We start from the raw sequence: 144,179 nt of genomic DNA on the forward strand, positions 1-144,179 counted from the left end.
ATACTGGAGTGGGTTGCCATTTCCTTCTCCAGGGGATCTTCCTGACCCAGGGATGGAACCCAGATCTCCTGCTTAGCAGGCAGATTCTTTACCACAGATTCTTTACTGGGAAGCCCTAGTTAGAGTTACAATAATCCATTTCTAAGGGTTTTTGCTAAATGAAACAGTGTTCAAAAGGACCCCAAGGGCTGCACAGTAGACCCTGTGTAAGCAATTGTGATCAGCTCATCCTCCCAAGAGGAGGGAGCACTTCCTCCCTGCTTTCTGGCCCAGCTTGAAGCATCTTGATGGGTGAAACCAGGCATCCCCAAATGTGGACTTCACCAGCTCTGGTCCACAACTCAGCCCTGCTGCTTACCTGCTTCCAGTCACTCACCCCACCTGAACTTGACTTCCCCTCAGTTCCTGGGTGATTACACCCACCTTATAAGAATACTGTGGGAAATCCAGGAGAACAGATTTTGAAAGTTCCAACACACTCCATGGATTAAATATTTCCATAGGAAACCCTCTCTAGACTGTATTTTCAGCACCTCTGATGGTTTAATCAAGGGTTTATTTTGGAAGAAGAAAAGTGGCCATGATGAAATCACTACCACCTATCAATGGGTTTGGGATTGGGATATTATCAAGATTTTGAGAAAACATCCTACCCCACTCTCAGCACCCATGCCCGCCCAATGTAATTGCATTTACATACAAAACAACTGCAATTTTGCTTTTTCATACTGAGTTTCAAGGTTAAGATGATTTCATTGACATTTCAAACTTTTTTTCTTAAAGAAACATTATCTAAAAGTCATCTGTTTTTCAGTCTTATCCTTAAAAAAAAAAAAAAAAAAAAAAAGTCTTTTTGATGGATGCTTAACATTTTACCAAAAAAACAGAAAACTAGTAAAAAGACAGGCAGAGTACGAGGGTGGTCTTGTTCTATGCCAGGTTTCAGCTTAGTGCTGGAGGCTCCCCTCACTGGGGAAGAACTGGAGGGCCTGCCTCATGGTGGTCACACCTCAGGCAAGTTCCCTGGGGGCTTGGTGCCCAGCCCAAGGCTCCCCCGGCTGTGACCGACCTTCTGGGACGCTGACCTCTGTGTGTTGTTTTGGCAGGCTTCTGGGTTGAGCTCCCCTGAGGATGAGAACCTTTCTTTCGTGACCAGACGGTCATCCCTGAGGTGGGCCCTGAAGCACAGCACCCCGGCGGGAGCTGCCCTCAGCTCGCACTCAGGGTTACAGGGTGATGTCCCCAGCCACCGGGAAAGGGGCCCTGCAGGCGGGTCCCCACGAGCTACACGCCCCTCCTGGGACCTCCTGTCATCCCCAGGAGGGGTCAGCCTCATGGCCTCCTTCAGAAAGAGGCGGCTTTCCACCATCGAGGCCTCTGAAGTGTCCAGTGAGCAGCTCGGATCCAACTCAGACCCCTTTGATTTTGAGGAAGACCCGCCCGTGCCAGCCTCAGTCACCCAGCAGCAGCAGCGGCAGGGCAAGTCCCCACCAGCAAAGAGATCACCACCAAACCTGGGATTGCCCGGGATCCCAGACACCGCCAGGAAGAGGCCTCGGGACCTGAAGAGGCTGGCAGCTGTGGTAGGACCTGACCCGACCCCAGCCCATCCCCCAGAACTTGGAGTCCCTGCCCACGGCCCCCGGAAGGCAGCCTAGTGACACTTGAGAGAGTTAAATGCTGCTCTTTCCTCACTGATGGGTCATGTCCTGGGTATCAGGAGGTCACCGGGACTCTAGGAGACCATCCGGCCTAGGGCCCTGCCTGTACCCACCCTTCCCCAACTCTGAGGGGTCCGCGTGACCCCACAAGAAGGACTTTCGCTTGTGGTGCCTCCCACAGTTTCCATGCGCTCCTTGAACTCCGTAGCACACCTATCAGCCTTCCCGGGGCCCTGGGGATGGGGGGCTGGGGGGGATGGAGCGGAGTCCCTGGAAAGCCACTCTCTCTGTCCTCCTTTCAGCTGTGACTTGTCCTCGGAGATCCAGCCCTCACACCACACACCACCAGATCAGGCTAAGCCATCTGAACTTTGCCCACTGTGTTTCTACGTGCCTCTACCTTGTTCAGCAGCCTGAGTCATCCCACCCCCATCCCACTGTCCTAGGGGCCCTTCCTCCTCTGCCTGCCCTCAGCCGCCCTGAAAGAGCCCCTAGAAGGCACAGCAGAAAGTGGCCTGTCTAGACAGCCTCATACACTCATCTGCAAGTGCCCACCCCACCCCTCATACACTCTGCCCACGCCTGGCTGATCCCTCCTTGTTCCTGTCTCCTCCCCCTCAACCTCTCTCTGCCCTCATCAGACCCAGATCCTGGGGTCCTAGCTCCCTCCATTTGCTCACGTACCTGCTTGTCCTCACACTGAGCTCAGTCCCCTGGGGTCTGACTGGCTCCGTCATGGGGTCGTAGTGCCTGGCATGCAAAGGCTGGCCAGGCTAGCTTTACTTGTGAGTCCTGCATGGTGCCCAAGAGCAGACCCATGTGAGGGCCGTGCAGTCCTGGATGGGCACCTGCTTTTCCTACCCAGCTTGTCTCTGGCAAAGATCAGTGTTCTTACAAGGTGGACCTCAGAGATGCCTTTCTGTTAACAGACAGAGCGAGTGAGGCAGTGGGAACTCCACCTGCTTCAGAGCATCGAAGAGGCCACCCAGCACGAACTCACCATCGAGGACGACTGAGTGCTCAGCCCTGGGCCCAGGACGCAGCTGTGCTCAGGAGCTCCTGCCATGGCCTGACTTACTTATCTGTCCGTCCAACCATCTGTATGTCTGTAGACCTTCCTCAGAACTTGCCCTGGGTCCGACCTTGCCCTCCATTGTGCCTCTGGGTGGGGTGGGAGGAACTGGCTGATTGATGATCCTGTTACTCAGATTCCAAACATGGTTCTCAGAGTCCCCAACAGAGATGAAGGGATGGAGGGGGCAGGTGTGGACAGGGGAGATGGATGCCCCAGGGCCACCCTGGAGTACCCGGAGACAAGATATGTCTTCTTCCCATCCACCCTGCCTCCTTCCCCAGCACAGCCAGGTGAGTCTGAGATACTAGGATGACACAGTGTAAGAACAGGACCAGGTTTAAGGTAAAGACCAGGTTGCTGGGCAGCCCACTCGGCTTAGGGGAAAAAGTCTTCACACCTAGCAGGTTTTGAACACCATTCCAGGAAAGACCAGAGCAGTGGCTCTCATTTGGAAGATATTCTGACAGTTTGTGGGCGCTGGTTCGTCTAGTGTGGTTGGGAGAGGATTTTAACCCCCTCTAGAAGCACAGGCCTTCTGTCCTTTTCTAGAGCTGAGCTCACTGCCTCATTGCTTAGGATAAGGATCCCACCAAAGGGCTGGAGGTATATATGACCCTCATATTGTAAGGAAAAAGAAGCAGGGTGCCCGGGGCACTTCGATCAACGCAAACCCAGCATTAGCCTCCCAGGTCCAGATGTCTCTGAGACTTGTCTGTTAGTGGACACATTATGGTTACCAATATAGAGCTAGTTTGATTCCTGCAGATGCTTTCATCCCCTACTTTACCTTTAAAAAAAATGTTTATTTTCTGCCTCCTGAAAACCAAAGATTGCTTATGTTTTCCGTGCCATCCTGCGCACCTCCACAGCCCCTTCTCCAGGCCAGTCCTAGGTGATCTGGCTCTTCTCAGGGACACAGATAAAGCCTATGGCTAGAGTAGACTCCAACAGGGCACCCTAAACAGTCTCTCAGGCTGGCCGGAAATGACAGGAGACAGGACATGGCAGGTTCCACAAGGCAAGGTCAAGGATGGCCTAAGAGAAAGAGGAAAGGCTTACTCTGAAGCTGCTGGGTGGGTGGAGGGCATGCCAGCTCAAGACGGTGCTTCCTGGAGAAGCCTCCGTTTATGCAGCGGTTTTGAATAAAGAAGGAATGATGGAATTCCTCATGAAGTATTAGATGCAGGTTGGGGGCTGCAAGGATGAGATACTTCAAATGTCATTTGTGGGTGTTCACATTTATGTGGTAAGAACTTATTTACTGTGTAGTGCATTTAAACATTTAAGTTTTATGAGCTAATTCCTGCTTTATAGGCTGGCTATTCGATGTGTTCACTTTTTCCTTTTTTATAACAATTATCAGATTATAGAAATAAGTTTATACTTTTGTAAAAATGTAAGAAGCAGAAAAACTGACTTTAATCAAATAACATGGAGATAAACACTGCAATGTAATTCTGCCCACCTTTATTATTAAACATAAACTGTTTTCATGAGAACTGTTTCCAAAGCCTGTATCTGATGCAAAGTGATTCTCATGTGTAACCTAATGACTTTTATCTCTCTTCATCCTCTGAAAAATTCCTATTGAGAATGAGTCCAGGAAGGAAGGAAAAATAATGCAGGGACTGTGGGAAAACTTGTTTTTGAAAGATTGGGAATTACAGGTACTCAGGAGAAAGTTTTACCCATGAGATAAATTCCTAGATAGTTTACATTGAGTTTTCTCTTGTTGACTGAAAAAAAAGCACAATCTACAAGTTGACAGTTGTTTTATTCTGCAGATTTACTGAGGATCTGAGAGGCTGTTTCGAGGAGGTAAAGGAGGAGCCAGAATATATTTGAGTTGGGGGGGGGGGGGTGGGCGAAGGGGAAGGGTAGTCGAGCATAAGATTACTGCTAATTAAAGAAACAGACATCTCAAGTTAAAGCTTTTAGTGCTCTTCTATGTATGAGAGATGCAAGAGTCTGTTGAAGTCATTCCATTGATCTGCACCTTAGCTAACAAAATCATTTGTTTACAGGCGACATTCTTAGTCCACACTCTCAAGTGTTAACAAAACAGATTCTTAACTTCCCTGGTGGTCCAGAGATTAAGACTCTGTGCTCCAAATGCAGGGGGAGTGAGTTTGATTCCTGGATCTCACATTTGATTCCTAAGATCTCACATGCCACACAGTGTGGCCAAAAAATAAATTTAAAAAAAAAATTTTTTTTTAAGCCAGGGACTTCCCTGGTGGTCCAGTGGTTAAGACTCTGAGCTCCCAGTGCAGGGTCACTCGTTCCATCTCTGGTTGGAGAACTAAGATCCCACATGCCATGCAGTTTGACAACAAAAAAAAATTCTTATACAATTGGAATATATGTAAGTATCTGTAGGCCCTCTCCTTAAAGTGTTTAAAGTGCAATTCTTGTGACTATTTCACGAATAAAACAGATTGTGAGCATGTTCCGTCCATGGGAGGGCGCTGGTGGGAAGCGAACTGAAGAAGGAACAAGCCAGTGCTGGCCAGTCTGCTGCCCAAGGGCAGTAAGGTGTGGTCAGAGCGGAGTTCCTCTGACCTCCAGCAGTCAGCTGTGTCCTAGAGAAGGGCTGGCCCTGGAGATGCTGGGAATGAACTGGACGGGATATTCTCAGACCAAGACACTCAGGACAATGGGTGCTGCCACTCAGCTCGAACAGACAATGAGAAGCTGCAAGATCTCCAAATGAATGGTTGTGGGCAAAATGACAAACCTCTAATAATAGCCCCTGGGAATTACGCTAATCATAGTCAGCATGGGTGTGACTTGGACCAGCACTGGAAGAAAAAGGATTTCCTTAATTCTTGTTTTGTTTGCAAACCCATATGTTTTGCAGAAAATACAATTTTAAAATACATGAGCAAAGGAAATACATGCTGTTTCCTGGTGCAATTTCTGTTTAACGTAAAATGAGAAGTTATCTCAAATATTTATTTAAATAGTACATTTTCCCCTAAAATCCTATTTATACACAATGTGTGTATTTGATGTCCACACAGCCCAAGCATTCCCCCTTGTCATCAAGCATGGTTCAGAAAATTGCTCTGTGGAGACTGCATTTGTTGTATGAACATGCCCACCTCATGTGTTCCAATTTCCCTATTGCTGACTGTTTGGTTCGTATATTAGTTATCTTACTTTCTGTTGTGTTTTAGTTTTCTATGACTTCACAACAAATGACCACAAACTTAGCAGCTCCATCCACCTATTAGCTCAGTTCTGGTGGCTCAGTTGGGCCTCTGCCTGGGATCACTCCAGGTGAGATCAAGGCAGACTCTCACCTGGAGTACCTGGGCGAGAATGGAACCCAGTTCCCTGTGGTCATGAGAATCAAGGTCCTCTTTGCTCACTCGCTGTGGGCCAGGTGCTGCTCTTAGATCCCGAAGGCCACCTGCATTTACGTGGCCTCCTCACTCTTCAGCAATCAACGGTGCAACAGAACCTGTTCATGCTTCAACTCCATCTTTCTTTTCTGTCACCAACCAAAGAAAGTTCTCTGCTTTTAAGGGCTTTCGTGAGGTCTGGTGTGCCTGGTAATATGAGCAATCGCACAGCTGGAGGTGGGGGTTATATCTCATCCCAGTCACAGGTCTGGAGATTAGAAGGCATGGACTCTTTGGTGGGGGGCAGCTTTAGAATTCTGTCCACCAATGTGTTCTCAAGTTTTCATCATTACAAATAACACTGTGATGACAACTTTGATACAAAATGCTTTGTGCCCATGTCTGCTGATTTTGTTAGGTGGAAACCTAGAAGTTATTTTACTGGATTTAAGAATGTTAACACTTTGTGGTCTGTTTTGTGTTACCAAGTGAGTTACAAATTCCCAAGAGCAGTGCCCAAGCAGGAGTTCACTATGGTTTTGCTAGTGTTAAAAAATCTTCTAGGAACTTTCCTGATGGTTTAGTGCTTAAGGATCCACCTCGCAATGAGGGGACATGGGTCCAGTCCCTGACCAGGGAACTAAGATCCCACATGCCGCAGAGCAAGGAAGCCTGCATACCCTGCAATGAAAGATCCCTTGTGTTACAACGGAGCCCCAACACAGCCAAATAAATAAATATTTTTTAAACTTTTAAGACATTTACCAAACTGAAAGGTGATAGGAAAATTGTTTTCTATTTTCATTTCTTTCACTGGTATAGTTCGGTTCAGCATATTTCCTTATGTTTTCTAGTCAGTTTTATTTTTTCTCTGCGAAGCCTGTAAATGTCCTTTTTTCTACTTTGGGGATATTGTGCTTCTCAGAATGATTTTAAAAATCTCTTTCCTATGAGTTGATTTTATTTGAAATTAAAGACACTATCAGAGAAAAACTATACATCATAAGTGATGGTTAATTTTATGTGTCAACTTTGCTGGGCTATGGTGCCCAGTTGTTTGGTCAAACATCAATCTAGATGTCACTGTGAAGGTTTTTTGTTTTTCTTTTTTAGATGAAATTAACATTTATGTCAGTCAATTTTTGAGTAAAACAGATGACCTTCCCTATGTGAGTGGTCCTCATCCAATCAGTTGAAAGCCTCAAGATAAAAGACTGGGGTCCCATGAAGAGGGGATTCTACCTCCAGATGGCCTTCAGACTCAAGCTGCAGCCTCAACTCTTCCCTGGGTTTCCAGCCTGCTGACCTGTCCTACAGAATTTGGACTTGCCAGTCTCTGCATCCTTGTGAACCAATTCCTTAAAATTAGTTTCTTTCTTTCCCTCTTTCCTTCTCACCCTCCCTTTCTTCCTCTCCCCGCCCCCCACCAACCCCAACCCCTAGACCACACACACACACACACACACACACACACGCACACTATTGGTTTAATTTCTCTGGGAACCCTAAGACAGCATAAAGGAAAAACAATTTGACTGATAGATTCCTCAGCAGCAGTCACAGAAGTCATCCCTCACTATAAATTTGAATGGGATACTATTTCAGAGAAAAGAACTGTCAACCAATAGCTGTGTCTTCAGGTTTGTTGTGTTTTTTTAACCTTTTGAGAAAGGAGATGAAGAGACTTACAGATAAACATAAGGTTAATTTATCACTGAGGCCTGAGCTAAATAATCTCCTAATAGATGAAAGAAATACTATTCCATCCGGATAGTCTGAGATGCAAGAAGGACTGGTGATAAATGGGGAGTACAAATGAAATTTTCTAAATTATCAAAGTGAAATACAAGCATATGTCATTTTATTATGCTCCACTTTATTGCATTTTGCAGATCATACCTTTCCTACAAATTGAAAATTTTTGGTAACCCTGCAATGAGTAAGTCTATCAGAGGCATTTTTCTAACATTTACTGACTTCATTTTGGTAATTCTCATATTATATCAAATGTTTCATTATATTTGTTATGGTGATCTATGATCTTTATTACTACTAAGACTTGCTGAATTCTCAAATAACAGCATTTTTTAGCAATAAAGTATGTTTTAATTTTTATTTCTTTTAATATATATTTATTTATTTGACTGTGCTCTTAGTTGCAGCACACCAGAATCTTTAGTTTTGACATACAAACTTAGTTGCAGAATGCAAACTCTTAGATCTCCAACTAGGGATAGAATCCAGGCCCCCTGCATTGGAGCATGAAGTCTTAGCCACTAGATCACCAGGAAAGTTCCAGTAAGTATTTTTTAATTAATGTATGTGCATTTTTTAGACATAATGCTTTTGTACACTTACTAGACTGTCAGTTCAGTTCAGTCACTCAGTCGTGTCTGACTTTGCGACCCCATGAATTGCAGCACACCAGGCCTCCCTGTCCATCACCAACTCCCGGAGTTTACTCAAACTTATGCCCATCGAGTTGGTGATGCCATCCAGCCATCTCATTCTCTGTCGTCCCCTTCTCCTCCTGCCCCCAATCCCTCCCAGCATCAGGGTCTTTTCCAATGAGTCAACTTTTCGCATGAGGTGGCCAAAGTACTGGAGTTTCAGCTTCAGCATCAGTACTTCCAATGAACACCCAGGACTGATCTCCTTTAGGATGGACTGGTTGGATCTCCTTGCAGTCCAAGGAACTCTCAAGAGTCTTCTCCAATACCACAATATAGAATAGTGTAAATATAACTTTTTTGTGTGCCAAAAAACATAACTAGGAGGCCAAAAATATTGTGCAACTTTGTTGTAATACTCACTTTACTGTGGTAATCTGAAACAAAGCTTGTAATATCTTCAAAAGATATCTTTTTGTGAAATTTTTAAAAGCACAGGACTAAAATAATAGTTAAGAATACCGCGTAATTAGGGTGGGGCAATGATGACAGTTCAAGCATCTATTTTTCAGTGAGAACATCATCTTGTTTTTACCTTTTAACCTTGAACTATTCAGAAGTGAATGCATTACTGCTTCAATGAAAACACTTTTTCTTTTCCCATTTGCCATTTTTGTTACTTTGTTTTCATGTTTATCAGAGCACCCAAAACAGTCATTCTCTCTCTCATCAATAATTCAACTTTTTACAAATCATCCTTAAAGACAGGGAAGAATAAGGCAGACTGGCATCTATCACTTGGAAGAGCATGTAACAGGAAATAAGATTCCAGCCAAGCAAAAGGCTCTAGTTGCTTTATTCTTTCATTTGACTGTTGGGTTATCTTTACCAATTATATTCTCCAGTGTTTAGAGGAGTTGGGAATGGAGGCCAAAACATCATTACCATCTTGGCGCTCAGCATTGTTTATTGAGTGGGGGATAATGTGGCAATTAATACTGTGAATAATGAAATTTTTTTTTCCCTCTAGCAGTCTTAATACTCCGGGCTTCCCAGGTGGCGCACTGGTAAAGAATTCACCTGCCAGTGCAGGAGACTCAAGAGATGTGGGTTTGATCCCTGGGTCGGGAAGATCCCCTGGAGAAGGAAATGGCAACCCACGCCTGTCTTCTTGCCTGCAGAATTCCATGGACAGGAGAGCCTGGCGGGCTACAGTCCATGGGGTCACAAAGAGTCAGACACGGCTGGGCGACTGAGAACACACGCACATCTTAATACTTACAATAAAGTGAATCAATAAAAAGGGAAGTGAAACAAGACAAGAAAATTGAGAAGCAAGATGGTTCAAGTTCAAATATAGCATAAACAAAATAAATGGGTTGAATTCACTGGTTAGAAGACAGAGTCTCACACTGAATTTTTTTAATCAAGTCATGTGATACTTTGAAGATAGTGACGACCTTTGAGAAGGGTGGGAATACTCATGGGGAGACATGGAAGGAGCTTTGAGGGCTAAGATGTTCTAACTGTTGATGTGCGTGCTGGTTACGGGGTGGTTTACATACTGGACACTGAGACTCTAGCTGCCTCCCTAGAGTTTGTGGATGCAGCCAGGCCCAGAGCCCCAGGAGAAGATGGGGCATCACCTCAAACAGAAACATTGAGGCACACCATTAACACCTGTCCCACAGGAGATGAACCCCACTCATGCACGCAGAGCTTTTAAGATGATGGCAAATACTCACTTCAAAGGACAAAGAGAGACTGAAGTACATAAATAGCACAGGAAGGTTATGAAGGTAGAAGAAAACATCAGAGAACCTAAAGTTTGTCTTCAGGGAATAATGATGAAATAATAGGATGCCACACAAAGACATACCCAGCAGATAAAAGATGCCTCAGAAATTTAAAACTTAACAGAATTAATTACATAAAAGCATTGGAAGATGAAACTGGGGAATTCTCCCATAAAGAGTCCAAAAGGCAAACTGAGAAAAAATAAGATTAGAGGAACAGCATCACCTATCCAATATCCAAATACTAGGAGATTAGGAAAGTGAAGACAGAGAAACGGAGAGTTACTTATCAACAGAATCATTCAAGAGTATTTCCCGAAAAGGGAGGATGTGATTTCCATATTAAAAGGCATGGGCATGCAGTGTACAGCGTAGTGGGTGAGCCTGATCCATTCACGCGGCACAGAAATTTTCAGCACACCAGACAGAGACCTGACCCAAGAAACCTCCTGAGAGAAAACCCTCCTACAAAGTTTCCCACTGAGTACCCTATGGGTCCCACTTCTCCAGGGCTTGCTGGGAACCAGGAGGTGGCAGTTAATGTCCTCAGAATTCTCAGGGAACTGACTTCCAGTCTAGAATTCCAGCCCCCACACCCAGAAGAAGGGCTGCCTTCTGCACAAACACCACCCAAATCTGTGATCTGGACCCACCGAATAAGTGAAAGGGGAACATGTGGTTTGCTTTTCTTGAGCTCGCAGTCATATTGGTTTGCCTGTTTTTCTCTTGGACTGTTTCTTTTCTAACCCATTTGTCTTTGCTTTTCCTATGCTAGTGTTAGGACATGACCCTCTGTGTCTGTTAAGGAAATAAATACTTTGGTTTTGTTAGTGGTGGTTTTCTAGTCCCCTTGGATCCTTTGCCCAGTCATCAGGTCCCCTCATTCCTGCCCCTTGGAAACCCTCAGTCATATCTCTTCCTCTGCCCTCCCACTTGCCCCAATCTATATTCCTTCCCATTTCTTCTAGCCCCTCCCCCACTCAGCACTGCTTATCTGACAGCTCCACCAGCAGGGACTCCCCGCTGGGAGAGGTTCACTGCTGGAATCTGTGAGCATCTGCCTGGGGCGTCCCTCCACTCTGGGCCCCTGGGATGCTGGGCAGGCAATGTCAGCCCAGGGAAACAGCAGCTGCTCAGCAGAAAGCTACTCACCTGTGCTTCCCTAAAACGCACTGTCTCTTCAGAGGCATAAATGCAGATTCCAATGCGACCACACCAGAGCATGGATGTGAGAAGGGTAAATGGGTTAATGCACATGGGTGCTCAGAGCTCTTCTGATGTTGCTGCTGGTGCTCCTCCTCCTTCTCCACCTCCTCCTCCTCCCCCACCATCATCATCACCACTGTCATCATCACCACTATCACCATCATCATTATCCATGGGTACTCAAGTTTTTCTGCTCTGACCCTCATTCAACCTTGATGACTTCCATAAAGACCTCATTTTCAAGCAGAGCCACACTGGAAGATAGACTTCAAAATATGAATTTTGGATGCACATAGTTCAGTCCATAGCAGATCTTATTTGGAATAAGGGTCTTTGCAGACATAATAAAGGTAAGGGTCTGGAGATGAGATTATCTGTACTAAGGTGGGCCCTTATTCCAGTGACAGCAAAGAAGACACAGACACCGAGGGAGAAGACCATGTGAAGACAGTGGCAGAGACTGGAGTGATGGGACCACAAGCCCAGGACACCTGAGGGCACCAGAAGATGGAAGAGGCATGGACAAAGTCTCCCTCAAGCCCCAGAAGGAATCAACCCTGTGACACCTTAATCTCAGACTTCTAGCCTCCAGATTGTAAGAGAATAAATTTCTATGGTTGTAAGTGCCCCCCAGTTTTTGGTAATTTGTTACAGGAGACTAATACAGCCGCCTAAATGGTAACCTTGTTTATTCAGTGATTCATTAGATAAATTTCTGTTGAGTAGGTGAGTACAAAGGACAGAATCCCTACTCTCAGGGGATTACCTTCCAGTGAGGAGTCAGGAAGTGGTACAGATAAAACCTATACATTGTACGCATATTCAGAGGTGATGATGGGCAGGAGAGTAAAGTGAAGCAAGGGCTGAGGAGGCTAGTTTTAACCACAGAAGTGAAGGGGCCCTTTGGGGAAGCTGACATTTAAGCAGGGAGTCCAGTGGGAGCCCGAGAGGTGCATCCAGGCTCCTAGCCACACGACACAGAACCTGTCAGACATCTGGGCGCTCCCAGAGCCCATGAACCCCACTCTCCTCCTGCCCCTTCTCCTGAGTCCGCCCCTGCCACGGCTTCCTGGTGGTCCAGGCTCCCCACAGGTAGATCTCAGCTCTCCATGGTGACTGACGCCCAGCCACTCTTCACCCCACCCCACAGCCTCATCCAGCAGGAGATTTTGCTCATCCAGGGCAGGGATACAATTTAACCTGCTCTCAAGGAGGGCCATGGTGTCCACTGACATTCCCTGAGGATGCCTGAGTTTCAGAATCAGCCACAACTAGGGACCACACTCCACTCAGGGTTGGAATAGAATTTTTTTCATAAATCACAAGACAATCGTCATTCAATCCACTAAATGCTGTCCCCAGCAGCCCTGAGATATGCTGGTCACTGTGGCCTCTGCCTGGAGGTGGTCATTGCCATCTGCTCAAATGGCCCAGGACCCCGGAGCCCCTCCACTCACTAGATCTGCAGGAGTGCACAGCAGATCAAGTGCAAGACCGAACCCCAACTTTCATGTTTCATTCAGACAGGCAAGATTTTCCCCTGTTCTTTTATAAAAGATTAAGCAAAAAGACACTCATTAGACAGAGAGAGACTAGTCAAGGGGAATTCCAAATAATACAAATTATCTTCCCAGGATTCTCATGTTTAGGTGAAGAAGTTAAAAAGAGCTTAAGTGTATCCATCCATTGCTCCCACTTGGGAGCAATTGCTTGTCACTTGAGGGGGCAGTTCATCAGAGGAGCAGAGCCCACACCAGGGGCCCAAGGAAGAAAGGGGTGACAGCATTTTAGAAAATTACACTCTCTCCCCACAGGATAAGTTAAACAGATAGGAGTGTCTTTAAAATATCCACACAACCAATTGTTTTTCTGTTAAAATGGCCAAGGAGTTTAGTCAAGCAATTTTTTTCCTTTATTTTTGTTAAATAAGATTCCAGAAAGTATAGTGCAAACACTCAGTAGAAAAGTTGCAATTAAGAAATGTACATTCACATTTAACATTTCAGTCCATTCACTGTTTTTTTTTTAAATAAAAATAGGACAAATTATTCAATTACTTGTCTCAATTTAATAATCTTGGAAAAGACTGGAAGGTACTCTACAGTGTTCAGTGGACGTAAAAATAGACCCGTATTGATTATACAAATCTATCATGAGAAGTTACCCAGTGATATTGAGTTGTTGTCGTTCGGGTACAGACATTTTGTTTCCGCGTCTAAAGAAGCATTTTCCGTGAGCTCTACCAGCGGGACAATGTGTCACCCCAGCCCACTCTGCGCTCCCTGGGGGGACACAGGAGGGTGAGGGGTCCACACAACCCTTCTCAGTGAGTAAAGAAAATCCAAGAGTGAGCTTTGGGTTTATCTTAAATGGGAGTGGAATCTGCTGCTAAGAGATGGTCAGAATTGGTACATTAGCTCTGCGTGTGCAAGGTGGGGTGCCATCGGTGTGAACGGTGTGCACGAGAGACAAGGGGAGTGCATTGAGGCTGAGAGGAGGCAATGCAGGAGGGGTGCAGTAGCTGCACAGGCTCAGGGTCCAGGATCCACCGAGGGGGACGCGCTGCGGCCAGCCAGCAGACGACCCGTGGTGGCCTGGGCCATGCTGTGTGCTTTGGAATCCAAACTAAGTTTTGCACGGTTAGGGATTTCACAGCATGCGATGTTGAGTGCAAACGGCTCACGCGGCCACAGTTTCAAAAGAGATGAAGGCAAAACCACGTGCCTCTCTGGGGCTGATCCCCAGGGAGCATCGGTGACCCTGGCCCGTGGAAGAGGCCGCAGCAGCGGCTTCGTCAGGATTCCCGGAACGTGGGAATGGTGCCCTGAGACATGTGCTGCGTGCCTGGGCCAGGGGTTGCGTGGGGGTTGCTGGTGGGAGGCAAAAAACAAGTTCTGGCTACTGGTGGGCCCGCTGCCCATGAAGTGCCATCTGGAGCATGAGCCCGAGACATGGCTCTCTGGCTGGCTGGTCCCGCATGCTGCCCTGCACGCACTTATGAAGCCCAAGGGTGGGCAGATCTCTGGGGGTTAGTCTAGGAATTCCTCTCTGCTTAAACATCAGTTCTCAATAAGGGACTGCCAGCTGGTTTTGGAATCCAATACTGCTGAAGATGAGCAGCCAGCTCTAGGAGCCAGCCAGCCCTGGGGGAGTCAGGGACACCTGCGCTCTGGGGGCACCCAATCCTTCATCATCCACCACGTCTCTGCCTCACCTTCCACACATTCTCAGTGAAACCTGCACTTGGACGTTCTCTAATCCCCAAGAAGGAACACTGGCTGCCTCCTTCACGCCATTGCGTGACAAGGACATCAGAGGACTCTGACCTGGTAGAGCCCCCTGGCGGGGGCTGGGTTGGCTTCATGTAAGTGGCGAACTGTGTGGTTTGGGAGCGTCTGAGGGCCTGGTTCTCTCCCAGGCCGATGGCAGAGAGGCCTTTATAGAAAGTGAGAGGACAACAGTCCTCCTCACTGAAGGACAGTTTCTAAGACACGATGGCAGATGGTACTGCAGGATTCAGGTTTAGGACAGAAAGGATGACAAGACAGGGCAGGGATTGCAGCCAATGTTGTCAGTCTTTGCCGGGGACCAGCTGCTGGAGCAGAGGCAGCACTCAGAGGAGAGAACACACACTGTCTTCATCTCCCAACGTAAGGCCAGCTGAGGATGCCTCTGTGCCCGGGAACACCCAAGGGGTGGGCTGTGGGGCAAACTGACTGCCTGGGGACCCGCCTGGCCGCTCAGAACTAGCCTGGCCTGCACCCCCACCACCCATGTGCACACAAGCTCAGGGCGCCATCAGAACCAGCACAGCTTCGCCAATTTCACCGTTAGTTAAGAGGCGCTGAATAGAATGGAAAACCAGGAGCTCGGAATGGACGGGAACAGGATGAATCCTGGTCCTGCCACTCAGGGCTGTGTGACTTTGTCCACGTCTGTAGCCTCTCTGAGCCTCAGATTTTCATCAAAAACGTGGGGAGCATAGCCACACTTCTCCCTGCCAACTGTTTGGAGGTGGGCGGGGTGAAGCACAGGGAAGGTGCCCCATCAGCGGCCGAGCTAGACGTGGGTCTTAGTCATGATGGTTTCCTTAGTTTGTGGTCACATGAGAAGTCCACTGGAGATGTAGTTTAACTGCACAGAGGAGTGATCTGCCATTTCCCTGTGGTTATTAGTGTAGAACAAACTGAATCTAGGGAAGTACAGGAATGTCATAAAGGAATGAAGGATTATATTCATAACTACGTGGACAGTCATTATTTGTGGCTGAAGAATAGGAGCCATCTGTAATCACAAGAGATCCAGGGTTTCTTTCCCCAGCCAATTGTGACCCACTCCCCAGAAGACCACCTGTCTATTGCTTTTTCCTTCAGCCCAGAGATTGAAGCCAGACCTCTAAGTGGCTCCCTGGGTGCAGAGAGGTGGGGGGGTGCCCTGCCAGCTCCTTCCTCCAGAACTCCTGCACCAACAGCCACCCACCTGCAGCTCTCCCCACAGGCCTCCACATATACCAAAACCCAAACACAACAAAAATAAAACCACCACACAGACAACAGGAAGTAGAATCAGGCTGGGGTCTTGATGCCCTGAACTTCATACTGATACTGGAGAGAGATTCTTAAAAAAAAAAAAAAAAAAGAGGGAAAGAGAGGAAGGGAGGGAGGGAGAGAGAGATAGGAAGCTCTCTTACTCTCTAGTAGTTGCTGGAGATGGAGGCCTGGGTTCCACCTGGTTGCCAGCAGGGGTCAAGGCCGCCTTTCTGTCCACCCCTCCCTGCCCCCTGCTTCCAGGCTCGGGATCTCTAGGGGCACGCAGGGATGACTTCACCTGATGCCCTGGGGGGCAATCATCTGTATGTATTCCTAGTTATTCCTGTATTCCTGTAGTCTGTATTCCTCTATTCCTAGTATGTTTCTTATTTGAATCCATCCTGATTCCAGGAACAAATAACTGATTCTAATTTTGCTTATGCCATGCCATGCAAATACACATGTGCGCGCGCACACACACACACACACACATACAGATTCAGATTAAGTTAGGCCTCTGGCAGAAAAGTTATCTTTTATCTTAGTGAACATATGTGTTATACTTTCAGGAAAATTAAGGAATATGAATGTCTGAGTTGTTACCATGAAGTCAAGTTGTTTAGGGAGGTCCAGCCCCAAATGGGGCACCTGAAATTGGGCTTGTTAATTTCATGAGATGGACAAAGGAGAAGACAGATTTCCTCTCACCATCACAGGACCTGCCTCCCACACACGTGAGCACAGAGGGAAGGACAGAGCACAGAGCAAAGGAAAATCTCCCTGAATCCTTTCCAAAGCTTCCTGGGGCTTCCTGGAAGTGAGAAGTCCCGAGGAGCTCCCATGAATGCCCACAGTCTGGGGTGTGCCCCTGACCTGAGAGGGAACTCTGGATCGGGTCCCAGCCTCTGGGGCTGAGCCCACGGTCCACAGCTGGTGTGACTGACCACCCTGCTGGCCATGCCTGCGCAGCCCCAGCCACTCAGCTGTCCGCTGCATCCCACTCACCCTCCCACACTGTCTCCCTGGCACCGGCCTCCCGGCCATCAGTTCGCAGAGAATCAAGGATGCCTTCCCTGCTTTTGAGGGTGGGAAACAACTGTCTGGTAGCACTCCCCAGGTGCCACCCATGCAGGCCTCGGGCACCAGCCCCAAGCTCCTGAAACCACCCTGGGAAAAGTCACAGCTCCACTCCCCACATGGCACACAAGGCCACCCCCTGGGCACCTGGCCTGGTCTCTGCTCACAACAGACCGACAGACGTCACTGGACGCTAGGCACTGTGTCAGCAAACTTCCGAGGGTAAAACCCATCTCTGAGTTGTCTCCCAACTGAAGGCGGAGGCCTGAGCCATTACAGCTAGCCTCCCAACACCCAGGCCTAGGGCCCCCTGTCTGGCCTGCTGACCTCCAGACCTGTCAGCACAGCCCCCAGTGGACCTGGAATCTGACTTAGACCCACCCTCAGCCTAAGGTCCTGTGAAGGCAGATGCAAACCCAGGAGGCTGCAAAAAGTGATGTCACATCTTTCATCGTTCACAATGGAACTGGGAATGTTACATGATAATCTGGGAAGGCTAATGCACACTTGCAACTTTCAAAGCAAACTGCAGCTGGTGAGGGGGACGTCTGGGCCCTGGGACACGGTCGTGTCCTTCAACTGTCAGCCAGCCACAGCCCACCTCTCATTTAAATATTTCACCAAAGCAAATATTTTGAAACCAATTGCCTCTACAAAGTTTGGATTTTGGGGTTTTGTTTTGTTTTGTTAATTGAAGCCACTACAAAACCAGGGCAAGTCAATTTTCTGCAGGGGCTAGTTGTACACAATCGACGGGCCTGCACACTTCAGAATGACAAGTGTGAGAGCAGGTCTGTGGTCCCCCTGTAAGGACTGCTTGACGCAGGGCATATGCATAGGGAACCTGCATTTCCTGTGTGCGTGGTGGACGTACACTTAGGCAGCGTTTGCCTTACGAGTCATGCTTTTTGTCCCCAGCAGGACCTGCCACATAGGGAGAAACCTCCAAGATCCCCAGACTCAAGGAATCACAGAACACGCCATGTGGAAGGGCGGACACACCCTGGAAATGAGACGGGTCCACCTGACAGGGAGAAAACCTAGACACAGCTGCCACACCAACCCAGCTCTTCCTTCCTGAGTGGTAGGTGAAAGCAAGGATTCAAATATTATATCCAGGTTGCTTCTGGGATAATGGTATCAGGTGGAGACAAAGCAAGGAAGGCTGGCTGGATCCTGTCCAAGCCTGCACATCAGCCAGGGATTGGGGGGTATCAGCGCCCCACAGTGCCCTTCAGTTTGGGGAAACATGTGCACATGGCTTGTCTCTGACTCACCAATCTGCTTTGAACCAGACCTGTCTCTACAGTTTGGAGTTAGAGTTATTGCTTCTAGTGACAGAAAGGATCGGAAGCCCTGGTGGCTCTGGAGTCTGATAAACACGGCAGGCTCACGGCGGCCGGGTCTGGGGGGAGGCGTCCACCCTGTAGGACACGGACCTCCGAGTGGACTGGCCCAGGGTTGGGGGCCATGGAAGCGTCTGGAAGGTCAGGGCTGCGTTCTAATCTACTGAGGTCAGGCACAAGAGGCATGCAAGGGTCTTGAAAGGACACAAGGACGGGGTCATTCCAAAGGGTAGCAGCCTAGCCAAGCAGGGGGATGCATTAGGGACCTCACGTGTAGGCTAAAGTGTGCTGTTCACACCGGGTGTTAGGCTTGCCCTCATTTTGGTCAGAAGGGAGCAGGCAGCACCTAACCCAGTGCACTATTTACAGAGCATCTTAAAATAAATAATTTAGAGAGAACCCTACTCGGGAGGCTCTAACATTTGTACATGATTATTGTACAAGGTTAAAAATAAATAAGGCAATATCATACAGTCTTATCACAAATAAAAAGGAAATTGTTGACCAAACCCCAAGGAACGTTATGGCTGAACACGGCCCCTGTGCCCACAGGAAGCAGGTAGGGTTTGGAGCTGCTGATGATGAAGGTGGTTCTGCTCATCGAAGGGGAGACCTCGCAGTTTCAGAACAGCCGAGGCCCCGATGGCTTCCCGAGGCGGCGGTGACGGGGGTGCCACGCATTCCGTGGCTTTGCCAACCCACATGGGGATCCCGCGGCTCTGTGGACCCTAGGTCCCAGCACGGCAAGGCTGGGATCTCACACCAGGCTCAGGGTCCATCTCGCTCAAGTCGATGTGAATTCAGAGCGAGCCCGTGGCTGTGGGAGCAACGACTGCTTCCTCGCTGGCTGATGGCTGGGACAGCCTCACCTTCGATCGACTGCAGCCCCGCATCTTTAAACAGAAACCTCGTGCTCAGAATATTCCTGACTGCCTACCCGCCTCATCCACTTCTAAGGGGCCATGTGATCACACTGGTCACACTGAGTTAACGCACATGGCCCAGGACCCTCTTTGCGGCTCACCGCCTGCACCCTGAGTGAGTGCCCCCTTCGCCAGGTGACAGCGTATTTGCAGGGTCATGATCCACTAAGCGGCCCGCCTCCTCCCACCGTGCCCTGGGGTGGAAGCTCGGCCATGGTGAGCAGATGGGCAGCAGGACCCTGGACAGCATCTCAGCCCCACAGCTTGGCACAGACATGCACACGTGCAGGAACCACGTGCTCGGGAGACGCCTCGGTTCTGCCCTGTCTGTAGGAGGCGGGGGACCACTCATCAGGGTGCATCTGAGGAAAGACTGCCCACCTGCCCACCTCTGTCACTGGCCCATCCATACTGGCTAAGCAGCCGACTCTGCTGGCTACCCGCCTCCACAGTCACAAGACACAGGCCCACAATGGGGAGAGCCTGGAGGACATGGGGTTCAGTCCAAAGTGAACCCCTGTTCCAATACAGAAAAGTCAGGACCCCCAGGGAGAGGGTGGAGCCCTTGGAGACCAGCGAAGAGAGGGACACCCAGGCTTGCTGACTCTGCCAAGCAGGGCTCCCCTGCAACCCACAGGACCCCCCAGATGCTGTCGAAGCTCTGGGTCTCGGATGGACATTCCCCCCTACATTGACTTGCCTGCCCAGAACCTTCCCTCCAGTTTCAAGTTGCCCTCCTCCCTGCAGTCAAAAGTCAAGGTCTCCATGTCCAGCTATTTCTAGACAGTTCCTTCCCACTGGCCCTCCTGCACCTCTGCCCCCTGCAACAGTGTATTCCAGCATGGTCACACTCCTCGTCTCCATGGCAACCACAGAGATACACTGGTAGGAGATTCCCAGCCTTGCACAGAATTATTTGCAGTCGCCTTCCCCGCAAATTAGAGCAGGGGCATCTAAACTGACAACCATGAACGCCAAAACTCCACATCCAGGGGACTGGTTCTGCTGGAGAAGCGCCTTCCATCCAGGAAGAAGCCTTCTCATGCTCGTGAGGTTCACTTATCTTCAAAGTCAGCGAAGCCTTGCACCACTGTTCAGCACACAGGAACTCAAGATGCCACGGTAGAGAGGTCAGAAATGATACCAACCACCTTCTCTCCTTTGAACAAACACAGTGGCGTGGGCAGAAAAGGGAATGTCCAGGTTTCACAGGAGCTGATGCACTCAGGTGGGGCAGGTGGAGAATGCAGAGGCAGAACATGAACTATGCTGGTCACAGAGATGTGGCTGCAGGGCCCCCCAGAATCCCAGAAGACCCGCCTCTCTCAGCGAAAACTCAATCTGAAGAAAGCCAGTGGCCACCACCATTCCTGCAGTGGGACAGGCGCTTCTCAATTCTTCCCAAACCATCCCCTAAGGCCTGTCCTGCTCTGCACTGCTGAGAGAGTCCTGACTCCCACTCCGGGCTCTGCAGGCCACCGCCCAGGGCTGGAGCTGCCCCCATGGGACCCACACTGCTGGGCTGATGCTGATCCATCTCAGGGCACGAGGTGGGCACCCCAGTCACTCTGCCAGCCAGACCTCTGAGGCTCTCACTGTAGCCTATGGCCCTGGTGAATGTCCTAAAGGTCCTGACACCTGGAGCGGACCCAGCCAACCTCCCTCTGCCACTGAGATGAGGACAAAACAAACACGGTCGCCACGAAAACCTCGGTGTCCGTGCGGTCAGGGTTCGCCCCTCACCCGACTTGCTGCTGGACTCACTGCCCAGCTGCTTCAGGTCATGCCTGGACTGTGCCCCTTCCCCAGCCCAGTCACTGTCTCCCGGCCCTGCTCTGCTAGCTGGGCTGGTCCCTGCGGGAGCCCCAAAGACCCCCAACATCTTGAGCATTTGTGCCCTGTGCCCCGAGCGGCTGGCATGGGCTCCACTAAGCCTCCTTCCCAGAGGCTCCAGGGGGCAGGTGTTGGCCTGGGGGGCCTGGGGCAAGCCCCGAGCCCTGCAGAGCCCCTGGCCCAGGTCCAACTGGGAGGCCGGCCGCAGCGGGGACTGGGGGGTGACCCGCGGCCAGTCTGGTCTGGAGGCCAGCTCTTCCATAAGGACACATTTTCCGCTCTGAGTTCAGGGACCTGGTTTGGGAGCCATTTCCATCGGTCCTGCCTTCCAGGAAGTACGTCAGCATCTCGCCCTTGCCCTTGACACTGACTTTGCCTCGGCACACGAAGCGGTAGGAACCCCGCCGCAGCAGCCGGTGAACTTCCTCTGTGACCTGCAGCGGGGAAAGGCCGTCAACAGGGAGTCCACGGGAGGGTCCCTCCTCCCCCCACACTGCCCACCCCAATGGCCCAGCCTCGGGCCTCCCCAGCTCTGCCTGGAGTCTGAGTCATGCTCCTCCCATGGTCATGCTGGTCTCTCTGTGAGAAGGACGTGATCATGCAAAGAGCATGGGACTCGGAGGGGCCTTAACAGAGCCCTGGACAAACAGGAGAGGACAGCACTCACCATAAGGGATACTGAGAGTGGAAGAGCAGACTGGACGGGGCCCCAAGGACCCAGCCTCAAGGACTGGCATGTGAGCTCTGTGGTCACCCCCAAGCCAGATGCCTGCACACCAGGCTCCAACTGAGGGCCGGAGCTACGTGGCCTCACTCAGCTCCCCAACAGGCTCAGTGCACCCCAAAGTCCTTCATGGAACTGAGCCACAGACTAGCCGATTACACAGGGAAGACGCTATCCTCAGAAAGGTCACCTCTCAGATGTGGCCTCTGAGATGCAAGGTGGCAAAATGTATGGTGATAAAAATCTTTCCTTTCACATTGAACCCACAATTCATCCATTCAAAGAGATCTGTGCTCCCTAGAACCCTGACATCCAGCTTGAGCCCGAATATACACACTGACAAAACCCTCTGAGTCTTATCCTTATGGTGAGCTCCCTCCTTTCTTGCCTTATGAAGAATGGGAGGCAATAAAATTCCCAGATCATTGCACAAAGAACTGCTGGAGGTAAAGGTAATCTGCCACTACATACAGTAAAGCTGAAAATGAAGGTTTTAGGTTGGGATGGGCCTGGGTGTCCTTCCAGGTTGCCTGGGAGCTCCAGCTACCCCTGTCCTCTGCATCCCTCCACCCTGAGATTCGAGCCAGGAAATCCCAGGCTGTGAGTCGGGGCTGTGCATGATGTTACTGTGGTGGGTTCCAGAGAGGGTCCAGGTCAGGGGCTCAGAGACACAAGGTCCCCAAGAGGCTGAGAGGGCATCCCCCAGGAAGTTTGATTTTTAACCATCTGCAGGAGAATCCCTGTATTTCCCAAGAGGTTGACTAGGAACTCTCCCTGGAGTTCTCTGTGAGGCCTGGCCAGCATCAGGGGTGGGGGGACACCTGCTCTGCAGCCACATCGACCTGACTCTGTCTAAGAGACAATGCTGGGCCCCCATAGAGGAATTTCCAGGGAAGCACCTGCTTGATCCCCAAGCAGGTGGCTGAGGTGGAACCTAGGAATCGTCACAGGTACCTGCCTGAGAGTTAGTGCCCAATGAATGGGGGCAGGGCCCCAGGAACTGAAGGGGCACGACGCGGGAGAACCCCAGGCCGGCAACCTTCTCACTGAACTGCAGCCTGCAGGATCACACCCCAGCGTCTCTCTCAAACCCTGGGGTGAATGCACGGGTCTGTGGAGGACCGAGTGAGAAGTTGTGATAAAAAGGACCAGCGTGAACTGGCTGCAAGGTGGGGACTGCCGGCTGTGCAGTGCTCAGAGGCGGCCTCGGGGCCCGACCACAGCGGAGGGCCTGGCCCCAGCACTACATTCTCTGCCACCGTCTTTCACATCTTCAGTGCCAGCTGGCGTCATGCACCAAGTTCTCATCCCCCATGAGCCACCCACAGGTTCCCAGGTCAGGTGGCCCACTGCACCCACCTTTCGAAAGGCAAGGAAGCCCCTTCTCTTCTAGGGAGCTGTCACCACTCCCAACTAACTGTCCCCTGCCACTCACCACCCCAACTCTGCTCCTGACCACAGAGGGGTCACCCCACCCCCCGCCGCTGAAGCCGCAGACACACCGAGCCACATGGCTCGGTGTCCCCACCCAGAAGAGGCAGACAGGGACAGGAGGACGCAGGCTGCTGGCCTGGGTGGCCACCCCCACACGACCCTTGCCCCTCCCACCCCAGTCTCCCGGCGCCAGGATGGACACCTGGGCCCTGGGGACTTCTGAGTGAACTGACCTGGATCCGGCCCTGGACGCCGGTGCTGTCCATGCGACTGGCCACATTGACCGTGTTTCCCCAAATGTCATACTGCGGCCTGCGAGCCCCGATCACTCCAGCTACCACAGGGCCAACGTTGATGCCTGGAAAACAGCCACGGCGTGGTGTCCGTGCAGAGGCTTCCGAGGGGAGGAGCTGCCCCTCGTGAAGTCACGGCTTCCTGGGGTCGCCGAGCAACACTCCTCCCCAAAGCAGGGACCCTACAGCATTGCCGAGGGGCAGCTCCCGACCTCTACTTGCACACTACACCATTAGCCAGTGCTACCCACCTCAAGAAGAAGTCCCGTTTCCTAGAAGGGTGACCCCATGCTGAGTCCTGCTGCTAAGAAAGCTAAGCTTTCAAGTCTGTAGGTGTGTCCCCACACCCAGCTCCCTCTTCCAGAAAGGGCAGTAGCTTCTGTTTCCCCAGATGGGATCCCTCTGTTCTTTCCAGTGTGGGGCCCAGAACTAAGTATTTGGGGATGCTCTAAAGAGAGTAAGGCCCCCTTCTCTTTATGTGGTCGGGGTCTAACTGGCCTGGACAGTGACACAGGCCTGGGTGCCCCAAATCTCCCCTGCAGCCAGTGCTGGGCTGACGCCACACCACACCTTCTGACTCTGTACTCTGCATCAATTTTTCTGAGCTTATCCAAGCATATTAATAACATTTCAGACATTGACCCAGTCAGCCCCCTAAAGCCTGGGCAGTAGGTACTTGGCATCTTCAGGAGGAGGAGAGGGCAGAACTGGCTAAAGGGAGCTGGGAAGCTCAGGCTAGGTGAATGTGGGGACCCAGGGAGAAGCCCCAAAAGGGCCACTTTCAGATGGCTGGGGGAACCTGGGGAATCCCTCTTTACCACCCTGGAGGCCCCAATCCTGGTGGACAAGACTGAGCCAGGATCCAGCCTCCTGTTTGACCAGCTGCCCAGGCACGGAGGTCCAATTGGCCTATGGGTCCTCAGTAGGAGAGTAAGAAGCAGAATCTCCCTGATGGACCCTTGGATCTGTTTCCTGTCACATCCGTTCATCTATGAATCTGAGCCCATGGCCCCGGAGAACGGAACCCTGCGGGTGAGGCACAGAGGGTGCCCTGCTCCCACCTCCAGCACATCCCGCAGGCCAGGCACCAGGGCCAGGTCAGCCCATGTGTTTAAGCTCATCAGAACTGCCCCCACTCTGGTGGACACCGGCTACCACACCTCAAACCCACTCAAACCCAGCTCTAAGTTCTATTCTTAAGGTCACTAAACATTTGAATTGTAAAACAAAAATAAATGTCCAGTTTAACTGTATCATAGACTAGCAGGTAAGTGTGGGGAGAAAGGGGGTAGGGAGGGACAGAGGAAGGAAGAAAGGGAGGGAGGGAGGGAGAAAGAGCTCTCTAATTTTACTATATCCTCAACTAATACAAAGTTTTCTGCTAAACCTATCTTACCAGGAAAGAAAAAGGTTAATTTAAGACTACAAGAAAAGAAACCCTATAGTCTGGTAAGAGCTGGAGAGGAGCGCAGATCCCAGCTGGTTCCCCTCCTCACTCACAGGCACGGAACGGGAGCCCAGGAGGACCAAGGGCCCGGCCTGAGCCTACACCGCTGGGCTCCTGCACAGCCTATCAGATCCCCAGGCCTGTGGACAGGAAACGGGGCATCTTCCTCCAGGTAAGTGTGGGCTCAGAGCTGTATCTGAGAGTCTCTAGGACAACTGAGGTTTCTCCTGTGTTGTGTGAGCTGGACAATGATTCTTCCAGGCTCTTAAGTCACCGATACCCAGTGGTCCCTGCATCGCTTGCACTCCTCTGGGTGGCGCCATCCTCCTTCTTGTGAGACAAGGGAGTCTGGACCAGCGACCCCTGCTCATGAGGAAAGGCCCAAGCCACAGGCTCCCAGGGCAGCAGAGGAAAAGTGAGCTGGCCCACGTGATGGGATAACTTGCAGCCACGTACCAACACGGAGCACAAAGTCGTTGTAAGACTGGTAGTTGATCTCATCCAGGACATCAAACATCTCAATGGCAAAATCTGCCAATGTGCTGAGGTGGGAGGAGATGCACTTCTTAGCCTGGACATGAGCACACACAGGTTATTACATTTGAGGGGTGCAAGGCCAGAGAACAGGGACACTCAGCCAGTGACCTGCAGGGGTGAGGGGACTAGCCTGTACCCCTCATGGCATCAGGGACTTGATCCCCGTGTCAATAGCTGGCTGGGGCTGGAGGCTGGCTGGGTGGTTCTCATCAGGGATTGAGTGGCACCCTATAGCTGCCCTAGGGTGTGTTTATCATCCCATTCTACAGGTAGGAGACTGAAACGGAGGTAGAATATTATTGCTCAAGGCTTACAGCTCCTGAGCGCAGAGGCTGAGGACATTGGAGCCTAAGCAGAGCCCTTCTGCAGGAATAGGCTGGTGGGATGGGAGGGGACCCTGTTGTGGGAAACCAAATGTCCCACTGCTCAGACAGTGCTGCCACTGGCCCACCATAGACAAACAAAGCAAGGTGACCACAGTGGATGGTCAGCATTCACAACAGCAGAGGGCAATTCCAACCCTCCTTCCTCACACACTGAGACTCTCTTTCACTGTGTTGTATCTCCTTGGATACAAATCAGGTGGTTTGCAAAGATTTTCTCCAAGTCTATGAATCATCTTTTCATTATAGTATTTTCCACAAGTAGAATTTTAAAATTTTAATCAAGTCCAACCTAACAGTGTTTTCTTTCACAGATCATGCTTTTTGTACCACGTCTAAAAACTCATGACCAAACCCAAGGCTACCTAGATTTTCTCCTATGTTATCTTCTAGATATCTTATAGTGTTTCATTTTACATACAGGCTTATGATTACATTTTGAATTAGTTTTTGTGAAGAATGTAAGGTCTGTGCCTGGATTCATTTTACAAATATAGATAGCTAGATATCCAATTTTTTCTAGCACCATTTGTTGAAGACTATCTTTGCTCCATTTGTCAAAGATCAGTTGATTATATTTGTGCAGATCTATTTCTAGGCTCTCTATTCTATTCCACTGGTTTATTTCACTACTTTTTTGCCAAAACCTTACTGTATTGATTATTGCAGCTCTATAGAAAGTTTTTTAATATTACTTATTTATTTGGCTGTGCTGGGTCTTACTTAGTTGCAGAATGCAAGATCTTCGATCTTTGTTGAACCATGCAGGATTTTTATTTTAGTTGCAGTATGTGAAATCTTAGTTGCAGCATGTGAAATGTAGTTCCCTGATCAGGGATCAAACCCAGGTCCCCTGCATTGGAAGCCAGGAGTGTTAGCCACTGAACCACCAGGGAAATTCCATAAATCTTGGTGTCTGATAGTTTCAGTCCTCTAATTTTGTCCTGCTTCTGCTATGTTGTGTTGACTACCCTCAGTCTTTTGTCTTTCCATGCAAACTTAGGATCAGTTGGTCAAATAACAAAATAACCTGCTATACTTTTTATCAGGATTGCAATGTCTACAGATCAAGTGAGAATAACTGACATCTTAATGATATTTGAGTCTTTCTATGCAGAAACACTGAGTAGTTCTTGAATTATTTAGACCTTCAATCTCTTTAATCGGACTTTTATAGCTTTCCTCATAGAGATATTATATATATATATATTTTTAATTTCTACCTAATATTTAATTTTGGGGTACTAATGTAAATGGCATTGTATTTGTTATTTTAAACTCCCCTTGTTCATTGTTGGTATATAAGAAAGCAATTGACTTTTGTACACTAACCTTGTATTCTTCAACTTTGCTATAATGCTTACTGTTGTTGTTTTGTTGATTCCTTTTTATTTTCTATATAAACAATCATGTTATCTATGAACAAAGATACTTTTACTTCTTCCTTCTCTGTCTATATACTTTTTATTTCCTTTTCTTGTCTTATTGCATTAGCTAGGACATCCAGTATGAATGTCAACTATGAGCAGTGAATGGGGGGCATGTTCCTCATCTTAGTGGAAGATATTTATTTCTTACCATTAAGAATGATGTCAAAGCTACAGGGCTTTTGCAGATATTCTTTAAGTTGAGGAAGCTCTGTCTCTTCCTAGTTTGCTGGGAGGTTTTCTTTTTTTTTAATCAGGAATGAGTTTTAGATGCTGTCAAATAATTTTTCTGCATTTACTGATATGTTCATATGATTTCTCTTCTTTATCCTATTGATATGGTACATTTTACTAATTCATTTTGTGGTTTTTTTTTCTTTATCAATTACTTTATTTTTTTATGGAAATTTTTTTTCATTTTATTAGTTAGAGGTACTAATTCACTTTGAAATGTTGAACGATTTATCTAGAATAAACCATTTACCTAGAATAAATCCAACAATCTGCTTGTGGTATATAATTCTTTTCATACATTGTTGGTTTAACTGGTAAATATTTGCTAAGGACTTATGCATCTACATTCATGAGAAATACAGTTCTATAATATTCCTTTCTTGTAATTCTTTATCTGGTTTTGATATTATGGTAAAATAAAGTGAGTTAGGAAGTATATCCTCTACTTCTACATTATGAAAGAGATTTTAGGAAACTGGTATGATTTTAGGAAACTGATATGAGCCAACTTTCCTCAAATGCCTGCTAGAATTCAACAATAAACCCATCTGGGCCTAGTGCTTTCTGCTTTGGAGAGTTATTAACTACTGATAAATTTTCTAAAATAGCTACAGACCTGTTTAGATTATCTGTTTTTCTTATGTGAGTTTTAACAGATTATGTCTTTTAAATAATTGGTCCATTTCACCTAAATTACCTAATTTTGTGGTCATATAGTTACATTTTTATACTAGTTGGAAATAGGAACTTTTAAAATATTTGATTTTCTAATTGTCTGTAGTTAAGAAACAGAGATAAAATAGGAATTTCTATGATGTTTTACATCCAGCAAGTTTCACAAAGTTATTTAAAAATTCTTTCAGTATATACAAACATTTCAGCCTTGTATATTTTAAATATGCAAGCAATTTGAGAATGAAGGTTTGTTCTTACTTTGCAATTCATAAACCATCTATTCACTTTTCTTTCCTTATTGGACTGGCCAGGACCTCCACTGTAGTATCAGAGAGTTGTCCATAATACACTTTAATATCTTTTAAATGTCCATTGGTTCAGTGGAATTAGCCACTCTTTCATTTCTAATATTAGTAATTTGTGTCTCCTCCCTTCTTCTTGGTTAGCATGGCTAGAGATTATCAAATTTATTGACCTTTTCAAAAAGCCAACTTTTGGTTTCATTTATTTTCTTCACTTTATGTCTTTGATTTCATTCATATGTGCTCTGATTTTTATTATTTCTTTCCTTCTGTTGCTTTAGGTTTATATTGTCCTTCTTTACATTTCTAAGATGGAAGCTTTCTGATTTTGAATTGGTCTTCTTTTCTAACGTATAAATTCAATGACATAATTTCTCTGTAAGCACTGCTTTTTCTGCATCCCACAAATTTTGATGTTATATTTTCTCTTTGGCGGGGGGGGGGGGGGGTAGGTGTTAGTTCTAAAAGGTCTTGTAGGTCCTCACAGAACTGTTCAACTTCAGCTTCTTCATCATTACTGGTCGGGGCATAGACTTGGATTACCATGATACTGAATGGTTTGCCTTGGAAATGAATAGAGATCATTCTATCATGTTTGAGATTGCATCCAAGTACTGCATTTCGGACTCTTTTGTTGACTATGATGGCTACTCCATTTCTTCTAAGTGATTCCTTCCTTCCTGCCCACAGTAGTAGATAGAATGATCATCTGAGTTAAATTTACCCATTGCAGTACATTTTAGTTTGCTGATTCCTAGAATGTCGACATTCACTCTTGCCATCTCCTGTTTGACCACTTCCAATTTGCCTTTATTCATGGACCTAATATTCCAGGTTCCTATGCAACATTGCTCTTTACAGTATCAGACGTTGCTTCTATCACCAGTCACATCCACAAATGGGTGTTGTTTTTGCTTGACTCCATCCCTTCATTATAACACCCAAAAAAGATGTCCTTTTCATTATAGGGGACTAGAATGCAAAAGTAGGAAGTCAAGAAACACCTGGAGTAACAGGTAAATTTGGCCTTAGAGTACAAAATGAAGCAGGGCAAAGGCTAATAGAGTTTTGCCAAGAGAATGCATTGGTCATAGCAAACACCCTCTTCCAACAACACAAGAGAAGACTCTACACATAGACATCACCAGATGACCAACACCAAAATCAGATTGATTATATTCTTTGCTGTCAAAGATGGAGAAGCTCTATACAGTCAGCAAAAACAAGACCGGGAGCTGACTGTGGCTCAGATCATGAACTCCTTATTGCCAAATTCAGACTTAAATTGAAGAAAGTAAGGAAAATCACTAGACCATTCAGGTATAGCCTAAATCAAATCCCTTATGATTATACAGTGGAAGTGAGAAATAGATTTAAGGGACTAGATCTGATAGACAGAGTCCCTGATGAACTATGGACGGAGGTTCGTGACACTGTACAGGAAACTGGGATCAAGACCATCCCCAAGAAAAAGAAATGCAAACAAGCAAAATGGCTGTCTGAGGTGGCCTTACAAATAGCTGTGAAAAGAAGAGAAGCCAAAAGCAAAAGAGCAAAGGAAAGATATACCCATTTGAATGCAGAGTTCCAAGGAATATCAAGGAGAGATAAGAAAGACTTCCTCAGTGATCAGTGCAAAGAAATAGAGGAAAATAATAGAATGGGGAAGACTAGAGATCTCTTCTAGAAAATCAGAAATACCAAGGGAACATTTCATGCTAAGATGGGCTCAATAAAGGACAGAAATGGTATGGACCTAATAGAAGCAGAAGATATTAAGAAGAGGTGGCAAGAATACACAGAAGAACTGTACAAAAAAGATCTTCATAACCCAGATAACCATGATGGTGTGATCACTCACCTAGATCCAGACATCCTGGAACGTGAAGTCAAGTGGGCCTTAGGAAGCATCACTACCAACAAAGCTAGTGGAGGTGATGGAATTCCTGTTGAGCTATTTCAAATCCTAAAAGATGATGCTGTGAAAGTGCTACACTCAGTATGCCAGCAAATTTGGAAAACTCAGCAATGGCCACAGGACTGGAAAAGCTCAGCTTTCATTCCAATCCCAAAGAAAGGCAATGCCAAAGAATGCTCAAACTACCGCACAATTGCACTCATCTCACACGCTAGTAAAGTAATGCTCTAAATTCTCTAAGCCAGGCTTCAACAACATGTGAACTGTGAAATTCCAGATGTTCAAGCTGGTTTTAGAAAAGGCAGAGGAACCAGAGATCAAATTGCCAACATCCACTGGATCATCAAAAAAGCAAGAGAGTTCCAGAAAAACATCTATTTCTGCTTTATTGACTATGCCAAAGCCTTTGACTGTGTTGATCACAATAAACTGTGGAAAATTCTGAAAGATATGGGAATACCAGACCACCTGATCTGTCTCTTGAGAAACTTGTATGCAGATCAGGAAGCAACAGTTAGAACTGGACATGGAACAACAGACTAGTTCCAAATAGGAATAGGAGTACATCAAGGCTGTATATTGTCACCCTGCTTATTTAACTTATATGCAGAGTACATCATGAGAAACTCTGGGCTGGATGAAGCACAAGCTGGAATCAAGATTGCTGGGAGAAATATCAATAACCTCAGATATGCAGATGACACCACCCTTATGGCAGAAAGTGGAGAAGAACTAAAAAGCCTCTTGATGAAAGTGAAAGAGGAGAGTGAAAAAGTTGGCTTAAAGCTCAACATTCAGAAAACTAAGATCATGGCATCTGGTCCCATCACCCCATGGGAAATAAATGGGGAGACAGTGGAAACAGTGTCAGACTTTATTTTCTTGGGCTCCAAAATCACTGCAGATGGTGACTGCAGTCATAAAATTAAAAGATGCTTACTCCTTTGAAGGAAAGTTATGACCAACCTAGACAGCATATTAAAAAGTAGAGACATTATTTTGCCAACAAAGGTCCATCTAGTCAAGGCTATGGTTTTTCCAGTGGTCATGTATGGATGTGAGAGTTGGACTATAAGAAAGCTGAGCACAGAAGAATTGATGATGCTTTTGAACTGTGGTGTTGGAGAAGACTCTTGAGAGTCCCTTGGACTGCAAGGAGATCCAACCAGTCCATCCTAAAGGAGATCAGTCCTGAGTGTTCATTGGAAGGACTGATGTTGAAGCTGAAACTCCAATACTTTGGCCACCTGATGCAAAGAGCTGACTCATTTGAAAAGACCCTGATGCTGGGAAAGATTGAAGGCAGGAGGAGAAGGGACTGACAGAGGCTGAGATGGTTAGATGGCATCACCGACTCAATGGACATGAGTTTGAGTAAACTCTGGGAGTTGGTGATGGACAGGGAGGCCTGGCGTGCTACAGTTCATGGGGTTGCAAAGAGTCAGAAACGACTGAGCGACTGAACTGAACTGATTTTCATTTTTATTAAGTTCAAAATGTTTTTCAACTTCCTTTGAGATTTCTTATTTGTCCTTTGTATCATTCACAAGTATACTGTTTCATCTCCCAATATATTGGAATTTTCCAATTATTTCCTGGTAATTGATTCTCCTAGCAAAGGTTTCCTTGGTAGTTCAGTGGTAAAGAATCCGCCTTCCAATGCAGGAGACACAAGAGATGTGGGTTCAACCCACAGGTTGGGAAGATCCCCTGAAGAAGGAAATGGCAACCCACTCTAGTATTCTTGCCTGGGAAATCCCATGGAGAGACGAGCCTGGCAGGCTACAGTCCATGGGGTCACAAAAGAGTCAGACAAGACTTAGCAACTAAACAACAACAGTAGATTTCTACTTTAATCACAATCTAGTCTGAGAATATAGTTTACATTATTTCAATTCTTTTAAATTTTCTTAAGCTGTGTTTTATGGCCTAGAATGTGATCTATCTTGGTAAATGTCCCACGTGAGCTTTAAACGAAGTATATTCTGTTGTATTTCAATAAAGTAGTCTATAGATGTCAATTACATCCAGGTGATTGATGATGCTGTTCAGTTCAGTTCTCTTTACAGATTTCCAGCCAACTGGATCTACCAATTACCATTAGCAGGGTACTGAAGTCTCCAACTATAATAAGGAATTCATCTACTTCTCCTTGCAGTTCTATCAGGTTTTGTCTCCTGTTGTTAAGTACATAAATATCAAAGATTTCTATGTTTGCTTGGAGAATTAACTTCTTTATCATTCTGTAATGTACCTCTTCATCCTTGATAATTTTCCTTGATCTGAAATTTGCTTTGTCTAAAATTAAGATAGTTACTTGAAATTTTAACAGGGCTAGCATGGTATCTCTTTCTACATCCTTTTATTTTCAATGTATCTGTGGCTTTATATTTAAAGTGTATTTCTTGCAGAAAACCTAGTTGGGTCTTGATTTTTGGTGACTCTGTCAGTTTCTGCTGTTTAATTGATGTGTTTAGACCTCTCACATTTAAGGTGACTGCTGATTTGATTAGCATCTACCATATGTATAACTGCTTTCTAGTCATTGCTTTTTCTTTTTTTTACATCTTCCTCTCTTTTTTCTGCCTTTTTATAGGGGCAGTCTGGGGATTTTATTCAGAATCCTGAACTGAAAAAGAGGAATACTCAGTAGTGCCAGTTCCCAGGATAGGAATGGGGGGATGGGGGTTGAGGAGGCAGGGCTGGAGGAAGTTCCTGTGTTCAGCCTTCTGCATTGATTTTCCATAGAAGGCTGTGACTACAGAGAACTGGCCACTGACAAGACAGCCTTCGGGCTGCTCCCTAATCTAACACAGAGGAAAAACTGAGGCCCATAGCAGGGAGCCTGCCCATGGTCCCTGGGCAGCTGGGGACAGAGCCAGAACCCAGTCCCCGAACAGGGCACACCTGTCAGTCCACACTCACCTTGGTCCCGGCAGTAGGCGCCAGTCCCACAGCGGCCATGTACGTGCTCCCGATGGTCTTGATCTTCTCTAGGTCCTTGTAAAAGTCTTTGTCCATGAGCTTTGTTTGAAACACAAAACTGTTAAATGTTACATAACATTTTAGACAAGTCACAGCAGTGTACAGCCGCCAGAAGCAAGCACAGAGCAGACAGGTGCATTCTGGAAAGCAATGTGTCTTCTTCATGTGGGCACAAGACACGATCTGGGATTGAACTGAGAAATGCAGGCCTCAGGGGCTCTAACAAAGGCATTTAAAAAAGGCACCAAGGAAGAACCGTGCAGAACACACCCCCATCCTCCAGCAGCTGACCTCACGATCACCCAGGAGGAGGACAGGCCCCAGGGAGGGAAGCAGGCACAGACCGGAGGCCCGCTGTGGACAGTGCAGAGACACCTGCCCGCCCATCCTGCAGGTGAGGCTGCCCACCTGAGCTTGGCATTCACAAGGAAGAGCACAGGTACCACCACTCACCCTCCCCATCTTAAGGCAAAGTTTCTTCCTCAAATGTCACGATCGGCTGGGATTCCCAAGGAGACAAAATACACGTGATCCCCCTGGCCCCATGTCATCCACAGAGCACACACTACATCAGTGGACACAATTCAGGACTCTGTTGGAGGGGGCACACAAGGACACCCAGGCCCCAGGGTGTCAGGACTGCAGGGCAGCCCTTACCTCGTCAAAGTCGGCGATGATCTCGTTCAGAAGGCGCAGACACTCCACGCCCATGTTGTTGCCATCCAACTCGATGTAGAAGTCATTGAAGTTGGGGATGGATGCAAACATGACCCCCACCTGCGAGTACGACTGGTAGTACAGGTCCTGGGGCGGGGTGGGGGGGGGAGTCAAAGGTCGGGTCAGGCAGCGAATGGGCAGCCAGAGCAGCATTCAGGGCTGGTACTGGGGGGCTTGTGCCTTTAGGACCTAAAAACCTAGCCTGAGCCTCTTTATTTTTGAGTCAGCTTTTGTAAGCCCTGCTCTGTGCTGTCCAGGTGGTTCCAGAGTTTTACTGCAGCAGGTTGTGGTCATTTGGATGTTCAGACCAACCCAGACGCGCTGAGCACAGAGAAGGGAGTGAATAGCCAGGCAGGCGGGGTGTGGTTTCGAAGGCACCTGCTGCCCAAACTCAGCCAGGAGGGGGCCACCCAGGCCTCAAGGCAGCGTTCTGCAACCTCATGTGTGACTTACTGCAGCATCCTGCCTTCCTCGTGGGGACAGTGGATGCGATGCTCTCTCCCAGGATCAAAGGGGAGGACATGCTAATTCTGAGCACCTGTCAACCCCACACCCCAGGAGTCTTGGATCTGGCCCTGCCCTTGAGGGTGGGCAGAGGGGCCACTGCCCCAGGCTCACCATGTTGCGAGGGTTGGACATCAGGAAGTGCTGGGCAACGTGGGCTGGCAGGAGGTTGAAGAGAATCCTCTTGTTGTCCAGCTTCACTCTCTCCATGTCGTCCCGCTCCTCCTCTGCCTGCGATGGGGGTCCTCTATTAAGTCACCCAGCCACCCGCTCATGCCTCCTTCCCTCACTTGACAGCCCACCGTATGACACTCCCTTACTCGTCACCCTGCCGTGTGACAAGTTCTCACCTGGGTCAGACTCTGAACCCTCTTCCAACAGGGTCCTGACTTTGGGGTGTTCATGTGTCTAGTTTTAGCAAGAACCCTGCTAAGACAGTTTAACCAGATACCCCATCCTTGACATCTGATCACCCCAGATATCTGATCAGATTCCTCATCCCAACCCTCCCCAGGTGATGTTAGATCACCTTGACCTACCCTCAGCATGAATCCTGTTAGGTCAGTTCAGCCAGAACATCCCTCACCCCAGATGTCTCCTCTTTATAATTTCCATCCACCACCCCCCACCCTGCTCCTTGACTATAAACCCCCACTTGCCCACGCTATATTTAGGATAGCTTCATCTCTCTCCCCCACTGCAGTGGTTCCTTCACCTAACACAATGCTCCTGAATAACGTCTGCCTTACCATCTTTAACAAGAGTTCTGAATCTATGCCTTTAACACATTCTTCTCTGTAATCATTCAAACTGAACACCAAGTGCACCGATGGTCTATACCAGGTTCATCTCCACAGCCCCACCAAGCAAAGGAACTAAATCAACATTACGGGCCCAGAGGATCCATGAAATTCTGGACCAGTCATCACCCAGATCAGCTGGAGCTTTCAAAGGCCAATAAAGGGCTCAGCCCCCATTTCCAGGCTGAGAAGCCCCACCTTCTGCCATCTGCAAACTGGAGGCCCAGGAGATCTGGTGCTGTAACTCCTGGAGGTCTGAGACCCAGGAGGGCTGAGAGTAGAGATGTCCCAGATGGCGCAGTCAGGAAAGAGGGGCCCCATTTCTCTCTCCCTCTACCTTTCTATTCTATTCAGGCCTCCTTCAATGGATGGATGAAGCTCACTCACATTAGGAAGGAGAATCTGTTCTACTGAGTCCAGATTCAAATGCTAATCTCATCTAGAAATACCCTCCCAGACCAACCCAGAATAATGTATGGGCAAATAACTGGACACCTCATGATCCAGCCAAGCTGACACATAAACCAACCATCATGATGTCCTCTTCCAAAACCCTCCTGTGCTGTCTCACTTGCCTTCTGGGGTGTACAGGCCCCTCTTTGGGGCACCCAGGCTCTGAGAACTACCCCCTCCTGGAGAAGTACCGAGAGGGAAAGGACCTTTCCAAAGCACAAAGTGAAAAGACCTTAATCTCTAACTCTGGGACTGGTCTCACTGGAGGAAAAGGCCCTTTGTGAGACGTCTGCACAGACAATCATCAGCTAGGCAGGGGATCAATGCTGGTGCTTGTCCCCACAGAGAGCAGCTACACTGCAGAGGGGAAGAGTGTGGAGATTCAGAGTGGGCCAGGCTCGTCAGACCACATGGGGCACAGAGGAGCCCCCACCCCACTGTCAAGATGGTGAAACACGAGAGGAGATGGGGTCAGAGGAACATCGATAAAGATGATAGCAATATCGTAAAAAAGCAATGCCAGACAAAAGACAGTGGAACAGTATCTTTAACATATGGAAAATTAAAAAAATCAAAAACTTACAATCCTAAACCCAGCAAAAGTATCTTTCAATCATGAAGGAAAACTCAAACATACAAAAACTGAAAGAATTCATCACCAACAGACTTGCGAGAACCATCTGCCCTTCAGGCAGAAGGAAGATAACACCGGATAGAAACCCAGAAGTGTACAAAGAATGAAAAGTACCAGAAATCATAACAAAGTGGGTAAACAAAAAATATTCTTTTTCATTATAATCTATCTTTAAAGTAGACTTTAATGTTTATGATGGAAATAATAATATATTTGGGGGGTTTATATGTACAAATAAAGTCTATGATGATGTCAATGCAAAATCCCTAGGATGGAAAAAATTGATGTATATATTGTTATTAATATTAAAGTTCTTATATGTAAGGTAGTATAATACCACTTGAAGACAGACAATGCTAAGTATCCATTAAAATAACACAACAAAGAGTTAGAGCTAATAAAAATACAGATCAAGAAAAATAATAAATAGGTAGATTTCTACCAAATAGGTAGAAAAAGAGGAAAAAGAAAACAAATAGATGGGCAGGTGGGACAAATAGGAAACAACAACATGGAAGATTAAAATATAATCACATCAATAATCACACTAATTGTAAATTATCTGAAGACCTCAATTAGAAGGCAGAGATTTATAGGAATTAGATTAAAAGGCAAGATCCAATTGCATGTTGCTTACAAGAAATCCACCTTAAATAAAAAGATACAATAAGGGGGCACTCTCCGTCCCCCTTCTGCTTTACTTTACTAAATCTACGGTGTGCTTGTGTGAATGAATGACACACCCTGCACGAAGCAAGTGATGAGCCCTCCTCTGCAGTTTCATGGTGCCTTGTAATGACTACAGGTAGCCCCAAAAAGGGGAGCCTTGTCCGGGATTTATACCGACCTGCCAATGACAAGAGTCACCCAAGGTCCCTGCTAGGGGAGTGGCCAGAGCTCCCCACATGGGCAAAGCATGTAGACCGAACTTTCCTTTCTCAGTCACCTTTTCCTGGCCTCTTTGACCATTTCATAATTTCGTGGGGAACCAGAACTACTAACATAATCTGTTGGATCATAGATTATGTGGACTTGTGATTCATGCCATTACCATGTACTTTTACTCAGACCCCAAACTTGGTAGTCATGGAAGCGCCTAGCCTTGCTAGGAGTCAAAAGTTACAAGAGCATGTTTGGGAGCGAGGCAGAGCTCTAGCTCCAGCAGTGTCTCTCAGGCTAGAGGTCACTCTCTTCGCTGCCTGCCTCAGGGGCAAGCGATCTGGCAAAGAGTCTTTGTCACAACTGTGTCTCCCATCTATGTGGACAGAAGCACTGCTGGTGACCATGAGGTTTTTAAGGCCACAGATCGGGAGCTGCAGGATCTGGTCAGATTGGAAGTGCAATGGGCTTCTTCCTTTGGTAGCACTAGCTCTTCTTAGTGGACCAGAGGAGGCTTCCTGGTGGCTTTTGTCTCAACTCCTTAGATATTCCTTTTGTGGAATCTGTGGAAATGAACTGGAAGGCTTGGCCCTAACAGCTCAGGAACAAAAATCACTTTTTCCTCACTAGCCAATCCTCCACCACCTCTTTTGCTATCACATATACTGGCGTGGTGACACTCAGAAAGGACATCGTGGTTGCTGTCCATCCCTTTATGACTCACCGCTTCTACTGCAGTCAGGACTGTACTCAGGAATGTACATGGACACATGAAAGATAGACACTTCCCCTAGGAGTCCTAGCTTGGGAAATGTTCTGGGAAAGCTACTCTGCTCCACCTCAGGGAGCATCAGAGAAAAGGGCAAATCAAACAAAGGTCTTGGTGGTATGAAACTAAATCAGCTTGGGATGCTATCTGGAATGCACCTCTGGTGCATCTCTACCCCGTGACGGTGGCAGAACCAGGAGGAAAGAGTAAAACGCCTGCATCGGTAAGGGACAGACTAAGTCCGACCAGGGAAGGAAAGCTTTGGTGGATAGTCTGTCTACACCCCCATCTAGAGCAGGAAGGACACTTCCAGTTGAAAAAAGCCACAGCTGTGGATGCCCGCTTTTTTCTCTCTTACAGATGGGAGCTAGCAGTTCCAGAACCACTCCTTGAAAATGTATTTTTAAAAAGCTAGGACAAGTTTGATCTTCAGAGTTTAAAAAGACATGCCTGATCTTCTTCTGTGATACTGAATGGCCACAGAATCCTTTAGAAGACAGTGAATGCTGGCCTGTTGAAAGGTCTCTTCATTATGATACTACTTTACAACTAGACCGGTTCTGTAGAAAACAAGAGAAATGGGTAGAAGTGCCATATGTGTTGCTCTTTATCTCTCTGTGAGACATGCCAGACGTATGTCCTAAGGGTGCAGATTTGGGTGTGAAACCTTCAGCTCCCTCCTGTCCTCTTACTTTGCCCCTGTCTCTGGGGCTCCCAACTGAATAGGCTGAGAGTCAGGGCACCGTTTCAGGAGGGGTTTCCTCAGCCTCGGTAGAAATTCAAACCATACCAATTGTGGTCCAGACTATCTAGAGGATCCAGAAAAGTTCACAGAAGCCTTTATAGGGCTAACTTTGTGACCTTACTTGGAGAGATGTAATGTATGTCTTGGGACAGACGCTAACTCCTGACTTGAGAACTCAAGTTTTGGGGGAAGCTACTACTTTTGGATTGAACGTGAGACAGGGAAAATAAGGAACATGAAATAGCCCTCCTACCTACTGGGAGCCAAGCAGTTCCCATAACAGAGCTGCTTTGCCAGATGTATTCTTGAAGGACTCAAGCAAGCACATGCTAAGACTTTAGACTATGCTAAGTTGACTGACATAGAACAGGGAGAGAAGGAAACTCCTGATAAACTCCTATTAAATTCCTAGACAGACTACAGGAGACTCTCCTCAAGTTTACTGATGTTGATCCTAAAAGTACAGAGGGAGAAACAGTCTTAGAAGACAAATTTCTCTCTCAGTCAGCTCCAGATACCTGCTATAAGTTTCAAAAACAGACGTTCAGACCAAATCAGTCTTTAGAAAAACTGTTGTAGCTGGCTCAGACAGTATATTATGGTAGAGAATATGAGGAGGAAAATAAAAGGCAAAAAAGAACCAGGCAATAGACTGAAGCCCCAACAGTGGCTGTTAGACCTGCTCTGAAATAGCCTGAGGAAAAACCCCCAGAGGGACCCAGGTGAAAAGGGAGGGGCATCTCAAGTGGGATTGCCATCAGGCATCTAAGCCACCCCCAGCTCCATGTCCAGTCTGCAAAGGACCATACTGGAGAAGAGATTGCCCTCCGAGGTGTAGGCCCCAGAGGTCAGGCTCTCAGGACAACAGGATCAAAGGTGCCCAGGGGTCCCCACACAAGCTCCCATCCTAATTATACCTGAGGAACCCCGGGTATTAATAATTGTGGAGGGTCAGTCAATTTTCTTTTGGACACTGGGGCGACTTTCTCTGTGCTCACTGAAGCTCCTGGCCCACTTTCCTCCTGATCCACTACCATAATGGGACTGTCTGGATGAGTCAAATATTATTTCAGTCATCCTTTAAGCTGCAACTAGGACTCTGTACTATTTTCTCGAGTTTCTTATCGTGCCAGAGTCTTCTTCACCCTTCTGGGGAGGGATATATTGAACAAGGTCCAGGCCTCTGTTTTCATAAATATGGAGCCTGCTCTTTCTCTCCCATTAATTGAACAAAATGCAAATCCTAGAGTGTGGGCTGATGGAAAAACTATGGGTCAAGAACAAAATGCTGTTCCTATCATTATCAAGCTCAATGATCCTCATCTATTTTCACATCAAAAGCAGTATTCACTAAAGTCTGAGGTTAATGAATGGGCAAAATCTTACTGTACTGACTTCTCATGATGTAAGTGGGATCTTAAACTCTAAAGTTCAGAGTGACAATGGCTCTGTCTTTAAAGCTGCTGTAATTCAAGGGGTGTCAAAAGCTCTAGGAATAGAATATCACTTACACTGTTTCTGGAGACCCCAACCTTCAGAAAAAGTTGAAAAGACTAATGACATTATTAAAAGACAGCCATGTAAGCTAACTCAAGAAACACAAGACAGTTGGTTTAAAGTTCTACCTGTAGCTTTAATGAGGGCTCAAACTGCCCCTAAGAAGAAAGGACTGACTCTATGACAGAATGTTTTTACACACAGATATTGTCATAGATCCTAAAGCCCTAGAACTAACTATTTGACTCAGCTTTCAGCTTTTCAACCTCATCATCAATTGAAGGCTTCCCATGATGGGTTACTCCACTTCAAGCAAAGGACTTTCTTCAACTCTGCAAATACCTTCACCACCAACAACCGTATGTGATGCCTCTTCTTGATCTGATGACATCTAACAATCCTAAGATCGACTGGTATAACATATTGTACCTTAACTATGGACACAATGTGACTTTTAATTTTGATTAGGTTTTAACTTGGTTTAATGACTATCTTGCCTTACATCTGTAACTATAAACTGGGGTTTGTCTCTAACCATCTAAAAGGTTTTAAGTTACAATAGGTTGTCCAGATTCCTATGAGTGCCACAGCCTCCTCCAACTATTACTTGGGGTCCCTGGATGAGAGACTACATATGAGGGTTAGGAGAATATGTTGCCTCAACAATTTAGGGACCATGCCCCTCAACAGCAGGAAGTAGTTATGGAATGAACACGATGCCCCTTTCCCTAGGCAACATAATTCTCCTAAAAGAAAAGGGGAGAATGAGAGGGTAACAGGCAGGAAAGCCAGGGGTCTCCAAACGGAGGAAATAGGCTACAAGTGTCAGACATTTTTTATCTCTCCCTTAAGCAGCAGGAAGAAACGAACTTCAAGTGTCAGACTTTTTTCTCTTAAATTTCTGTGTTACCATGACAACACCTGGTTCCACCTGAACTTAACTTTTCTCGAACCTTGAGCTAATCAATGCGTTTTTCTTATGGAAATGTTTTTCTTAATCTACGTTCATAGATTTGTGTATTTGCTTTGTATTTGCAAAATCTATGTATTTGCTTTGGAATTTGCCTTTCTTCAAAATGGTTCCACCTAAGACTAACTTTTGGCTGATAATAGCTCAACAAACAAGTATTCATATCAATTGTTTTATGGCTGGGGGATGATACACCTCGTGCCATCCTATCTCAAAAATGCATATTGTGGGAGAGGGGCCTGGTGAAACTCCGTCAGCCTTGAGGTGTCCCTCTTATCTGATTAATAGCTTTCTAACAGACTGAAAACATCCGGCTAAAGACTAGCAGGGGGGCACTCTCTGACCCCCTTCTGATGTCTGTGTCAGAAGCTTTCTCTGTCCCTCTTTATACTTTAATAAAACTCTGCTATACCAAAAAAAAAAAAAAAAATACAATAAGGTTACAAGTAAAATGAGGGGAAACACATAACAAGAGAGCTGGATTACCTATACTAATATCAGACAAAACAGACTACTGAGCAAAGTGCATTACTTAGGAAAAGGTCTTTTTTTTTTTTTAAGAGGTTCAATATTTATTTAGAGTTTTTGTTTTAGCCTGGAGATATTTTGAACTGTAGTGTTGGAGAAGACTCCTGAGAGTCCCTTGGACTGCAAGGATATCAAATCAGTCAATCCTAAAGGAAATCAGTCCTGAATATTCATTGGAAGGACTGATGCTGAAGCTAAAGCACCAATACTTTGGCCACCTGATGCAAAGAAATGACTCTTTATAAAGAAAAGACCCTGAAGCTGGGAAAGATTGAAGGCAGGAGAAGGGGACAACAGAGGATGAGATGGTTGGGTGGCATCACCAACTCAATGGACATGAATTTGAGCAAGTTCTGGGAACTGGTGATGGACAGGGAATACTGGCGTGCTGCAGTCCACGAAGTCACAGAGTTGGACATGACTGAGCGACTGAACTGAACTGAACTGAAGATATATGAAAGGGTCTTTTTTGATAAGAGGGACAAAGGTTGCAATTTATCAAGAGGACATAATCTTAAACATTTATGCATGTAATAACAGATCATCAAACTACACAAAACAAAAACAGAACTTTAAGAAGTTAGAGAGAATGGTGTTGGAATCTCTATCTATAGGTATAGCTGGAGATTTCCAAGACCACTGTCTCTAAACTTAACAGAATGACTAGAGAGAAAATCAGTAAGGGTATAGAAGACCTGAAGGACACTGTCAGCAACCTGATTAAACTGACATTTATAAAACACCATCTAACAGCCACAGAACCTCTCCCTGGCTAATTCCTCCAAAGTCTCCAGGTATTCCCTCTAGAGGCTAATATCACTGACTTGAGGGCTGAGTCAGGCTATGGGCTGTTTTATCAATGCAATGGCACTTCTATCACTGTTCTGAAATCATCTATGACTGACACATTTATTCCTTTATCAGCCTCTGGGCATTCAGGGCAGGGTTATGCTCCACTACATGAGTGTCCCCATACAAGGCCTGGTGTAGACCAGGTGCTCAATCAGCAGCTACTGGATGGAGCCAGGCAGGACACCAGCCGCAGAGAGGGGGCCGCCCCAGGCTGTCTGTGCACTTCCCAACATGGCGACAGGTCTGACTTCCCTTGAGTGGGGAACATTGCTGGACTCAGAGCCCAAGATTCAGCACCAGTGTTTGATTCTGTGGGCATTTCCTTGGCACTGTGTTTCAGAACACAGCCATGATAAACCCAGAAGCACTGGCTTCACTGAGGGATGTTCTCAACCCAAGTCCCAGAGGTGACACCAGGGGCCAAGAAAACAGGATGAACAACACACATGGCATTTCAGATGTGAAATAAGGGTCATGAACTGTGTCGCATGAACTTCCTATAATCCCAAGGACCAGGTTACTGTCCCACATGTGGAGAAAGGAGGCCTGGGAAGGGAAGTGACAGAGGAAGTGCAGCTGGCCTCAGCTCGGCCCAACGACCAAAAGCCTCACGTCTGAGCCAGCCCCAGCTCTAAGTGCTGAGAAGAGCAGCTGCACAAACGGAAATTACCCTCAGAATAGGTATTCATTGTAGAGAAATTGTTTTATTATAATTGTCATCATGATTATCCACCGAGTTAAAAAAAAAAAAATCACCGGAGCAAAAGCATTCTGATAGTTACAGATTAAGAGGTTGAGAAGTCATCAGAAAGGAAAAGCCCATCTGTTTATTTAGGTTTATAGAACCAACTGGGTCTCAATAAATAATTAACCAATGAGTCTTTGGTCTGGCAGTTTTGCAATAGTTTGAGGCACTCTGATACCTGCATGACAGGCTTAAATATCCACAGGGCAAATGGGCAAAGTCTAAAAATTTTCTTGTTTTGTTGTGTTTACAGGAAAGTGAGGCGTTTCATGTTACACATCCTTAGAAAAATATGTCAGTGTGTTCCGTACAGGCAAGCCTTCCCTCCATGACACAGAGGTTCTCTCTTGCACCAAACTGCCTGGAAAGTTCATTTCACGGTAAGGCTGGGTGTACAAGGGGTATCACTGAAGGAGAATCCCAGGACAGGGTCAACCACCAGACTTAATAACATTTAAAGGGACACCAGAGATTTCCTTGGAGGTTCAGTGGTAGACCTCCCCTTCTAACACAGGGTGTGCACATTGAATCCCTGGTCCAGGAACTAAGATCCCACATGCTATGAAGTCAAAATACTAAAACATAAAACAGAAACAATACTGTAACAAATTCAGTGAAGACTTTAAAAATGGTCCATATCAAAAAAAAAAAAATCTTAAAAAATAAAGGGACACCAATGCCTAGAATGGCCCTTGCCCACCCATTTGAGAGAAACTGCTTGCCCTGGAGGAGGGAGTCCCCATTTGGGAGAGCCAACAGCAAGGGCCTCAAACCCACTGAGAGTGAGATCCAGAGCAAGCATCTAGTCAATGAGTAGGCACCATCTCACACACCCCCAGGCCGATCTAGCTCTTCCTGGCTCATCCTAAGTCCGTTCTTCTCTAGCTCTGAGTGTCTATTCCTAACTGAAAGACCTTAAACCAGAGGGGCCAGCTGATGGCAGGGCAGACACATCTCAGAGACCAGCCAGTCTGGTCAGCCTGGAGAGCCAGCCAGAGCTGGACAAGACCAAGTTCAGCAGCGCAGTCTACCACAGAGAGGCCGTCCTCCACTACCTGGCAAGCTGCACTGGCCAGATGGCCTTTCCAGGAATGGTGTGCACCGCTCTCTTCCCCTGACATCTGCGCTGACCCAGGGCCAGCCCAGAGGACCTACCTCCCAGTCCCCTCACAGTTTCTGGTTAGGCTCTGCCACTGGAAGCACCAGGCAGGAGCTGGGAGGGAGGGAGCAGAGCGTGATGAAGTCCCTCCCAGCATGGTCACTGCAGGCTGGCTGTGTCCCTTGGACAAAGGTGGTGAGTCCTGTCTGGTGGCCCACCTTGTCCTGGTTCCAGGGACCACTCCTGCACCCCCAAGGTCTGGGATGGGGACCCTCCACTCTGCGGCCCTGGTCACTGCACCCCTCTAGGGTTGCCCTCCCTTGACCCACCTTTCAGATGGTCCAGTGCCATCAGCTCTCTTGACCTTGTCAGTCAGAAATGTGCCCTCTGCCCAGACTGAGTGATATGTGCCTGAGACCATGCCCACCTCCATCTTAGCCCCTTTTCCAATGGCCAACCCTGCCCAGGCTCCACCCAGCCACTTCAGAAGTGCCCTTCTGATGGCCCCCGTGATGGTGGTATCTCCCCTCAGGGTGCCTCCCCAGGCCCCCCACTCCATTGCGCTCCACCACCAGGCCGCCTCCCAGAGTCGGGGATGGGACCCTGCCACCCCAGCTGCCCCCAGAGGAGGCGGAGTTCTGGATGGCCTCCCCACCACCCCGCCTTCATGAGGTCTCTATGAAGGTCCCCCTCCTGTCACACTCCTTGTCTCCTTTCCTCAACACCGGCCCCTCCCACCATCCCACGACCAACTCTCAAGCATCCAAGAGGCCCAGAGAAGGCCGGGCACTTCCGGAAGCCTGGCTGGGTATCACGTGGGCATGCCTGGGGAGCAGCGGCCTGGCTTTGGCATTCATGAAGGCAGTAGCCAGAGCCCCTCGAAGAGGAGAACGAGCCAGAATTGGGTGCACCACTTGCATGCCCTCACTACCACCACCCCTGCCATGCTGCCTAGGAATTGGGGCCAATTCTGTACAGACAGCCCACCTGGGAATCTCTGCCCGTGGAGAGGGAATGTGGGGTTCAGATCTCAGCAGCTCCCTGCCCACCTGGAATCCAGAAGCCAGGTATGGAGTGAAGACAGAGCTGGGCCACAGCCCCTTAGAATCAGAGAATCAGGGGGTCTCTCCCTCCAAGGCCTGGTTCAGGGCCCCCACTGGCCGCACACAGGGAGTTAGTCTGTCCAGAACAGGCACTGACTTAAAAGTACACACAGGCTGCAGGGTGGAAGAAGGAGGCTAATCCATGGGGACAGAAAGCAGACGGTGGCTCAGGGCTGGGAGTGGTTAGAAATGGGGAGTGACTGCTGATGGTTACAGGGGTCCCTTGGGGGACACAAAACTGTACTAAAATTGACTGTGGTGACGGCTGCACAATTGTGTGAATATATTGAAAACTACTGAATTGTACACTTTGTATAGTGGGTGAATCTTGTGGGAAGTGAATTACATCTCAGTAAAGCTGCTACATAAAAAAGGAATAGATAAGCCAAGTTTTTCACTTAGTTACCTACGTGTGCACAGATATACATACATACAGAATATACATGCACACACACACACTTTCTTTCGTTTGTTTGCCCCAAGTAATGGATTAATTCCTCATGATCTTGAACATACAACCTGCCCTGATGTGCAGACAGAAACCTGCTTAACTAGCATCTTATCTTTTCCAGGCTAACTAAAGGGTAAACAATAGTGTTCATCAGAGAGATCACCACCTTCTGCCCCCATCACAGGCAGCCTACCCCTCCGTCCCCCACCCCTCCTTCCCATAGTGAGAACACTCAGCAGCGGCTGTCCTAAGGAAGTCCACCGAAACTTAAAGCCTGTCAGATGTCGGGAGCAGAGTGTCTGCACCTACTATGTGCCAGGGCCCCAGCCAAGCCCACTGGGAAGGAAGCTGTAATTATTCCTCAGTGCAATGGCTAACTGTATGTGTCAACTTGATGGGCCACAGACTACCCAGATGGCTGGTGAGCATCATTTCTGGGTGTGTCTGTGTAAGGACACATAGGAGAGATTAGCTCTGAGAGGCTGGACTGTGGGAAGATGTCCTCCACTCCAGCCAAGGGGGTGGGCATCATCCAGTCCTTCTAAATAGAAGGAAAAGGCAGAGAAGGGGCAACTTCACTCTTGGCCTGAGCTGGGCATCTATCTTCACCACTCTCAGACACCAGCGCTCCTATTCTCTCACAGCAAGCGCTGATGGACAGGGAGGCCTGGCTGCTGCAGTTCATGGGGCTGCAAAGAGTCGGACACGACTGAGTGACTGAACTAAACTGAACCGAAGTGGCATGTGGTATCCAGGACTTCTCAGACTCCATAACTCACAGGCTAGTCCCTGGAATAAAACTCTTCTCTGCAGAACCCGACCAACACACTCCCACACAGGATTAGAGTCATCACCCGACTGGACTGAGGACCAGGGAAGAGAGTCACATAGACACCAAGGCAGGTTGTGGGGGTTGGGATGAAGACCACCTAACTCCAGGCCTATCCGACACAGCTGACCAGGGCCTCAGTCACTGACCACCCACCTCCTGCCTATTCTACCACAGGATGTGGACAGGAGTCATAACATCTCCTGAAGAAAGGATGTGGGCAGGCAGCAGAGGAGGAGCCTGGGCCCCCAGTAGGCATGTCTGAGCCTGTCCCACTGCACGGAACATGGGGCGACAGCAGGGTGCACCCAGCCACCTGGGCGCCCACAGCCTCCTGTCTGTGGCCCTCTAGGCTGCACCTATCTGGGGTCCAGTGACAGACGCCTCTGTGCTGCAGCTATGGGCTGGACCCCTGGCTATACTCTGGCTCCTGGTATGCAGACGCTCCCACCAACCTCAGACCTGACAGGACCCCTGGACTTTCCGGCTCTGGCCCTGGGCATGTTAATCCATATCTGATCCCCATCTGTGATCCCACCTCCCGGGCAGGGCTGCCGTGGGGACTGAACAGAGCAAATTCCCTCAGACAGCCAAGGGCTGCTTCTTCACGTATCAGAAGGACAAGGCCCTCCTGCAGCCTCTGTTCTACCGCACACCTGCCTCCCCACTTTCAGTCAAGGAAACAAAGGAAGCAATCTGTCCAGGGCCACCGACGGAGTCTGAACTCTGGACCCGAAAGTCAGAAGGCCTCAGTTCCCAGGGCCAGGGACACAGAGAGGCGGGGGACAAGGACACATGGAGAGGGTGACAGAGGACACAAGCAGGCAATGAGGGGGACGCAGAGACACCACACCACACGTGACCTGGGCTGAGCTGTGCACCCAGCACTGGCTCCCGGCGGGCAAGCAGGGAGAACTCTGGCGGTCACCAGCTGCCACCAGGCCTCAGGGCCTAGGACAGCCCCCAGGTCTGCCACCCCTCCACCTCCCCCAGGCCTCTCATGTCAGAATTCCCCCGTGTGCACTGTAAAAATATGGGTTCCTGGCCCCCAGAGCAGACCTACTCAATGTGGAATAGGCCATGTGAGATGTGACAACCTCAGGGGTTTCCCAGGACCCTGATGAGACCCGCTGTCATGTCTAGCCTACAGAGGGTGAGTCCCTCTGCCAGAACGCCTGTGGGAACAGGAAGCTCACGGCCAGCAAAGCAGCCAACCTCTGACCATCAAACAGGGTTCATCAGACTGTCCCCCTCCTGCCTTCCTGCCATCTTGCTCCTTGGCCCCACCACAGCCTCCTCCACCCAACAGTGATGCCCACATGGCCACTGACGTCCAGCCAGGAGCCCCCACCTGAAACTCCTTCCAAGGGATCCCCTGATCACCAGCCCCCCCAAAAGGAAGCAGAGGGTCTCCTCTTGCCTGGGCCGCCCAGAGGTAGTCCAGCCGCAGCTTGACATCCACCTGCCGGGCGTGCAGGGCCAGCGTGCACGAGAATAGCAGGATGGCCACGATCGGCTCGAAGCTGCGCCCTGAGACAGCACCGGCCCTGGGGGAAGAGAAGGAAGGAAGCCAATGTCAGTGCCAAGTACACAAGGCCCATCCCCAGGAGGCCCTCAGACGCGACACCCCCAGGGGTGCCCGGGACTGACCCGGGCTGAGAACCTCGTCCACGGAGAAACCCAGGAGCTCACTAGCGTGTGGGCCCAGGTGAAGACCGGGAGCAGCCCCAGCTCAAAGAGCTTCTAGTCAGCAGTTTGGAACCACAGAGCCCCAGGCAGACACCGGCAACGCCCAGCCGGCGGCTCTGGCGGGAGCAGCGTACCTACCCCATGGCCCTCGTGTACCCGCTGAGCTCCAGGACGAGGATGTAGGAGGTGGTGAGCACGGCGAGCAGGATCATTTTTGGCAAGGAGGAGACCCGCAGGAATATGGCCAGAGGGAGGGTGCCCACGAGGCCGCACAGCAGGGCATGGGGCGCAGACTCGCAGGGCGGGGCAGGCAGCACTGGGTCCCCGCCCCCGGAAGACAGGACCACCAGGGACCCGTTGGGACTGGAGCTCCAGGCCCAAGGCAGGCAGCCCACCTGGAGGAGGAGGGAGGGAGCAGGAGCGTGGGAGGGGCCCCACTCAGGACACAGGGTGCACCCTCCTCCCAGCCCGCCATGGCCTCTGGTTCCAACCCACTCCCCTGGTGCCAACAGCCAGGTTTCGGACACTCCTGCCTGCTCATGGCCCTTCTGGGCTCCTCACTAGAGGGGGAGCCCCAGGATCTGGGCCGGGGGGACACAAGGCCCCTACCATCCTCCCAAACCACTCAACTCCACTCTGTTCCTCCCCACACCACCTCCTTCCTGTTTCTCTGCCTCAGCTTCATCCTCTGCACACAACGAAGGGCAGAGTCCCCAGTTACCAGGAGGGCATCACATTTCCTCCACTGGGAGATGTTCCCTTCCCCCACTTCCTTGGGCACCCCAGGCCGATCTTTGACCCCCCTTGTTTCCCTCTACAGCCCAGGGATAGGATCTCCAGGGTGGTCCCTTGCAGGGGCGCCCCCACCCCTGCACCCAGCAGAGACGCTCACCACACAGCCTTGGGCCACAGAGTAGATTAAGACCACGATGAAGATGCACAAGACGGTGCGGATCTGGATGGTCAGGCACCCTGGAAAACACTGAACAACGAAATTCTATTTTAAAAACTGCTTCTTATCACAAAGCCAATCAGGTCCACAGTAAATAAATCATGATACAGAATGTCCGCAGCCATCTGTATGTGGCTAGATTCTCACCCACCGTTCATCTTCCACACACATTTCTTGACTATTTTCATATTATTAATCTCCCAGGTGAAAACGCTGACCAAACTGAAAAATGAAAACTGACATCTTTAAGTTTAAAAGGGCCACACCTCCCACCACTCTGAGACACTGACTGGCACTGAAATTCATCAAAGAGATTACGTTGACATTTTCATGATATTGCATCCCTCTATCTCAGAAATGGTAAAGACTTCCCATTTATTTGTAGCTTCCTTTATAGACTTTAACTTTTATCATTTTCTTCACACAAGCTTTATTTTGTCCAGTTATTATGTTTTAAGTCTATTTAAACATTGTGCAATATTCAACAAATGATTTCACAGATGGAAGTTCTTTTTAGACTCACACTTCTGAAATTAGAAATGAAAACAAAAACAGAGACCACAGCGACCTTACAGAAAACACTGACCAGTCAGGGAGCCTGGGGCCATCTAGAGAGTTATCCCCCTAACTCTCCCCGCTCTGAAGTCAGGGACATTACCATCCCTGCCCTACAGGTGGGAAAAAATGAAGCCCAGACACCACCAGCCAACTTCACTCATTCTACAGCCCAGCACAGAGAGTGAGCGCTCCAGCTCACACAATGGTGGGTATGGATCTGGGTCCCAGTTCTAGGCTCCTACATGGTTGTACTTTCCTTGAAACACGGGTCTCCTCTGAGCCTCTCAGAAAGATAAGCTGTTCTGTGGTGGCACCAGCCCTGCTTGTTTACTGACTTGCATCACACCCTCCCTGTCTGCTCCCCCACAGAGCCCTGGGCATGACCACAGATGCGCCAGGGGATTCAAGCCCTCAGCCCCATGAAGCACGGGCCGCTCACGCTTTCACTCAGCAAACCCTGAGATGCTCCTTCTGGTCCAGTGGACTTCAGAGGCCCCCGGGGCACCACCCGGAGTGAGGCCTGGCCCCAGCGCTGCAAGAGGCAGGAACAGGACCAGAGTCTCTCGGGAGGCGAGGAGAAGAGGGCCACTGGCCAGGGATGGGCAAGCCCTGCCCAGGGTGTGTCCCCCTCTGAGCATGCTGGGTGGACGCAGACGTAGACACACAGCAGGACTACCAGGGCTCTAGGCCACCCTAAGGAAGGGCAGCTTGGGGGAAGTGAGAAGACCCAGAGAAAACTGGTCTCCGGTAGCAGAATGGGGTTACTGGATAAAACCAGCCTTGGGCCCACCCTCCTCCCCTCTCTCTCTCCCTCTGGTTTTCCCTGAATATGTGGGCCAATAAATTCCCTTTATCATTTAAGGCCATTTGAGCCCCTGGATCACACAACAGTGAACAGCTGTGACTGCCAGCCTCAGGGTACCAAGACTCTTCATCCGATACTAAATGCCTGATCCTATGACTGTGTTTGATTAAACACACAAGAGTTAAAATACCTCTCTAGTAATGACAATCACAGGGACCCAAGTAGAGCTTGGACTTGTTTGCTGGGAGCAACGAGAGGAGCAGGAGCACATACACACAGGATAAGAAGGGCTGTCTGTTCATCTTGATACTAATAGCCTCCTTCTTCACAGTTAATTTGGTCAACTTATCAGTTCTTTTTCATGAGCAAATATATATATATATATATACACACACACACACATACAGACCAATACAATTTATATATATGTGTGTGTATCTATATATATATAGATACACATATAAATATATACACACAGACCTAACAACAGCATGAAAAATAGTCTGTCATGATACAGAAAAAAGGTAGTTGAACTGACATGAACAACGAAAAATTCCCCCCAGAACATGATCCACAGTTAGTCCCTAGTGACGGGGGCACCGACTGTGTGGGTGAAGGTCCCAGATGGCCTCAGCTGCCCTCGGCCAGAAGCCCTGGCTGTTGCCACTTCTATGTCACAGTTGACTCGAGGGTTTTTGGTGATATTTGGCTACAATGGACCATCCCACCTGCGTCTCCCCATCTCCGCAAGTGCTGGCCTCTGCAGGAAGGCTTGTTCCCACCCCCATGGCCCACCAGTCAGAGCCTGCGATCCGGCCCCTCCCTGTCACCCAGAGCCCCAGAGTCCTCTGCACAAGCCTGGCAGTCAACTTAGAGCCCAGTGCAGGGCCTGCAGAGCAGATGTGGGATCGGTGGCACTCGCTGGCCAGGTGACCTGCAGCCACCAGCTGTTAGGACCATGGGCTGCATGCAGCACTGAGTCAAAAATCACACACTTAGGAAAAATGCTCAGACCCACAGGTGAGGGCAAGGACGGGCAGAGGGGATGGAAAGAGACGGGCTGGTGGAGTCAGGGCCCCCTCTGCCAGGAGAACTGTTGGTCCACCAGGAACAGATTTCAAATACTGGGGACAAATGGAACAGGCCATAGAAATTAACATCCACTTGCTTTCACTTGAAATTAGGTGAATAAAGCAATCTTATTTGAAGTGGGAAATTTCAGTTTACTGAACCAGACACCTCCATCTATGAAATCAAGGAGCTGAGAATGTGGTTTGAGCAAGTAGAATTTTTTTCCTAACCCAAGAAGTTACCTATGAATAATAAAGAATTTAAATAAAACTGATTCAATCTTCTCCCAAAGTAGCTGTTTTCGACAACTGTGGGAAAATAACCCTGGGTCTGGCAGAGGTGACAAGTGGGAGTCTGGTGGGGACATGGGATGTTTGATGATGAAGGCTGAGGACATGAGAAAGGTGTGTGGGACAAGACAGAGTCCTCTCCCAGCAGCCTCACGTGACAGGACCACAGGCTCAATCCGTAGATGAAGCATCCTCAAGAGAATGGATGCCCCAGTCATGGACATGAGCACACAACAAGCCACGGGACTCTCCACCCACACAGAACAGTGTCACACCACGTGTTCATTTATTCCGTCACTGTCAACCACCACCCCTGTCCACGGGGCAGGCTGCTGAAACTCCACAAAGAGCACCTGGTGCGTGACAGGCTTAATATGTTCCTGCCACACAGACAACTCTTCTCACCTGCCAGGGAGGCGAGGGGACAAACTGCCTCCACTGCTCCTACCTGTCCTGCCAAGAAGGCAGCCAGAGGCCATCACTTGCCTGTCCGGGCGATGTGTAGGTACAAGACATACACAGACTTATACCTGGATCAGGTAACATGCAGGTACAGAACACACACACACATGTAACTGGACCAGGCAACGGGCAGGTACAGAACACACACACATGTACCTGGACCTGGGTGATGTGTAGATACAAGACATACACAGACTTATACCTGGATCAGGTAACATGCAGGTACAGAACACACACACACATGTAACTGGACCAGGCAATGGGCAGGTACAGAACACACACACATGTACCTGGACCTGGGTGATGTGTAGATACAAGACATACACAGACTTATACCTGGATCAGGTAACATGCAGGTACAGAACACACACACACATGTACCTGGACCTGGGTGATGTGTAGATACAAGACATACACAGACTTATACCTGGATCAGGTAACATGCAGGTACAGAACACACACACACATGTAACTGGACCAGGCAATGTGAAGGTACAGAACATACACACACATGTACCTGGACCCGGGTGATGTGTAGGTACAGGACACAGGCCACCAGGAAGCAGATGCAGAACACCAGCAGGAGCAGGACAGCCACACTCCTACGACAGAAAACATACGGCCACCGCAGGTTGGGCCGGGTGACATGTGCCTGAGAGATGCCATCTTTCCTCCCTTCCCCAGCAGGTCCCAGCCCCCAGGAAGACACACTGGTCTCTGGGGATTTGCCCATGCCGCTCCTCTTCTAGGAGACAGGCTCTTCCTGTGTCCACCCCAACTTCTCAATGCCCCCCTCCAGGGTCTCTCTAGTCCTAGGAATGCTCGAGAGATGCCCTCCGCGTGCAGGAAGGGCTAGGGTTGCACAGACTTGGCTGCTGGGCACTGCCCTCTTCCTGGGCTTCATCTGGGAAGGGTTCTTAAGAAAGCTGAATCCCTTAATAGGCCATCCAGGTGGCCACTGTGTGTCCACAGGGTCTTGGGGTGGGGGCTGGCTTCCAGTGTCTTCTGGAAACTCACAGGAGAACTGCTCCACTCGGGAGGTTTATTAAGAAAGTGGTACATCTAGAAGAAGAGCAGGTTCTTTCCTGCCAAGAAACCAAAACTGTCACTCACTTTGATTTAGGATGATTCAATGTTATTAAAATCTTATTTTTTTTTTCCTTTCCAGGGGCTACTTGTCCTCATTTAAATGTTTCTGAAAATGACAAACACCCAGAAGCCAGGGTGCCCCATTGGCGGTCCTGTGTGTGATCTCCCGCAGTTGGAGCCATGAAGTCAAGAGTGCGTGTGCTGTGGACAGAGTACTCTGAAAATATGTGGTGTCTGAGGACTGAGCACATTCAAAATAACAACTGAGAGGGAGCAGTCTCATGCATTTGCCATCAGGCATGCTTAGCTAGGTCTTCCAGGTAATGGAGAACTGGCATGTGGCTCAGGCGATCTCCAAAAGCCGGGACTCCGTGGGAGAGTGACCGCAGGAGTTGAACCTGAACTTGAAAACAAAGGGATTCCTGGTAACCTCTTATGACTGATGGACCCAGAATGGCACTTACTGCGGGATTATTAGAAGGTAGACAAGGCCAAATAAGGCGGCCAGAATGAGAGCCAGAACCACGGCGCTGGTGAAATACTCGTCCTGAAGCTGGTGGTACTAGAAGACACAGAAATAGACCATCAGTTGCCAGCTTCCAGGAGACGCCAAGGGCTTCCCAAGGGCGCCAAGGATGCCTAGGACCACCACAGCAAGAGGAGTTGCACCCACATCCCCAGGACGTCCCAGGGCCTCTGACTCCCAGCCACCCTGAGCCCCCCGGCACTCACCTTTCGCTCTCGCTCAGCCTGCTTGTACTTCAAGGTGAAGAAGTTCAGGTCTGCCATCTCCAGCTCCATCTGGCGGGCTTCCAGGAGGCGGCCGATGTACCTGTTGACACGGGTCCCGGGGGTGGCTTGGACAACATTTGTAGAGAAAGACGAGCGGTTTCTGAGTTTTTCCGAGGCTGTTCTCAATGCCCTCCGCTGACCATTATAGAAAGAAAGGCAGGGATATGGTCAGATTCTCCACTTAGCAAAGAAAAGAGCTCTTATGCTCCATCCTCCCGGGTCCTCGTTGAGAACCTGGCAGAGTCTGGGGCGGGGGCCGGTTTGGGGATCTGAGATGCATTCCTGGCTCCTCCACCTGCTAGTGAGGAGATCCCAGGTGAGTTATCACATCCTTGGTGTTGGGGTTTCTGTGTTTGTAAGTGGGGTCACATGGCGGTTGTGTAGTGGCACCATGTGGAGGGTTATGGGACCCCACACGTGTGCAGTGGACAGTGTCCAGCAGAGAGCAATGAAACGTGTTCTTTGAAAATATCAATAAAATCAACAGATCGCGAGCAAGCATGACAAAGAAAAAGAGAGAAATATATAAACAAATTCAGGAAAGAAGCAAATTTACTACAGACACTGCAGACATCAAGAGGATAATGAGGAAATATTATGAACAATAGTTCACATAAAAATTTGACAACTCAGTGACTTTTCTGATGGTCCAGTGGTGAAGACTCTGTGCTTCCACTTTAGGGGGCACAAGCTCAACCCCAGGCTGGGAAACTAAGATCCAATATGCCACGTACAGCCAAAAAAATTTAAGAAAAAAAAATAATTTTTAATTATAAATAAATTTGACAACTTAGATCAATCACCTACTCCTTGAAACATACAAACTACTACAACACACCCAACAGGAAAGATAATAATAGAAAAGCTCTATAATGGCTACATAAATTTAATTCATAATTTAAAAATTCATGAAAAAGTAATCTTCAGGCTGAGATGGTTTCATTGTGAATTCTATCAAATATTTGAATAAGAATTAACATCAATTTTATAGTCTCTTCCAGAAAATAAAAGTCAACACTTCCCAACTCACTTTGTAAAGTATTATCCTGATACCAAAACCAGACTAAGAGAGTACTAAAGAAAACTACTTTTGAGGGCACATCCTTCATGAATATTGATGCAAAAATCCTTAGCAAAACATTAACAAATAGGATTCAGCAATATAAAAATAGAAGTCTATACCATGAACTTTTCTAGATACATAAGGTTTAAATATTTGAACACTCACGCAAGCTATCATATTAACACGATATTAACCACCATATGAAAAAACCCACGGTAACATCAACTAAAAAATCTTTTGACAAAATTCAATACCCACTCATGATAAAAATCATCAGAAAACAAGGAATGGTGGGGAACTTCTCCAACTTGATGAAGAACATCTACAGGATACTTACAACAAAGTGGATAAACCTAGAGCCTGTTACATAGAGCGAAGTAAGTCAGAAAGAGAAAAACAAATATCATGTATTAACACATATGTATGGGATCTAGAAAGATGGTACAGATGAGCCTATTTTCAAGGCAGGAAGAGAGATGCAGACATAGAAAACGGACATGTAGACATGGGAGGGAAGGAGAGGATGAGACAAACAAAAAGAATAGCACTGACATAAATACACTACCACGTGGGAAGTAGACAGCTAGTAGGAAGCTGCTGTAAAACACACGGGAAGCTCAGGTCAGCACTGTGATGACCTAGACAGGTGGTAGGGAGGTCTCAGGAGGGAGGGGATATATGTATACATATACCTGATTCACCTCGTCATACAGTTGAAACTAACACAATGCCATATAGCAACTATACTCCAATAAAATAAGTAAATTAAATTAAAATTAAAAGGGGGAGAGAAATTGGGAGGCTCCTGGTGTACATTCCAGAAGGGACAAATCAACTGGCAGTTTTAGGGAGAGAATCCCCCCACACTGGCCGGGGCTGGGGAAATACGTCTCCCCCTTGCTGCTATGGGGGACACGGGCACTACCACCTCTAACCAGCTACACACCCACTCCCAAACAGACACGTGAGGCAGAGAAATTCATTTTACAAAATTATCAGAGACGTAAATGCACAATCATGAGCAAAAGGCTGTGAATTAGTTACTTTGATTAAAAGAAAAAACAGAAAGCAGAAATGACCTAAATATCAGTAGAAGTGGAATAAGTAAATGGTCTCTCCTTAAGCTGGAGATTTACTCAATGACTGAGGAATCCTATTTTTGAGGAACAGTCAACAATATAAGGAAATGCTTATGATACACTGGCAAGTGAAAGAAAGCAGCAAACATTGTATATCATCCCATCAATTTTATTTTTAAAAATGTGTAAATATACACACATCTAAGAAGCTAGAAGGACCAAAATATTAATAATAGGTTGGCTGTGGATTGTCAGATTGTAGATGAATGCTTTTCATTCTCTTCTTTGTGAATTTTTGTATTTTTCTATATTTTCCACAATGAAGTTCTTTTATAATCAGGAATATTGAAGGAAGAAATAGAACAAGGGTAAGCACACGGGGGTCGGGTTTTACTGCAGGTGCTTGTCCCTGCGTATTAAGAAGAGCAGCCCCTTGGGCGCCGTCTGAAATGGGGGTGCAACTGGGCTGTGCGGGTGCCCTAAAACCAAACCTGGAAGCCCAGGCCTCCCTGCAGGCACCTGCATGGTATCGCCACCTAGAGGCCGACCCACCCTGGGCTCCCACACTTCTGATCCAGGGGAGGCCAGGAACAGGGGAACCCAAGACAGGCTGTGGTCTGAGGCTGACCACAGACACCTGAGTCAACACTCCCCAGAACTTGGGACACAATTTCTCACAAATGAAGCACAAAGGCACAGATAGTGGTGGACTCCACTGTCCGGATCCCGCCAGCCTTCCTGGTTCCATCTACAAGAACACCTCCATCAGGCTGTCATGCCTGGGGGTGCGGATAAAGCGAACAGAAGACAGCAACAGAAAAGATGAGGCAACCTCGTCCTAAAGCAGATGCAGGACTTGGGACCCGCTGGGGAGAATGGCCCCAGAGAAGGGGCTGCTCTGCTCGAGGTCATCAGACGGGTCACTCATGTCATCCTTCCCAAATGCCCCCACTGGTGGCCAGCCCCGCCCATGCATGGCCTCTCCACTCCATCCTTTCAAGACCACCATGGACTCCCCGCCCAGGCCACCTGCCTGTCACTGTCCTGCCTTCACCACTGACGCCCTCCCATGGTGCCGACACTGCTCCCTCCACCTTCTGGACTCGTTTCCCCTGATCACAGGGCGAAAGTGAAGAAGGGGCACAGAGCGGAGCAGAAGTCCGGGCTCCCAGTTGGGCCCCCAGCCCCTGGCACGTGCCCACGGGGGCTGCGCTGTCTCTCTGCCTCCCCAGCAGGGAAGCTGCCTGGGCCCACAGAGGTTGTGGGCAAAGAGGTCAGAAGTGGGTGCGCTGGGGGTGAGAGATCAGAGTCTGGAGGAGGCAGCGAGATGGAGAGAGAAGAAGGATGGATGCAGGAGGGCGTCTGAGAGCAGAGTACAAGACTGGGCTGTGGGATCCTCAGTCTGGGGCCGGCCAGGCAGCGGCGGAGGTGTCCCAAGCACCAGAGAGGTCAGGAATGCTGGAGTGGGGGTCGAAGGACCCTGAACACCCAGGGGAAACCCGTGGGAGACTGTGGAGACAAAGGGGCTGAGGATGAAACCCGGGATACTACCCCTCATGCTCCCAGAGGAGACAGAAGGACCACAAAGCCAGGGAGGTGACAGGCTTGGGGAAGAATCCAGGAATCTGAACTCTGGTGTGGAAGGAGGGGGAAAAGTGGCCCTAAGCACAGCAGGTCTCCCCAGCAGGGATGGGAAGGGTGGAGCTGCAGGGCTCCCTGGGTTCCTGGGCCATGGCGCCAGGAGGATGGGCTGTGGACACCAGCCAGAAAAGGTGGCCAGTGAGCCCAGCGTGGGATTCCCCCTCAGCTAAGGAGCCGTGGGCAGGGTAGGGTCTGCTGCTGGCACTCGTAGGTCCGAGCCGGGACACTGAGGGGGCTGCTCGGTCCCTGAGGAGAGACTGATGCTAACCGTGTGGGCTCATCAGACACAGTCTGAATCCAAAGGCCACAGGCTCCTTTCACAGGTCAGCAGGCTCTGCCCAGGAAAAGCCTGGGCTCCTCGATCTTATGAACCCCACCCTCCCGGGCAACCCAACCAGAATGATTCGCTCTCTCCCCTCTCCCCACCCCAACTTCTCTGAGGAGTCCTGGGGACACCAGCCCTTGCCTCGGGCTCCAGGTTGATGACTCTGCACTGCCCTGGCTTCATCTAAAATTTGATTTTTTTGTTCATTGTGGGTTCTTTTGGATTACACTTGATTTTTTTAAAATACTGCACTATTATTTATCCTGATGCTTCCCAGATGGCTCAGCAGTAAAGAGTCCACCTGCAATGCAGGAGATATGGGAGACCCAAGTTCAATCCCTGGGTCGGGAAGATTCCCTGGAGGAGGGAATGGCAACCCGCTCCTGGAGATGTCAGGAGCCCCCCTTCCTTGATTAAGTCCCTCTAGTTGATGGTACACGGCCTCCAGACTTGAAAGAGGTTCCTTTTGGAGGTGTTCCTGCAGGGCAATCTGGGTGCAGGACTTTCCATTTTTCTTCTTGGGTTGGTCAGAGTCACCTTCCAATCATCTTTAGTCTTCTGCCAGAGTTGGGTGGAGTCTGGGGTGAAAGCATGGAGCTGAGTGGGGAATCAATGTCTATTCTTGCTTGGAGAATCCCATGGACAGAGGAGCCTGGCAGGCTACAGTTCATGGGATTGCAAACAGTTGGACACAACTGAGCACGCATGTAAGAAATTTATCCTGATACTGAGTTTTGGACATGTATTTAAATTGTACACCTCACTCCCCTCCCCCAGTCCCATCTCTGGAGGGTTAAGTTGAGTCAAGGGGGCTGGGGGGTGGGGGAGGGCGCTGCAGGAAGAAGACAGCGATTAAGTCAGTATTTCTACTCTGGCAAGCTGGCAAACAGGAAAGCCTGAGAGTGCTGCTGTTACACGTTCTGGGTAAATATATCAAACCACTCATACTGTGAAATGAGCAACTGAACTGACAAAATAGTGAGGGAAATGACCAGAGGCCAGAAACAATAGGACAATAGGAATTCAGGCCAGGGAATGGTGCCATCATGCTCTCATGGGGCTCACAGGAAATCCAGGGCCCAAGCAAGATGGGCAATGAGGTCACAGACATCTGGCTGAACCCCAGACCCTGAGAGGCTCCATCAGAAAGAACGACCAGGAGAGACTGAGCAGTGGGGCTGGTGACGAAGCTGGCCTGTCTTAGACCTGACTCTATACCAAAGGCGTGTGCCTGCCTGTGCCTGCCTCCTGGGACATCTAGAAACCACAGGTTGGGCATTTAGCTTAAAGACTCCCTCATGGCCGGCAGAGGAAAGACTAATCTCCTTGAGAGAATTCTCCATCAGCAGAGCTCTTACTGCATTTCCAGACAAAGTCTTCCCAAATAGAAGCCCGTAATCAAACCACAAAAACTCCCTCTAGAATAAGGCACCACAAGTGAGAGTCAGCAGGATTTTGCTTCTTCCTAAAAAGTCACTGAAACTGAGGGAATTCCTTTTAAAGGCATAAAACCCACAAGGCAGAGAAAACCAGAGTGCAGAAGGCAGCAATGCAATCTCAGGAAGCAGGCAATCAGTCACTGACAGATCCAAGAACACAGACGACCATGAAAGTGAGAATATTCAGAAGGTGCAGCCATTGGTGCAAGGACAGGGGCTGGAAGGCCAATGACAAGAGGACTTGGGAAGAGGATGCTCAGAGCCACTGATGAAGTGATGGAGCAGGCTTCACCCCAGGCTCCCAAAGGACCGGGGTCTTCCCTGGAGGGGAAGGGATCGGGGGGGTTACAGATACAAGGCCTGCGTGGTTGAGGCAGACACTGAGGACCACCCCTAGCCACAGTGCTGCCTCCCCACTCAGCTCCATGCTTTCACCCCAGGCCCCACCCAACTCCGGCAGAAGACTTAAGACAATCGGAAGGTGACTCTGACCAACCCAAAAAGAAAAGTGGGAAGTCCTGCACCCAGGCTGCCCTGCAGAAACACTTCCAAAAAAAACCTCTGTCAAGTCTGGAGGCCATGTACCATCAACTAGAGGGACTTAACCAAGGAAGGGGGGGCCTCTGATATGAGAGCCAGAGAGGGAGGGAGCGGATGGCCAGAGATGCTCCCCACGGAGGTGAAGGACCATGCTGTGGTGACACCACATTGAGGCTCTTGGGATGCAGACGGAAGGGGAAGGAGCCTCCAGAAGCAGCAATACAACATCTGACATGTGCGAATATCCTGAGGACAGATTTAAACAACACTGGGGGATCTGAGCTCAAATTCACCGATAAATCCATGGAATGTCAACTTGTGGGGAAAAAAAATACAAGATAATAAAAAGGTTTCTGCAGGAAAGCAAAGCAGCCCAGCTCCAAAGAGCATTTACAAGACTATGAAACATGAGGGGTGGGGCTGATGGAGCTGACCACAGCAGGACCACACTAGAAGGACAGAGGGGTGGGGACTCGGCAGGGCCGGCACGGGGGCAGGGCCAGCACGGGATCAGGGCCAGCCTACCTTGTCGTCATCCTCGCAGGTCATTACATTAGAGAAAGGGATCTCAGCCTTGAACATCTTCCGGCAGTGCATGAGCTGCACCAGCAGGTAGCACACGGTCTTGAACTTCATCCTCTTGGCTGGTTTTATGTCTGAGAGAATCAGCCCTGGAAATATCTGTGCAGACGTGCAGCAAAGAGATACGCCGTGAGTAACAGGCACGTCCTGCCTCTCGCGGGGAGCACAAATGTGACAGGGCAGAGGGGTCACGGGCAGCTAGCTCAAGGCCTGCTGCTCGCCAGGGAACAGAACCACAACCCAGCCCCCAAACATGCAGCTCTCAACTCCACCCAACGTGTCTGAAACCAGAGCGATGCCTGAATCCCAGGGCGGATGTGTGGACATCACCCAGCTAGGTCTGCACCACGCTGGTGAGTGTCACCCACCGGCCCCCCGGGGTCACTCCTGCAGACCTCCCCTTCTGCCTTTTGCCTTTTTCTCTCCCTTTTTCACCCCAAATTTCTCCAAAGGGGCTGCTCATTGTACAAACCACATCATCCTGCTCATCCTCAAACCACAGCCCTGCCTGACGCTGTCGTTTAATTCTTCATGACAGGAGGGCGGCATCCACTCAGGGCCCCAAGGCTCCCTCCACCAACTCAGAACCTCCTACACCCCGGCAGCAGCTCCCAGGCCTCCCTCCTTGGGCTCCACCCTCTGCTCCCCTATTCCCAGGTTTACCCGAGCTGGTCAGCCAAACCTCTCACCCGGCCCTCCCCCAGAGCACCTCACACCTGCCCTTCTCCTGCACACTCACTCCCCTTCTCCAGGAACCAGCTCTCCTCACCCCACCTGTCCTTCCCGGAGCCCCACTTCTCTCACCTTGCCAGCGCTACACCATCCAAGGTCCCCATGTCACATGGTGCACCGCAACCCAGGCTGGGGAGGGCTAGACCAGGGATGCACCAGGACCATGAAACCCGAAGCTCTCCCTCATATCTGACCTGCTTGTGGCCAGGAGTACCACAGCCTCTTGGGTCCTGCGCCCCTCACCGGAGCCCTGCACCCTCACCGGAGCCCCGCACCCCTCACCTGAGCCCTGGAAGTGGCTCAGTCACCCTTGATCATGTCCAGATCACTTCCCCAGGGCCGAGTGACCTTCAGTGCCCACACGGGATGGTCACAGGCCTTCCTTTGTGCACAGCACCCCTCAATCCACAGTGCCATCCATCACTGACTTCTTATAGAAGGCTCTCAAACCTAATTTGCAGGAGAGGCAGCAAAGGCCCAGGTAGGTGCAGGAGGATTCAGACGGCCCAGCCCCTAAGGACCCCAGGGCCCCGACTCCAAGTTCCCTCCCCGCCCCTCCCCACTCGTGCAGCAGGCCAGGCCCAGCACACAAGGTCAGTGGGAACACCCTCAAGCCCGCAGAGCTCAGGGCCTGAGAAGCAGCGATCCGAGGAGAATGAAGGCTGCGCACAGGGGGCGCTCTCAAGCCTACCTTTCGCCGATGCGAGGGCACAATAAAAAAGGTCTCGATGTTATGAGTTTTCAGAAAACTATTCCTCTCGTGTCCGTGCCCCGGCTCCACCTCATAGTCACCGTTCAGGCACGCCAGGGTGGTCTTTGTGATGTGAACCTTCCTGTGGAAAAGGGCGTGGAGATCCCTGCTCAGGGCCAAGGCGGGGCCTCCCCCACAGGGCCGACACTGTCCTGACAGGGGCGTCCCCTGCCACGGGCAAGCTCCAGAAGGACCACTCAGCTTCCCTGGGGCACAAGCACAGAGGGCTGGCAGGTGGGGAGGGGCGTGAGGGGGACCCAGAGGGAGGGGAACGTGTGCAAAGAGGGGCGAGAACAGAGAGAGCTGCAGGCAGAGGGGAGAAGGGGCCGGAGGGGAACCGAAGGGGAGGAGGGAAGCAAGTGTCAGGATGCAGAGGGGACGGCGAGGGACGCAGAGGGCAGCGAAGTGAGGGAGAAGGAGGCCTCTCCCTGGGCCGTGGTCTGTCCCCAAAACCCCCAGGGTGGGAGGACTCAGCCCAGTGCCAGGCCCTGCAGGGGGAACGGCAATGCTCTGCCTCCTCTGTCCGCCCCCCGGTGCCCAGAACCCTCTTCTGAGGCCACTGCTGGCCGCACACAGCTGATCTGGCGTCTGGTCCTCACTGTGTAGCACTGAACACAGCTGATGGCTCTCCTCCTCCCCAGCCCACCTCCTGGCGGCCTGCATTCCTTCTCACCACGCTGCCCCTCCCCTGCTCCTCTTTCCGCCTCCCGGCGCCCCTTCTCTCAGGGACTCTCAGGTCTGGGCTTCATCACTCGCCCTCCTTCTTGTGCTCAGTGTGGAGTTTCAGAGTTTCAGGGCCCCGGGGGCCTGTGAGCCCCTAACTGACCTCGGTGCCTGGGAGACCCAGTCTGACTGATGAAAAAGGGCCCCCCCAGCCCTGTGTCATGCTCCCCTCTTGTGCACTCCCCAGAGTGCTCCCTGTGGCCCCAAGCATGTGAACCCCACCAGGGCCAGGGGCTCTGTCTTTGCTGCCGACGCCCCCTCCAGGGGCTTCCCTCATAGCTCAGTTGGTAAATCATCTGCCTGCAATGCAGGAGACCCAGGTTTGATTCCTGGGTCGGGAAGATCCCCTGGAGAAGGAAATGGCAATCCACTCTAGTATTCTTGCCTGGAGAATCCCATGGACAGAGGAGCCTGGCAGGCTACAGTCCACGGAATCACAGGAGTCAGACACGACTTAGCTACTAAACCACCACCACCCCACTTCAGGAATAGCGCTGCACCCTTCACGTTCTCTGTAATCATTATGCTCCTGGCTGGTGGTCTTCTTTGGTGGGGTTCGGGGAGAGGAGTGTCTCAGAAAGGTGGAGTGGAGGAGAAGGGGGAAGAAGGAAGCCAAGTAGAGAGCGGGCATGGGGGATGAGGTCCCTCCTGGGAGTCTGGTAGGTGGAGTCAAGGTAGGTGTCTGGAGTCAAGGAATCTGGTAGATGGAGAGCTACAGGTCAGCCCCAACTGGAAAAAGGCCCTGGCCAGGTGAGGGGACCTGTGGAGAGCCCCCTAACAGTGGGGAGTCCCTGGGCTTGTCCTAAACATGAAGCTGCAGAGCAGGTAGGACCCGTAGGACCTCAGCAGGCAGGGGAGGATGGAGGTGGGCAGCTCCTGTCACCTCCTTGCTGGCTGAGGGTCTAGACTCTGTGCCAGACAGGGGGCTGTGAGCATGGCTGTCAGAGGGGCAGACACAGTGAGCAGGTGTTTACAGTGATCCCCTGAGACCCTGCTCCGAAGGGCAGAGAACAGGATGGGGATGTAGGAGGGAGGGGCCAGTGCCTGTGAGGGTCCCCCCAGGGGATGCGCAAAGGCAGCCTGGTTGCAAACAACAATGTCAGGGTTTCTGAGCTCACTTAGAAATGCCCTAGGCTTCCCAGATGGCACTAGTGGTACAGAACCCACCAGCCAAGGCAGGAGACATAAGAGACGTGGGTTTGATCCCTGGGTTGGAAAGATCCCCTGGAGGGGGGCGTGGCAACCCATTCCAGTATTCTTGCCTGGAGAATCCCATGGACAGAGGAGCCTGGAGGGTTACAGTCCATGGAATTGAAAATAGTCAGACACAACTGAAGCGACTGAGCATGCAAAAATGCCGTGGCCATTCCTGGGGCAGGTACAGTGAGGCTTTGAGGAAGATTCTGAGCCCCCACCTCCCTTTTTCTGCTGTTGGATTCTAATCTCCAGGCTCGCTACTTCCTCAAGTCCCATCAGCCTCCCTTTCCTGATTTCAAAGCCACTCTCCAGAGCACGCCAAGCAGCCTCGGATGCCACCTGGCCTTCACCCAAGCTCAGGGCCTCAGCACAGAAAGGGGATCCCTATTTCCACACTCCCCACTGAGGCCAGGCCAGGAGGGAGGAGGAGAGACATGGTCCAGAGGACGTCAGCCTCCAGGGTGAGAACAGTAAGCCTGGGGGCAGGCAGAGGACAGGAAGCCAGGGTCAGAGGGGCCACAGAAGAGGGCACAGAGCTTTGCCCTGAAGTTCAGAGGAAGTGTGCAAAAGCAGACACATATGTGCAAGCATCTAACGCTCAGCTCGAGCCCCTGGGAACCACAGGTGGGCCCGGCAGATGCTGTGAGCACAGCCCACGAACCCCTTAAGGAGAGGAAAGCAGGAGGGTGTGATTGAGAGATGAGTGTACCCCAGAGCCCCCTTCCTGCAATCACATCATCCTCCTGCTGCCCACCGTTCATGGAAGGAGGGGAGCACCCACTCAGCTCTCAGATTAATGTTTTCACAGCAATACAATGCCTTGGCTCTGTGGAATGGTTTGAATAAAATGAGATCAAGGGAGGCAACTGTAATTAGAAGGCATTAGAAGTGCAGGGACCAATGAGAAACACATCCTCATTCTAGAAGAAAATCTGTTAACTTCCCTAGTGGGGCGCTAAACCACAACACTTTCCACTGTCCAAGTCTGAGAAAGTGAAATGAGAAGCGGCAGTCAGCACTCTGGACAGCTCCCAGCCAGGCAGACATGGGCTTTCAGTCTCCGCCTCCTCCGGTCAGCTTGCCTGCTCTCCGTGGGGGCCAGGAGTCTGAGTCAGCCCAGCGCAAGCCCCTCCAATTGTCGATGGGGGCTAGGATGGCCGGGCTTCTCGGCCCTCCAAGCAGAAGGGCCAAGTACTACCCCCTGCCCCTGCCCTCAGGGTCCCAGACTTACCCAGGCAGGCCGGCGGCCTCCATGACGTTGGCCAGGGTCACGTCGTTGGACCACACGTCATACTGCCACTTACGCAGGCCCAGGACCCCGCAGAGGACCCTGCCGGTGTGCAAGCCCACACGCATGTTCAGGTCCACCTCAGTGGCCTCGGCCACAGACCTGCAGCAAACACAGACACAGGGTGGAAGCTGGGACCCTGCAGTCTGCTCCCATAGCGCCATGAGCACAGGGGAGCAGGAGTGTGGATGGGAGGGTGGTCTCCTGACCTAATCAGCCTGACCCCTGAGCTGTGGCCTCTGGTGGGCAGGGGTCCCTCCAGGCTGGCTCCCCCAAACTCCAGGAGAGCCACTGCTCAGCTCACAAGGCATCATACCTCCCTTCGCCGCTCCTTACCCAGGGCAGCCTCAGAAGGGAAATGAGCCCAAGGTCCCAGTCCCAGGACCCCGATCCTGCTCTGTGTCCCACTGACCTGATCAGGGGTGCTCATGCCTGCTGCCTACCCAGGGGCCAGCATAAGAGCCACGGGGAACATCTGACGGGGTCCTGGGAGCCCCAGGAATGGTCAAGGTTTGACCCCAAGCTCCCTGACTGAAAGGGCAGGCTAATCCTGTGGGGAGACCCAGGACTCTGCAAACCCGCCCGAACAGGAGGACTCTGTGGGATGTAAACTGTGCCATGGTCAACTCGTGGAAGAAAACAAGATGAAATGTGTGGATGCTGAAATCAGACTGCAGGGCCAGTATGCACTCCACCTGCCCAGCCGCTCACATCCCTGGGCTCTAGCTTCCAGCAGAGGGTGGCTTGAAGCTCTGAGGCCCCCAGCAGAGACTACCCTTGGAAGTGAGGGCGTTTGGGTGAGGAAATGGGAGGTGGTTTTTAAAGCTCCTGGAAAGAGACTCAAGGCAACCTGTAGGTGGGCAGGGCTCAGAAATCCCCTCTGGGACCATGAAAATGCCTGCAGGGTCTCTCCAGGCTGACAACGCCCACAGTGGAGTGAGATGCGGGAAGCACATGATGGGCTGTGATCACAAGTCAGAGCACAGAAGATGCAGCGCTGCCACGGGGAAACCCGCTGATGCCATGTTTCTCTTTTTCCCACTTTCCCCAAAAGGCAGAACAGTCTGAAAGCATATTGCTGAGGAAGCAGTATCAGGCCTGCTTGGTGTGGTCCAAGTAACAGAACTGCAAGGAAGCATGAGGGTGGGCAGGGGGTCAGTCACGGCGACCCTGGCCCCTCCACCCTGGCTGGGTCCAAAGGTGGCCCTGCACAGTAGGTGTGTTAGAAGTTCCAGAGCAAGAAGGGAGGGAGGCTGAGTCAAACTGGGGGACACAGCGGGCCCATGATGAGGACAGTTCAGTTCCCCTCACCCATCCACAGCTCCTGAGAACCGCCAGCTCACTGTTCTCCCAAGAAAAACCCTAAAGGACAAAAAAAAAAAAAAAAAATTAAAGGATGAGGGGCTTTGAGTGATGTTGGAATAAAGAGACTGGGAATCTTCATCTGGAACCAAATGAATGTGACCAGGACACAACTTAAGTCCACAACATCACAAGGAGAGTGAAAGAGAAGGAAGGTCCCAAAGCTTTGGCTCACCAGGCCTCTGACAGCGAAAGGAGCCAGTTCCGTGCAGAAGGGAGGACTGAGACAGCCACCCACAGGAATGCCAGATGGAAAAGGCCAAAAATCCCAAAAGACTCAAACCCATCATCTCTCCAGAGCAGGTTGTTGATAAATGATGCCCCTACTAATGATTCACAATTTACTGATCATCATAACAGGAGTAGCAGTGTTAAAGAAGGGAAACTTATCCACCCAGGGTGCCCCACCGGCCAAGCGCTCAGAGCTCCGCCTCCCCAGCCCAGCTCTTGCACACTCAGTTGCTTCAATGCCAGTGTCCTGTCTTCAGACCAAGGACTAGAGGCTGCAACCAGGAAAGGACAGGATGAGGGGGCGTGGTCGAGGAGCAGGGGAGGGAGGACAGAGCGTGGGGAGGAACACGGGGCAGGGGAGGTGGTTTAAGAGAAATGAAGGCCTCTGGGGAAACCCCATCTGACCTGGCAACTGACCACCCCGACCTCTGCCCTCTCCTGGCCTCGGTTTCACTGTGTGCAATCCAGCGTGGGGCTTAATGAGCCCTCACAGGCTCTGAAAGCATTCAAACTCAATCCCAGTGCCCCTCAGCACCCACATCCTGCTGCTCCTCTTGCATGGGCTGTGGAGATACTAACAGAAGCTCCACGGGGCACTCCAACAAGAGGGGACGATGATGGCAAACCTGCTCGGCCCTGAGCTGCCGCCACTCTGCTCCACTGAGGCCAGGATTTGTCAGCATTACTGACAAAGTCCCATTTGTCAGTAATAACACAAGAAGAATGAGGCTCGCTGGACCCAGCCCACTTGCCAGGTCAGCATCCCCCCAACCTGCCCTCGCCCTAACTTCCACTTACACACTGCTCATTTACCCACTGCCTGGCCACAGGGGCTACCACTGGTCACAGCCCCCTGCCCCAAGCAGCCTCCACTCAAACCTTCCCCCCAGTTTCTGCCCTCTAACCAGGAGCAGCTCTGCCCATAACTGGTCACTTCATCCACCAAGGGCCTGTCCCCCAAAACCACAGCACCAGGGGCTCCAAAGGTGAGCTAAGACACCACCTTCCTAGCTGGCCCTCCAGCCTAGCTCACCATCCTCTGCATTCAGGAGGCCAGCCCACAGAATCATGCAGGGTCCAGGGCAGCTTGGTGTTCAGCTTTGAGAATCTCAGAAGTATGCATGTCACCAACTTATAATAAAGGTTTTTTGGAAGTCTGGCTGTCCACATATCTTTAATACCTAATTAGCTGAATATATTTTGAATGTGTATTTTTTTTTCAGTTTTAACTTTTTTTCATTCACTTGCCAATCTCCAATTAAAGGTACTGAAATAAGAAAACTAAGATTTTTTTTTAATTTTTTTAATTCACAAAAAGAAATACATTTGGGAAGTGTAAGTAAGTAAACCTGAAAAAGGTGTTTTTGTGCATTTTAGGCATTTCTATTGTTGCAGCAATCGAAGAAAGGCAGGGGGACTTCTGGGACCCACGTCCACCTCCCTCAAGCAGGCCTTCAGGAGTCCCTGGTGTGTAAGGACCGATTCTCCAGCTTCCAACCAACCAGGCAGCCCAGGACACTCTACCAATTCACTCCATCTGTCATCGCTTCCAGCAGGTTCTCAATTGCAGTAACAGATGTGCAGTTAACTGGACAATCACTTAAGATAAATCTTTCCTCAAGAACTGTCTCACTCTAGATCACCAACAAGGACCTACTGTGTAATACAGGGAACCATACTCCATACCTTGTAATAACCTATAAGGGAAAAGAACCTGGAAAAGAATATACACATATGTATAACTGAATCACTTCACTGTACATCTGAAACTAACACAATATTGTAAACATATATACTGTAGTTTTTTAATAAAAATTTTTTTAAAAAAGAAAAACCATTAAAAAAAAAAAACTGTCTCATTGAGGAACATTTACCAAGAACTGAGAAAATTGAGGAGGGGGAGAATGGGGCCTCCAGAACCATCAGAAATGACTTTTGCCACTTAAGCATCTCTTCTCATTAGACCTCCACTCCAGCTGGGTACATTGGGTCTAACCATGACCTGAGCACAGGCAAGCTGGCCCTTACCAGTTCAAAGATGGGTCAGGGAAAGAAAAGTACATGCCATTTACTTCTACTTATTACAGTGAACTAAAAATACCCAGACTGCAAGCAAAGCCATGTTTGGATTAAGAATTTAGCAAAATGGTACTTGTGTGTTTGGAGGTCTGACTTGCGATTGGCTAACTCCTGTGATGGTCGAGGAGGTCCCGGTGGAGTGGACAAACCCCCTTCCGGTAAGTGCACAGAATCAAGACGCTCTGGAGCCCCAGGGACAGAAGCCACCCAGCTGGCTCACCCTTGATCCACTCTCTTTTGGGAAGGGGAGACTTGATGAATTGACATCTGCAGTGCCTGGGGATCCAGCATCTTCCCTGCCAGCCCATTTAACCTGGGATCCCATTTAATTCTCACAACAGCTCATTTCACAGAAGAGAAAATCAGGGATGTGAGGAAACTGAAGCACCACTTTAGGGATGGGACAGGGGGCCCATCTACTTCCTTGGGCAGGAAGCCCCAACCCGCTCAGGAACACCTGAATCTGGGGACTGATGGCCTGAACCCTAGGAAGTGTTCATGTACCAGACCTGGCTGCAGAGGAGCAGTTCCTCAGGACTGACCTAATAATATTCAAGGCCTGATGAAGGAACGCTGTATGCTGGGGTGCGGGAAAGAGTGGAGGCACAGAGCTCACATGGGCAGCACACCCTCTGGTGGGAGGTGGGGGGACAGGCTCAGGCCTGGGTACCCCGGGGAGGGGCCACAGGACTTAGGGTCAAGGACATAGGTCCAAGCAGCCTGACACCACCAGGAGTCCTAGAGAGAGAAATAAAAAAAGGAGTCCTGGGGAAATCTCCCCGGAATCCTCAAGGTCTAGCCCCTGACCATCAGGCCGCAGGGCCCAGATGTAGAGACCAAGAGTGGGTTCCACTGCCCTGGGTTTCTGCCAGCCCAGCATCACTCAGAGCCCTGGATGTCATGAAGCTGACACTCCCATTTTACAGATGGGGAATCTGATGGCCGGGGTCACAGCTCTGCAGGGGCAAGCCCAAGCCAGTCATCACACTCACTGGGCATGTAAGGCAATTCCCACTCTATCTCCATTCCTCCCATGGGCACGAGCCATCTGGCCAAAACCAGGAATACATATAACTTTAAATTATTATTAAAAATCACACCAACAAAATTAATCTGTGGTGTTTCTTTTAAGAGTGTATTGCACACCTTAATTAGGTCCACAAGTCTGAGAGAAGGATCTGATTTGGGTATTGAGGGCAGACAGGGTCCAGATGCCCCAGAGCAGGAGCCCAGGGGGCCTCGGGGCACCAGCCTTGGGCACTGCCACTTTCCTGGGAGGGTAAGAGTCCTCTGCGTTCAGCTGCTCAGTCGTGTCCAACTCTTTGTGAACCCATGGACTGCAGCCCATCAGGCTCCTCTGTCCCTGGGAGCCCTGGGACTCCACATTCAAGGCAGTACTTTTTGCTTTGTCTTTTACACGGAACATGAAAAATCTTTTCCTCTGTTTTCCCCATAGAAATGAACTTTCTACCAAGTGGAAAACAATATCGTTCCCCACTTGCCGGCCAAGGAGACCCTCGACCCCTCCGTTCTCACAAAAGTCAGAGCTGGTCAGGCTGCTCACCTGCCCTGGCAGAGATTTCTTCTTCGGTTTTTATGAATTTCAGTAAATTACTACACTCCTCTCTATCCTGCGATATCAAATGCTTGACCCACACAAGTTGGTTCTGTGCTCACAAGGGTCAGAATGGATTGCCCTGTTTCGAGAATGATCCTGGTGGATGCACCGCCAGCAGAGCATCAGCCTGAAAAGGGAGGTGACGACGGTGGTCCAACATACCACAGTAGGACAAGAACATTCCCGATCCTGAGCATCCGTATCACCACGCACGGGACCTGTAGGAGATGCTTTAGGAATCATAACCGTGAAAACCATCCCTCCTGCTTTTGGACTTCCTCTGTCCACTCAGAGGCCCCCAGGCCTGCAGCAGACCTCTCCGTGGCCTCGGCCAGGGACGTCTCAGCACTCTGCTGCTTCCTGGTCACTCACGGCACCATGCCCACCACCCAGGGGCACCTGTGGCCTCCCCAAAGAACACAGTGGTCAACAACCAGCCTGTCCCCCAGTTCAGCCTCTTTTTCCAGAGCAGGGGCTACGTACTGAAATCACCTGGGGGTGATTATCCACTCTAGACCACAGCCCAGATCAGCTGCCATGGGCTCTCTGGGCAGAGCAGCCCTCGGGGGTTCAATTCGCCCAGGCAATGCTGATGCGCAGGTCCTGTCTCCTGAGACCAAGCATGTGGTCTGAGAGCGCTGAGTGCCCTGTCTTTACACGCAGTGTGCGGGTGTGTGGACCCTGAAATCTGCCTCACGGGGATGGTACAGCAAGCCTGCTGTCCACCCTGTCTCATTCCACTCTTGCGCTACTAAGTCTCTTCTCCCAGGTGTGAGACCACTCCAGGCCCTGGTAACCCCACGCACTGAGCCGAAGCCATCTCTCCACGCTGCTGAGAAGCTAAAATGTGGATCGATGCGCCATCCACCATCTCACCCTCCCGGCTCCACACCTTCCGTAACCAGACAGAAGGCCCCCTACCGCCTCATCCCAGGCCCTGGGGACGAGGACTGTGAGGAGACAGGGTGGCTAAGAAACTGGCGGGCAGGCCTCCCGGTGTTCCAGAAATACCAGCTCCATCTAACCCTCTCCCCACAGAGAACACCTGCCGCCTGGATATCTGCCCTCATGGGCGAGCACACGTGATTCCTTTTCAACTGGAATTCAGCCAGATTTGAGCCAAAGCTTTCCCACAACCAGGGCTTCCCTGGTGGCTCAGACGGTAAAGAATTCGCCTGCAATGCAGGAGACTTGGGTTCAATCCCTGCGTGGGGAAGATGCCCTGGAGAAGGGAATGGGTACCCACTCCAGCATTCTTGCCTAGAGAATTCCATGGTCAGAGAAGCCTGGTGGGCTACAGCCCACAGGGTCACAAAGAGTCGGACACGACTGAGGGACTAACACTTTCCCACAATCAACTCCCTGAGCATCTCATCTAGCTAAGCTAGAAAGGTTCTTTCTCTTGGCTGGACTAATGCACAGTTCCTTGGAAGAAAAATTATGACCAACCAAGACAGCATATTAAAAAGCAGAGACATCATTTTGCCAACAAAGGGCCATATAGTCAAAGCTAGAGTTTTTCCAGTAGTCATATACAGATGTGAGAGTTGGACCATAAAGAAGGCTGAATGCCAAAGAATTGATGCTTTTGAACTGTGGTTTTGGAGAAGACTCTTGAGAGTCCGTTGGACTGCAAGGAGATCCAACCAGTCCATCCTAAAGGAGATCAACCCTGAATATTCACTGGATGGACTGATGCTGAAGTTGAAGCTCCAATACTTTGGCCACCTGATGGGAAGAGCCAATTCATTGGAAAAGACCCGGATGCTGGAAAAGATTGCGGGCAGGAGAAGGGGACGACAGAGAATGAGATGGTTGGACAGCATCATCAACTCAACGGACGTGAGTTTGAGCAAACTCAGGGAGATAGTGAAGGACAGGGAAGCCTGGTGTGCTGCAGTCCATGGGGTCACAACGAGTTGGACACGACTGAGCGACGACAATAGCAACAACACACAGCTGACAACACCTGGGATCGCCACGGACAAAAAAGCGCAGCTCCAACAATGCACAGTAGGGACCCCCAGAGGCGGAGCCCCGCACTGCAGGCAGGGCGCCCTCACCCTGCACCTCGCCGAGAGGCACCGGCTCTCTGCAGCCACGACACAGGCGACCCACCTCGGACACTGGCCAGGGCAAGGCGGGCTGCACGGGGGGCGGGCTCCCCGCAGGGCACTCACGTGATGGTGTCGATCATGTCCAGGCCCATCTCCACGCAGCAGTGGGCGTGGTCGGTCTTGGGCTGCGTGAGGCCGGACACGCAGTAGTAGCAGTCTCCCAGGATCTTGATGCGGCGGCAGTGGTTCTCCTTCAGACGAGAGGGCAAAGGGCAAGTTAGCAATGTGCCCAGGGCCACCGGGGAGCCTGCTCTTCTGCCACCAGAGGCTGAGCTGGAGGCACAACCTAGACCAGGGTCCAGACTGTGCCCCCCACAGTCAGGGCGCCTCCAGAGCACAGGCGTTCCCCACGGCTGGGACTAGGGTCGCTTTGGGGCACCCCACACTGCCCCACACCCCTCCACCGCTCTCGCCCTTCCGTTCACGAGGGCCAAACCCACAAGACCCTTCAAGGTCTGGAGGCCACCCCACACCCGGGAGCCAGCTCCTCTCCCCAGGGAGGGGTCCTCTCTCCCAAGAGGGGCTAGGACAGTCTGACCACCAACTCAAATCATCACGTGATGGCTCTTCTGGAACATGCTAGTCCCCTCCCCACCCCAGGAAGGGCCAGGCCACACGCCTCTGAGCACCCCGTAGCTTAACTCAGAGTCGAGGTCCACAGGCCATGTGAGCAGCTCTCCCCAAAGGTTCACCAGCCGGGGTCTGAGCCCCGACTTCACCACCCACAGGAATACCTCAGAAAGGCATCCTATACCACACAAGGTCTCCTCTGACATTTACACAACGGGAAGAATGCTGGCTCCACCTCACCCTCAAGTTGAGGACAGAGAGACACAGGAGACGCTTGCTACCATCCACCCTGCACTCACCCATCGGGGCCGGCTATGATGACGATGGTGACTGTCAACTTTATACAAGAAGAGCCTTAAAACAGCATTTCTGGAATATTTTGTTTTCAACGCCCCTTTATACCCCCTAAATAACTGAGGACCTCAAAAAGTTTTCGTGTAAGTAGGTTAGAGCTATGGATATTACCACATAAGAAGCTACGACTGAGAAGCTTTTTTAAAAATGTATTAATGCATCTAAAGTAATACACGACCCTCTTCCCTTCCTCCTCCCTCCATGGAACATGTTGCTGTTCACCAGGACCCCAAAGCAGAGAGAGTTAAAAGAAAAGAGGAAGTGAAACTCTAAATTAGGGCTGCTTCAGATGATAGAAAGGATTCTGAAGACAGGGTCATCCATAGGGAGGGTAAAACTGTTGATTCAAGTTAGAGTTTTGGATTATTTATGGGTTTTATTTATGTGTTTTTCCACTAACCTTGAAGAACTTTAATAAAGGAAACAAAAACCATTAAAAATAAAGTAACAGTAGCCAATGCATTACATATTAACAAGAATATGTAACACATTTTATGAAAAATTATAACACTTTCCAAAACAACCACTGTGAGAAGCAAGGCTTTGTTCTCCCTTCTGCCAGTCTCCATATCTGTCTTCACAGAAGACAGCTGTTTTCTGTGTTCCACATTCTGGTTCTAGTCTATCTGTTCCAGCTGATTCTATGTTCCACCATTCACTCCATGGTCTCTCCTGGAGGATGTCTGTGAAGGAGACGGGCCTCACACAACCTGTCCTTGGATTAGACGGATCTCACAGCCCCCAGGCGGTCTGGACGCCCAGAGCTACACTGACCCCACTCTGAGAACACATTCTATAAATTATATTTAGTTCTGCTCTTCATTTCCTTACAAACGAGTCGCCTCCTGCAGGTTTTGTCGAATGCTATGAATTCTCAGCGCCCTGGGATGAGAATTCGCAGCCTTCACCACCCATGCACTGCTGCAGGACACGCTCCACCAGGCAGAGGGGTGGGGGACAGGCCAGGGCCAGCATCCCGATGCTCTCCGGAGTGGTGGTCCAGGCATCAGCAGAGGGGCGTCCTCTGTGCAGATGACTCAGTGCCCGGCTCCTCCCAGCCCTGGGCCTCCCTCACCACAGGCACACTCGGTCAAAGAGAAGGAGGAGAGTGGACGTTACCCCTGTTGGGAGGGCTCTGGGAAAGTCCAGTGACTGGGTGTGCCTCAACCCGAGCCCTGAAGGCACCTGCTATGGTCAGAGAGCTGACCTTAGGGAGGCCCGGGATCTGGCCACTCAGCCTTCAAGTGACCAGGGCAGTCACTCAACCATCAGACACCCACCCCCTGGTCTGCAGAAGGGGTTTCCCACTGTCCCACGGAAGACAATGCTGCAGCTGACAGTCTGGGAGCCCAGGGCCAGCCGGGTGCAGATGTCCACATCATGGAGCCAAGGGCCAGGCTTCTGGCAGGCAGCCTTCTCCAGGCCAGCAGGCAGCACTGGGCTCTCTCCCGGAATCTCTAGCATGTCTGCCCCCACCTGTCCCTTCACTGCCAGGACACACGGTGTAGGTCACTGCAGGACAGCTCCCTCCTCCATCCCCTCCCCATCATCACACTCAGGCTACCTTCACCGGACCCAAGGGCCCAGGATGAGACGAGGGTCCACTGCCAGGTTCCACCATTCCCTGGGCACAGAGACCCTCAGTGGAAAGCTCGTGAACCCCCAACTCGTCCAGCGTTCCTCCCAGCTGTCCACCTGGGGAGCTAGACCCCTCCCTCTGAGGAGCCCACAGAAGTGACAGGACCTACTCCACTTGGGCACTGCTCCTGCAGAAGATTCCTCAAGGTCACCAAGCCCCGATTCTGGGGACCTCAGGGGTGACAGGTGTCCCTACCCATCAGCATCCCCCTGGGGCATGAGTGTGGGTGACCGTGGACGTCCCTGCATCCCCCAGCTTGCATTCCTGGCCGTCTCCAGGCCCCATGATCCCAGCCTCCTGTTTGTCTCTGTGTGTCCCAACAGGACTGTCCCTAGACTGGAAGGTGTGGGCAGGTGTGTGTGTGTAAGTGAACGGACCGTAAATTTGATAGGCTGGTCATAAGTGGCAGCTGTACCATCAGATTCGAAGGAAAATCAGAGGCCGTGGATGGGGCTGCCCCAAACGGCCACTGCCTGAGCCTGACTGTCCCCTGTGACACTGACACTCAGAGTGGCCGCCAGAAAAAGGGGAGTGTCTGTGGGGCTGGGGAGGCTTTCTGATGGCTGGACTGTCAGGACAGGAGGGGTTGGAAGAACAAAGTGTAAATGAAGATGAAGGCAAGTGGTACCCCAGCAAGCCTCAGGAGTGACCCTCCCTGCCCGCATGGCTGCTCTCCAAGGGAGGACAAGAGCATCTAGCAGGTGACATCCAGGCCACAGGCTCACAGGTCCACCGCATTCTGGGGAGAGCTTCCTAGAGAAGAGCCATCCTCTGCTGGACCGGTCAACACAGTCAGGACTGGGAGGATAACTACAGCCAGTCAGTGACACATGTGTTCTTGGCGACCATCCTGAGCTGGTCCCTCCCGGGCCGGCTCCACCGCAGGGCAGCCGACACAGCCCAGAACAGACTAGGGAAGTGAAATGCTAACCTGTCGCCTTGTTTTTTTAATCTCAACTGCACCGGCTTTTGTTAACAAGCTTAAGACACCAGAAAAGGTTTCTTCCGTTGCTTTGGGTGTTTTAGATTACAACACCTTCGCTGTAACTAATGAAAGCCAGCGCCTGGAGTTCCCCAGCAGGAGCGCGTGTGACAGCTGAACAGCTGTTTCCCAGCCAAAGCAAGAAAGAAAATGGAGGGGGAGGGCCGGAGGAGCTGGCTCAGAAGGGACAGGAGTGACGGGGATATGACAGACAGAGCCCCCTCAGAGCAGCAGAGGAGCTGCAGGAGGATCCAGGGAGGAGGCTCTCATGCTTCGGCTTCCAGATGTGTTCTGCAGGCTTGCAGGTCAACTCTGGACCTGGCTGGCCCTGCCGGAGAAGACGGCAGAGATCCTCAAGCTCAAAGGCTCTGTCAGCCTGCCCCACTGCCCCCAGGCCTGGGAAGAGGCAGAAAATTCAGTGGGATCAGGAAGACCCACTGCAATTTCAGAACCCAAAGATGCCCAAACCTCTCTGGGACTGAGGCTGACTCTGAAACAGGAGTTCAGAGAGGCCAAAGGCCATCAGGTGGACCCCATGCTGCACCTGGATTCTGGGAAGGCAAGGAAGCTCCCAGGACCTGGTGGCACCCCCCAGGGGAAATGGAGGTGCAGACGGAGAGCTGGAAATAACCCAGTGACTGCACCTGATCCCCAGGTGATTGCATCCAAAACCCAACTGGCTAAGTCATATTAACTTTGCACGGTGTCTGGCCATCAGTGGGAAAACAACGGGTCCCCGGGAGGCTGGCTCAGTCAGTCAGTCGATAAGTTGTGCCCAACTCTTTGTGTTCCCATGGACTGTAGCCTCCCAGACACCTCTGTCCATGGGATTTCCCAGGCAAGAGTACTGGGAAATGACAGTTTGTCATTTCCTTTTCCAAGGGATCTTCCTGACCCAGGGAGTGAACCTGGTGTCTCCTGCCTGCATCTCCTACAATGGCAGGCGTATCTTTTACCACTTGAGCCACATGGGAAGGCCCCACCGAGGCACACTCTTCAGTAATAAACAGTCACATGTATATATTTGCTCCTGGTCTTCAAAAGGAGCAATGGAGGGGCAACTCCAGACACAGCACAGATGCCTAAATGCATGGGCTGGGAGAGATGGTGGGGCAGGGCAGTATCTTGGCCCTGCAGATACTTGGCAGTATCCGAGTATCTTGTCTGGGAGTCTCCATTGTGGGATGAAGCTACGCCAATATTTTATGTACTTAAAAAGAAAAATTAAAATTAAAACAGCAATGCCTAGAAATCAAAACCAAAATAAAATAAACCTAACTGTAACCTCGCTGGCAGCGAGCACACAGCAGAGAACTATTCCAGGTGAGGAGAAAACACATATTTGATGATATATCAGTGCTACTGCTATGCTTAGTCACTCAGTTGTGCCCGACTCTTTGCGACCCAATGGACTGTACCCACTAGGCTCCTCTGCCCATGAGATTCTCCAGGCAAGAATACTGGAGTGGGTTGCCATGCCCTCCTCCAAGGGATCTTCCCAACCCAGGGATGGAACTCAGGTTTCCTGCATGGCAGGTGGATTCTTTATCCTCTGAGCCACCAGGATATAAGGCTTCTCTGGTAGTTCAGAGTATCTGCCTGCAATGCAGGAGACAGCAGGAGACACAAGTTCAATCCCTGGGTCAGGAAGAGGGCATTGCAACCCACTCCAGCATTCTTGTCTGGAGAATCCCAAGGACAGAGGATCCTGGCAGGCTACAGTCCATTCGGTCGCAAAGAGTTAAACACAACTAAAGTGCCTGGGTATGCACAGACACACACACTAGTGGGATATAATGCAAGCACAAGATAACCACAGAAACCACTAAAGAAATCTTAGATTGTATTCAACAGTCTTATTGTGGGTAATAATATTGTTGATGCTCTTTTGAATCAACTGTACATAAAAGAATGAAACAAAAAATTATAATACTGTCATTAGGGTTTCCAACATCAAAGGAAAAGAGACACAAATGTAAAAATCAAACGACTGAGTGAATTGGAAATATCCATATGAACTCAGAATTTGTTTCCCTTTTTCTAAAAAATATTTTCCACCTCTGTCTTCTGGAAAGTCACAGGGCCAGAGACAACCCGGATTACAGGCTGGAAAACCCATTTCCTGCTGAGAGAAACTAGAGCTTCTAAAAAGTGCCCCATCTGTGTGTGAGGCAGGAACATGCTGGGAGGGTGTGGGCCGAGTCGCTAGGAAGCAGGAGGTAGCCTCAGGCTCATTCCCTTGGAGGATCTAGTCCTGAACCTTGATAAAGAAATGAAAAGAATCAAGCATTCACTGAGGATAACCAAACAGCTCATGAGTAAATGTTCTTCATTTTTAAAGAATCACAAGCTAATAAATGCAGAAGAAACAACAGGATCAGAAAACTGACGCTGAGTGTGTAAACCCAAGTGAATACAGATCTGCCGAGCTTTTCAGGCAACTGCTGTGACCCTCGGGCACATCATCTTGGGAAGCCCGTAACAACAGAGGAACCTCAGATTCACACGCCCCGGTGAGAAGAGGCCAGCAGAGGAGCCAGCACAGGGGAGAAGCAAAGTGATCGGGGAAGGGGCGTTAACAAAGATGAGAGCTCAGGACCTAAGGCAGGTACAGAAGGTCAGCTCGTTCAGGTGCCTGGACAGGCCGGGAGAAGTACAGAGCACACCCACCCCTGGAGCTGAGCTGCCACCAAGGGCTGGAGCATCAACAAGGAAAGACCGAAACCAAGACACACTTGGCACATCCACTGAACACAATGTGTATATCCATCTGGTTTTCTGGGTTTTGTACACCATGAAAGTCTGACATCTCAGGGGCCTTGCTGGTAGGAAAGGATGCCCCCCGCTTACCGCCGCTAAGTCACTCCAGTCGTGTCCAACTCTGTGCCACCCCATAGACGGCAGCCCACCGGGCTCCCCTGTCCCTGGGATTCTCCAGGCAAGAACACTGGAGTGGGTTGCCATTTCCTTCTCCACCCCTGCCTGGGGCTGGCTAATTCCTGGAGACAGTAGACAGCTTGTTCCTATCACACTGCAGATCAGACTCTCATACTCCTGCCACTCCTAATCATCAGGGTGGGGACCAGGGAGCAGGAGACACCGACAGCCCAGAGCCCTCACCATCCACACTGTCCAGCCCTATGTCTGCTCGTCACCATGAAAACACCTATAAAGCCCTGTCCCCCTCTCCCAGCCTCTCTGCCTCTTGGGCACCCAGTGGTCCCTCCTCTGTGATTAATAGAGCATCCTTCCCTGGCCTGAGCCTCCATGCCATCACTGTCACCTCTGAAAAATGGAGTATTTCCTGCCATATCAGTAAACAAGGATGTCACAGCCATCAGAGATTGCAGCCCTCCGTGTGTGAGCCGGTGAGCCCTGAGGGAACTCAGGAAGGAAAAGAATACCTGCCATCTAGCAGCCATCAGACTGAAGCCACTCACTACCTCTAAGCCTGGAGGAAACTCAGGATATGAAAACCACAGGATACGGCCTCAGATAGCTGAGGGCTTATCAAAGGAATGATTTCACTGAGCCCAGACTTGCATCTTCCCCTACACAGAAAAGCACTAAATTCTTTAACTTGGGTTATCTGTTTTTCTTTAATTAAAAATAATCTTTTGATGATCAGACTACCTGCCCTTTGTTGCAAAACTTCTATATAACCTGGCTCTCTCCTTGCCTCCTTGGAGCATTTCTCTCGGGGTCACTTGAGATACTGTCTCCTAAGCTTAAAGTCCTAAAAATTCCCACCAAATTAAACCTAACTTTCAGCTTCCAGGTTGTGTTAGGCACAACCCAAACATACATCCACTTCATGTGAATCCTGACTGAAATAAATGAGCTCTGAAGAAGAGATGCATTTGAGACAAGCAGGGTGACCAAGCCCAGATCAGGACTCAGTTACCTGTAACTGTGGGCAGTGTGGGCAGCGGTCATAGGGGTGTCAAACTGGCACCGGTCACAACGTGCTGAACAGAGGAGCCATTCTCCAAGGCTGCCAGGATGTGGCGTGCTGACGGGTGGGATCTTGGGGGAGGGTGCAGGCCCACAAGACTGTCTGGATGTTAGTTTCTATTGAAGAGGCTTGTGAGAGCCTGGGGGCGGTTGTTATGTCACTGTCTCTAACTTTGTGCATGTGTGAATTTCCTAACACCTTCAAGGGCAGGGTTTACATCTGACTTGTTCCTGCTGCATCCCCATCACCCAGGACAATTCAGGCACACAGTAGAGACCTGGCAGCTGTTTTCTGAACCCAACGAAGGACACGTGCCTTCTCGGTGACACAGAGAGGCACCGCATCCCCTTCTGCACACACAGTGTGAAAACTGGGATTCTGTTCTATATGCAACTTTACATTCTACTTTGATCACTTAAAATCGTACCTTTAGGTCAGTTTTCCAAGCTGAGCTCAGGTGATGGTCCCATGGCCACCCCTTCCAGGCTGTGCTCATGATATCTCTTTACATCCTGACCACATCTCTTTCAGCAAAATCCTGGTTTCACAAAGCTGGCTCAAGGTCTCCCTGCCTGGATTGTAATTTCCCTGGCCAAGGTTCTCTGACTCCGTCTGGGGCTCCAGTCCACACCTCACACCCACCAACATTAGGTGCACAGGCAGCTTTGCTAAAGGAACACTGCCGAGCAGAGTCACAACTGGACTCTGAGAACGTGTCAGGCCTGGATGTGGCCAGCTCCACGCGGCCATGGGACCAGCTGTCAGAACAGGAAGGTATGACCCTCTGAAATGACCCAAGGGCAGTTTCCTGAGGAGGAGGAAGAAAGATGAGGATAGGAAGGATGGACATGAACATACAGCCAAGCAGCTGAGAACTGGGTGGGGAGCTCCACCCTCTGACAGGCTTCCATGGGTCCCTTTCAGAATCATCCAGAGTAACACAAGTAACTGGGAAATAATGCCCTCACTAACACAGGCCATCACAGTCATCCATCAGGCACTGGACCCCTCACATTCCTGTCCAAGTGCTCCTCGGTGTCGGGTCCTCATGGCCTGGAAAGGCTCGCAAAGCATCTGAGTTCAGGGACAACAAGGACTGGCCAAGCCCAAGGGCTGGCGTCCCCAGGGAGAGCCCCTGGCAGACCCCGCATACCCCAGGAATGCTTGGACCTAAAGAGGGGAAGCCTCGGCACTTGTCCAAGTTCTCTAACCACCCATGATGTGTGCGGGTCAGCTGCCTGGCCCTGGGCACCGGCCTGAATCCAATGCATCCCCTTCTTGTGCCTGGCAATGGCCACGCCAGGGCCAAGAACAAGCTCTTGCTGGAAACAGTCCCTGAAGGATTCCTGGTGTCATGACCAGAGCTGAAGACCATCTTCTCACCTGCCCGTCACCCCCGAGGACCAGACCGCCAGCCAACAAGAGGCCAATATGGACCCAGGCTCATCTCTGTGGCTGGCACACCAGGAACCCTCCCCACTACCCCACGCCTCCTGGAAGCTGCCAGAGGGGCATCTGCTTTGTTTGGGCAGGTCATTTTCCCATGGGAAAAACTGACATCCAGAGATGGGTCCACCCCCAACAGGTGGTGGTGGAACAAGGCTAAACACAGGACAGGTGTTTCTCCGTAAATTCAAAGGGTGTGGCCAGTTTCCGAGAGACACACAGACATCAGAGCAAACACAAATCTAAAATAGATCCAATAAATGGAGGAAAGGTCAAAAACATACTGCACATCTGCGGTCGTCAGCCGTGGATCAGGGTAAACAAACCGTCAGCTCCTACGGAGATGAAGACAAACACACTGTGAGACTGTCTAACCACCCGCCAGGGACCTTCATAAAGAAGGATGTGTTTGCATCCCCGGGGTCGCCACGCCTTCCACACAGGGCACTCGGATGTAAAACAAGCACATACACAAGGAAAACACGTCCAGGTGCTCCTCTGAACAGGACACAAGCAGAAAACACTGAAAATATACTGAAGACACAAAACACCAATGCACGAAAGAACAGAGAAAGAAAGCAATAAATAAGAAGCAAAGGAGGCCATTTTAATTTTGAGCTTCCTCACAGTCAGTCACCTCAACAAGGACAAAAGATTCAAATTGCTTCTAGAGAAGAAACAATTTCTAGAGAAGACGGATGCTGCACTGGATGGTACATGGCAGATTAGACGCTGTAGATGCAAAGATTAGTGAACCTAAAGGTGCAGCAATATAAACTGTCCAAAATGAAACAGAAAAAAAAAAAACAAAATTTTTTATAAAGATCATCATCCTGGACTTCCCTGATGGTACAGTAGATAGGAAGCCACCTGTCAGTGCAGGGGAGATGGTTCAATCTCTGGTCCAGGAAGATTCCATATGCCGCAGAGCAAGCAAGCCCATGTACTGCAGCGACTGAACCTGTGCTCTAGAGCCCAGGAGCGGCAATGACTGAGCCCACAGACCTTAGATGTGACCTGTCCCAGGGAAATCTCAAAACCCCAGTGCTCAACCCACAGCACAAAAAGAGGGCAGGCATCCTCAGATGTCACCAACTGACCCCCACCAGGCAAGTTTCAAGTCCAGGTAGTCGTCTCATAAAAGGGCAGTACGGGCGACATCTGCCAGGGGACAGAGAAGGTGGAGGGTGGCCCGCAGGCAGTCCACACTCACACAGGGCCCCACAATCCACCAGTGCCTCCTCCTACCCAGGGCCCTCCACTGGAGGTGCTGACTGGGTTCATGCAGCCTCTTGCCATCTACAAAGGCAGCAAGCACTCTGGTCCCAGGGGAGGAACCAGTGAGGCTGAAACAACAGCCAAGACCACATCTCCACCAGAGGATCCACCAGGCATGTCCTGGCCCCAGGAGCAACCTCATCAGATGAAGGAGGTAGCTGCACTTACCGTGGCCAGCTCATCAAACTTCCCGAAGAGCTCGTTGAGGAGTTTCACCAGCTCCTGGGCCGTACACTGTGACGCCAAGCCCGTGAAGCCCACGATGTCTGCAAAGAGGATGCTGCAAGACAGAGAGGTACCAGCTGCCCTCTTCCATGAGCTCAGACAGACGTCACCTGAAACCACAGCCCCCCATGTATCCCTGCTGGATCCGGGACAAGACTGAGGTTGCGAGAAGTCGGGGGACTCCTCAGTCACAGAGGGAGGAAATACTGGAGCCACTCAGAGTTCCTGCTGACTCCTCCCAGGACACTGGAGGGTCAGTAGTGACCCCCACATGCTGTCTATATACTCGGTGTCCCCCAGACCCAGGGACCAGCTCAACATCCACTAGGCCCACTCCGCTTCCTGGGGTGGCCTGGTGATGGGGTCATGGCTGGTGGCAGGTGAGCAAGAGTGACATGTTCTCAAGGAATGAGCAGCCCTCACACCATCTCCCCACCCCCTCCCCCCACAACTGATGCCAGTGACTGAGCCCAGGCCCTGTCAAAGCCACCCAGGGGTGCTGTGCTGTGGGCAGGGCGCCCTTCAGTCAAGGACGACAAGGATGAGGGCAACATCTCTCTTAGATGCTGGGCACCCATGTCAGGGTAAACAACACCATGTCCACCCACAGTACACAGCCAGCAACGCGGATGCTGCAAAGACTTTAAAAGTCTTAAGTAATGAATCAACACAGAGGACCAAGGCAGGACAGAGAACTTGTAAAGCAACAGAGAGCTTCCCCTAGCCATATGTTTGGAAGAGGGTGGGGTTCCTGCTGAGTCTTCCAAGCACCTCAATCCCCCACAGGTGTAAGGGATGATGGAGAGGTGACCAGGGGCCTAGCTCAGAACAAGCTGCTCCACGGGAACCACGAGGCCTGATCACAGAGTTCCTGGATCAGTACCAGGTGTCACCTCCAAACCACTCACCCCAGGGGAACACCCCTCAGTCTTGAAGACACTGTATGGCCAACTTTTGTCACCTTCAGCCAAAAGTACCCTCAGCTATGAGACTTGGGAGATCACTCACGTGGGTACTGGAGAAGTTGACGAGACATAAACGTGCATCTCCAGTTTAAATGAAGAAAGTGATGTGTACAGCAATTTGTTCTTTTGACACAATTGCATTCACATCTTAATTCCTGATGCCAGATCTTAACTCAGGGTTGAATTTTCAATAATACCTCATGCCAGAAAGTGGGGACCCACATCTCAGAAAGGCTTCTCTCTGATGAGGTCCTTACCCCACCATGTCAACCATGCCCTGCCCAAGTGCAGAGAGCGGCTGTGTTCACCCCAGGACAAGTCTCATATGCCATTATAATCCTCTAACTGCAGAAGAGCATCGCCCACTGAGACTGCGAGGAGCTTAAGGATGCAGACCTGACTTGCACATCCCACTGTACCAAACACAGAGCAACAGGAGATGCACATCTGTGTTAGGATGAATAAATGGTTAAAAACTGTGTCTAGGCTATAGGTGTGTCACTGATATTCAGAAGCTGAGCAAAGGGACTGCAAGAGTGGATAGAGACAAACAATAGTTTTCTCCCCTCTGTTTAGCATAAAATTCAGGCTTCTTTACATCTCTGAGGTGTTTTCTTCCTTCTCTGTAACTACCCATGCATTCACATGCCCTCCTCTAGCCTCTGGTTTCTCAGCCTCTGCTCATTCATTTAGTTCCAGGAACACTGACTGAGCACTGCCCACCTCCACGACTGGAAAGCCCCCAGTGTTTCCCTGCCTGTCCACCTCCACAACCCGTGGGAAACCACCCCTAAAGCACCCAGACCTCTTACACCCCAGGTCCCTGTCCTCAGGAGCTCAACATCTGGGAAAGAAGGCTCAGAGCAGAGAGGGACAGAACACAGTGAAGCAATGATATGGTAAGGCTGGAATTCAGCAGGAAGGCACAACACCCACTTCAAGGATGCAGCCAGGCTGGAGCAGAGTTTGGAGCCTATCCAGGGATTTCCCAGACAAATAAAAAAGGAAGAAAGGAGGAAAGGAGAAAGAAAGGAAGAGGGGATTGATTCAGAAGTGCAAATAGTATGTGGAAACTAAGATGGCTGAGAAACTATATAATAACCTTTCAAAAGCTGAGAGAGACAGACTGGTTGGGACATGGATACAAGCAGTAAGCTGTGGAACACAAGTATCCGAGATGAGAGGTTCCTGAGTGTCAGCCCAGGAAAGGCAGGAAGGGGGAGAAGTGGTTAGACCTTGGATTCTAGAAGGACTGTCCAGCTCTGCTAGTTATGACAATGTGCTGGGACCTCAGGCAACCTTTCCAACACTTTCACATGTCAGTCTTTCCATCTTTGAAATGGGAATAAGACCAGAGTCCAGATGATAGGTTGTGAGGGTTAAATGGATTAACAAAGCACTTAGAATAACACCTTGCACCTAATAAGAGCTCACCAATTGCTTAGTTACGATAATTTGTTAGTGTTACAATGCAATAAATACTTAATGAAGAATCTACATATTAGGCAGTGTTCTAGATGCTTGGGACTTAGCAGTGAACAAAAAGATTCACACATCACTGCCTTCCAGAAGCTTCCATTCTAGTCGGAGGAGGTGGATGCTCACAGTATGTCAAAGATGACAAGTGTAACCATGAAGGAACATGAAGGAGGGAATTCAGGTATGGAGCTTGGAGTAAGTCAGGTGACATTTGAGTCCTGAAGGGAGGAGAAGGGGAGCCATGAGGACACCAGAGAAGGTTCCCCAGGCAGAGAGAACAGCAGCTGGTACTGTTGTGACTTTTGCTGGGGACAGAATTCTTATCTTTCTAGTTCAGCTTTTGAATAAGCCATGCCTTGTGGCCCCCATGGTTTCTGATGAGAAACCTGCTAGAAACTTTACCAAAGTGCTTCTCTCTTCCTGCTTTCAAGATTCTCTCCATGTCTTTGGCTTTTGACAGTTGGATTATGATGTGTGCAGGTGTGGTTCTCTTTGAGTTTATCTTCATTGAGCTTCTCTGATGTGTAGTTGAAACTCCAATACTTTGGCCACCTCATGCGAAGAGTTGACTCATTGGAAAAGACCCTGATGCTGGGAGGGATTGGGGGCAGGCGGAGAAGGGGACGACAGAGGATGAGATGGCTGGATGGCATCACTGACTCGATGGACATGGGTTTGAGTAAACTCCAGGAGTTGGTGATGGACAGGGAGGCCTGGAGTGCTGCGATTCATGGGGTCGCAAAGAGTCGGACACGACTGAGCGACTGGACTGAACTGATGTGTAGTTAAGTGTTCTTCATCAAATTTGGGACATTTTGGACCACTGTTTTTTTCCATTTTTCTTCCCCTTTTTCTCTTTGCTCAGACTCTCATTATGAGTGTGTTGCTACATTTGATGGTGTCCCTCAGTTCTCTGGTCATTTTTCTTCATCCTTTTCTTCATTCTGTTCTTCAGACTGGATTATTTCAACTGACTTATCTTGAAATTCACTGATTCTTTCTTCAGTCTGCTCAAATCTGCTGTTAAGCCCCAGATGAATTTTTCATTTTATTTTTCACATTTGAAATTTCTATTCAGTTGTTCGTTTATATAATTTTTATCTTTTTATTGGTATTCTTTATTTGATGAGAAATCACTCTCATATTTTCTTTTAGTTTCTTAGATATAAGACATTAGACATTTGTTCTTTGAACATATCTAAAATAGCTGATTTTAAAGGTACTATCAAGTTCAATGTCTGGGTTTCCTCTGGGATAGTTTCTATTGACTGCTTTTTAAATATATTCTTATGTAAGCCATGCATTCTTTCTTTTTGCATGTTTCATATATTTTTATTGAAAACTGGGTAATGTAACACGGCAACTCTGAAAAACATATCCCCCTCAGGGTTTGTTGCTGTTATTGTTTGTTTATACTATTGCTTCTTTAGTGACTTTTCTGAACTAATTCTATAAAGTCTGTATTCTTCGTTATGTGACACTACTAAAGTCTTTGCTTCATTAACTTGGTATAGTGTTCAGCTAATGACTAGACAGAAATTTCCATAGATGTTTGGAGCAGATAAGTCTCTCAGTCTTTGACAAGGGTGTGTATGTGAATGTTGGGACATGCTTTCAACACTCAGCCAGGCCATACTGGGCTTGGACGTAAAAGGACTGTGGAGAGCCCAATGAAATGTCCATATTTGGGCTATAGAAAGATGTCTCTGAATCCTGACGGAGGGCAGCCAGAAGGGCTATGGTGTAGCCGACACTACCTGTGACTGGGAGCCTCAGCTTCCTCTCCTGTCTCAGGGCTGTCTTGCCTGCAGCAAGCACACTGGCCCACAGGACATGCGCTTAGTCGCTCAGTCGTGTCCACCCCTGTGTGATCCCATGGGCTGGAGCCCACTAGGCTCCTCTGTCCATGGGGATTCTCCAGGCAGGAATACTGGAGTGGGTTGCCATGCCCTCCTCCAGGGGATCTTCCCAACCCAGGGATCAAACTCAGGTCTCCTGTGTTGCAGGCAGATTCTTTACCAGCTGAGTCATAAGAGAAGCCCAAAATATAGGAGTGGGTAACTTATCCCTTCTCCAGCAGATCTTCCCGACCCAGGAATCAAACTGGGGTCTCCTGCATCGCAGGTGGATTCTCTACCAGCTGAGCTATCAGGGAAGCCCACCATAGGACATGGACAGAGACTTTTCAGCAGCAAAAGAGAGTAGTAACTTGTCACATCTGTATTTACCATTATAGGAGAGGAGAGGAAGAGAAAGGCACTCAGGTGCCCCATGCACATGCCCACCTCTACCTGCAGGCCCAGAAGACCCTGATATCTGATGCTTTCCTTGCTGTATGCAGATGCTCTGCCCTGGCAAGGTGTGCCTTGGACTGTTCTGGTAGTCTGGCCTTCTCAGCAGAGCATTTGGTCACTAAATCTAGTCCTTACCAGTAACAAAAGGTAGTGTGCAAAATGGGAAGGTCTAGGCAGGCATCAGCATCAGCCAATCCTAGACTAGCTTCAACCCTATCACTCACTGGCCAGGGAGTCCTGCACACTCACCTCACTTTGCTGAAGCTCAAGTTCCTCATCTATAAAGTAGAGGTGACAGTGCTCATAGATACCAAGGGTGTGATGATATTAAACAGAACCAAGTGACCTTTCCTGACTGGGCTTGAACGTTGGCCTCACATATCAGGCCTTAATCCCATTTGGCTTCACCATCTTCTGTAGGAAGATAAAACTGGTCCTTATCAAGAGACACAACAGTGGGAGTGAGTGCACTCACCAGACAGCTGTTAGCCACACGAGCCCACACACAGCGGTGCTTGGACCCTGACAAGGATGGGCAGTGGGCCTTGGCTCATTTCAGAGGAACAAGCATCAGCTCGTGGGGACCCAGTCTGCAGCACTTGACATGGACAGAATGAGGATTTTCTTATCCTTTTGTGTCCACAGGGGCTGAGTGGGCAGGGAGGCCTGACACCAACACCCAAGAAAGCCAGCAAAGACCAGAAGGAGAGGGAGTGCATGGGTCCTTCAAACCATCATTTCCTACCTGACACTTCTGTCAAGTATTACTCCCAGACAGGAAACACTGCTATTCTAAGGACCTTTAAAGGCAATGCATGCTGCTAAATCACGTTAGTCATGTCCAACTCTGTGCAACCCCACAGATGGCAGCCCACCAGGCTCCCGTCCCTGGGATTCTCCAGGCAAGAATACTGGAGTGGGTTGCCATTTCCTTATCCAGATGACTTAATATAATAAACTATAACTTAACAGAATCTTTAAAAACAAATTAGCAAACTTCAGAGTGTCCAGGGAAAGTTGGTTCATTCCAAGGGTTCAATCTCCTCACCTATAAAATAGGAATAACCATCTCTACCTCCTGGGGCTGCCATGAGATGAACAAAGTAAAAGGAACACCTGCCCCAGAGCCCAGCACTAACTAGAACAATGCTCAATTATTAACCTGATACAGGCAAATTCCCAGCCTAACAGCCACTGTCCAAGTTTGGCTAAGGGACAGAGTTCCCATGCTCTCCAGCCAATACAGGAAACAGAAGGTGAAGAAATGAGAAATAGCAACTGTGAAATGCATCACCTAAGAAGCCTACCCACACCCCTTGTGGGAACTGCTTCCCTGCTGGGCAAGTGCTCACCTGGACTCCTGACCCACACCTGCTCCCTCCTTCCCTCAAATTAGGGCCCTCTGCTCACCTCTGCCATCACCTTTTCCTCCTCAGCACCTCCACTTTCACCATCACCTCCCACCTCTACCACTACCTCCACCATCACTTCCACCTCCACCATCATCACCCACCTCTGCCATCACCTCCTTTTCCTCCACCACCTCTACCTCCAACACTTCCCACCTACATCACCTCCACCTCCACTATCTCCCACCTCCTCCATCACTTCCCACCTCCTCGATCACCCCTCCCACATCTCCATCACCTCCCACCTCAGCTCCCCAGGCCCATCACAGGGCCAAACCAGTGCCAGCTCTACCTCACGTTGTCATGCCGCTGGATGTAAATCTTGTGGAAAATCCTCTCAGGGGGCTTCAGGAAGTCCTCCTTCATCTCCATGGCAACATTCCGAGGCAGGAGGCTCATGAGCAGCCGCTCCTGGACAGAAGAGACAGGCCTGTGTGACAAGCAGCTCCTCCCTGTGATCCCTGGACATGCCCAATCCAGTGACTGTGGTGCCAAGGAGCTGCCCTCCACGAGGGGCCCCAGAGCCTCCTCACACACGGCCAGCACGTGGTCCAGTCCCACGGACCCTGCCCAGCCCCAGAGCCGTGGTGGGCTGTGCCCAGGCCTGGACTGTCACTGCACAGGTAACTCGTTCCCAGAGCACTGGGCAAGCTTGCTGGGGCAAGCTCTCCCGTGTGCCCCAGCTCCAATGAGTGGGGGTCACAGGGAGGAGACACCGCTGCCTCCAGCCTGTCCAGCCTCACTCCCCACACCACCGCCCAACACAGCCTCAAGAGGGACCTCAAGGTGGGCTGCCCATGCCCAACGACAGACAGGAGCCCGTGTTCCATAGAGATAAGTGACTTTGGACACAATGTGGCATTTTCTCCTGGTCTTGTCTTCTGATTTCTCCCAGACCTGCAGGAGTCAAAGGTTCTCCACCCCTAAGAGTATGGACCAAATGCCTGGGCTTATCCACAGGAACCATGCTGCCCCCGGGGGCTCTGTCACCCTTTCTGGACCTTGGTTTCCTCCTCCAGTCCCCACCTCTCCTCATGGTGGAGCCTTCCCTGGCCTCAATCCCACTGGCCACACCGTGTCTGAGAAACCATGTTCCAGAAACCTGGGGTGAGACCCCCGACTCCTCCCTTAGTCCCTTTCACAGCCCCTCCCCAACCACACACACTCTGCTTTGGAAAGAAAATAAACTGCAGAATTAAGATCCCACCTGCAATCAAGTAAGACGTCCTACTTACAAGGGTGAACGTGGGGCAAGGAAGGGGCAGTAGTCCCTCCCTCGCTCGCTCTCCAGTAGCACCCCCCAACCCAGCTGGGCCCACAGCCCCTGGGCCTCAGTCTGGTCAATGGAGGAGGCTCGGAAGGGGCCACGTGGGTCTCTGGCATCTCCCACCTAGACCAGGTGGCCGGCTGCAGTCCCCAGGTCTACCCTGCAGCATAAGACCCCATCCCTGACTGGGGGCAGCCGCTCCCTGCGTGACGTCCTCTGCAGGGAGATCACAGCAGCAGCAGTGACAACAGTCACCCACCCTAAAAGCCCTCCCACCTCCAGGAAATGGCCTCGGGGGCCTAGGGTAGGGGTGTGAGGGCTTCACCCCCTTGGCTCCAGATCATAAAGTTATTTTAAGATGGGAGAATGTGTCTGATGCACAGGAAGAGTCTCCCCAGGTGACGTATACCCACATACACTTCTGAGGATGGAGGCCAGGCCCAGCCCCGCCCGGCACCAGGTGGAGCTGAGTGTGTGCGCCCAGGTGAACCAGGCCTGGTCTATGCAGGGTGGGGGTGATCCACTGTGGCCCCCACACGGCTCCAGGCTGGACAGACCCCCCCACTCAGGAGGAACATCGCAACAGCACAGCAGCCCATGACACTCCGTGACCAGCATGGGGAGAGGACCCTCTGAGACAGAAGTGCCAGTCTACGTGAGTGTGTGAGGACAGCCTCGGGGACAGAAAGTCCCATTCCCCCGGGCATGGGAGCTGGTGTGTGACTTGAGTGTAGACAGGACCAGATCAGCCCTTCCTTAGCAGCGGGGCCTCTGGGGACGAACCTGAGCACCACCCATGGGCAGGAGCCTCTGCAGGCGAGCCCACTGTCCCAGAGAGTACTTGGCAGGGGGCTCACTCGGGCCACCATCAAAGGACCACCTGGAAGCTTCCAGAGATTGTCACTGCCCTGAGGTTCACGGCGGGGAAACAGAAGCAGCTGGATGACAAGGCAGGCCACCCTGGAAGGGCCCTGGGAACACGCAGAGCCCTCTCTGCAGCCCCAGCATCAGAGGCATCTACAAGCCCAGGCCACCTGCCAGTCTAGGGGCTCAGGGTGCACCCCAGAGCCCCATGCAGGGGGTCTCAGGGAGGAGAGTCCCAGGGCCCGCAGGACAGCTGCCTGGCCTCCCATCCCGACTCTGCCTCCTCCAGGGCCATTAGTTAAGCTCTGTCTCAATCCCATCCTGTCTATCAGGGTGATAACCACACCAACCTCCTCAGCAGGGTGTTCTGAGAAGGTCCTCGCTGACCCTCAGGGGTCCCTATCTTGTATCACACCTCCCAGCACCTCCCATGACAGTTCTTTATGGCTTCTCTTTTTTGTCTCCTGCATCTTTTTTTGCCCCCAATTATTTTTATTAGTTGGAGGCTAATTACTTTACAATATTGTAGTGGTTTTTGCCATACATTGACATGAATCAGCCATGGATTTACATGTGTTCCCCATCCCGAACCCCCCTTCCACCTCCCTCCCCATCCCATCCCTCTGGGTCATCCCAGTGCACCAGCCCCGAGCACTTGTCTCATGCATCCAACCTGGACTGGCGATCTGTTTCACACTTGATGATATACATGTTTCGATGCTGTACCCAGCAGGTAAAGGAACATGAAAAATGTCCTGCATCTTTTAAATCTGTCACCTGCTCTTGGAAAAGCACCCGGGTGTCGCCCAAGTCAAATCAAGCTACGGAAACTGTCCTCCCCGGCGCCCGTCTCACACCTTCCTTCACCGTCTCACAGCCCCAGAACTGACCGCTCTCCCTGAGTGAGCTGCCGCCTCCCCCTCGGGGGTCCTGCTGAGGACAGCCCTCCCCTCTCTCGGTCTCTCCATCCCCTCAGCTGTCCTGCACGACTTGGAGTTAGAACAAGGAAACCGAGGCAGCCACCAGGAGGGAAGGGCTGAAAAGGCAGAGGGACACTGACCAGCCCGGGACTTCAAGAGGAAATCGGGGGGCAGGTATAGAGGGTTAGGCCAGGAGCTGCTGCAGCCCAGGGGTGCACAACCAGCGCAGCGTGGGGTGCTGAGACAGGCGGCTGAGTTAGCACTGCCCCAGGGTCCCTTCTCCACCACTAGCACCACAATCTAGCCACTGGTCCTCATCAGGGGACTTGAAAACCTGGAATGAAAACTATATTGTCCAGCCTCCTGTTCAACGAGATGTGGCCAAGGAGGTAGGAGCTGAAGGATCAAGTGGAAATTTCTGGAATATTCCCTAAAGACAGTTTGTTCTTCTTCCCTCCTCCTGTTGCTGGGGATACAGTCATGATGGCTGGATCTGTACTGACCATCTTGGTTCAGGAGGATGAAAGCTACATGCTAGCAATGGCAGACCATTTAACTAGACGGAGACTGCATTGTGAGGATTGCAAGGGTCAGATCTGCATCACTGGTCATAAAGTGCCAGCCCTGGAATATGTATGTAAGAGAAAAAGAGTTATCTCACTTGCATAAGCCACTGTCATATGAAGTTCCTAACAGCAGGCTATATTTCTGACCAAGGGCTCAGCATTAACTCCATCCACAAGATTAGAGATAGTGCCTGAAGCCAACACACATTAATAATCAAGACTTGAAAGTACACAACCTCGCCCACAGGGAGCAAAGCAGCCAGCCATCTGAAAAGATCAAGCGCCCATCCCTGATTAAAAACAAAAAGCAGCAAACAACTTAGCTGGCTGACATCATAAAGATAATACCTGAAATCCACATCCAATTCCAAACCCAGCCCTAAAGCCTCCGGCAGCAATAAACATTACATTAGAAGCAGACAGCTACATGATGAGTTCTAACTAGTGAAATAAGATACAAAGCCAGAAATCAAAGGGACAAATTTATAAATATGAATCATACAAAATATCCCAGAATCCTATGCAGGCTATATAAAAACCTCAATGTTTATCTTGATTATCAAAATGTGACTTGATATATTAACCTTAATGAACATTAGATATTTAAACAACAATTATGAAGACTCTGTTTCTGAAAAGATGGAAAAGCATTTTTCCCTATTCCCCCACTAAGTACACCAAAAGTCCTGGACATTACATATAAAATAGTCATCTGAAGGCTCTGAAGGCAGAGGGAAGGAGGCAGAAATCTCTGTACGAGCGATGGCCTGGAGGTGAGGGCCTGGACTTTCTTTTTGCCTTACATATCCCAGACTGGGTGCTGGAATGTGGGTGGCCCAGAAATGTCAACAGGCACAACAGTAAGCTCCAGTAAATTCGACCCTCTCTGACTAAAAGATCAGGACAGGGGTAGCCTCATGAGATGGAAACTGCTATACAATAATGGTCCCACTCCAGGCAAACCATTCCAAAAAACCAGTAAAGCTCCATCCTCGCCAGGCTGGGGAGCCAGAGAAGCCAGGCAGAGAACTCTGCCTTCACTCTCCACCAGCGGGTAACACCCAGTGCACCCCACCAACCCTGCTCCACTGCATCAGCAGAGACCAAGGGCTTTCCTGCTCCTCCCTCCAAGTCAGAAGCCAGAACTCTCCTGCACCGCAGTAAGGAGGCACCCCCACCACCATAAGGCCCAACAGAGGCTCCGTGTGGAACCTCGACTTGGACCTCAACAAGGAAGTATTGAGGTGGTGGTCTCCCCTTTCCCCTACCAAGTGAAGTCATAGAGAGATAGCCAAAAGAAAAGGTTCAAACAAGACACAGAGTCTCACACACAATACCCCAGTTGTCCAGGTTCCAGTCAGAAATCACTCATCATACAAAGAACCAAAATAACCTCAACAAATGAACAAAGGTTATCAACAGACTCCAACACCAAAACAATAATCACAATAACTAGCAAGATGTTAAAGCCATTATCCTAAGAATGATTCAATGAACAACTACAAATATGCTTGCAAAAGTGAAAAAACAGAAACTCTCAGCAAAGAAATAAAAGATACAAAAAAGAATCAAATGGAAATTTTAAAACTAAAAAAAAAAAAAAACTGAAATAAGAAGCTCAACAGATGGAAACATCAGAATGGAGGGGACCAAGGAAAGTTTAGTGAACCTGAAGACAGAACAGTAGAATTTGACCAAACTGAAAAACAGAGAAAATAGACTAGAAAAATAACAGAAGAGTAGAAACAACCCAGACATCCATCAATAGATGAATGGATAAACAGTGTGGTCCAATGGGAGCAACCTAGATGCCCATCAGCAGACGAATGGATAAGGAAGCTGTGGTACATATACACTATGGAATATTACTCAGCCATTAAAAAGAATTCATTTGAATCAGTTCTAATGAGATGGATGAAACTGGAGCCCATTATACAGAATGAAGTAAGCCAGAAAGATAAAGACCATTACAGTATACTAACACATACATATGGAATTTAGAAAGATGGTAACGATAACCCTATATGCAAAACAGAAAAAGAGACACAGATGTACAGAACAGACTTTTGGACTCTGCGGGAGAAGGCGAGGGTGGGATGTGAGAGAACAGCATCGAAACATGTATGTTATCTATGGTGAAACAGATCAGCAGCTCAGGTTGGATGCATGAGACAAGTGCTCGGGCCTGGTGCACTGGGAAGACCCAGAGGGAGCGGGTAGAGAGGGAGGTGGGAGGGGGGATCAGGATGGGGAATACATGTAAATCCATGGCTGATTCATGTCAATGTATGACAAAACCCACTACAATATTGTAAACTAATTAGCCTCCAACTAATAAAAATAAATGGAAAAAAAAAACAGTGTGGTCCATCCACACAGTAGAATCCTATTCAGCCATAATAAGGAATGAAGCACTGACCAATGGTACAACATAGATACACCTTGAGAACAATATGCAAAGTGAAAGAAGCAGACACAAAAGGCCACATACCGTATGATTCCATTTAAAAGAAACTTCCTGAGCAGGCAAACCCATAGAGACAGAACACATATTAACAGTGTCTAGAATAAGGAGTGACCACTAATGGGTACAGCTTTCTTTTTGGGGTGATTGAAAATTTTCAAAAAATAGATTATTATAATGGTTACACACTCAAAATATCAGAAGTCATTTAGTTGTTTTGAACTTTAAATTGAACTTAATAGTATGTAAATAGATCAATAGGTTTTTTTTTTAATTAAAAATAAATAACAACTATGCTGGTTTCTAAAGGTGCTGTGAATGAGCCAGATCTGTTTAAAAATCACTTATATCACTTATCACTTACCACCCTATATCACTTAAAAAGAAATTTTCTCTCTCTTGATAAATTTCGTCACACAATGGGAAATCAAAATTGTCAACATTTTATTTACCTTGTTAGAATGACAAACTGAGCATACACTTTGTAAACAATTGCATGCAATTTTGGAATTATGACCTAATAATGGCATTTGAAGCATGTCAGGGACTTTGGAGTGGTGGCCTCTGCAGTCAGGGCAAGGACACTGACCTCAGGCTTCTTGGCCGGGTTGCAGGGAGCAGTAGGGAGGAGGCCCCAGGGAGCTAAGGGGAGACCTTCAGAGGCCTCTCACTCCCTTCCTTATGCTCCCCAGCTCTGACAGGCTCAGACCTCAGGGTCAGACCCCAGGGGAGCTGTGATCCCCTGAGGCCCCCAAGTGGTCTCTGTCCACTCCCTACCCCCACTCAGCGGAGCAGATTGTCCAACTCTGCCCCAACTCTCCCCAAGCTGAAGGAAGACAGAGCTGCAGCTTACCAACCTGTCTGCCCTGACTGGAATACCTGTGTGCCCCACCCCACCCCCATTTGCTGAGTGAAAGCCACCTACTGCTCCCCGTCTCCCAGCCTCCTCTACCTGGCAAACTCCTACATAACCTTCAAAGGCCCAACAAAATATTTCTATATTTCTTCCAATGCACATCACCACCCCCCCAACCATGTAGCATGCTCCTCAGACCCCCCCATCCTCCAGTTGGGCCTCCCCACAGGAGCCAACTGCTGCTGTGCCCCATGCAGTCCCACATTTGGCTGAGACCAGGTTCCCTCCATTCCAGGGTCTCTGGAGCCATAAGCCAAGCATTCAGATGTGCCGGGTCAAGGATGACCACTCTCCGCAGGAATTCCAGCTGGGCCTCTCCCAACCCACTTGGCACCAAGAGGCAAAGGACCTCAGGGCAGATACCACTCATGAATGCAGGACTAGGGGGCAGAAGCTGCTCCCCTGTGTGTCTGTCTGACCTGCATTTCTGAGAGTCTGGAATTCTGGCTCCATCCTCCAAAATCATGAGCAAGGTTACTTTGCACTGTCACAAGGAGTTTCTGTCCTATGGATAACCAGCTTGGAACAACGTTTTCCTCAGAAGTTTCTGTGACTCAGCTGTAGAACGACTGGGTTCTGGTGATGACTCTGGGGCAAGCTTTTCATTACTGAGTCAATCGTTTTAATGATCATAGGATATTTCAGGCTTTCTTTTTCTTCTAGAATCAATTTTAGTAACTTAACACCTTTCTGGGAATTTATCCATTTTGTCTAAGTTTTCAAATATCCTGGCCAAAAAAAAAAACAAAACTAAAAACCTCTAAGTATTTCCCTCTTATCTATTTTTAACCCAGCTTTATCTCTGTGGCGGGTACATTCCCTTAATCATCTTGTGCCTGCTCTTTCTTCTTGGTCAGTCTCTCCAAGGCTTTTCTGTTTCAAAGAACCAACTTTTGTCTGAAACTGAAAGAGACCTATTAAAAAGACCCTTTCACAGCCCTTTGGAATATTCTAACCCAAAACCTCTGTGTGAGCCTTTTCAATGGCTGAGGAGACATGGGCTATAAAGGGAGAAAGTGGGCCACGGCTGGTTTGGGGGGATTCTGGGCTGTGGCCTCTACTGTCCTCACTGTATCACCAGCTACTTTGTCACTCACCTTATCATCCTTCCCACATCATTTAAATTCTTCACCCCAGCCCTAGTTCTCAGATTTATAAAACAGAACGAAGTTCTTACATGCTGCACTATGGACACAGAGGCCTAAAATTAAAGATCTAAGAACCTAGAGGAAAGAACCCTTTCAGATCAAGCTCATTCATCTGTTTTGCCAAGACCCTGGGGGACAGGACAGAGTTGGGCAGCTCTGTGTAGGGGCTACTGTCTGTTCTGATTGACTGTGAAGGGCGCGGGGGGTCACTTCAGCATATACAAGTCTCTCTTATAGGAGTCAGCCTCGGGGACACTGACAACTCAGGTAGCTATTTCAAAGTATAGCCGGGAAACTTCCAGAATGAGAGTGTGCCCCATGAAGCAGACGGGTCCCCTGCCCATCCTCTCTAGCCCCTCTGCGCCTGCGGGCTGCACTGAGGAGGACAGACCACTTCAAACATTCCCACTGTTGACAAGGTCGGAGGAGGCCTTGCTCTGGGAGATATGTCTGGGGAGACCATGCCTGCCCACATGTGCAGGGAGAAGGGCAGGAGATAAATACAAACTCAGATTTTGTAGACAAAGCAGGTGGATTTTCTTTTAAAACAGCAACTGCAGGGCTAATTAGCTCTAAACAATGTAGGAGGGGAGGGGATGTTCCTGATTACTGGAGCAATTATCACCTTCTTCTCAGGGTTGCCTTAAAAATCCGTGATTACAGGCATGGAATGCCCACGGCTGAGAGGGGGTGAGTGGTGAGAGCTCACAGTGGCATCCTTTCCTACGACAGTCAGAGGCTCTCCCCAAGGTTTGTGATGAAGTGCACCCTGAAACCTGCACAACTAAATCACTTTGCTATACACCTGAAACTATTAATAGCACAGTATTATAAACCACAACCGACTCCAGTACTCTTGCCTGGAAAATTCCATGGATGGAGGAGCCTTGGTAGGCTACAGTCCACGGGGTCGTAAAGAGTCGGACACAACTGAGCGACTTCACTTTCTTTCTTTCTATAGTTCCTTTTGGAGAAGGAACTGGCAACCCACTCCAGCGTTCTTGCCTGGAGAATCCCATGGACGGAGGGGCCTGGTGGGCTACAGTCTATGGAGTTGCAAAGAGTCGGACACCACTAAGCAACTAACACACACACACACACGCAGTGTAAACCAACTGTGTGCACTTAAGTCACTAAGTCGTATCCGACTCTTTGTGACCCTATGGACTGTAGCCTGCCAGCTTCCTGTGTCCACAGAATTCGCCAGGCAAGAATACTGCAGTGGGTTGCCATTTCCTTCTCCAGCGGATCTTCCTGGACCAGGGATCGAACCCATGTCTCCTGAATTAGCAGGCAATTCTTTATCACTAAGCCACCAGGGAAGCCCCTATAAACTAACTATACTTCAATAAAAAAGAAGTAACCGATCAACATGGGCAAGAACAATGTTGGCAGCAGATTTGTGCAGAGTAGGCACGTCCCAGGGAGAACACATCTCCTGCGGCTCAGGAGAAACATCTGCTTCAAGCCATGAAGCACAACCTTCTCCTGCCTGCCTCTCAAAGACTCCAAACTCGATACCTCCAGGAGGATACTCACCCTGGAAGAGAGGAAAGAACAACCCACCAACTTCTAGAGTAACTGCCCTCCACCTGCCTCCAAGTCCTGCCTCCACACCGACCCCCCAAACCTGCATCTGACCAACTGTCTGACCTGCTCGAACACATCAGAGGCCCCACGTCACAGGCACATGGTCACATGCTCATGCATGTCCTTCCACAGAGTGCAAAGCCCAGCCTCCCTCTCCAGCTCGGCCTCCACGCTCAAGCTCCTCCCCGACTCAGCCTCGTTCAAGGACCCCACTCCCACCCCTCCAGCCCCAGCACAGTGTCACCCCACCTCCTGCAGAGGCTGATAAGGGCATTCCTACCATCACACAGGGGTCTCTCTGGAGCCAGATACCCCAGTGCCCCCTCCAGAACTGGGGTGCACCCCCAGCATCGCCTCCACAAAACTGGGCTGCACCCACCAACATCACCCTGGCTGCCGCCTGATGGGATTAGGGCCTGGAGAAGACTCTAGAAGCAGCTATGGAACTGGACTGCTCTGCGACTTGAGCTGAGACATGAAAACACAAACAGATGACAAACCTATATGGCCGGGGCACCCCTCACCTGCAACTCAGGAGGCTGTGCTTTCCACACTGACACAGAAGCGTGAGTTGGGCAGAGGTAGCTAGCCACCTGCAGGCTCCCCTGGCCCAGCCAGGCGGTCCCCGGGCAGGCTTTGATGCATCGAGTGCCTACGGGTGCTTGAGAGCCCCGGAGGGGTGCTAGAGCCCCATGTGAGCTCGAGGGTTCCCTTCTGCCAACCAAAGAGACAAGGCTCCCTGAGCTAAAAACAGTCAGGCAAACCAGAGGCAGGGAGCAACCTGAGTGCCGGGTACAAGGCCGCTCAGGGAGACAGCTGTCCTGTGATACCACCCGCCGGTTCCAATAGGAAACACAGAACAAGTCAGGATGCTGCCTCGCCCCCTCGCAAGATCAGCCAGGGGAACTCATGGGGATGACCCATCCTCACTCACCTCCACATTCCATGCGCTCAGCTCTGCAGCAATAGATGAAACCACCAAGGAAGATGACTGATAGATTGGAAAACATGAAAGATTGAGTTTTTACACAAAGAAAAGCAGAGCTAGAGGAACAGGCTTGGGCAACAAGGGGATCCCTTCAGATGAAGCACCAGTCTTTCTCTAGTGAGAGGCTCGTTCAAACCCACAGGAAAGTCAGAGCATGAACGGGCAAAGGATTAGAACACGCACTCCACAGAAATACAAATGGTAAGCATGCATGGAGAAGTGGCCACGGCATTAGTAACCAGCATCTGAATAAACGGGAGGAACCGAGTTCTGACAGGAAGCAGGGAGAAGGGGGGAGGGAGGGAAACAGTGGGTCACAAGCGACAGTGGGAATACACACCAGAACCCCGAACGCTGGGCCCACCCCAGCTTTCCCACCCATGGGACTGGGCAGGCCTGAGAATCTGTATTTCTGACAGGCTCCCTGTGAGGCTGGCTCTGTTGGCTCCAAGACCCCACTCAACCACTGCTCCCCAGAGCCCAGTGTAACTAATTATTACTTATAAAGATAAAAGGAAGCACAAAATGTTTTGGGAAATGCCCAGGACCCAGGGAGAGAAATAACATCCTATTTGCACTGCTGAGGATGTAACCAAAGCTATTTCAAATCTATATGAATAAAGATGCTTATGAAAAAGAAACATTTTTAAAAAACAGTATCTAAATGTCAGATGCCAGACGTGCATGCAGGAAGCAGCAGCTGTTTTCCTTTACCTTTAGAGCACCGGGTGGATACACCTATGGGAAATAAGTCAAAATGCAGAAATAAAATCCTATATACAGCACAATGACAATGATGTGGGGAGAGAATGTGCATAAGGACAAAAACTTGAAGATACGGAGCATTCAGCTGGGTTGATGGATTGGGTGACATTTACCATTTTGTAGATTGCCTGCTTAAGAACATCAGGCCTGCTATCAGAACTCAGACATGTCTCTGAGCATCCATGAGTCTGGGTTTCCTCAGCTGTGGGGCTGAGAAAATAAACTCTTGCTCTCGGAGCTGCAGAGAAGCAACACATGAACAGCAGCAGAGGCTGGGATGCAACTGCTCCATGAGACGAGAGCAGGAAAGCTTGCTCAGCCACTGTGTTCCCAGGGTGGGAAAAGGGGCACAGGGGGAAAAACACATGTGCAGAGCCCGCACGTGCGGCCAGCATCCTCACCACTGACAGGCAGGACCCACCCAAGGGACAGAGGGAGCATCAAGCATTTGAACATGTTTTAAGGGTGGAAGCTAGGTAGTCTATAGGAAAAGTGGCAGGAGTAAGAAAAGAAATGAAAGACAAAATCAGAGAAAGTAAGTCCAGAGAAAACCATAATTCTAAAAAATACATGCACCCCAACGTTCACTGCAACACTGTTCCCAACAGCCGAGACATGGACGCAACCTAAGTGTCCACAGACAAATGAATGGCTAAAGAGGATGTGCTATGCTTATACAATGGAGTATTACTCAGCAACAAAAAAGAACGAAATAATACCATATGTAGCAACATGGATGGACCTAGAGATTATCATACTAGGCAAAGTAAGTCAGACAGAGAAAGGCAAATATCAAATGACATAGCTTATACATGGAATCTTTAAAAAAAATGATACAAATGAACTTAAAAACAGACTCACAGACATAGAAAACAAGCTTATGGTTACCAAAGTGGAAAAGGGGGATGCATAAATTAGGAGTCTGGGATTAACATATACACACTATTATATATAAAATAGATAACCAACAAGGACCTACTATATAGCACAAGGAACTCTATTCTATAATAATCTCTAAGTGAAAAGAATTTTTTGAAAAAAAAATGTATAACTGAATCACTCTGCTATATACCTGAAACTAACAGAACATTATAAATCAATTGCACTGCAATAAAGACAAATAATTTTTTTAAATTAGAAAATGTGGGAAAGGAAAACATTTGAAAAGAGATGGAGAAGAGGGAAAACAGAGGGAATGCAAAGGAAGATTCATCCACACAAGAATGGCCCCCACATCAATCTTTCCAGCACTTCAGCAGATGTATTTAAGGGGAGAGAACTCTGAAGACTCACTTTGGGGATCTCTTGGACATGATGAAGGTAAGGACACCAAGTTCAAGGCCCTCTAAGCAACAAAGACTCCCCATTGGTGCTAATGATGCTGGTCTGGAAAAATGTTCAGGACACAGCCCCAGAAGATACACTCCTTATACCTGAGCATGCACAAGTATATACATGTGTGTGCACACATATACACACATCCACATGCGCACATCCACACAAATGCACACATATCCACAACCATACACACATGGACATGTGTACCCAGACATACAGGCATGCACACGAGATCCACATGAATACAAATCCACATACGTGGATATACCCACACACTAACATGAGCACATATACACATGTATACATTTGCACACATGCCCCACATACTCAAAACACACGTGTACAGAAATACAAATCCACACATACATGTGCACACAAAACACACATGTGTGCACGTGCACATCACACGTGTGCATATTTCCTCACAGACAAGCAGTTCCCACACCCATACACCACTCACAGACAAAGCCACCCACAGATGTACGCATGATCTAAATATACATAAGCCACCTACTTCTAAATGATATCCAACTTTTACTGTAAATACTAGGCATCATTACAATACCTATAAAAGGAAATGTGTACATTTTTAAATATACAGTCAGTACTTCATGCCTTATATTTACCATAATAGCATCTCATTTATAAACCCATCCCATCCATCCCACCCCAGGAAAACAAGCCTCTGCACTTCCATAAAGCCCAGAAGTCTGGGGGCTCCTAGCTGAAGGCCTCGCCCAGAGCGCTCAGAGTGGCCCGGTGGTCCCAGGACAGCAGCAGAGGAAGCATCACTGCAGGAGTGAGCCCGGGACACACAGCTGACAGTGGCTGGTGCGGTGGGAACCCAGCCCGGCTCCCTCCAAGCCTTTAGGTCACAGGGTACAGTGCTGCTGCCCCCAGGGCTGGCAGGAGCCGGGCAGGGTGCTCTGCAGCCTCGGCCATGCTCAGCTGTGGGGCTGCCGTGGTGACCACCACTTCCTAACAGCAGCCCTTCCAGAGACACAAAGCCCGGCTCTCCTCTGCCTCCACCTAAGGCCTGCAAAGGCCCCCGGGCACCTCCTCCACACTCCGGTACCACATATCACCAGCAGGCAAACTGAGGCCACAGGTGGCAGTCCTTCTGCCTTCCCTCCCACAGTGCCCCCAACAACTGTCCTCTCTTCCCCGACAGGCCGAGGGAACGGGCCCACAGAGGCGCAGGGGCCAGTGGGGGCCTGAGGCCCCTATCCGACTCTCAGGTGAGTCAGGCTGGCCCCACTCCCAAAGCCCTCGGTGTAGAAGACTGTGAGGCTCCATCCCCCGACCCCGGGCCCCCCACGCCCCTCTGGCTGAGACCCTGGGCACTGACCTGCTTCTCATTCTCGTCCTCCAGCCTCAGCCGGTCCTCAATGCAGTTCCGGGCCTGCAGGAAGGCCTTCCTCTGGGCGCGCTCAGCCAGGATCCTCACGAAGACCCCATACATGTTCACACCAAGGAAGAGCAGAGCGTTGGCACCCAGCTGGAGGGAAGAGAACAACGCAGAGGGCTGCACCAGGGGCCTGGCTCCGCAGAGGCTCCTCCACGTCCTCCAACCACCAGCCCACCAAATGACCACGCCAGTTAGACCCACGTGCCAAGCCAGCCTCATGTGGCCACAAGCCAGGCTTCATCCTGCACCCTTTGAGGGGTCATCTGTGCTATAGGCTTGTCATGTAATGGAATAGTGGGCAAGGATGCAAGGTGTGTCCCCCAAAAATTCACATGGAAGTCCTGACCCCCAATACCCCAGGAGGGGCTATACTTGGAGACAGGGTCTTTCAAGAGGTAATCAAGAGAAAGTGAGGCCGTCAGGGCGGCCCTAATCCAACATGAGGGGCCTCCCTGGTGGCTCACTGCTAAAGAATCCGCCTTCAATGCAGGAGACATGCGTTCGATCCCTGGGTCAGGAAGATCCCCTGGAGAAGGGAATGGCAACCCACTCCAGTATTCTTGTCTGAGAATCCCATGGACAGAGGAGCCTGGCAGGCTACATACAGTACACAGGGTCACAAAACAGTCGGACACAACTTAGTGACTAAACAGTATCAACAACAATCCCACATGACTGTGTCCCTATAAGAGGAGATGGGGACGCAGACACACACGGAGGGACAGCCGTGTGAGGACACAGGGAGAAGGCAGCCATCAACAAGCCGAGGAGAGGCCTCGGGAAAGACCAGTCTCCAGAGCTCTGAGAAGTAACATCTGTGGTCTAAGCCACCCAGCCTAGGCACTTCATTACAACAGCCCAAGGAAATACTACACCTAGAAGCTTTGAAGGTGAAGACAGAGTGGTTATTCCCATAAAGGCAACATGGAAAGCTCTGCAGAAAAAGAGTGAAGGCGAGTTGATTAAAAACAAAATAGGAAGAATGGCATTTGGGTACGAAGTGAACTCTTGTATGTATGAAGATGAAGCAAAATGCAGTGTCCAGAGCCTCTGATGGCTCCAGTTCTCACTCCATGTCAACAGACAAGAAGGCAGAAAGGGACCCGGCCAGGAAGGACCCCTCCAGGGCAGCTTCTGCCCAGGCTGGGAGTTAAGGCAGGAAGTCTGAGGACCGCAGTGTCTGACCACTTCCTGCTTTCACCTGCCTAAATGCAAGTCCAGTCCAGACTACTCAGGACTGAGCTCGGGGGACTCCACAGGAACCCACGACAGATGAAGGTCACATCACACGGAGTGGCAGGGCTGGGGAAGGATCAAACCCTATGTCCCCTGCTCAGCCTCCTCAGCTGACCTGTACCTACCTCTCGTGGCCTCAGGGCCCAGGGCCAGACAGAGGTGCCCTCCATTGACCAGCAGGACCCAAGCACATCCCCCTGGAGCGCCCAGGCCACTGAGACAGAAAGGACGCCCACCCACCTCCCTGAGAGGCTGCAGTGTTTATAAAACTGCTGCACCCACCCACCCCCATCACAGCCACTGTAAAAATGGATGATTTTATGTTTGATTAAACTCCAGCATTTCCTGCAGGTTCTGAGTGTCACTGCGCCTCATGGATTAACCCGAAATACTCCCCACCCAGGACTGATGTCACACACAACTACACAGGACAAACAAACACAGTGGCAGATGGGACAGCAGTCCACGATCAGAGGACACCTTCCAGAGTCCAGGCAGTGATGGGCAAGGTGGCCTGAACAGGGAGAGTTGAGGGACAAGGACAGGGAGACCAGGGAGGTCGCAGTTGGCAGTAACATCCATCTAGAGACATGGAAACTGTTCACAGGAGGACACGGAGACAGGCCAAGCGACTGGAATCCACAGGACCCCAGCACCCAGTGGTCATCTCCCTAAACCTCCAGGAGGGGAGCGAGCTCCCAGCAAACTCAGCAGGGACAACTCATCCACTTACACCTGGCAGAGGATGGACACACGCTTACACCTAACACGGACTGTGTACACAACACTCTCCTGCAAATCACCTCCTGGATCCTACCTCTGCCCCCCAGAGACAGGGACGGCCACCCTGAGAGGGGTCTAGGAGAACAGCCAAAAGTCCAATAAAAATGGTGCTTGCCGTTACCTGGAACATCGCATTGTGACCTGACCATCTCCATGTGACCCTGGACAGCTCTATATGACCTGACCAAATCCATGTGACCCTGATCATCTCCCTGTGACCCTGATTATCTCCACACGATCTCACCATCTCCATATGACCCTGAGTATCTCCATGTGACCTGACCATCTCCAAGTCAGGTCCTGACATCTCCATGACCTCATCATCTCCCCGTGACCTTGCATGTGACCCTGATCACCCTCACTGTGACCCTGAACACCTTCAAATCTGAGTGCCCCCCGAGCTGGAGCATCCATGCTTTAACCAGATGCAAGACTGGAACACAAATGCTTCTCTGAGGCCAGTGCCAGTCAGTCTCAGGCCCGGGGGCCAGCACTGGTGCGCCCAGGGCAGCTGCACTGGGCCCCGGTACCAGACAGTATTTTCTGTGTCTAAAGGACCATCTGCTGTGTTCTGGGATCAATTCATGCCAGTCTGTTGATGAAGGCACTTTTCTGGTGACACCAGGAAGACCAGCGTATATCAAACAATACGTTGCACATTGGTAGAATCAATACTTGGTCTTCCCAGGTGGCGCTAGTGGTAAAGAATCCACCTGCCAATGCAGGAGACATAAGAGACATGGGTTCGATCCCTGGGTCAGGAAGATTCTCTGAAGGGGACAACCTCAGGGCTGTGCATGGCACAAGTGCATGGCAACCCAATCCAGTATTCTTGCCTGGAGAATCCAATGGACAGAGAAGCCTGGTGGGCTACAGTCCATAGGGTTGCAAAGAGTCAGACACAACTGAAGTGACTTAGCAGACAGGCAGGCAGAATCAATATTTAAACACATACTAAGTGTGTTTAAAACACCCACAGGTACAGTGCTGGACAGGTTTCTAAAAATTTAAACAACAGTGAGTCTTTGCACAAAACACTCATCTCCCAGTAGACCCTTAATCATTCATGGCTTCTGCACGCCATCCTAGCCTCAATTTAAGGTTCTGAACATGGAGACGAGATAACACACAGGATGCCTCTTCTGAGATGCTCTCCAGCCCAGCACCCCTGCAGTGAAGCCCTCGGCTGTCACCGTCAGGTGGAGGACAAAGTCCACCTGAGGGGCCAGGCACCCAAGGTCAGCTGAGCACAGGGTGCATGAAGCCACAGGTCACACTTGAGCCTGGAAGACAGGGCTTTTCAGGTGGCCTGTGGCAGAAACGGAAAAGTGGAGGGCCCCAGTGAGGTCTGGGTGGAGAGGTGAGGGCCAGCGGGCAGAAGGGCTGGCAGAGGCTGGGCAGTTTGGTCAAGGGAAAAATCAGTAGCAGAGAGGGGGTGAGCTGGATCACCTTGCCACCCCCTCTACACCCATCTTCCTCACACCTTCCCTTTACTCTGACCACAGTGATCCCCAGGGACACCGAGGCCCAGCTGGATGCATACCTGGCTGCCCGTCAACACCATCTGAGCCACTCACACGAAGAAGAGCCCCATGGCCTGCCCCACAGCTGGAGTCTAGCAGGCAGAGTGGAGCAGAGATAGGGGTCTCCCCTGCCCGATGCTCTGCATTCGCATTCACAAACCTGCCAATCCTCCCCCAGGAAATCAAAGGAGGAGGCCGTCCACATGATGCTAAAGCCCCCAGCACATCTGGCTCCCTGCCCCCACTCAATTCCCACACACTCCACGAACAGGGACCAAGGTGACAAGCACAGCAGTGACAAGAGGCCCAGGTCCTGCCCCACAGGGCACAGAGAAGTTTCAAGACTGGCTCCCTAATCAGTGACCAGGGAGGAGGGTGACAAGGCAGAGAAAAGCCCAGGGGTAAAAAAATAATAATAAAAAAGAAAAGCCCAGGGGTCACCTGCTGACAGGCGTGGCCTGGACAGGGCGCTGGTTCACACCGGCAGCAGTAGAAGTGGTGATTGGGGAGACAGGCTGAGGGTTCTGAGCCTGGGGAAGGGTCCTTGCTGGGGTGGAAGCTGAGTACCACACAGCCCGGAACACGCTTCCGGAGACTGAGAGGTCCTTGCCACCCCCACCAGCATCCTCACTCCACAGACACAGGGGCCCTGAGGAAGGGCAGGGCCCCCAGCTGCAGAGGGCAGGGCACACCCAGCAGCCCCACCACCTGGCCTCCCTGTAACCGCCCTCACTCCTGCCTCAGGGCACCTCCCCCACATATCTGGCCTCAGCATCCAGGACCCCCTGCAGCCCATGTGGCCCTGGATGCCTGAGCCCTGCCAGGAACCCCATGTGCACCTTTCTTGCCCCTGGAAGGCTTGCCCTTAGAGCTCTCTTCTTCTCCAGCTGAAACTCTATGGCCCAGCAGGACACTCTCCTGCCCCTCACACTCTGGAAATTCCGGGCTGGTCAAATCCAGCTCCACACACACTGCTAGAGGAAACGCCTGGGCCCGTCTGCCTGGCCATCTCCTAGGAGTGAGTGCACAACTCCACACCAGCAGCCCAGAGTGCTTCTCCATCCCAATCCTCACCTGTCCCTCCTCCCCCGGGGCCCTCTCTCTGCCCGACCCAGCCATTGCCCATGCCCCCAGGGTCCCCTCTACCTTCCAGCTGGGACCTACTGCTCTCAAACTCACGACTATTTCTTTCTCCTGAAAATGAGACTTCTCTTCCTCTCCTGGGCCTGCCTAGTTTTCTCCCCTTTGAGCAAAACTCTTGGAAAGGCCCCATGGAGTTCCAGCCTCCATCCCTTCTGCAGCTGTCCTGGGTGGTCTGTGACCAGGTCAGGACCACCTTCACATCCTGAACCCAGGCTCAGGTCCCAATGTCCAGCCCACTCTGCTCAGGCCATGACCTCCCCTCCATGGGCGCCCTCCCCAGCATCCTCTGGTCCAAGCCTCACATCTGGACCCCTCTCTACCCCAAACTCCACCCCTTGTAGCATCTCAGCCACACTCCACTTGGGAGCCCATCCCTGTGCCAAAGACCCCCAAATCGACACCTTCAGCTTGGCCCAGCCAGCCGTCCCCCTCCCCTGTCCATGCATGTCTCCTGCTGGGCTAAGCCTGCATGGGACAGGCCCTGGTGGGACCCCTGGTGGCAGCCAGCACTCACCCAGCAGCCTCTCCCGCCTCAGTTGATCCAGGCCCCTGGAAACCTCTCAGGCCACAGCACTTTTCCACCACCAGCAAATCCTACTGGCTCTGTCTCCAACACAGGGGGCCCTGACCGCCCTTCCTGCCATCCGCTGCTTGGTTGCCAAGCTGCCTCCTAACCCAAGCCTGTGCCCCTCCTGGCCCTCGAGGCTCCTGGACGGTCCTCTGCTCTAAATCCCTAGTCCTGAGTCTCCCTGGGCCCAAAGCTCTCTGTGGCTCATGCCCTACAGCCTGTCCTCTTCGTGTGCCCCGGCCTGGCCCGCTTTGCTTTGGGCCTCTGTCCTGCATCCCTGGGCCGGAAGCCCCTTCCCACACAATGCCTGGTGCGCTCCTGACCTGCAGGGGCTCCACTCAAATGTCACCTTCTCAAAACCACTTACCTGACCCCTGGCTAAAAGTGCACAGACTTCCACCTTGGCTTCCGGTTTCTCCTGCTGGCCCTTTCTATTTCTTTCCTTCTGCTGCTTTCAGCAGTTACTATCTTCCAGTACATTATATCATTAACTCATTTGTCACCTCCCCTACCCGCTGCTGCCTCTCAAGGGGCCTCAGTCTGTCAGGTCCGCGATGGATCCGGGAACCTCTCATAATACAGCAGGTGCCCTGGTGTTGGTTGAATGAGTAACAGAGGGCACGTGGGTTGGGAGGCGGCCTGGCCCTGGCACACCCCTGGAAGGGGGCGGAGGGAGGTGCAGGGAGACACCTGCACTGCCACATGCATGGCCCGACCTCTCTCCAGGTTGTCTCAGACAAGGCCTGATAAGACTGCAGCCCAACTCTCGCATCTGTCATCAGTCGGGCAGTGGGGCGGGATCCAGCTTTTCCACGACTGACAGAGGCACATAAGAGGCAAGGCATCAGTATGTCCCAGTGTCTGGAGTGACAGGGCTTCTGGGGCATGCTGAGCTGGCGGGAGCCAGGCATGGCGGGGTGGGGTGGGAGGGGAGGGACACAGTGCAGACGTGTGCACACATGGACTGGGTCACACACCGACTCTAGCCCCGAAGAGGCTCTCACCTCACTGCTCATTTCTGACCCTTGAACAAACTGGACTTCAGGAATGGATCCCACTGCACAGGGTCCTCCAGGGACATGGTGAGGGCCCAGGAACCACTTGTGATTCCTGCAGATAAAACCTGCTTCACAATAAAGTAGCAGAGATATTTCCAGATCCTTCGACTACACCAGAGACTCCCCAAATGTGCTCACTGAGCTTTTCATCCATAGAGCAGGGCAAGTGTGTTTGGAAAAGCAGCCATCTTGCAAAACAAGTTCAAAGAGCACACATTTCAGATCCCTTTGGCCACGGATGATTCAGAAGGCAACACACTCCTTTAACACGACAGCGTTTCTCACATAAGGAAACTAGGCAAAGGCACCAAGAAAAACACATTCTTTCAGAGAAGGTCATCACTCAGCACATCACTCCAGCATGAGGCTCTCAGTGGGCACCCTCCATCCTGACCACCAGTGCTCACAACCCAGTTCTCCCAGCGGCAGTGGACAGAGTCCCAGAGCAGACACCTCGCTCAGATGCTCATATACGGCATGAAGCTGCCAGAGCAGATGTGGGAGGCACCCAGGGTGCAGTCTCCCAGGAGCTCGTCGGGCAGCTGCCGAGAAGGGCAGTAGGGGGACAGTGCATGGGATGACAGGTCACGCAGGAGGGCTGACCACGGGGCCAGGGTCCCAGGCCCAGCCCAGGTTTCAGCACCCAGGCCCTTCTGTAGCTGGCCATTCTCCTTGTCCAGAGTGTGGCATCTGACATCCAGCCTGGGCACGTGGTGCCTTGGGCCCCAGATGAGCTGCTGTGTGAGCAACAAGGCCCATCCATCCCCTGGAGTAAGCTGTGCTCCCGGAAGTCAGGGTCTACTTCAGCACAGGGAAAGCTGAGCTCTGGTAGAGCTACTCTGTCCTTCAGAGTCAAAACACAAAGCTGCTCTCAGATTGGGAATGTGGCCCTGGGGAGGACTTCCTCTCTGACAGCGTGGACGGCAAGAGGGAGCACCCAGCTGTCCGGAGCTCCTGAGGCATTACAGGTGGGAGTCCCATCCCCAGGGTCCCTAATCGGGCATCCTATTCTCTTGCACCCAGGTTACTCACCGGGGCAGGTGACCTGTTCCCCTGCACTCTAGTCCCTCAATGGGCATCCTGGACCCCTCACCTGGACATCTCACCTGGGCACTCCTCACCTGGGCACCCCCTCACCTGGGCACCCCTCAGGCGCATAGCAGGACACCCTGGTTCTGGGCCTGCAGCAGCCCCACAGCCCACAGGATCACTATGGACCATGACCCCGGCCTGCCCCCTCTTAGCTGCCCTGCCCATTTCAGCAAGTGCCCCTGACTCCAGACCTACTCTCCATCCTTGTGTGCAAACTGTGGGCCCTCAGACCACACACCCTACACCAAGCCTGGCACAAGGCGGGTGCTCGATTCTGGAAGAACAGTGGGTGGCCTCAAACCCAGGGACCCAGACTCTGTAGGTCTGGGGTGGGACTTGGGCCTCTGGATGCTACCAATACATGCACACGGACACATGAACACACTCACATTGCTGTACAGAAGGACGTATGCACAGGTGTACACACAGGCAACTACATGCCCACACAGATGCACACACATTACACATGTGCACTCACTTGTGCCCACATTCATGCACACACGTACACACACAAGCCCCACCCCCAGAGCTGTGTCCATGCTCTGCACAGCCCCACCCAGAGAACCGGGAGTCAGGAAGCTCTCCCTCAGCTGGAGGGAGAGTGAACACCAGCAGCTCGGGTATCAGAGCAGATCCTGCCACCCTCCAATCCAGGAAGTCAGGGTCGGGAGCTGCAGGGGAAAGAGCAGGATCTAAGGAGGATGAGGACAGGAGGGACACAGGCAAAGCAGTGAGGGGCAGCCTGCACTGGGGCGGAGAAGGCAGTGAGTGTCTTCTCATGCCATGCCCCACACATGGACGTGTGCACAAGGGAGCCCAACCTGCCCTGCAGAGACTCACACACAGCAGAGAGAGGGGACGGCCCCAGACGGTTGGGGATCCTGGTCCTTGTCACCCCATGGCTCTCAGGCCTACATGCATGGCCCCCCTCACCCAGCCTCCCCATCTGGGTGCAGCCTGGGGCCTGGTCTCATTCCAAGGGCTGGCCTCTGAGGTCGCGGGGCTGGAGGGCCCCAGACCCCACTTTCCTTGGGGAAAACACATCTACCCAGGAAATCGGAAAAATAATCAGTGCAGCATGTGAGCGTCTGCCCGTATATGAGTCGGCATGTGGGTGCATGCGTTCCTGTGTCAGTGTGCAAGGGTGTGTGTCTGTGTGTGTGTGTGAGTACTCGCATGTGAGTGCATGACAGGAGACGGCTTCCACCTCACTGAGCGCCGGCCCCGTGCTGTGGGGATGGCACAGTCCCCGGGGGCCCCCTGTGCCTACACAACCACAGACACGACCTCGGAGGAGAGGGAGGCACAGGGTAAGGGCCCTGCCCTCAGCTGCATAGCTTAGAGCGGAGCCTTGCGTGCAGGGAGTTCCCACCCCACCGCCTCTGCAAGCCCACCCACCACCATCTGAGTCAGGAAATGGCCCAAGGACACTTCTGGGCTCCAAGTTTGCAACACAGAGCAGTTGGCCCATCAACCGGGCCCTCCGGACATCAGAGATGTGACGGGAGAAGGGCAGCACCCCAGAACCACGGGGAGGGAGCCCGTGGAAAGGGCAGTGGGTAGGGACGTTTCCCCACAGGACCCGCTTGAGGAAAGCCTCAAAACATTCTGTGTGGCCCAAACCCCAGGGCCTCCCCTGCACCTGCTCTTTCCTCCACACTCACCTCCCCAACCCCACAGTGACCAGTTCGTTCCCTCAGCCAGCTGCCTGCAGCCCCAGAATCCAGCAGCCTCTTGGCCTCATCTGTCCGGGACCTTGGAGTGTACTGTCCCCAGGAGGCAGCCCCGAGCCCTCCCTCTGCCTTGTCGCCTTTATTCTTCTCTGAAGGTCACACACACTCCCCCCAGCACAGACTGCAGTTCCAGTAGTTGACCGGGGTCCCCGAAGACTAACTCCCTGGAGGGCAGGCGGTCCTGTCCCCTGGCTCGGCATCTGCCACCCAAATGTGGACCCAGAACCATCCGGAGAAGGTGCCACAGCCCGAGCATCCGCAGAGGCTTCACAGCTGTGTCTGCTCCAATGGTCCCCGGCCCCTCCGCTAAGTCCCCCCGGGGGGCCAGACTCCAGCACATGGACAGTCTGGGGATCCATGGCAGCAGAGGAAAGCCTGGGACCCTCAGGACTCCCCGGAAGGGGAGCAGGTGGGAACCCTCACTCTGATGCAGGATGGTCCCCCCAGCCGGGCCCTACCTCCCTAGTTCCTGCTGCCCTGGTGTCGGCAACTCTAGGTGCTTCTTACTGTGGGAGCTGGATGACACAGCTGTGATGCAAACAGACCAGGTTTAGGGAGGGAACCGCCCATCAGACAAGAGGGCTGGGAGCCCAGGTTCCAAGGACTCAGGAGTTTCCGATTGGATGCCCACGGACGTGAACCTGCAGGCCTGGAAGAGGCACTGGAAACTGCCTAAGCTGTAAGGTGCAGGGGATGGGGAGTCAGTATGTGACCTGCCCAGCACCCGGAGGCTTGGGGGAGGAGTGTCCAGCCCAGGACAAGCCTGTGCCAGGGGAGCCGCCTCCTCCCTCCCGCTCGGCTCAGCCAAGGCAGGTGAACAAACAGGTGACAGAATCCAGTCAGGGTGGGGGTGGGGGGAGAGGGAGGTACTTGTGGGGATGGTCAGGAGGCTGGTTACAGGAGCAGGAAGAGGGGCCCCAGCTGGGAAACAGTCCAGCCAGAGGAGAAGGGGCACCGCTGGGGTGAGGGGCCAGCTGTGGGGCGGGGCTGCACAGGCGGTCAGGAGAAGGTCTGGTGGAGGGAGTGGGGAGAGCCTGCAGAGGACCAGAGGGGAAGAGGGATTCCCTGGTGGCTCAGTGGTAAAGAATCCGCCTGCCAATGCAGGAGACATGAGTTCGATCCTTGGACTGGGAAGATCCCCTGGAGAAGAAAATGGCAACCCACTCCAGTATCCTTGCCAGGGAAATCTCATGGACAGAGGAGCCTGGTGGGCTACAGTCCATGGGGCCGCAGAGTCAGACACAACGCAGTGACTAAACAAAGAGGGGAAGAGGGCCAGCCAGTGGGGCAGGGGAGAATTGGGGTGGGGGGCGCCTGAGGAGGGGCTAGGCTGAGGAAGGGACACGGGTCCTGACGGATGCCCCCGAGGCCTGCCTTGAAGGAGGAGTAGGAGACGTAGGGGCAAGAGGCACGGGTTGCCAAAGCCCATGTGGCAGCCAGCACTGCCAGCACACACAGGGGTTCTGAGAGCAGTCACGTGGCTCCACCTGCCAGCACTCCGAGCTCCTCAAGAGCTCAGACCACACTACAAGGGTGGGCGGTTGGGGACGGAAATCTGGCCAGCTCCCACTTCCCCAGGACAGCCATGATTTCTGCTACCGTTCCATGGTTGAGGCACTAAACATATTTCCTTTACACTGACAGAAGGCCACACTGCAGTGGACCCTCGCTGTCCCCCTTCTGAAAAATACAGCAGCCCTGCCCGCCCTGGCTGAGAAGCAGGCCTCTGGGAGCTGTGAGCAGAGGGGCAGCACAAGGAGGAAGCTGGGGCTCTACCTCCCGCACCTGCCACAGGCAAGGCACCTGGGGGCAGGGCAGGCACCATGAGCCAGCGACCCTGTTCCAGAGACACCCACCGTCCCCCACCATCACTCCCTGGCAATGACCTTCGGCAGTGACCTTCACAAGCACTCCCCTGACTCTACTTCCCCGCCCTGTACCTGAGCACAGCCATCTCCAGTATGTAAGTCAGCAAGGGACAAGACTGACATTGCCAGCTTCCCTCCTTCCCCCACCCTCGAAAGCCCAGGACTCTGCAGCCTGCCCACCGCTGCTGGCTCTGAGCAGGCCTCTGGTGTTCTTGCATGGGATGCCTTCAGTTCTGACATGTCACCCAGTTAAATAAAAGTAACTGTGCTGAGGTACAACCATTGGGCCTTGAAAGTGAGACAGACAGAAGGGACCCCGTTCGGTCCATATTTATGGGACCCGGCCTTGGTCCCGGGCCAGCAGAGAATAAGGCCATTTCCCTTAAACTCTTTCTGCCCCAGTGGAAAGCAGTAGCAGGCACACCTTCCCAGGAAAGGGAGGAGGACAGCCCCCCATATTTCAGCTGTGCAGTCACATGTCTGGCTTTCTTTGTGTTCTCCTCTACCTCCCAGCATCTGGGCTGGCCTGGGCCCTACAGAGCCCCAAAGCACACCAGGGCAGCACAGGACGGCTGCAGGAAACCCCTGGAGCCCCTCTGTGGAAGGCCAGAGGAGCCCACACTTTAACCCAGGTCTCATGCCCCAGCACAGGCTTTCTCCAGCAAGCACACGACACGCTGCGTATCTGCAGCAAAGACGGCACCCCGGCACTGACTGGCTCATCCAGCCAGCCCTTCTGCCTCCTTTTGGCCTCTACCCTGGGTCCCTCGGGGCTTCTGCCTGTCCTGGGTCCATCCTGCGGGCGTGGTACCATCAGCTGGTGAGTGCACTGCAGGAGGGCAGGGAGGTGCAAGCATGACTAGCAACCAACACGCTTCAGAAATGTGGCTGCCATCTTCTCCACCGGTCTCAAGTACCAAGTTCCAGAGATCACTAAGGACAGATTTCACAGACTCCCAGAATTTACTCATTGGAAGGGAGAATCCCGGGGGCACCATGCAGTCCGATCAGTGAATGGTTCTCTGCATCCATCTCCATCTGTCCGTCAATATCACCACCACCTGTACAGACCGATGGACTTGAATACCAACATTCTAAAGAAGCCACAACAATTCGGAAGTGACACAAGATTCTGAATGTGTGTTTTTCCAGTATGAACTTTCTTCACTTTCACCTCAGCCCTGAAGGTGAGACAGGACAGGAACCTGAGGCTCAGTGAGGGAACGGTCTGCCTAGCCCAGGGAGTCATAGCCATTAGCCAACTGAAACCCAGCTGTCTGCTCCCTAAGAATTCACCTAAGTCCAGGATGGGCTCCCTTCCTCCCTAGAATACAGGAGCTCATCTTATCCTGGGGGAGGGGTGGAATTCTGAATGCCTGGGGCACCTTTACAGACTCTTCCTGCCCCCACCCCCCCACATCCCTTAATCTTTTAATTCTCTAAAAGGAATGTCTACAGGCTACCTAGAACACTGGTTATTATAAAAGGAGACAATAGTACAGCCTTTCACTGAAGCAGTTGCCTGAACCCCTGGGGGCACCAGAACTCAGCTGGGGCCTGTCCAGGTAGCTTAGGGCCCCTCTCCCCTGAAGCTGACCTGGCCACTGAGACACCCTCCCTGTCCGGATAGAGAGGAGGTCCTTGCTGGGGGGAAGCTGGCTGGGAGGAGGGGGGAGTAAACACAACACATAGTAGGGTTGTGGGGGGAAAGATACAGGAGTGCCCCTGAGAAGGTCAAACAAGCACCACTCAAAGCCTAAGGATGCAAGGTGGGAGGCAGGCTGGAGAACGGAGCCCTCCCCTCTCCACTCCCTCCTTCCTCTCCCTGGGGACAATCAGCCCCCTGGCCCTTTTCCCTTTTTTTCTTTATCTCTGCCTCCTCACAGTCTCTGGCCTTCACCTCTATTTCTCCTCCTCTGTTCCCCCCACCCCACCAGCCCCTCTCAGCCCACTCCCTTCCATATACTCCCTCCTCCTCCCCTCCCAGCCCCCACCACACACTGGTCTCTCTGGGCCCTGAAATATGTGTCACTCCTGGGGGTCCCATGGCCCCTCTGACCCTGTGCATTCCGGGCATCACCGTCTGGGGGCACCTCCCTTGGTCCTTGGGCAGAGGGGCCTTGGTGGGGCCCTGGCACCAGCTGTCTGACTCTCATCACTCCCCCCAACCCTCCCCAGTTGTTCTTCCCAAAGCCAGCTCCATCCAGCTGCCCTTCCTCACCCCTGTCTCCTCACCTCCCCTCTTTTTTCTCTTTAGATGGGCTCCCTCCCAACCCATCAGATTCCCACCACCCTCCTGCCAAAATGCAACCAGAGGGAGAAACAAAACCCTCCCTCTGCACCCTCCAAGATTAGGTGGGATGGGCTGGGCTGCACGGAAAAGCACCAGGCTGGAAGACACCTGCCTCAGACCTCTGGGATCCTTGGGCTGGGGAGGAGCCCCTAAGAAGCAGTCAGCATGGGGTCCTCACCACAATCTTGCCCCTGGGGAAAGGCAGTGACAAAGTTCAGGCGCTGCGAGCCTGGATCCCGGCAGAGGCGGAGCAGGTCGAGAGGGACCAGAGAGAGCCCTGTGTGACCCTGGCAAACCCTGTCCTTCAAGACCCCAACCACAAATGGGAGCCAGGGCGGCTGGAGGGGGCCAAAGTCCTTACCCGCTTCCCACATCCCCCGTGACAGCAGGGTTGGGAGGGGGACTCTGCGAGCCCAGCACGCGCTCCGCGCTCCAGGCGCGAGCGAGAGGAGCCCGGGGCTGAGCGCACAGCCCGCAGCAATCCTGCTTGCCCAGGCCCGCTCCTCGTGCCTACTTTTTGTCTATCCTGTGGGGATGGGTGCAGCCAGACAGCGTCGGACCAGAGCTCTGGCCTCACCGCTCGCCCACCAGCTGTGTGACCTTGGGCCAATCCTTGCCCTCTCCACGCCCGCTAGTTTCGGGTCTCCACACTCCACACCTAGAAGTGCTTGTGGACTGTAACTCGGGAAAGAGTTCGGCCCCAGGGTGCCAGCCCTCAATGTGTCCCCAATTCCCTGAGTGACCTTGAACGTCCCCCTTCCAATTCTGGGCCTCAGTTTCTCCACCTGCCCAGTCGGTAGATGCACACCCTTCTCCCCGCGTTCCCAGTCCCTTCCTAGAGCAGGTGTATCCCAGACCGGATGGAGGGCGCGCGGCGACACTTACCGTTCTCCAGAGACGTGGGCGCTTGGCGGGGACCAAGGTAGCCGTGACCAGCAAGTGCGAGGCGGCCACCACGAGCCCGAAGCCGATGGCCAGCAGGCTGCGCACGGGCAGCAGGGCATAGGACACGAAGGTGACCAAAAGGAGCTGCCAGACTCCCTGATCGGCTGTCGCCGGCACCGCTGCCGCCCCGGCGTGGGCACCGGCGGGGCCGCCGAGCGCGAAGGGACAGCACAGCAGCGCGAAGGTGAGGCTGAAGAGCAGCGCGAGCTGGCCGACCTGCTGCAGCTGGGGCACCTGCAGCGAGCGGACGTTGGTGACCACGAGCAGCGCCAGGAAGAGCACGCAGTGGACGGGGTGCGAGCCCTTGGCCAGGCCGGGCGCGGGCCCCGGCGCGCCCAGCAGCTCTGCCAGGGCCAGCGCGCCCGCCAGCAGGCTGAGCATGGCCAGCGCCTTCAGCGTCGCCGCCTGCTCCAGCCGCAGCGTGTAGCCGCGGAACAGCGCCTCCAGCTCGGGGCACGCGAACTCCTCATCGCACGCCCGCAGCCCGCGCCGGCCGCCCGGCCCCGCCGCCCGCTCGGCGCCCCCAGACTCGCCCGCGCCGCCTCCGCCTCCGCCGCCGCCTCGGCCGCGCGGCGCCCCCGCCATCCCAGCGCCATGCAGCGGGCGCGCCCCTCGCCGGCCGGGGCGCCGGGCGGGCGGGCGGGCGGCGAGGCGCCGGGGCGCGGCGGGCCGAGTTGGGGCGCCGGCTGCCCCGCGCGCGCGCCCCGAGCGCGTCCCCTCCCGCCCGCCGCGCCTGCGCACTGGCGCCGCCCGCGCCCGGGCCGCGGTCCTCCCGCGACCGCGCTGCGACAGCCGAGCTCGGAGCCGCGGGCCTGGGCGCGCGAGGCCCACGCGCGTGCGCGAGGCCCGCACCCCAACTCCACAATCTGTACGCCCCGCTGCCCGAGGAGTCGCGTGACCTTGGGCGCCCACCCTGCCCCTCCTGTCCTCAGTTTCCCCACTGGTACGCAGTGCCACGCACTATGCTGTCTCTTGGGGCGTTAAAAGTGCTGGAATTCTGCACCGTTCCCCCGGAGGGGGGCAGCTTACCTTGTCAAATGTAACCCCCCAATAAAAGCGGGTCACTCTATTCTAGAGGAACCCAAAATGAGGCCCACGCTTGACCACAGACCCATACCCAGAGCCCTGCGAGGTGAAGGGATGCCCTAGAACCCCGGGGGCAGAGAGGAAGGTGGTGACCCGTGACATCTCCCTCCCCCCAGCCTCTCTGCACCCAGAACCCGCCACACATCAGGCTGTGGGCAAATCCTGTCTTGGCTCCTACAACCCACCACCCCCACTCCCTCGTCAGCGGGTGCAGGGGTGGAAGCAATGACCAGATGGTGAGATCGGAGGAGCAGAAACCCCAGCCGAAGTTCGGCCCGCAAGTAGCCTGGCCAGTGCCACCCGAGTGCTAGAGGAGCCAGGTTAGAGTCACAGCGATAGAGTCTATGGAAGCTGGTGTGAGGCTGCTGGTGCAGGGGTGGAGTGGGAGAGGGAAAGGAAAAGGGAAGCTGCAGTTTGCCCTAAGTGGATGAGATGCCCGAGTGATGAGATGTTTTCTTCAGCAGGACAAATGGAGGGACTGTTGCTGTGGCACGTGTGTGGGACTCACTGCTTACACTCACTCTAAAGGAAAAGGCTTTGTGCCCGCCTTAACCTGCATTATGCTCACAGTGGCCCCTGGGGGTCGTGCTTATGTCCCCCTTAACACACAAGGATCTCAGAATAGGCAGCTGACTCCAAGAGATGTGGAGAGGTGTCAGGACTCCCAGCAGAACCAGTGTCTGCTCCATCATCCCCTGCTGCTTCTCATGAGTGGACCACCACGTGGGTGGACTGGGAATTAGAGATCCCATGAGTCCCAGAGACCAGGAGGCTGGTTCCCTGCAAGGGGTCCTATCTGAGCCCAGTTCCAGACAAACAGGTTAAACTACTGTGGCTCAGGCGTGGGTCTGTTTCAAAGGGGCTCTAGGGCTGAGAACCCCTGCACCATATACTGTTACATGGATGCAAGAATTAAATTTCAGGTGTATGTCACACCTTTCTGGAATCAGTATTAGTTGAGCCGGGTGAAGTTGCCATTTTTATAAAAGGTCCAAAGTAATCTGGTATCAGCTGTGATAGTTGTAAAGATAGCACCTCACAATCTCTGCCTAGGCCAGGAACACCTCCATGCCTTGTGTCCCAGCTGTTAATATCAGCAAATTTTGGTGGCTATCTGGTCCCTCCTCCTGAAATGGCCTCCCCACACAGGACACCTCCTCTGTGAAGCCTTCCTGACTCCCCCTGCCCCAGCCAATTGCTTCCTCATCCCGGTTTCTGCTCTCCCTGGTACCCACCACTCTGTTTGGTCATCAGTTCATTTGTCTCCAACCCTAATGGATCTGGCAGCTCTGGGAGGGCAGCAACTGAGCCAGAAAGATCTCCTGCCTCCCCCTCACTTGGCAAAGTGCCCGTCTTCTGTCATCTGGTTTTCTGCCCCTCCCCAGAAGGTAGCAAAGTCTGCAGGATTTTTCTTTTTAAGTACTGAGTGTCAAGAGTAGATTCTTTTGTTAAATGATGCCGTATATCTCTATATCTTAATGACTTTGTGGAAGGAAAGCTGAATAATATCTGAAAATGGATCAAACTACGTAAGAATGCAAGAAGTATGATAAAGTGATCTGGGTACAAAGTTCACAAATCAGTAACACACTCTTCCTTCACCCAACAACTTTAACGGGCAAGATCAACTCTTTTTCTACAGAACTTGTGTTTATCAGGGTTGATGGAAAGAGATTCAGCCACGGGCACCATGCCTTTTGTTTGCTGCTACACACAAAGCATCTCCTGACAAAGCACACTGCTCCTCCTGACAAAGCATCCAGGGCCACGGGGGCATGGTTCACAGGTCATTGTCACGTCCATCATGTCCTTTGTGCCTCATGGCATCCTGGTGAAAAGGTTTATCACCCTTGTCTTATTGACCAGGAAGCAGAGGCCTGGAGATGTTCCTGCAGGGCCAGAGATGGGGATGCACCAGAGCTTCGTGGGAGCTGTGGAGGCTATGGCTCCCTAACTCCAGATGGTGGGAGAGATTGTTACCATCACAGTGCAGACGTGCACGGCTCATAGGTTCCTCTTGTCTCATCCCATTGGCTGGAAGGAAAGGAGAAGACCACACATGGGCAATTTGCAGCCAGGGAAAATTACTTGAGTCAAGTTCACACATCCAGTACTCTCGCTGGGTGTCATGGCTTGAATTGTGTCCGCCTCAAATTTACACTTGGAAGTCCTAACCTGCAGTACCTCTGAACATGACCTTATTTGGAAATGAGGTTATTACAGATGCAATTAAGTTGAGGCCATTCTGGAGTAGGGTGAGTCCTAACCCAATATGACCGGTGTCCTTATACAAGGGGGCATTTGGAGACAGATTCACACACAGAGAACACCGCCTGAAGACTGGAGTGATGCTGCCACAAGCCAAGGCAGCACCTGAAGTCAGGAGAGAGGCCTGGGAATGGATCCTCCTCCAGTGTCTTCAGAGGGAGCATGGCCCTCCCCACTGACCTTGATCTTGGACTTCAGTCCTCCCACTTCTGTGAGAGAATTGTTTGCAAATCTCTTTTCTGTTGTTTAAGCCCCCAGGGTGCAATACTTTATTACAGGGGCCCTAGCAGACTAATATCTCTAGCCTATGGTTTATCTTGGGTAATGTTCCATGTTACAGAGTGCAAATATTGACAGATAGTAAAGGGGTTGCAAAGATCACCAGGGGAAATTCTGTTCTGGGGAGCATGTCCTCCCCAGCAGAGGTGAGCAGATAGAGGGCACCATCGTGGGCCACATTGAGTCCTGCTGGCCTGGGAGGACAGACATTCGGTTACCTCCTTGTCACCAAAAAAAGTTTTCCTCTCCCCTGTGAGGGGCTGCTCACAGTCCTCTCCCCACTTTCCTAAGGAGAGCTGGCACATCTCTTGGGACAGGCAGGCAGTGTTTCTTGCACCAGTAACGCCACCAGGCCTCCCTCTGACTTTTGATTATTTACAAATCTCATGTGTATGTTAGCATTTGAGCATCACAACTGCCAACGGCCCTGAACTTCGCAGAAACTAATCCAGTTTCAGACCATGAGTGAGTATGGTTCAGGGTGGACCCAGCCTGGAGCCAGATTCAGCAACCCAGACAGCACAGGGATGGTGGACCATTAGTCACGTAGCCCGGCTGGTGTCCCTTCCCAGCTGTGTGGCTTTGGGCAGCTTACTCAGCCTCTCTGTGCCTCGTGTCCTCCTTAGATTGAGTAGGTAACAACCCCTGGCTCACAGGGTTATGGTAGGCAGAGAGGCACATATGCCCACAGAACCTGCACATCATAAGCACAAAATAAATGGGTTTTGCCTCTCATGGGTCAGTGTTCCCTGCATACAAGAATGGGGCAAAGGCCATTCAAACGCTTTGAGGTAAATGTATAAGTTTCAGGCATTCTGAACAGAGACCATGATACCAGGGTAGTTGCTCTAAGCCAGCCCATTGAGTTCCTCAGACTTTGGCCAGAGACTTAGCTTGCAGACAAGTGTTTCTTATTCCACATGCCACCGCTCTGTATTTGGAACAAAGTTCTGCCTGTGGGTCTGTAGGGAAGAGACCTACCTCTAGTGAACTGATTCTGAGCCACTGTGGAAATGCAAGTTGGTGGGGACAGAGGTAGGAAAGTTCAACAGGAAACTACATTCCACAGAGTTAATTTTGTCAGAGCCATTGCTTCTTAATCAAATGACCCACATGACAGGTTCAAAAGAGAGCCATGAAAGTGGAGTAGCCCTGCAGCCAGGTGACTTGGGTGCTCAGCCTCCAGGGACACTGGGATGCGCGTTCCTGACACCCAGGCAGGCGCACTTCCCAGGCCTTCCTCAGATCGCTCCTGGTGGACTTGTCTGGGGCTTGAGAGGCCCATGAATGATTTGTGGGACAGTGATTAGAAAAGTTCAGGGGCTCTGTTCAGGAACCCTCCAGTCAAAAGGGGGCAGGAGAACTCCAACCCCAACTATCTTAATCTGAACACTTGAGTCAGTTCTAGTGAGAGGAATGAACCTAAAGCCTATTATACGGAGTGAAGTAAGTCAGAAAGAGAAAAACAAATATCGTATATTAACACATATATTTGAAATCTAGAAAGATGGTACTGATGAACCTATTGCCAGGGCAGCAGTGGAGATGCAGGCATAGAAAATAGTCTTGTGGACAAGGGCACGGGGAAAAGGAGAGGGTGAGATGAATGGAGAGAGTAGCATGGAAGCGCATACACTACCATAGGCAAAATAGATAGCCAGTGGGAATTTGCACTATGACTGGGAACTCAAACTGGGGCTCCGTAACAACCTAGAGGGTGGGAATGGGTGGGAGGTACAAAAGGGAGGGGACACACGTACACCTGTGGCTAATTCACGTTGATGCATGGCACAAATCAAACCGATATTATAAAGCAATTATCCCTCAATTGAAAATAATTTTTTTTTAAATCTGAAAACTAAGAGGCCCTTTTACTCTCCTGACTGAAAGCCTGAATGGCTGACCCAGGACCACAACTTGGAGGCCCAGGGAGGCCACTGGGGGAGGAGCTCCCCTCCTGAAGTCCTCGAGCCCAAGCATGGGCTGCCCCTGGACAAGTGGATAGATGACAGTAGGCAGACGACCAGCCTCCCCTTCACACGTCACTGTCCCCTGCAGTGCCAGCAGGAAGAGAGCTAACGGCAGCAGCTTCAGAGTGGCTCTACCACTCGGCTCCCCGGGGTGGTGGGCTCGCAGATCCTGGGGGAGTCAGCATCCTCACTTCTGCGCTGGCGTCTCTGGCCAGCCTAGGGGCAAAGGCATCAGATAACATCTGAGTGTCCACCGCTTCTACAGGGAGACCCAGCTGGCGGGAGGAGGTTGGTATGACAGGCACTTTCGCCAATTGCCCTTGTCACTTAGGATGTGGCATCAAGCAGAGCAGGACTCCGGGCGGGTGGGAGAGGCGGGTGCCAGCCGAGCAATCACACAGATAGATACGTGATCGCACCTGTGGCAAGCATCTCCCGGGAAAGCAGGATGTGTCCTCAGAAGAGCCCTGTGGTGGGAGAGAGGGGTCAGGCTGCACTGGGCTCTGTGAACCGCACCCGTGCACCCAGAAGGGTGGGCTGCTGTTCTTGATGCCTGGAGCACACGGTGGGGCCTAGACGATTAATCCAGACTTGGTGGTGGTGGGCAGTGGTGGGCGCGGGGCCTGCTGACCTCCTCTACTGCCCGGAGCCGAGTTCCTGTGAGGTTTCTGTGTCATCTGGGTGAGACAACACGTGGCCTCTTGAGTGAACATCAGCCATGAGCAGGGTGGAAGGGCCCAGATGACTCTAGGAGGGTTGACATCAGCACAGGTAGGATGAGAGGGTCCATTGACCGACCCTGGGACGGAGGCCATGGTGGCCACTCTCAGGTGCAGACAGCAATTCATTCAAGCCCCATCCATGCCCACTCAGGTGCTCCAGGGAAAAACGGTCTGCCCTAATGTAACACACCTCCCTGCATGAGCCAAAGCAAGTGCATCCCCTTCCTGTGTTCTCTATATTGCATTTTTCCCCCAAAAGAAATTAGATTCTGTGCAGGTAGGCAGTGGTGTTTTCTGAGAAGGAGGGGAGCTCTCCATCTAGGTGGTGACTGTCCGGGGGCCAAGTGTTCTCACGGGAGTGTGGTTCTGTCTAGCAGGAGGAAGGAGGGGACACAGTGTCCTGATGGTCACCTCTGTTGTTAGTGAGGACAGGGTGGTCAGTGCAGACAAGGACCACTCACCCCAGAGGCAGTTCATGGCATGCACCCTGGCACCAAGCGGCGTGCCCTGCGAGATGAGGACAAAGCTGGGATTCCCTATAGATTCCCTGGTGACATCTGGGGTCCTGACAGCTCCTGAAACAATGCTCTTAGTACCAGCTCTCCTGGCAGACCATCCACCACAGGGACAGAAGGCGACAGGAGAGGTGCCCGCTCGGCGCTGCCCCAAAGCCGCCTGCCGACAGTTATTTGTAGTGACCCAGGGGACCTAAGCTGACCAGCACTAAATGGATTTGTATAAACCCTCCCCAGGGGGTCAGGCTGAAGACAGCAGGAGATAGGGGACGGGAGCTAAAGGCTCACCCTGAAACGTGCCGGGTGGGGTTGGGGGGTGGGTGGGAAATAAGCTGTGCGCGGCGGAGAGTCGACTCTGACAGCTGCACCCGAAAGGCAGGGAAGCTTCAGCCTGAGGATTTGCACTAAAAATAGAATCGCTGGCTTGTGGGTAGAGAATTTGACCCAATTAGAGATTACCAGTTTCAGGAATTACTGGAAAAGAAATCTCATTAAATAGGTTAAATATAGGCGCCAGAGGCTGAAAAGGCCATCTGGGACTAAAAGGAAAACCAAAACTCCAGAAGGATTTTTAAATGCATTTTGCATCTCCTGTAAAGGGAAGGGACTTAGAGTGCTGTAAATACAGCCCAAGGCACCTGGACGATGAGCTCCCAGCCCTGCATTTTGCATTTTGCAGAGGATGGAGGCTGGTGCAGAGCCACGGGGCCCACTGGCCCTGTGCTTGCCACTGTGGGGTCTGGCTAAGCGGACCCTTCCCTGTGTTAAAGAGCTGCAGCTCTGAGTCACACTCAAGTGTTGGTGACGGCACTCAGGTCAGCCCATGGGAAATATGAGTGGGACCCCACCCCAACCCACTCTGGATTCCTTGAGTCTCCAGGCACTGCCTTATCCCCATCAGGAGCCCGGCAGCTTCTCCCTCCAAGCCTGCCTTCCTCGCCTCATGTCCAATCTGCCTCCAAGTCCTATGAATCCGGCTCCTGAAATAGCTTCCTCCCGTGCATCTCCTCTCTCGCCCGCTGCAGCTTGCCTTCATCCGGGTCTTCACCGCTTCTTGCCAAGACCACTGGAACCACCCTCCCTCCCATCACTCAGACGCTGGCACATTTTCCCTAAAATGTAGAAAGCATCTTATCCACTCCATGCTCTAAAAAAAGATGCTTCCTACTGCCTCAGAGCATCCCCCAAGCGTGTTTTTTACAGCACACGCGTCCTGAGGAAAACCCTAAGAAAAGAAATGCTGTGTCTGAAAGCTCTCAAGAGATGCTGCAGACAGGAGCCCCGCTTACCTTGGCTGAACGCTGCCTTGCGACTAACTTGACCACGGAACACCTAGGGGCACCATGTAGCATGAGTGCTGCCCTGGGCAAGGCTGGGCAGGCCGGCACCCAGCCCATCCCCTCTCCTACACAACTGTACGCTGGTTGCCCCCAGTTCAGACTGGTAATTCTTTAACTGTTCCCTGCCATCCTCTGTGTGGCCAGGTCCTCTCTGAACCTCTCCTCTGCCTTGCAGAGTCTCACCCACTATATCAGCCAGAAACCTTCGCGGTCAATCAAGAGGAATGGAAACCACAGTGGCAGGTTGGTTCACACACATCTCTGATGGGTCCTGAAGCCCAAATCATGTTTTCCTGACACCAAGGGGAGCAACACAATGAAGGGCAGGTGCCTCCTGTGCCTTGGGTCATTCCAAGTCAGCACTGTCCTCCACGTGCCAGCAGAGGCAGCCCAGTGGCCCCCACATGCTCACTGCTGGGACCATCACTGGGCTAGGAGCCCAGGGTCTCCGACAGCCAGCCTGAGTCTGGGTCCTATTCCTCCCTAGGCAAGAGGGCATCAGGAGAACACACAGTTTGGCAGCCCATTGGAACCATGTCAACTGGGGAAGGTTGGGATGCTAGTAGGATAAAACACCATCAGTACACCCCCATTTATGGGCCAACTCAGTTCCCTCTTCATCAAAGGAGCCCCCCACTGATTCCCTCCACACTCCCCTGCCTTCCCACACTCATCAACTTCTATCTCTGTTGCAGGTTGAATGGGGTCCCCCCAGAACTCATGTCCACCTGGAGCCTCAGAATGGGACTTTAGAAACACTTATTTTCTTGGACTCTAAATCACTGCAGATGGTGACTGCAGCCACCAAATTAAAAGACACTTGCTCCTTAGAAGGAAAGCTATGACAAACCTAAACAGCATATTAAAAAGCAGAGGCATCACTTTGCTGATAAAAGTCCATATAGTAAAAGCTATGGTTTTTCCAGTAGTCATGTATGGATGTGAGAGCTGGGCTATAAAGAAAGCTGAGTACCGAAGAACTGATGCTTTTGAACTGTGGTGTTGGAGAAGACTCTTGAGAGTCCCTTGGACTGCAAGGAGATCCAACCAGTCCATCCTAAAGGAAGTCAGTCCTGAATATTCATTGGAAGAACTGATGCTGAAGCTGAAACTCCAATACTTTGGCCACCTGATGTGAAGAACCTACTCATTGGAAAAGACCCTGATGCTGGGAATGATTGAAGGTGGGAGGGGAAGGGGATGACAGAGGATGAGATGGTTGGATGGCATCACTGACTCAATGGACATGAGTTTGAGCAAACTCTGGGAGATAGTGAAGGACAGGGAAGACTGGTGTGCTGCAGTCCATGGGGGTCTCAAAGAGTCAGACACAACTTGGTGACTGAATAACAACAAATGAGAAGAGAAGATGGCTGTGTGGAGATGGAGGCAGAGCTTGGAGTGATGCTGCCACAAGCCAAGGATGCCAAGGCTGGCCAGCCACCACCTCAGCTGGAAGCTGAAAGGCAGGATTCCTCTACAGGTTTCAGAGAAAGCACAGCCCTGCCAATACCTTGATTTTGAACTCCTGGCATCCACATAGAGAAAGAATAAATTTCTACTATAAAACAACCACCCAGTTTGTGGATTTTTTTTTTTTTACAGCAGCCCTAGGAAACTTTTACAGTCTTGAAAGACAATTATTTAGCTTCCTCCATCTCCCTCCCTTGTGAGCTCCGGGAGCACACAGTCACCTCTTTCTCATTGTCATGTCCCTCTCCTTCACCCCCAGGCCTTAGCTCCCCTCAGCAGGTTCCCAGAGAATATGGATGTTTGTTTTTTCTCCTATGTATGTCTGTTTCGAAGGCTATAAAATTTTTATGAGAAACTTTTATAATCATAAAAATGTAATTTAATATCATGAGGTTGGAAATCTAACACATTACAGGTTTGCTATGAGGACTAATGAATACGTCAGAATAGATAAATTACAATTCAGCCACTGTAAAGCATAAGCAAAATACACATTATTATTGTAATAATATGTCTTTTTCAGGTCAAGACAAATTGTTATCAGTGAGAGGAAAGCAGGCCAGTTTATATGTGCTTTGAGTTCATAGTTATCAAGCCCTGTTCTTGGCCTGCAAGGAGAAGATGAACCTGCCTCCAGGACCTGGCCACAAGTGATGGCAAACCAGGCCTTGGGCTGCCCTGAAGTCTGGTCAATGCACTTTTTCTTTGGTCACATGCTGTTTTAAAAGAGAGCTGGAACACTACAGGTGGGCCTCCTTCTCCCCACAGACAGTTACAAGTGGGGAGTAAATGCTTAGTTATCACGTATTAATTAAAGTTCCCAGGAAGAAACAGTTAGGATGCTAAGAAGTCCTGCAAGAATCCAAACTCCAAGGAGATGCCAATACACCCGGGGAGATGGGCAGTCCTGGATGCTGGTGAGGATGTCACAGTATAAGAGCCCACTGTGCAAGGCTCGTGGGGCCCAAGGTGGTGTAGCCCAGGCCCCCCTGTTCGGCAGAGTGCAGCCTCAGCCCTGAGCACACTGGTGTGCACACCTGCACCCCTGAGCAGAGCAGGTAGGCCGGGCGCTCCCAGGCACTGCACCTGGAGTTTGGTGGAAGTTACAGGAGTGGGGGGCAAGGTTCATTTTGCAAAAACACTCAGAGCTCAGCCTTGCTCAGCCACGGGTTTGCTGCTACCACTAACCTTCTTCCAGAGCCAACCTCCATCAGCCTCACTTCTCTCAACTTTGACATTTTCATCTGTTAGAAGCAGGGTAACGGATGATCCCTCCTTGCTGTGAACAAGGTGATCTGCCCACTCTGGAGGTGTGGGGGAAAGCCTCCAACAAATCCCCTGAAAGTGACTGTAGGGAGGGGGAGCCAGTCACCTCATCTACGGAGGAGAGGGTCAGCCCCCCGGTGAGGGTGATTGAAGAGTGTGGGAATGAGGAAAGGGGTGGCTCAGGGGCTGGGGGCAGGCTCTTCCACTCCTTCCTTCCTCATGGCAAGGAGAAAGGGGCAACCTGGAGCAGTCCTTGGGCACCCGCTGAAGTTCATTGGCGTAGGTTCAGCCAGTCCCAGACTCCTCTTTGAGAAATTACATGTTAGGTGAAAACCATTCTTATATTTAAAAAGGGGGAGGGGGAGACTGTTCTAGAATAAAATAGACATAATAACCAATAGTAATACATGAACCTTGACTGAATCCTAGCTGTTGATTATTTTTTAATTGAACTACCATTGATTTAGAATATTGTGTTTGTTTTAGGTGTACGAAGTGATTCAGTTACACATATATAGGTTTATCTATCTATTCTTTTTCATATTTACTTCTATTATAGGCTATTCCATGATATTGAATATAGCTCCCTATACTATACAATAAATCTGTATTTATGTCTTTTATATACAGTGGTATATGTTAAACCCATACCCCTAATTTATCCCCTCACCTTTCCATTTTAGTAACCATAAATTCATTTTCTATGTCTATGAATCTGTTTCTGTTTTGTAAATAAGTTCATTTGTAATATTTTTTAGATTCCATGTACAAGCGACATTGTATAATATTTGTCTTTCTCTGATTTACTTCACTTAATATGGTAATCTCTGAAATCCTAGTTTTTAACCATAAACTAGCCTTTGGGGACAGTGAGGGAAATGTGAAAATGCCCTGGGCCTGAGATGATATCAGGGAATTAGTAAGCGGCCAGCTGACTTTGTTTTCTTAAGTGTGATAATGATGTTGCAGTTACAAACTAGAGTGTCTTGTTTCTTAGGACATGGATGCTGAGATAATCAGGGATGAAATTTTACAGTGTCTATCAGATCAGTTCAGTTCAGTTAAGTTGCTCAGTCATGTCCAACTCTTTGCGACCCCACGGACTGCAGCACGCCAGGCTTCTCTGTCCATTACCAACTCCCAGAGCCTACCCAAGCTCATGTCCATCGAGTCTGTGATGCCATCCGACCATCCCATCCTCTGTCATCCCCTTATCCTCCCGGCTTCAATCTTTCCCAGCATCAGGGTCTTTTCAAATGAGTCAGCTCTTCACATCAGGTGGCCAAAGTATTGGAGTTTCAGCTTCAGCATCAGTCCTTCCAATGAACACCCACGACTTATCTCCTTCAGGATGGACTGGTTGGATCTCCTTGCAGTCCAAGGGACTTTCAAGAGTCTTCTCCAATACCACAGTTCAAAAGCATCAATTCTTCAGATTTCTTCATAGCCCAGCTCTCACATCCATACATGACTACTGGAAAAACCATAGCCTTGACCAGACGGACCTTTGTTGGCAAAGTAATGTCTCGGCTTTGTAATATGCTGTCTAGGTTGATTATTGGAGAAGGCAATGGCACCCCACTCCAGTACTCTTGCCTGGAGAATCCCATCGACGGAAGAGCCTGGTAGGCTGCAGTCCATGGGATCGCTAAGAGTCGGACACGACTGAGTGACTTCACTTTCACTTTTCACTTTCATGCATTGGAGAAGGAAATGGCAACCCACTCCAGTGTTCTTGCCTGGAGAATCCCAGGGACAGTGGAGCCTGGTGGTCTGCTGTCTATGGGGTCACACAGAGTCGGACACGACTGAAGCGACTTAGCAGCAGCAGCAGCAGCAGGTTGGTTATAACTTTCCTTCCAAGGAGTAAGCATCTTTTAATTTCATGGCTGCAGTCGCCATCTGCAGTGATTTTGGAACCCAAGAAAATCAAGTCTCTCACTGTTTCCATTGTTTTCCCATCTATTTGCCATGAAGTGATGGGACCACATGCCATGATCTTAGTTTTCTGAATGTTGAGCTTTAAGCCAACTTTTTCACTCTCCTCTTTCACTTTCACCAAGAGGCTGTTTAGTCCTTCTTCACTTGCTGCCATAAGGGTGGTGTCATCTGCATATCTGAGGTTATTGATATTTCTCCCAGCAATCTTGATTCCAGCCTGTGCTTCCTCCAGCCCAGCGTTTCTCATGATGTACTCTGCATATAAGTTAAATAAGCAGGGTGACAATATACAGCCTTTTCCTATTTGGAACCAGTCTGTTGTTCCATGTCCAGTTCTAACTATTGCGTCCTGACCTGCATACAGGTTTCTCAAGAGGCAGGTCAGGTGGTCTGGTATTCCCTTCTCTTGAAGAATTTTCCACAGTTTATTGTGATCCACACAGTCAAAGACTTTGGCGTAGTCAATAACGCAGAAATAGATGTTTTTCTGGAACTCTTGTTTTTTCGATGATTCAGCGGATGTTGGCAATTTGATCTCTGGTTCCTTTGCCTTTGAACATCTGGAAGTTCATGGTTCACATATTGCTGAAGCCTGGCTTGGAGAATTTTGAGCATTACTTTACTAGCATGTGAGATGAGTGCAATTGTGCAGTAGTTTGAGCATTTTTGGGGATTGCCTTTCTTTGGGATTGGAATGAAAACTGACCTTTTCCAGTCCTGTGGCCACTGCTGAGTTTTCCAAATTTGCTGGCATATTGAGTGCAGCACCTTCACAGCATCATCTTTCAGGATTTGAAATAGCTCAACTGGAATTCCATCACATCCACTAGCTTTGTTGGTAGTGATGCTTTCTAAGGCCCACTTGACTTCACATTCCCTGATGTCTGGCTCTAGGTGAGTGATCACATCATCGTGATTATCTGGGTCATGAAGATCTTTTTTTGTACAGTTCTTCTGTGTATTCTTACCACTTCTTCTTAATATCTTCTGCTTCTGTTAGGTTCCTACCATTTCTGTCCTTTATCGAGCCCATCTTTGCATGAAGTGTTCCCTTGGTATCTCTAATTTTCTTGAAGAGATCTCTAGTCTTTCCCATTCTGTTGTTTTCCCCTACTTCTTTGCCCTGATCGCTGAGGAAGGCTTTCTTATCTCTCCTTGCTATTCTTTGGAACTCTCTATTCAAATGGAAATATCTTTCCTTTTCTCCTTTGCTTTTCACTTCTCTTCTTTTCACAGCTATTTGTAAGGCCTCCTCAGACACCCATTTTGCTTTTTTGCATTTCTTTTCCATGGGAATGGTCTTGATCCCTGTCTCCTGTACAGTGTCACGAACCTCTGTCCATAGTTCACCAGGCACTCTGTCTATCAGATCTAGCCCCTTAAATCTATTTCTCACTTCCACTGTATAATCATAAGGGATTTGATTTAGGTCATACCTGATAACCTCTTCTTAGAAGGGCACTAATCCCATTCATGGGGGCTCAACCCTCATGACCTAATTACCTCCCAAATGACCTACCTTCTAATGCCATTGCATTAGAGATTGGATTTCAACATATGAATTTGGGGGAGGGAGATAAATATTCAATCCATACATTATAATAATTCTGAATTTGCATGAAAAAGTCAACTCCAAATATATAAATTAAGAATTGCTTGGGACTTCCCCAGTGGTCCAATGCAGGAAGCATGGGTTCAGTCCCTGGTCAGAGAACTAAAATCCTACATGCCTCAAGGTATGGCCAAAAAGAAAGGTAATTGGTAGAACTATGAGAAATTGACAAGTATGTTATCAGAGTAGTTGATATCAATCCACCTTTTTCAATTATCAATAATTTAAGCTGACAAAAAAATGACTAAAGGTAAACTAGGTTTGAACACTATTAAACTTGATTTATTCAATAATACACTCTTCTAGGTATATATGCAACATTTACAAAAGTTAAACACTAGGTCACAAAGTAAATCTCAAAAATCTGAGTCAGACTCAGATATTTACAAACCAGTCATCCAGTCACAATGAAAGTAAAATATGTGTAAACATAAAATGATTGCTAAATGTTCCTGTATGTCAAAATAACTCATGACTCAAAGTGAAATAGTACCAGAAAAATTCAAAGTACTTAAAACTGAGCAATAAAAGATACTGCATACCAAACCTTGAGATACAATGGACACAGTATTTAATGGGAAGTTTATAGCCTCACAGACTTCAATAAGAAAGAAGAGAGGCTAAAAATAAAGAACTAAGAACTCAACCTAAGAGGCTATATAAAGAACTATAGAATATCATGTAGAAATATGTTAAAGTCTAAAATTAAATAGAAAACAAGTATTCAGTCTCCAAAATCAACAAAGCCAAATAAGTTCTTTAAAATGACTAAGAAAATTGACAGTTCTTTGTAGAAGTTGATTGTTTTAAAGGAGAGAAAGTATAAGAAAATATTAGGGGGCCTTCCATGGTGGTCCAATGGTTAGAGGTAGGCCTTGCATTTCAGGGGATACCAGCTCAATCCTTGGTCCAGGAAGGTCCTACATGCAGCAGAGTAACTAATGCCATGTGCCACGATTCCTGAGGCCCTTGTGCCTAGAGCCCATGCTTTACAACAAGAGAAGTCCTCACACTACAACTGGAGAATAGCCCCTGCTTGCTGCAACTAGAGAAAACCCAAGGGCAGCAACAAAGACCCAGGGCAGCCAAAAACAACTAAAATAAGTAAACAAAAATCATAAGGAAAAAATATTAGGAATATGAAAGAGGACTTAATTACCAAAACTACAGTTTAAAGAAATTAAGATGATGCCATTTACAAATTTGTGGCAACATATTTGAGAGTGTATATAATCTGATCCTGGAAAAAAATAACTTATGAATAACATCTTGAGGAAATGAAACATTTCTGTAGTGGTATAATCATTAAAAGAACTGGGTCAGTAGTTAACAGCAAGCCTGGGAGATTTTAGTGATCATTTTGAGGAATCCATCTCTCCAGAATCAGAGACAATTCCCAAGAATAGAAAAAGAGGGTACACGCCACTTTGTTTTATGAACTACTAGGCTTTGTTAGCATTTGAAAAAAAAATTTATACATATCATTCTCCAAGTTAATAGATTAATAAGGGAGAAACCATAGCATCATCTCAATTGATGCCATAAAAGCATTTGATAAAATTCTTCACACATTCTTCATCAGTCTAATTGAATAAAAATGGAAGCAAGCTTCTTAACTTAATAAAAATATTCAAAAACATTATCCTTTGTGATGATATCTTAGAATCATTTTCTTTAAAAGTCAAGAATAAGACAAAGACTCCCAATCTCATAATTTATATCCACTATTTATTTGAGATCCTGGCAAAGTATAATAAATAGTATTAAATCAATGTAAATTGTATTAAAGAGTTTCTAAAGATCTAAAATCTTTAAACATTGGAAAATCATAAGGAACCAAGCTATTATTATTTAAATATTATGTGATATTCTATTGGGTTGGCCAAAAAGTTTGTTCAAGTTTTTCTGTAAGATGCAATGGAACAACATGAATGAGCTTTTTGGTCAAACCAATACATCAAAAATTCAGGAAAATCCATACCTAAATTATCAGAAGTGATATGTATTTAACAATATGATTGGCTAGAAGATCAGCAGCAGAAATTAAGAACAGGAACAGAGTTTTCCAAATGATCCCATTTATAATGATTGTCAAAACTGTAAGGTACCTAAAGTGAAAGTGAAGTCGCTCAGTTGTGTCCGACTCTTTGTGACCCCGTAGACTGTAGTCTACCAGGCTCCTCCGTCCATGGGATTTTCCAGGCAATAGTACTGGAGTAGGTTGCCATTTCCTTCTCCAGGGGATCTTCCCGACCCAGGGATCGAACCCAGGTCTCCCACATTGTAGACAGATGCTTTACCATCTGAGCCACCACGGAAGAATCCAAGGTACCTAAAAATACATGTAACAAAAAAGGTGCAAGACCTATAGAGATAAAATTATGAAACTTTAGGGAAGCACACACCTTTTTTAAAAGCCTATTTCACAAGATCAGGAAAGAGCTGAAAGAAATAGAGACCTTCAAGTTATCTGGCATTCAGACAGAACCCCCTTAACTTAGCTCACTGTTTTTTCCTATGAAAGTAAGAGAGAGACTTAAACGGTTTTTGTATGTGTGTATGTGTGTCTGTGTATGTATGTGTGTGTGTACTTTGCTGAATTATGTAGTTGAGAATATTATCCCAAATCACATGCTGTGAATCATGCTCTCGCAGTCTTTGCAACTCCAAAGACTGGAGTAGACTGAAGCCTGGGCTTCCCAGGTGGTGCGAGTGGTGCTAGTGGTAAAAACCTGCCTGGTGGAGGGCATGGCAACCCACTCCAGTATTCTTGCCTGGAAAACCCAATAGACAGAGGAGCCTGGAAGGCTGCAGTCCATAGGGACACACAAAGTCAGACACGGTTGAAGCAACTTAGCATGAAGCACGCACGGACTGCAGTCCACCAGGCTCCTCTGTCCGTGGAATTCTCCAGGCAAGAGTGGGTTGCATTTCCTCCTCCAGGGGATCTTCCCCCTCCAGGTATTGAACCCACGTCTCCTGCATTGTCAGGTGGACTCTACCACCGAGCCACCAGTGGTTCTCAAATTTAAGTCTGCATCAGCAGCCCCTGGAGGATTGCCCTCCCCTCTCCCAGCTTCCAGTTTAGTAGGTTTTGGCTGGGGCCAAAGGATGTGCGTTGTGAACAATTTCCCAGGTGATATGAGGCCACTGGTACAGGGACCATACTGTATTTATTATGAAGTACTACCAATAAATATTTCTTTCTGCCTAAAGAACCTGTGTTGCTCTAGTTTCTCAATAAGTTTATAAGATAAAAGCACCAAAATCTGATTGAAAACTTGGGGAAATGCTTTTACATTATTAAAATTTGCATTTCCCATTATATGAACAGGAATAGAAATTAACAATTTTATTTGACAGACATAATGTGTTCTATATATAACTACATAATTATAGAAGCAGTGACTCTTCCCATTAAATTGTCAAGGTGGTCGCTGTGTTATCTCTCACTCTGAGTGGGTCAGGCAGGCAAAGCAAACAGGGAAGGCTCCACCACTCCCACCCACCAAGGGGCGGAAACCACCACGGGACCAGAACTGTAATTTACATCACTAAACCCAGCACAGCAGGATTTGAAAGCTAAAGGAAGAGTTTTCACATTTACCTAAATGTTTTTCCATCACTTTAAAGATTCATGTTGATGACTTCAGTGAGTTTTATTTTGACTAGATCCAGACTGAGTAGTTTCAGTGGGAAACCACTGGATCTCCCCACAGTTTCTAGTTCATATATTCTCACAAACAAAAATGGAAAGCTCTCAGTGCATCTAGAGACCTAAAATTATTAATGACACAATGGGCTTGCATGAACTCACGCCAAATGGAAAAAGTAAAAGTCAACATTATGCATTCATAAGATTCCAAGCAGGTTAAAACATTCAATGTACAGAAGACACAGCTTCCTAAATATATTTTCCTGTTTTCTACAATGATTATAAATAATCAGTTCAGTTCAGTCACTCAGTTGTGTCCAACACTTTGCGACCCCATGGACTGCAGCACGCCAGGCTTCCCTGTCCATCATCAACTCCTGGAGCTTGCTCAAATTCATGTTCATTGTGTCAGTGATGCGGTCCAACCATTTCATCCTCTGTCGTCCCCTTCTCCCCCTGCCTTCAATCTTTCCCAGCATCAGGGTCTTTTCAAATGAGTCAGTTCTTCCCATTAGGTGACCAAAGTATTAGAGTTTCAGCTTCAGCATCAGTCCTTCCAATGAATATTCAGGACTGATTTCCTTTAGAATGGACTGGCTGGATCTCCTTGCTGTCCAAGGGACTCAAGAGTTTTCTCCAGCACCACAGTTCAAAAGCATCAATTCTCCAGTGCTCAGCTTTCTTTATAGTCCAACTATCACATCCATACATGACTACTAGAAAAACCATAGCTTTGACTAGATGGACCTTTGTTGGCAAAGTAATATCTCTGCTTTCTAATAAGCTGTCAGAAAGTGAAAGTGAAGTAGCTCAGTCGTGTCCGACTCTCTGCAACCCCATAGACTGTGGCCTACCATAGACTGTAGCCTACAGGCTTCTCCATCCATGGGATATTCCAGGAAAGAGTACTGGAGTGGGTTGCCATTTCCTTCTCCAGGGGAACTTCCCGACCCAGGGATCGAACCCAAGTCTCCAGCATTGCAAGCAGACACCTTACCCTCTGAGCCACCAGGGAAGTCAACAAACTGTCTGGGTTCATTGTAACTTTTCTTCCAAGGAGCAAGGGTCTTTTAATTTCATGGCTACAGTCACCATCTGCAGTGACTTTGGAACCCAAAAAATACAAAGTCTGTCACTGTTTCCACTGACTCCCCATTTATTTCCCATGAGGTGATGGGACCAGATTATGCCATGATCTTAGTTTTCTGAATGTTGAGTTTTAAGCCAGCTTTTTCACTCTCCTCTTTCACTTTCATCAAGAGACTTTTTAGTTCTTCTTCACTTTCTGCCATAAGGGTGGTATTATCTGCATATCTGATATTATTGATCTTTCTCCCGGCACTCTTGATTCCAGCTTGTGCTTCCTCCAGTCCAGCATTTCTCATGTATTCTGTATATAAGTTAAACAAACAGGGTGACAATGTACAGCCTTGACGTACTCCTTTCCGGATTTGGAACTGGTCTCTTTTTCCATGTCCAGTTCTAACTGTTGCTTTTGACCTGCATACAGATTTCTCAGGATGCAGGTCAGGTGGTATGGTATGCCCATCTGTTTAAGAATTTTCCACAGTTTGTTGTGATCCACACAGTCAAAGGCTTTGAGACAGTCAATAGAGCAGAAGTAGATGCTTTTCTGGAACTCTCTTGCTTTTTCGATGATCCAACAGATGTTGGCAATTTGATCTCTGGTCCCTATAAACAATGTTGTTGTTGTTGCTTAGTTGCTAAGTCATGTCTGACTCTTTATGACCCCCATGGGCTGTAGCCTGCCAGGCTCCTTCTGTCCATGTGATTTCCCAGGCAAGAATACTGGAGTGGGTTGCCATTTCCTTCTACAGGGGATCTTCCCAACCCAGGAAACGAACCCGGGTCTCCTGCACTGCAGGCAGATTCTTTACCAACTGAGCTATGAAGGAAGCCTCTATAAATAATAGGGATTAGTATTTAGAGCCCTCACTGTGTGCCAGGCCCTGCTGTAAAGATACACTTTATGTATCTTGATTCCCGAAGTCCTAGCAAGGATCCTGGACATGGGGACAAGCGGGGACACTGAGGAGCAGAGCTGCAGGTGGCTTGCCCATGCAATCCCACAGCATGGGGATTCATCTGGGGCTCCATCGGGCAGCTTAGCCCCAGGGTCCTCACTCTCACTCCTGTCCCGAGTTATTGCTGTTATTACTTTAGTTCTGCAGTAGGTTTCTTTTAATTGAAATATAAGCTCTCCAACTTTGGAAGTTTATTCTTCTTTTTCAAGATTATTTACATATTTGGGACCTTTGCATTTCCATGTAGGTTTTCGAATAAGTTTGTTGCTTTGGTAGGGGATGGGGAAGGCCTTTGAAAGTTTATGAGGGATAGCATTGAATCTGCAGATATTAATAATCTAGGGAGTATTGCTATCTAAATATTATGACTTCAAATCCATGAATGTGGGATATCTCTTCATTTATCCATTTACTTGAACTGGTTTGTACACTGATCTTGTATCCTACAAACTGGTTCAATTCATTAGCTCTGTTGGTTTATTTTGTAAATTTCTTCCTTGTGATTGTCTTTTATAAGATCATGTCATCTTCAAATACAGTTTACTTCAAATACAGTTTAAAAAGAAGTTTACTTCTCCCTTTCCAATCTGAGTGCCTTTTATTTTTCTTTTCTTTCTCTCTCTCTCTTTTTTTTTCCCTTGCCTAATTGTTCTGGCTAGAACCTGAAGTACAGCGTTGAATAGAGGGTGTGAGAGCAGACATCCTTGCTTTATTCCTGATATTAAAGGAAAACATTCAGCTTTTCACCATTAAGTATAACACTAGCTGTGAGTTTTATACAGATACCTTTAACATATTGAGGAAGTTTCCTTCTAGTTTTAATTTGTTGAGTGTTTTTATTGTGAAAGGGTGTTGGATTTTGTCAAGTGCTTTTCCTGTGTCCTTTGAAATGATCATTTTCTTCTTTTTCCTATTAATGATGTGTCGGGGTTTTTTTTTTGTTGTTGTTGTTGTTGTTTTTTTACTATTTATTTGGCTGCACCTGGTGTAGTTGTAGCACGTGGAATTTTTAATCTTCATTATGGTATGCAGCATTTTTAGTTGCAGCCTGGGAATTCTTAGTTGCAGTATGTGGGATCTATTTCCCTAACCAGAGATTGAACCTATGTTCCCTGTATTGGGATCATGGAGTCTTAGCCACTGGTAGTGTTATGTATTCTTTATTAGTGTCCTTGAGCTGCCATAACAAAGTACACAGGCCAGGCAGCGTAAACAGCAGACATCCATCCTCTCACAGTTATGGAAGCTGTCAGTCCAAAGATTAAGGTGTCAGGAGGGTCTTTTCCAGGCCTCTCTCCAGTTGCTGGTGGTTCCTTGGCTTGTGGCCGCATAATTCAGTCTTCACTTGGCACTCTGATGTGTGTGTGTGGGTGTCCATGTCAAAATTTTCCCTTTTAATTTGGAGACCAGTCATATTGGATTAAGTGTCTACCCTATTCCAGGATGACATCATCTTAACTAGCTACATCTTCAGTGATGTAGCTGTTTCCAAATAAGGTCACATTATGAGGTTCTTTTTTTTTTTTTTTTTTTTCATTTTTTTTTTTTATTATTATTATTATTTTTTTCCAGTGGGTTTTGTCATACATTGATATGAATCAGCCATGGATTTACATGTATTCCCAATCCCGATCCCCCCTCCCACCTCCCTCTCCACCCGATTCCTCCGGGTCTTCCCAGTGCACCAGGCCTGAGCACTTGTCTCGTGCATCCCTCCTGGGCTGGTGATCTGTTTCACCATAGATAGTATACATGCTGTTCTTTTGAAATATCCCACCCTCACATTCTCCCACAAAGTTCAAAAGTCTGTTCTGTATTTCTGTGTCTCTTTTTCTGTTCTGCATATAGGGTTATCGTTATCACCTTTCTAAATTCCATATACATGTGTCAGTATGCTGTAATGTTCTTTATCTTTCTGGCTTACTTCACTCTGTATAATGGGCTCCAGCTTCATCCATCTCATTAGGACTGGTTCAAATGAATTCTTTTTAATGGCTGAGTAATATTTCATGGTGTATATGTACCACAGCTTCCTTATCCATTCATCTGCTGATGGGCATCTAGGTTGCTTCCATGTCCTGGCTATTATAAACAGTGCTGCGATGAACATTGGGGTGCACGTGTCTCTTTCAGATCTGGTTTCCTCAGTGTGTATGCCCAGAAGTGGGATTGCTGGGTCATATGGCAGTTCTATGTCCAGTTTTTTAAGGAATCTCCACACTGTTTTCCATAGCGGCTGTACTAGTTTGCATTCCCACCAACAGTGTAAGAGGGTTCCCTTTTCTCCACACCCTCTCCAGCATTTATTGCTTGTAGACTTTTGGATAGCAGCCATCCTGGCTGGCATGTAATGGCACCTCATTGTGGTTTTGATTTGCATTTCTCTAATAATGAGTGATGTTGAGCATCTTTTCATGTGTTTGTTAGCCATCTGTATGTCTTCTTTGGAGAAGTGTCTGTTTAGTTCTTTGGCCCATTTTTTGATTGGGTCATTTATTTTTCTGGAATTGAGCTGCAGGAGTTGCTTGTATATTTTTGAGATTAATCCTTTGTCTGTTTCTTCATTTGCTATTATTTTCTCCCAATCTGAGGGCTGTCTTTTCACCTTACTTATAGTTTCCTTTGTAGTGCAAAAGCTTTTAAGTTTCATTAGGTCCCATTTGTTTATTTTTGCTTTTATTTCCAATATTCTGGGAGGTGGGTCATAGAGGATCTTGCTGTGATTTATGTCGGAGAGTGTTTTGCCTATGTTCTCCTCTAGGAGTTTTATAGTTTCTGGTCTTACATTTAGATCTTTAATCCATTTTGAGTTTATTTTTGTGTATGGTGTTAGAAAGTGTTCTAGTTTCATTCTTTTACAAGTGGTTGACCAGTTTTCCCAGCACCACTTGTTAAAGAGGTTGTCTTTTTTCCATTGTATATCCTTGCCTCCTTTGTCAAAGATAAGGTGTCCATAGGTTCGTGGATTTATCTCTGGGCTTTCTATTCTGTTCCATTGATCTATATTTCTGTCTTTGTGCCAGTACCATACTGTCTTGATGACTGTGGCTTTGTAGTAGAGTCTGAAGTCAGGCAGGTTGATTCCTCCAGTTCCATTCTTCTTTCTCAAGATTACTTTGGCTATTCGAGGTTTTTTGTATTTCCATACAAATTGTGAAATTCTTTGGTCTAGTTCTGTGAAAAATACCATTGGTAGCTTGATAGGGATTGCATTGAATCTATAGACTGCTTTGGGTAGAATAGCCATTTTGACAATATTGATTCTTCCAATCCATGAACACGGTATGTTTCTCCATCTGTTTGTGTCCTCTTTGATTTCTTTCATCAGTGTTTTATAGTTTTCTATGTATAGGTCCTTTGTTTCTTTAGGTAGATATACTCCTAAGTATTTTATTCTTTTTGTTGCAATGGTGAATGGTATTGTTTCCTTAATTTCTCTGTCTGTTTTTTCATTGTTAGTATATAGGAATGCAAGGGATTTCTGTGTGTTAATTTTATATCCTGCAACTTTACTATATTCATTGATTAGCTCTAGTAATTTTCTGGTAGAATCTTTAGGGTTTTCTATGTAGAGGATCATGTCATCTGCAAACAGTGAGAGTTTTACTTCTTCTTTTCCTATCTGGATTCCTTTTACTTCTTTTTCTGCTCTGATTGCTGTGGCCAGCACTTCCAACACTATGTTGAATAGTAGTGGTGAGAGTGGGCACCCTTGTCTTGTTCCTGATTTCAGGGGAAATGCCTTCAATTTTTCACCATTGAGGGTGATGCTTGCTGTGGGTTTGTCATATATAGCTTTTATTATGTTGAGGTATGTTCCTTCTATTCCTGCTTTTTGGAGAGTTTTAATCATAAATGAGTGTTGAATTTTGTCAAAGGCTTTCTCTGCATCTATTGAGATAATCATATGGTTTTTATCTTTCAATTTGTTAATGTGGTGTATTACATTGATTGATTTGCGGATATTAAAGAATCCTTGCATTCCTGGGATAAAGCCCACTTGGTCATGGTGTATGATTTTTTTAATATGTTGTTGGATTCTGTTTGCTAGAATTTTGTTAAGGATTTTTGCATCTATGTTCATCAGTGATATTGGCCTGTAGTTTTCTTTTTTTGTGGCATCTTTGTCTGGTTTTGGAATTAGGGTGATGGTGGCCTCATAGAATGAGTTTGGAAGCTTACCTTCTTCTGCAATTTTCTGGAAGAGTTTGAGTAAGATAGATGTTAGCTCTTCTCTAAATTTTTGGTAGAATTCAGCTGTGAAGCCATCTGGTCCTGGGCTTTTGTTTGCTGGAAGATTTTTGATGACAGTTTCGATTTCCTTGCTTGTGATGGGTCTGTTAAGATCTTCTATTTCTTCCTGGTTCAGTTTTGGAAAGTTATACTTTTCTAAGAATTTGTCCATTTCATCCAAGTTGTCCATTTTATTGGCATAGAGCTGCTGGTAGTAGTCTCTTATGATCCTTTGTATTTCAGTGTTGTCTGTTGTGATCTCTCCATTTTCATTTCTAATTTTGTTAATTTGGTTTTTCTCTCTTTGTTTCTTAATGAGTCTTGCTAATGGTTTGTCAATTTTGTTTATTTTTTCAAAAAACCAGCTTTTAGCTTTGTTGATTTTTGCTATGGTCTCTTTAGTTTCTTTTGCATTTATTTCTGCCCTGATTTTTAAGATTTCTTTCCTTCTGCTAACTCTGGGGTTCTTCATTTCTTCCTTCTCTAATTGCTTTAGGTGTAGAGTTAGGTTATTTAATTGGTTTTTTTCCTGTTTCTTGATGTAAGCCTGTAATGCTATGAACCTTCCCCTTAGCACTGCTTTTACAGTGTCCCATAGGTTTTGGGTTGTTGTGTTTTCATTTTCATTCATTTCTATACATATTTTGATTTCTTTTTTGATTTCTTCTATGATTTGTTGGTTATTCAGAAGCGTGTTATTTAGCCTCCATATGTTTGAAGTTTTAACAATTTTTTCCCTGTAATTGAGATCTAATCTTACTGCACTGTGGTCAGAAAAGATGACTGGAATGATTTCAATTTTTTTGAATTTTCCAAGACCAGATTTATGGCCCAGGATGTGATCTATTCTGGAGAATGTTCCGTGTGCACTTGAGAAAAAGGTGAAGTTGATTGTTTTGGGGTGAAATGTCCTATAGATATCAATTAGGTCTAGCTGGTCCATTGTGTCATTTAAGGTTTGTGTTTCCTTGTTAATTTTCTGTTTAGTTGATCTATCCATAGTTGTGAGTGGGGTATTAAAGTCTCCCACTATTATTGTGTTACTATTAATTTCCTCTTTCATACTTGTTAGCGTTTGCCGTACATATTGCGGTGCTCCTATGTTGGGTG

At 49.9% G+C, this 144,179-nt stretch overlaps 1 protein-coding gene across 1 annotated transcript; it reads right to left on the bottom strand.

The window, feature by feature from the left end:
- Positions 1 to 21,143: 21,143 nt before the first annotated feature.
- ADCY1 (adenylate cyclase 1) lies at positions 21,144 to 119,249 on the bottom strand. Its single transcript, XM_061165573.1, has 20 exons — positions 118,605 to 119,249; positions 104,363 to 104,512; positions 90,481 to 90,599; positions 83,985 to 84,096; positions 73,656 to 73,783; positions 66,129 to 66,287; positions 62,918 to 63,059; positions 61,438 to 61,593; positions 54,766 to 54,960; positions 54,498 to 54,595; positions 53,462 to 53,546; positions 49,699 to 49,788; positions 48,945 to 49,201; positions 48,538 to 48,664; positions 34,878 to 34,994; positions 34,200 to 34,346; positions 33,483 to 33,581; positions 25,538 to 25,652; positions 23,575 to 23,699; positions 21,144 to 21,617 (listed from the first exon to the last, which is right to left on the bottom strand). Exons 1-20 carry the CDS (start codon positions 119,247 to 119,249, stop codon positions 21,279 to 21,281), a joined length of 3,405 nt encoding a protein of 1,134 aa, XP_061021556.1. The 3' UTR covers positions 21,144 to 21,278.
- Positions 119,250 to 144,179: the final 24,930 nt, after the last annotated feature.

The sequence above is a fragment of the Dama dama genome, chromosome 18 (assembly GCF_033118175.1).
Source record: "Dama dama isolate Ldn47 chromosome 18, ASM3311817v1, whole genome shotgun sequence".
NCBI classification, from domain to species: domain Eukaryota; kingdom Metazoa; phylum Chordata; class Mammalia; order Artiodactyla; family Cervidae; genus Dama; species Dama dama.

Coding starts and splice junctions, on each gene's coding strand:
- ADCY1 (XM_061165573.1), bottom strand. CDS start 119,249: ATGGCGGGGGCGCCGCGCGGCCGAGGCGGCGGCGGAGGCGGAGGCGGC. Junction 49,202..49,698: donor CTGTGGCCCAAGGCTGTGTG/GTGAGCGTCTCT, acceptor CTCCTCCTCCAG/GTGGGCTGCCTGCCTTGGGC. Junction 21,618..23,574: donor GCGTCCAGGGCCGGATCCAG/GTCAGTTCACTC, acceptor TCCCCGCTGCAG/GTCACAGAGGAAGTTCACCG.